Source organism: Gossypium raimondii, chromosome 11, assembly GCF_025698545.1.
Source record: "Gossypium raimondii isolate GPD5lz chromosome 11, ASM2569854v1, whole genome shotgun sequence".
Classification (NCBI taxonomy): Eukaryota; Viridiplantae; Streptophyta; class Magnoliopsida; order Malvales; family Malvaceae; genus Gossypium; species Gossypium raimondii.
The window spans coordinates 50,835,816-50,944,838 of NC_068575.1; the positions used below are offsets into that span (position 1 = coordinate 50,835,816).

Below are 109,023 nucleotides of genomic sequence, written 5' to 3' on the forward strand. Positions count from 1 at the left end.
TCAATCGTTAATCAACCACTGTCAATGATGATGTGGTCCAATCAACAAATGACATGTGAAAAGAACATCACACAAAGAATGTCACATTGTTATTTATGTCAAATAATTTCAAAAAAAATAGAAAAATAAATTTTTTTACAAAATAAAAAAATATAAAAAATAATCAATATATAATTAAAAATATTATATTAATATTAATATTACAAAATAAAAAATATATTTCTCTTTCCCACCGTCCCACTCCCCTCCCACCTCTCGACTCCTTACCCCCCACCATCGCTCTCCCCTACCATCCGATTGAATCAGTTTTCAATTCACATTGCTTAATCACTCTTTTAATTGATTCAAATACCCAAAGTACCAAAAAACCAAGAAAAGGAAACACAAAAAGATTCTAGAAGGTGCACCCAGAAAATCAAACAAACAAAGCTGAGCCCAAAAAATGTTAGTTAGGAAGATTAAAAGAAATGAGCTAGATCAAAGGCAAACTATATGGATTATTCTACAAATATGGATATGATTCAAGAAAATAATAGGAGATGAAAGCAACTCCTTAACCATGAGCTTTTCCAACTTGCCATTGTTGTTGGGTTTCTTGACTACTTTGGCTGGCATTAGGGAGAGCGAAAGTGGTGGTGGGAGGTGACTGCACCCCGACATGTGTGCACTGGGACTATAAATCAACACAAAAATAATTATAATCTAGCGGTGTACTGCAAGTGTGACAGGTCAGTCGTAATATTTATAAGTGTTACAATGGAACGCTTCGAGCATTTCAAGGATCAAACCCAAGAGATTATCAAATTGGTAAATGTGATTATTGTCAAATTGGTAAATGTGTTTATCAAGTTGATTACAAGTTAAGCAATTACTAATCTAATCGAATCATAAATTATTAGTGCAAGTTCAAATAAAATAATATTTGAGGTATATCTAAATTAACAAATAAAAATATCAAACTAACTTTCTTCTTTTTTACTAGAAACAATGCAAATGGATTGAAATGGTGGTTGAATGAGTCATAGATTACTAACTAAACTAATAAACCTATAATGATCATGTTGCTTGTTACTCCTAGCTAGGAAACTAAAAGATATCACCTAAATTCTCCTTTCGGTCTCATCATTTAGGCATATATATCTCGTCTCGATCTCACTATTCCGCACAAGTGTATCAAAGTCCTATACAATAGAGTCTCCTCTTAATCTCTTCAATCTAAATCTTCCACTAGAGGCATCAATTCTAGTGCAATATGCAATTTAATACACTTGAACAAACAACCAATCAAGGAATAGGTAATAGCTTAGTTAAGTAACCCACTAATCAATCAACTAATAAAATAATTCAACACATAATTAAACTTTAAATTCCACAAGCATTTTAACAAACACATAGTAGGCATAAAATATAAAATATAAGGATTGAGAAAATGCTCATTAGTAGAGAAACATTCGATGAAGCACAAGCATTTAATCCATCTCCATCCATAAGGTTCCAACAAAAATGAAGAAATAAAATACTACAAAAATAAAAAGAAAAGAAGATAAAAGAAAAAAATAAAAACCTAAGCTAAGAAATATAAGAAGTAAAGAACAAGTGTTTAACCAACAAAATCTATCTTCAAAAGCTTACAAAATAGCATTTATATGTCGGAAATGTGTCCATATTGTACTACACATGTAATTGTTTTCTATGTATTTGAACAATGAATAAATAAATTTCACATTTCACTGTTATATCTTTTGTATTTCTGTCTTTCATATAAAAGACAAAAACATTTATTAGCACTTGAAACTAAAAATCGATAAAAATATATAAAAGACACTTAAATTGTCTGAGAATAGGTTCTTCTAGTGTATTGGAGAGCCTAATTTGATGTATCAATTTATGGGAGATCAGGAGGAGCCGAGAGGGGACGATAAGGGTGAGGGAGAACGATGGCGGGGGAAAGGAAAATATTTTTTTAATATTAATATAATTATTTTTAATTATACATTTATTATTTATTTATAAATTATTTTTATTTCATTTTTCTATTTTTTGAAATTATTTGTGTTGCTTGGTGAATTGGATCACATCATCATTGACTAATAGTTGACAGAAAAAGGTACCAATATGGAAAAAAACTTACTTTAGGGACTAATTTTGACAAAAAGAAAAAAGAAAAGAGTTGAAGTAGTAAAATAAAAAGGGCCAAAATTTGATATTAAGCATAATGATTTTCACATGAATCAGGCTTTAAGGATTAGTACGGAGTTGGGCCCAAAAGATAAGACTCTTTAGTCTTTACCTTCAAATTCGAAACGAAGAAAAAGTAGTGCATTATCATGTGATTAATGACTCTCCCGTTTCCCAACGTTTTCAATGGATGAATATTAAATATTCAACAAATCTCAGCTCTGTCCTATGTCGCTTAATTCCCTTCTCACTTTGACTTTTTTGCATAATTTCGAGTGAATTTGTCTACTGTAAATTAATTGTTGGAAATTTTTTTCTACTAAAAATTTCATCCACTTATGTTATTAAAAGCTTGTTTTTATACATTAACACGAGATACATGTGTCACGTCACGTTATTTTATCAATCATCCTAGTTTTTAATAATATAAAAGAATATAATTTTTAACAAAAAAGACCGATTTGCTCTTTGATCTAATGTATAGGGATTAATTTGTCCATTTTTTTAGTTGAAAGGGCAAAATGCAATATGACACTTAGTACAAGGGCCTCCATTGTATTTTTACCCGTTCTTCTTGCTTAATTGCCACGCATCATTTTCATTCGGTTAAATTCTGCTATTAGTCCTTATACTTTGCAAAAGTTTTAGATTTAATTCATGTACTTTAATTTGATCGATTTTAGTTCTTATACTTTTCAAATTGGTCAATTTTAGTCCTTATAATTTTCAAAATTTGAAATTTTAGTCATGTTCCAAATAGTAGCACTTAAATTCGTTTGGTTAATTTTAATTATTGGTCCCATACTATACATACAATTGTAGATTTAGATCAAATTCTCCAATTGGATCCTTCTAAGTCGCTAAACTTTTCGAAATGGTCATTAATCCATTATTAGATTTTAGAAAGCAATATGTGGAAATAACAAGCTTACATGTTATTACACATATGATGATATGCATCATATTATATTTTTAATAAATGTGTTTTAATTACTTTTTAAATATTTTAGTTATTATTTAAAATTTTCCTTTAGTTATTTTATTTTTAATATTATTTTATTGATTCATAGTAAAATATAATAATTCTATTGATGTGATTATTTATTTATTATAAAATAATAGTATGAATATTAAATTGGTGCTACAAATTTTATTCTATGTCAAATAGGATAAATTGTGTATCTATAATTAAATGGGAAATAGAATTATATTTAATTATTTTTTGAAATTTTAATTTAATTTAATTTTTTTGTCAACACTTACTTTTTTGTTTTATTGTGTATTTATTTGGTCTTTACTAAATTATTAAATAGGTTTAATTTATGCATTATCAGTTAAATTTTAAGTGAAATTAGAATTGAAAATTATATTTAATAAAATAAAATCCTATTATTTTAAAATTATCTACATCTACATGATATTTCTCACTCCATATATTTGACACTTAATAAAATAATTAATTAGATAAATTTAAATAGTTTGAAGGTATTATAATTAAGTTATGAAAAATTATTGATTTTGAGGTAAAAATACTAATTTTTTTGTTATAATTAAATATGATAATTTTAATTTTTTTATTAATTGTTAGAAGTTACATTTATGGTTTTATTTTTTTATAGAGATTACAAACTTATCAAATATATTTATTTTTTGGCTTTCATTTTCTGAGAGTTACATATAAATTATTGTTTACCATTAAGTATGTATTAATTATTATTGTTTTAATTATTTTATAGATATTAATTTGTTTTTATTAAAAATAACTTAATAGTTTATATACATATAAAAAATCTTTTCTCTTTTAATTCTTTTTGGATAAATCTCAAATTTTCATTTGAACTTTGGTTCGATGTACAATACTATACATAAATTTTGATTTTGTATAATTGTGTATATGGAAGTTTAATTTTAAGGAATTTTACATTTATATTTTAATTTTGAGATTTTTTAATTTTGTTCTTTTTATTCACGCAGTACTTTTAAAAAGAATTTTATAATATTGTAGATAAAACATATTGGTAAATTATATATATTTAAATATTTCATTACTTAATAAAATTAATAAACACTTTAAAAACCAAAAATATTAAATATTGTTTTACATTTAATAAAATAGAAAACACCAATATAGCCTTGTTCAGTAGAACTAAGAGTACAACATTCTACCAATAAATCTAAATTCCTAAATTATAAAATGAAAAATTTATACAATTAAAAATTAAAAATTTTAATTGTTAAATAAATGTAACTAAAAGACAAGCCATTATAGCAAGGTTGTATTTATTTATTTTATATAATATAGGAAATGGGGTAACACTATTTGAATTCTAGCTAACGAGTGTTAAATAAGAGTTTTAACCATTGTCCCATACAAATTAAGATGGGGTTGTATTCCTAATTTCATATATTTATGCCACCACAAATAATAATTATACGAGCATGTGAATAATATTAGGAATTTTCAATTTTGATCCATTCAAGTATATTGTTGTGTTTGAAGATTTACTTAATCATTAGATTTAATTGTTATTGCTCGTAATTACATATGCGTAATATGTTTGGGTAATCATTGTAATTACATAATTAGAACAATTCAATTCTTAGAAGAAGATGAGTAGTGAGGGAGTTAACTAAGGTTGTAACACCCCTAACCCGTATCCATCGCTAGAATAGAGTTATAGAGCATTACTGGAGTTTACAAATTAATTTACAGACGTTTCATTTCATCAAGCATTCATATTTAAAACCAATCAAAATCAAAACATTAATGAGCTAACGTTGGCCAATTTAACTTATACATGTCATTATTACCAGAATCAAATCATCCAAAATTACCGATAAAACCAATGGATAGTGTGATATATCTCTAGCAAGCCTCCAACCCAATCGAGCTTTCGATAATCATTTCAATGCATCTAATAATTATACATATTACCAATAATAATTCAATTCCAATAATAAAACACATATTTATATAATATTCATCACCAAATAACATTCACTTTAAATAAAATTATACAGAATATAGTTCATACGAACTTACCAGGCTAAATTGCAGAAATACCAAAATTCAGGGACATTTTGGTAATTTTCTATTTTTCTCGAATTTCCACCCAATCTTGAGCTAAATTAATATTTCATTCAATTTATTAATTTAAATAATAAAACAATTCATTTATGCAATTTGGTCACTTTTTGACATTTTACAAAATTACCCTTAAAATTTTACTTTTATTCAATTTAGTCATTGAACCTAAAACATGTAAATTAGCTATTTTAAAATAAACTCATATTAGCTGAATATTCACATATATTTTCCTCCTCCTCCACTCCATTCCACATCCTTGATATATACATAATACCACTATTTACTTGTTTACTCATAACAAGTTGTTCACTTGAGTCATAGTCACTAAATTAATTATATCTTAAGCTACAGAACTCCAATTGAGATCCTCAAATTTATATAAAACTATACTCACATATATTCTTGCCATAAAATTTTCAGAATTTTGGTTTTTCCAATAAGTACATTTTATTCTTTAAATTTTGTCCTATTTCACTTTTTGACAGTTCCAACCCATCTTCACTAAAATTAATTATCTCTTTGTACAGAATTGGATAATATTCCCATTTGTTTCTATTTAAAATAGAATCATTCAGGATTTTAAACATATAAATTTAAGCCTATAATTATTTTTATTCAATTTTTATGATTTTCTAAACTCGAACAGGGGAACCCGAATTCATTCTGACCTTGTCTCACAAACTTTATTATATCTCATTATTTAAAATTCCATTACTTACACTGTTTCTTCCATGAGAAACTAGACTCAATAAGATTTAATTCCATATTTTATTCATACTATAATTTGATTTTCACGATTTATGGTGATTTTCAAAGTTAACCTACTGTTGCTGTCCAAAACCGTTTTAGTGCAAAATGTTGATTACTAAATTTATAACACCCTTTTTCCCTTTCTCTATAATATTTCTCATCACTTTCTCTTATTTTATTTCAATAATTTATCAAAATCATAAGACCTTATATAAGAAAACTCTACTATAACATTATTTCCATGCTTTTTCAATAATATCAAACTTAAAAATATATTGAAATCTTGATATTATTACCTTGTGCTATTGATTTCAATCTTTAACTTCATTTTCTCTCTCCTCTAGCTTCTATTTCTTGAATCTAACTTGATATTCTAGCTCCCCATTGTCTCCTTGTTATTCTTCTCTCTTGGAAGCTATGGAAATTCTTTTGATTTCTAGGTGAAAATGGTAAATTTTTGGTGGAAGGACCAAATTGTATAGAAAGCAAAACTTTCTTTCTTTCTCTCTTCTTCTCACGTTAATGCATGGGAAAAATGGTGGGATGGTGGTTTTTCATCTTTCTTTCCACATATAAATATACTAAATAAAATAATAAAATATTATTAAAAAAATCAAATCAAAATATTATAAACTAATATTTATTTATTTAATTATCTAAAATATCTCCAACACATCACTGCCTTCTAGATTTCTCTCTCCTTCTAATTGACCATTTTTCCCTTCATGATCTTTTAAAATTCCATCCTTAGTCATCACTCAATTTGGTAAAATTACGATTTAATCCTTCATAATTTTTCACTTATTCAATTTGGTCCTAATTCATCGATTTTCCTTAGTTTCTAGATCATCCACCCTTAAAATATTTGCACTATTGATCCTTCAAATTTTCATATTTACACTTTAACCCCTCAAATTTTAAATATTTACTCTTGGGCAACAAAACTTTTCTCACTTTTGCGAATTAGTCATTTCTTGCATTAATATGTCATAATATACTTTCCAATGTTGACATAAATCAAAATTTTCCTTTTTGTCACTTTATTTCCTTATTTTACCATATCAAGTATACCTACTTTCTTACTGTAGTAATTTTCGGGATATTACAAAGGTAATTGAACATAATGAAAATTATTATTATTTTTAAATATATAATTACACTTTATCAACCAGACACATTTGAGAATTAGATTTTTTTTGTAACTAGAAAGGATGTAATTACTACCTTAGTAAGTAATTACGTTTTCTTGCAATTACTCTATGCTGTCCAAATAGACGTATAACTCAAACGGTTGCCTTTGAATTTCTCTCTTTAAAAAAACCTATTTCATGATGGTAAAAGTACTGTGGAGACCCCTAGCCTTTGTACGATAGAAAAAAAAAGAGTAAATTGACCATTTCGTTAAAAGTTTCATCCATATGTGTTGTTAAGTAATGATTTAAATTTTTTAAAGTTTTTTTATATAAGTGATGTGAGATTAATGATGAGTAGGATTACGTAAAAGTATCATGGAAACCTTTGTACAGTCAGATTGCATTTTGCCCCCTCTACTAAAAAAATATGCAAATTAGTTAGTGTACTTTAGATAAAAAAGCAATCTGGTCATTTTGCAAAAAATTCCATCCATTCCTACTTTTAAGTGATGACGTGACTAATGGAACAACCATATAATGATACATGATGTGCCACGTGTATCTCGTGTTGATGTGGCACATTCGACCATATCGATAGAAAATTTAAAATTAAAAAAATCTCAAAAATATATTTTTTATAATTATTGAAAAACCACGTCCAATATAAACATTATAAAAATTATTTAAAATCTACTAAAATTTATAAGAAATTGTATATTTTTAAATTATTAAAATATTAAAATAACATTTAGAATAAACTTGGACACATGGTTGTTTAGGTTCAAATGAGCTTAGACAAACATTTGTCTAGGTTCATTATGGAATTATTTCTTAAATAATTATACATGATTATTTAAAATTTATTAAGAATTATAAAAATTAACAAAATAAGACTCATCAACTCTATTAAGGAAAAACATCAACTTGAATAAAAGATACATATGTATGTGTGTGCGGGTATATTTGAATTCATTAAGCATGCTAAATGTGTGTATATATATGATTTTAAAAATTTAACATTTTCTAATAAATTCTTATAAGTATTAATAATTTTAAATAATTTTATATATATTTATTATAATTATTTAAAATCACTCTAAATGAACCTAGATAAATGGTTGTTTAGGTTCATTCGAGCTCGAACAACCATTTGTTCAGGATCATTCTAGACGTTGTTTTTAATAATTTTTAAATTTTTTATAATTCTTGATCATTTTAAATAATTCTCTATGTTTTTATATTTTTTTTCTAAAAACCATGTCCAGGATGAATGAACTAGGATAATAATTTGTCTAGATTCATCATGGATTTGCTTTTTTAAATAATTATAATTTTTTTATTTTTATTTTTAAAATATTGTCATGTCGTGACACACTACGTCTTAGTGTTTGGTTCATTCATCGACCACATCAACATTTAACATTTAAAAGGGATTACATTTTTAACATAATGATCAATTTACTTTTGGATCTAATGTACATGAACTGATTTGCTCATTTTTTGAGTAGAAGTGGCAAAATGCAACTTGACTCCTTATATAAGAGCCTCCATAGTATTTTTTTTCTAATCCTACTCCTCCTTTAATTCTAGGTCACTTATATTAAAAAAAATGGAAAAACCAAATCATCACTTGACAACATGTATGGATGAAATTTTTAATGGAAGGGCCAATTTGTACTCTCTTTTTTTTTAGCGAATGAGATAAAATACAATCCACCTCGATAAATTTGGAAGATTATCAAGTCATCTATAATATAATCATTCACAAATTGATTGTTTTACTAAAAAATTGTCATTTTAGGTGCGATGAGATGTTAAATTTGAGATTTCTTTTGGAATTTTGAGATTTTATGCATAATGTGTGATTGATTATAATTAGTTAAGTTGAGTTTGATTAATTTTTGAGTTTAATATTTGTAATGATGGGTTGTTATTAAAATGGTTTTATCTATTTAATCACGTGGTTTTAAAATATATAAAATTTTGGATACGAAATCCAATGAAACGATTTGGTTAATAAAATAAAAGAAACTAAATAGAATATTTTATTTGTTTGTGGGGAGAAAATAATTGAATTATTAGTGGCCATTTCAAAAGCTTCTTTAATTGAGATTAGCGATGTAATTAAATCCTAAGCAGAGTACAAAGTAACTGATTTGTTTTTAAAGGAAAATGCTGAGTCTGGTAATGTTTAATTACCACCTACATATGCCATGTCCTAGATAAGTTAAACTTTTTTCCCTAAAAAGTATTTTAATTTTATGATCGATTAAATTTAAATAAAATTCAAGTCCAATATTTAAATTAAGTATTTCCGTGGTATCTTGATGAATTCTAGAAGATAATATTTATAATGCAGCAATAAAATATTTAGAAAAGACAATAATATTTTTATTAATAAGGAAGGAGAAATACCAAAGAAAATCATTTATTTTGGTACAATCAAATTTTGCATTAAAATTTAGGGAAGGTGATAGTATAGTTAGTTTAATTAAATATAACAAATGTAGTCAACCCTCTCTATAATACTCGTATTTATTTGTCTAGATTTTGCTTGTTATAAAGAGGTAGTTGCTATACACCTGTAATAACCTATTGTTATAGAGAGATCATTGTTGTAAGCTTACCATATAATTTACATTGTGAATTTTTATCAAATGATGAAAGTGGAAACTAAATCAACAAAATTAAAAGACGTACAACATGTGCATATTTTATTTTACATTCTTTCACATTATTAATTATAAAGTTTAATTAATCAAGAGTTATCAAATTAAATTAATTAGTTTATCATGAGTTACTAAAATCAAGTAATCAATTTATAAGTTTACGATGTTAGGGAACTTAATTGTTTATTGAATTGATATTTTAATTCCATTCATCGAAAATCATTTTCAATATAATTATTAGATTTTTTACGTAAAATTTAATCATTTTATTCAAATAATATTTTAATTAAGATCATTTTCATTTAATAAATGACAATTGATAGGCTTGTTTATATTAAATAGCTATAATTTTACTTAGATTATATGTTGTTATAGTGAATTAATTTAATAAAGAATATCTTTCGTACCTATGAATGTTGTTATTATAAGTAAAAAACTATTTTAGAGGAATAAAATGAAAAATCAATTCCTCTATAAATTTGACTATTATAATAAAATGTTATAGCGGCTAAATATATAAATATAAAAGTATAATTAAATGGTTTTTTTTATTTCTTAAGGTAACGAGCCGGTAACTAATTATCCGTATTCTGTAGGTCATTAAGGGGATAATTAAATAAATTTTAATTAGTGTCTATATAATTAATGAAGTGGAGTTTGTATTTGACAAGCACACGCATTAATTATAGTTTGCTTTTGACAATCACTTGGTTAGTGCCGCCCAAATTATTCCATTTTGGAAGAGTAATGTGCAAGTTTTGACAATATCAAGATGGATACATTTTTCTTTTTTTCATTTTATTCTAGTCCAATCTGAATAATCAAAGAAACTAAAAGGTTACCACTAAAGCTAATTACAAAAATAGGCAACTCAAAATTCAGGTAGTTCAGGTAAGTCCGCGGCTCTGGTGAAAAGAATATACCAAAAATCCATGTTAGCATCGGTATCATAAAGATTGGAACCATAGCCATTCACTGTTTCCAATGCTGGTAATGAAGGAGGCGGAGAGCTTGGGAAATATTGGTCCGAACCAACCACTCGGAAATTGGCTTCCATGCTTGAGTTATCAGCCGATAATACTTCGGACCAGAAGTTTTCATCGATTTCAGAGACGTCTTCGTTGGTTTCAGTTTTGGTGGTGGAGGTGTTGGTGTTGCTGTTGTTTTCGCTTGTGGAAACGTCGCTGCTGGATTGTGGTGGGGAAACTTGACTGTAAATTGTCACGGGTTGTTGTTCTCTTTTGATGTCTTTGGAAGGATCAATAGGTTGTCGGTTATTGGCATTGGACCCATGGCTGTGTTTGAGCCTCTTCTTCAAGTGGGTGTGCCATACGTTTTTAATTTCGTTGTCCGTTCTTCCCGGTAACCTCGCCGCAATTGCCGACCATCTGAAACAAAAACGAGAATCAGAATCTTGGTTTGGGGCAGTGATGAAATAAAAGATGGAAAATGGGGTTTGTTTTCTAGTGTTGAAGTGCAGGAACCAAAGTGATGATCTTGTTTGATATTTTAAGTGTTTTTTGTTTTTTGGGAACTTTGAATCGTGTTTACAAGAAGCATAGTGACAATCGCGGCAAGGAATCTTTTCAGTCCCACACGTTTCTATGCTTATATTTAATTAATAACCAAATAGATAGAAATTAAAAATGGTTAGCAGACCGATGGGGTATTATTAAAAAACAGCATATTCCGATATCTTGAATTATTATATATATATAAAAAAAAGAGAAGATCAATCTGGTTGTCAAGATCTTAAGTCATGATGAAGTTAAAGTTGGATCTGAGGAAGAAAGGGATATTACCTATTACCAAGCATTTCATGTAAGTTGATAATGGTATCCTCTTCTTCCCTGGTGAAATTCCCTCGTTTAATGTCTGGCCTCAAATAGTTGGTCCATCGTAGTCTGCAACTCTTTCCACACCTCAATAGACCTGCAAAAAGACAAGTAAAACAACAACAAAAGAAAAACATGAAACAAGATGAGAAAAAAGATCGGAACCCATAAATACTAAAATTACAAATGATCAAGATGATGAAGTTGCATGTATGTTTGTTTGGATTTTAAACCAAGTAACTTACCAGCTTGTTTGGGGAGAGCTCGCCAGTTGCCATGGCCGTGGAGTTGAATGTAATTGATAAGAATCTGATCCTCTTCAGGGGTCCAAGGACCTTTCTTCAATCCCATTTTCTCACAGCATGGAGCTCTCACCATTCTTTCTCTCTCCTTGAGCTCTGTTTGGAGATGGGTAGAGAAATGAATTTAAGCTGAAAATAACAGTATATATAGGGGCTGCGGACATATTAGTGTTGACGCAAAAACACCTAAAATCAAAGTTGTGCTATTATAAAAGTATATTCATAGATTTACTTTTTGTTTTCTTTTGTTTTTATTTAAATGCCGTATGAAATAAAATATATCAAAAAAGTGATTGTTAATATTATCATTCCAACTTCAAATCTATTACTTTTTTTTATTTTGTGATGTACACTCGTATATTTCCATTCTTTTATTAATATTAGATGGAGTAGATTTAAAATTTCCGTCCTTTTTTATTTATTTCCTACATATGATCTATTGGAGTGGCTAATTCTTCCTTATTTTTATTCATTTAATTCTCAGATAACTTAGATCTTTTATGTTTGCCTTTTATTTTTGATCATTCTGTTTTTATTATGTATCCATATATTAAATTTTAATTTACATATTATAAAAAACTATTTTATGCCATACTCAAGGGCTTTTTACTCAAATAATATAAATATAATAATTAATTACGAAAAATGTATGAAAAATAGATTAATTACGAAAATTGACATTTGTTACAGGATAATCTAAAAACTTCAAGGACTTGATCTGTGAATTTCCCGTTTTGATTGGCAGCTGAAAAGGAAAAAGCCTTTAAGGATGTGTCTCGCAGCACCAAACTTTAAATAGGTAAATTGCTCCCTTATTTATTATTTTCTTTTATTTTCCTTTAACATAAAAAATAGAGAGGTCTCTTACCAAAAAGTATTTTTGTAAAAATGCTGACTCCAACTGGAAATAAATTTTATTTATTTTTCAAAAATAATTATAATTTTATTATCAAATTGATTTACGACACGATATAAAATTATCATTATAAAGCTTTAGAAAAATCTTATTATGTATAAATTATAATTATTAGTTAAATTTATAGTTTCCAAATATAATGTGAGCAAAAGAAAACTATTATGATTTATAATTTGATTATCAATTTGATTTACGGACACGATATAAAATTATAATTATAAAAGCTTTAGAAAAATCTTATTATGTATAAAATATAATTATTAGTTAAATTTATAGTTTCCAAATATAATGTGAGTGAAAGAAAACTATTATGAATACATTAACTGTTATCTCAGACATAATTTAAACAAAAAAATTAGTTTTCGAAAAATAAGTAAAATTTATTTCCAGTTGGAATAAACTTTTTTTACAAAAATACTTTTTGGTAGAAAACACTTTTTGGACTAATTGGTAAGAAGAATCCTCTCTATTTTTAATGTTAAAAGGGAATAAAAGAAAATAATAAACAAGGGGGTTTATGAAGCAATTTACCCTATTTAAAGTTTGGTGCCGTCACCGTGTAAAGCCTTTTTTCCAGCTACCAATCAAAATGGGAAATATATAGATCAGGTCCCTGAATATTTTAGGTCATCGCATTTCAGCCTGGTGCTGTCAATATGTCAAGCGACATCGTCAGAACAATGTAACAAATGCCTATTTTCGTAATTATTTATTTTTTAAATTATTTGAGTAAAAAAGCCCATACTCAAGCTAGCATTCAATTCTTAAGCTAACGATAAGTTGATGAACGAATGTGATCTATATAATAATATTTTTAAAGACTCAATTAAAATATTTTAAAATTTAAGAACCAAATTAAAATTTTATAAAAGTTATTTTTAAAATACTTTCCAATAAGCATATCCTCAACCAAAATTTGAGGAAATCTGTTTTGTTGATTACATCTTTACTATATTTAAGCTCTTGATTAAGTTGATGCTACGAGTCAATTGGATATTAACTCAATTAAAATTTGACAAAATTCTTTTTTTTATAAAGTAATAAATATAACTTTAACGTGTTTCTCAACATAAATTTTGAAGGACATTAACATTTTATGGGGTTTAAACTTAAGATATCATGATTTTTAGCAATTCAACCTTACCATCACATCCAAAGTTACATTTGTTTATTATATCAATTTTTATAAATATATTTTACATGATTTCTTTCAACTACATCGGGGGTATGTCATGAATTCTCCTTTAAAATTTAGGGGGTTTAATTCTTAAATTCTATATGTAGATCTCACTAAGTTCTTTCGAACCTGTAAAATTTCTGTTTAAATGTAGGATAATTAATGATTTCAGAAATAAAAAATGATCAAACTAGACTCTGCTAGGAACTAGGTGAAATGTGATAGCTGTTCGTGTGTATAGAGGGGTACTAGTAGAGGCCTCGCCTCAGGGTTTAAGTTGTTTATATATGATTTCGAGTCTTTGTCCAAAATTTGTAAATGACTGTGGGAGTCAAAGTCTTAAATTTTGATTACTAATTTAATACGAGTTGTAACTTTAGTTAGATTTTTAAATTCAAGTTATTTAAGTATGTAATTAAACCAGAAGCAAAAATTGTGTTAAATCATTTTGGTTAGTGTAGCATCCGATACTTGGATCTAGCGATAGAATGAGATAGAGGATGTTACATCAATCATACTTCGACTCTTTAGATTTCGATCTAAGACTTTTTAGGTCGTTCAAACCTTCTCAAATGTTAACTTCCCCTACTTATTATGCTGCCACTTCACGATGTGGAAGCATAAAATTGGTGTTCACACAATCTGAAAACATTTACCATAGATATACTTATATTTGTTTATAAGAACAATTATATTAATTAAATACAATAAAGTAACTAAATATTTATATGCTTGTGGAACAATTTCTTTCTGATAAGCGGTATCATCCATCAACTAGGTCCCAATTCATTTAGTAAATCATCAAAACTCCATTCTTTGATAAAATAATAAATATTATTATGAGGGTGTTTATCCTTTTATATTTTTATATAATACCTTTTAAAAGATATGTACATGTTGTAAGATTATTAAACCGAGATAGAAAATAGAAAGAACAATATTTTCTTGATTCATTCTGAACATGCTGACTTGCATGTATTTATACAAACACGAGAGCAAGAGAGTTAACAAACTAACTGCTGCTGTAACTATCTTTTAAACTACTAACTGACTCAGCAACTGCTTAGTTGCTAACTGACTGAACAACAACTTTTACTATGATAGTACTCTAACATTCCCTTAGTATTTTTTATTTTTGATCACTCATTTCTTTTAATGACACCACTCGTAGTGCACGTCGAAATGATGCAAACAATTTAGGAGTAACTGGTTTAGTGAGAACGTCTGCAACCTGTTGATCAGAGGGAACAAAATTGACCTGCAACATTCCAGCAAGCACCTTTTCTCGAACAAAATGATGATCTATTTCCACATGCTTCATTCTAGCATGATGTGTAGGATTTTCAGCTATTGCAACTACCGAAGAATTATCACACTAGACAGTTGGTAGCTTTAACAGAGGCATTCTGACTTTATTCAGCAATTGTTGAATCCACAACAGTTCAGAGACGCAGTTGGCGAGGCTACGACATTCTGCTTTAGCAGATGACCTGGATACCACCGACTGCTTCTTTGAGCACCAGGTAACCGGATTAGATCCTAAGTATATCACATACCTCGACGTAGACCGTCGATCATCAATGGATGAGGCCCAGTCAGCATTAGAATAGCATACCAACTCTAATGAACCTGTTGCAAGATACAGACCATGATCCATAGTGCCAGCTAGATACCTTAACACACGTTTTACAGCTCGCCAATGAGTAATACTAGGAGAACTCATGTACTAACTCAGCTTGTTTACACAGAATGCCAAATCTGGTCGTGTGATACATACATATTGTAACATTCCCACAGTACTTCGATATAGATGACCATCTGAAAAGGGAGGGCTTCCATCAGAGGCCACTAGCTTGGGCGTGCTAACCATTGGTGTTGGTGTAGATGCTGCACCGAGCATACCAGTCTTGAGGAGCAAATCAGCAACATACTTCTTTTGACTGAGCAACATTCCTTGGGGTGTTCGCTGAACATCAATTCCCCCCAAAAAAACTAAATAGTCCCATATCCTTAAAAGAAAATTTCGTGTGAAGTTGGTGAACCACAGCATCAATATCTTGGTTACTGGTACCAATGAGCAATATGTCATCGACATATACCATAAGCAGCAGACAATTTCCTGCAGCCACTCGAATGAACAAAGACGAATCAGCTTTGGATGCCTGAAAGCCAAGCTGAGTGACAAGGTACTGCTTGAGAGTTTGAAACCACGCTCGAGGAGCCTGTCTCAAGCCATAGAAAGCTTTATTTAATTTACACACAAGTGGTTCACCAGATGCACCCGAGACTTCAAAACCAGGGGGTTGTGCCTTATAGATTTCCTCAGTGAGCTCGCCATTAAGGAAGGCATTGTTGATATCAACTTGACGTACAACCCACTCTTGCATAACAGCTAACGCAAGAATGGTGTGAATGGTGGAGGCTCGAACAACCGGACTAAAAGTGTCATGAAAATCAAGACCGGCATGTTGGGAATACCTTTTTGCTACTAGTCTGGCTTTGTACCTGTCAATGGAACCATCAGCCTTCTTCTTAATTTTGAATAACCACTTGCAACCGATTACTTGTCGATTCTCAGGAAGAGGACATAAAGACCATGTATTATTTCGAGACAAGGCTTGCAACTTACTGTGAACCGCCACTCGCCAGCATTCAAAAGCCATTTTAGTATGGATGTCAGAGGGAACATCACTGGCCAAAGAAGGTGTCATGCTCAGATAAGCCTTTGGTTTGAAAATGCCAACTTTACTCCTAGTGATCATGGAGTGGAGTGTTTGTCGGTGCAGGTTGGGTGGATTGGAGTTGCATAGGTGATGCGTTTCTAGGTGACATGATCTGTGAAGTGGGTGAGGTTGAAGCTAAAGGAGAAGATATGGACTGGGAAGGGGGTATCGTAGGCGTTGGAGTGGAGGAGACAGGTGGTGGGGATGGATTAGTGGAGCTGACATTGGATGTGACGCGAGAGTGAGCTACAGTGCTAGGAGGTATGACAAGAATTTTTACATTTTTCTAAGGGAAAGTAGGAAAGGAACTGACTGTTGACATATGTGTTTTATAGGGAAAAATAGTCTCATTAAACGTGACATGACGAGAGATGTAGATTTTTCCAGTAGGGTCTCAACACTTGTAGCCTTTGTATAACGGAGAGTAGCCAAGGAAAACACAAGGGGCTGACCGAAACTGCAACTTTATTTTATTGAATGGTCTAAGGTTAGAGAAGCAAAGACAGCCAAAGATTCGACAAAATGAGTAGTCTGGTTTGATTTTAAATAATTTTTCATATGGAGATATACCAGCTAAGGGTTTGGAGGGTAACCTATTAATCAAGAAGACAGCACTGCAAAACGCCTCATTCCAGAACACCACAGGCATGTTTGCTTGAGCTAGCATGGACAGATCGGTTTCAACAACCTGTCGATGTTTCCGTTCTACAAGTCCATTTTGAGCTGATGTATACGGACAGGTGAGCCACTATAGGATCCTATGCTGACACAAATAACTCTTCAATGATTGAAACTCCCCTCCCCCATCTGTTTGAAGAACTTTGATTTTGTACCAAGCATTCTTTTAGCTTGAAGATGAAACTGTGGGAACACCGTAAGTACATCAGACTTATTTTTCAGAAAATAAAGTCATGAGTAGCGTGAATACGCATCAGTGAAGGCAACATGGTATCTAAAACCATTAGATACAACAGGTGCAGGTCCCCAAACGTCAGCTACCACTAACTGTAAGGGTGAAGTATATTCTGTATTCGACTTTGAAAATGGAAGCTTACTTGCTTTACCCAAATGGCAAGCAACACAATCAACAACTTTATTACTGTCTGTAAACTGTATATTACATCGGAGTAATGCCTTTGTAAGCGTATCTCGACATGGATGGCCTAGTCTAGAGTGCCATACACTAATAGGAAGCCTGGAGCTGGTAGCAAAACACTGAGCAGTAGGAGCCGATGGACTAGTGACAGGGGACTTGTTGAGCTGAAGCCGATATAAACCATGGTGCACTGACCCTTGAAGAAGCACTTCTCTGGTCCTCAGATCACGCACCTGACACTGAGAAGGGAAAAACTCAAACATTACCTCATTATCTTTAGCAAACTTTGACACTGATAAGAGATTCTTAGTGATGCCAGGTACGTGTAGTAACGAGCGCATGTACAACGGTCGAGATCGTGTGACTAACGAAGATTGCCCAGTGCACAAAACAGGTAATGCTGAACCATTGCCTACAAACACCTTACCTGGTCCTTTAGATGATCCACTTTCACCAACCAAGGTAGCTGAATTTGTAAGATGATACGTGGCACCAGAATCCGGATACCTTCATTATCAGCCACTGTTTCAGGAGAGGTAACATATGCCTGAGGTTGTGTTGCACCTGAGGGAGCCATACTGACCTATTGTGGCATATTGACCTGTTGCGGAGCACTACCAACAAACGGGTTAGGCCAGACAGGTGAGGGATTAGAAAAACACCAACCTGGGGAAGACCACGGAGAGTTGTGCGTAGGAGAGGAAAACCACGGTGGAGGAGGACTGGAACCAACCAAGAACGCATTTTCTTGTGGAGGGGGCCTGTAGTTGCTACTTTTGTAGGTTGAGTCAAAACGATGATAACATCGATCAACAAGATGACCAGCTTTTCCACAAAGTTGACATTGAATTCTTGAGTTGGACGAACGCCCTCGCCCACGTCCCCGAGTTGAAGATGACGGCCGATAGGCCGGTAACGAACCAGAAGCATCTGAAGATTCAGAAGAAACCATGTTTGCAGAACTGGAAATCTCATTGCTTACTACCTGTTGCCAAGCTTCAGTGTCAAGAAGCATGGAGGTTATCCCTTGGACTGTGTAGGGTATCTGACTCGCGGTAATGATAGTGATGACCGACTCATATTCCAGAAGAAGACCATTGAGTATCGCGGTAACATGCTCATGCTCTCCAATGATTTCACCACAACTAGCGAAGTTGTCACAGCAACTTTTAACCTTCATCAAAAATTCTTTCATGCTCAACTCACCTTTGCGTTGAGAATGCAAAGCTCTTCTATAGGCCATCAGTTTAGAAGTTGTTTTACTACCAAACAAAGCAACAACCGCATTCCAGATCTTGGCACTGGTGTCCATGCCAATAAGATGGGGAAGCACCGTTTGACTAATGGAGGAAAGCAACCACGACGCAAGTGCACTATCCTGTTGCTCAAAAAGTGCAAACTCTGGATTCTCATGCAAACCACCACTATCATCGGTAACATACTGAGTAGGTGGATCCTGTTGATCATTCAAGAACCGTTGAAGTTTATGCGCTTTTACAGCCAAAAGGACTTGCTGGCGCCATAGCAAGTAAGTGTTATCCTCAAGCAGCACACTTATTCGCTTTGTAGAAAAGAACCGACTATCAAGCGCTCCGTCAGAAGAGTTGGCAGCCATATCAACTACTCAAACTGCACAGCAGAGAAAGGAAAACCAGGAAAGACTTACATCTGATACCATGTAAGATTATTAAACTGAGATAGAAAATAGAAAGAACAATATTTTCTTGATTCATTCTGAACATGCTAACTTGCATGTATTTATACAAACACGAGAGCAAGAGAGTTAACAAACTAATTGCTGCTGTAACTATATTTTAAACTGCTAACTGACTCAGCAACTACTTAGTTGCTAACTGACTGAACAACAACTTTTACTATGACAGTACTCGAACACATATGATAAGATTTGAACTTAAAACATTATGATATTTAATATTTTAACTTTATCGTTTCAATTAAATTTTCATTTATTTTTTATATAAAGACTTCAAATATAATTATAATTTTTTTTGTCACCCACACTATGAATGTGCTACAATTTAATATAAATAATATGTTTACAACGTAGTAAAACCATGTATATTGATATAATGATGATTTAAATGTTAGATAAAAAACAATGGTCATTACAATAACTTGTGTAAAATTCATCATTTCAAATACTTAAAGACATACCATAAGTCATGCATTTATATATCATCAAAAGTGACCAAAAGCACATTCTTAATAAGCATTACAAATTCACCACCTTATACTCAAAAGACACAATCAAACCAAGTGAGCCAAATAACATACTCACAACATCTATCACATTTAATTCTATACATGTCATTTATAACCAAAATCAAAGTACATCAAAACTAACAAAATGACTTATGGATAGTGTGATAAGTCCTTGACGAGGCTTCAATCTATCGAGCTTCCAACGATCTACAAAACAAAATAAAACGGCGTAACAAACTAATGCTTAGTAAATTCGTATAAAAGAAACTTAAACTCTCAACTCCTCAACATTTCTTTACTCATTCATGCTCAATAACTTATATATGTACTTGACTTTCCTATTCACCGCAATCCACATCATTACCAGACAACTTGAATTTTAACATCATGAAAACATAACATGAATCATGAGGCTAATTACATTCATCCATCCTTCACAGATGTTTGGTTAATAATTGTTTCCACTCATTTGCACATATCGATTTACCGTTTCATTAAATCATGATCAACACTTAACTTATTCATACATTTTCATTAAACGTTACTTACCCGTAAACTTACCAACATATCATCAAATACTTGTCATATTATTTTCAGTATAAGTTACTTGATTCAACACCAGAACGAAGCCTGCTAGACTCAAGGCCTGATTCATTACACCGGCACAAAGCCTGCTAGGCACAAAACCTAAATCAATACACCGACACAAAGCCTGCTTGGCATAAAGTCTAAATCAATACACTGGCACAAAGCCTGAATCACTATCTCCAATACATTTCAATCTCATAATAAACTTTTCATCGTTCGGCATTCAAAATAACAAACACCACAATTATTTGAATAACACAAATATTAAGAAATTTAACTTAACACAATTATAGTATGAACTTACCTCGACTACAATGGATTGTAAAAACTAAATCAAGACTGATATGAAACTTTAGCTTTTCAGCGATTCAAATCCGATTGACTCTTTTCTTGATCTAAATAAAAAATTCATTCAATTAAAGTAAACAAATAACTTAATATCATTAATTCTTGCTTATAACCCATATAAATGAAAAACTATAATTTTACCCATAACACTTTAACTTTAGACAATTTAATCCATAAATTCGTAACGTGCAAATTCACCATTTTTATCTAAATACTATGTTTGCCAATTTTACTGGGGGTTTTGTACAGCCCAAAATTCTTACTATTTCACATTATTAACATTGAATTTTTATTATATTAACACTTTACCCCCTAACCCTAAATTCACCAAAAATCACTTTAAAAAATAAGTTTAGTTGACAATCAAGCTTAATCATCTATAAAAAAAAACTCAAAACTCATTCAAATTCATCAATGGTAAATCCCTCAACCTATAACAATTTTACAAATTAACCCCCGAGCTAGCTAAACTAAGCTAAAACAAACTCAAAAACATAAAAATCACTAAAAATGGGGCTTGAATACATACCATGCAAATTGAGTTAAGCTTGCCGAAACCTAAAGCTAAACAATAGTGTTTTTTGTTGTTGTCCAAATCGGTGGAGAAGAAATAATTAGAAAGATAACATTGGTTTATTTTATTTAGATTAAAGAAATTAATCTGGTAGCATTTAATACACTTTTAACGAAGCAATACAATAGCAAACAATATGCTTGTTGCAGTTCGATTCAGTAGCAATTCATATGCTTGTGACAAGTCAACTAGTATCTGAAGTCATACTTTCTCTGTGTACGGTTTAACGGTACAGGGTATACTATACGTACAATCACAAATACAATACAACAGACATCTAAGTTGTTCACAATTCATGCAAGTATATATAATTAGCATATGATTTCAGTTCATCAAATCATAGATTCTAACATAACTCATACTATCAAGGACTTAATTAAATAAAATTAAACACTAAAAATAGTTCAGGGATTAATCAGGACTAAACTAGGCAAATCACAAAATTTTGGCAAAATTATAAAATTTAAAAAACAAGGGCACATGGCCTTGTGGCAAGGCAACGTGAGATGCCTTAGGCTATGTGGAAGGTTTACACAACTGTGTGGTCATGCCGTGTAACAGACTGAAGCTGTGTGGTTTACGAACTACACAAGGGTTTCCAGCGCATATGGCCATGTTGTAGGCCGTGTGGTCCACACGCTTGTGTGTAAGGGTTATGCTTGTGTGAGAAACGAACTATCATAGGGTTTGCAAGGGGACATGGTTATTTGGTTGCCCATGTGGCCCTATCCTACTCACAATTTTTCCCGATTTACTCGTAAAAGAACGTACACCTTTCACCAAGATCTCGAACGTCGTTCCTTGTGCGTAGATTTGATCCGGGGTACCTGGAATGGGTCTTTCAGACGATATTTACACAAGAATCATTAATAGTTTCCAAGATTAATCAAAATTATCAAGATTTTCGAGAATACTCGTAAAAGATTCGTATTCGAGTTGAATGATTAACAAGGACGATGTTATTCCAGGATTTATGATTTCTACTGATTGGAAATGAGAATACTTACCCAACCTTTAATGAGATTTTGAGGGTTATCGTTGATAAATTCAACAACCGGTAGGAAAACATTTTAGTAGAGATTGATTTCGATTTGGGGTGGGCAAAGAAATAACTTTCAATAGCAAAATAATGTGAAAGAAAAGGGGGAGAAAGAAAAGATGAAGATATATAGAGAATAGAGTGAGAAATTCTAATTGGAATGAAAGAAGTAAATCAAATCCTAATGTAATTAGGAAAAGGATTAAATAGCTAGGTTTTCAAACTTTTAAGGGGTTGTAGGGTAATTTACCCTTTTTGCTGAAAATAAGAAAAGAAATGGAAATGAGGAATGAGTTTGGCATGATTTAAACCTAAGGATAATGGGGAAATGAAAAGCTTTACCACTTGTGTTGTTGTCCATTCTTAGCTTATTTCTACCACACTTAATGCGTATACTAGATTGAGTTTGTTCCTTAGCCGCTAAAAAAGAGAAAGAAGAAAATAAGAAAAGTGGGTTTGAACCTTGGTTTTCTAAGGAGTATCCTAAGCTCTTAGGCATCAAGACTTAAGGCTTATTTCTTAGTGATTTTATTAATTCTAACCCTATGTTATTTGGGGTGTTACAATATATATATATATATATATATATCATATTATGTATGAAATAACTATAAATTATAAGCTCTCTTTCTTTTATATAAATAACTTCAAACTATAAATCATTTTTCATGAATTTCTTCAAATAAAGAAACTTTAAGAAAAAAATCATAAAAATAATGAGGGATATAAAACAATTTTAAACTATAAATACTCTCTTGTGATTTTTTTTCAAATGAAAAACTATGAAGAGCTCATAAAATAGTGAGAAAACTGACACTTATTTATATTGTAAGTGTTAGCTATTAGAGTGTTATTTAACCAATGTGGGATTTATGACACTTCTATTTCTCTAAAGATATAAAATGATTTTTGAAAATTATTATTATCATATAAATACAACTAATAGATAACGAAAATCTTGAAAATTCTAACCTGATAAATAAAAAAATAAATACAAAAAAGAGAGAAATGAAAAATAAAAAATAAAACAATCAATTTAATTTGGATTGGGTGAATTTTTTATTATAGAGTCGAAGTCAAATCAGAGTTCATCAAAATCTGGGTCAGGGTTGGGTTGGGTAAAAGTTCCCCGCCCCGCTAACATCCGTAGCCACAAGCAAAACGCCTTAAATCATATTTGACAATTACCTAAAATCTTGATTATGATTTTCAGCTGTTTTGTTCAAGTAAAAAATGTCTGCCATTTCCTTTTAAAAACATGTGCTTTCACAAAAAACAAATGATATTCTATTTAGAAAATTCTGCGGAAAAGTTAATGTTAGCTTATCGAGATTAAAATATTATTAAGTATTTATTATAAAAAGGAAAAGGATGATTAGAACCCTAGATATCAAATAATAGGTAAAATATCGCTTGTTTTTCTCCCGCCTTTGCCATTCTGAAGAGTAAAGCGACACTTGTCAAAATTTCAACGTTCAACCGCATGGAATTTACGCTATTTCGACTAAAATAGTTATTTAGGTTTGTTTCCACGCAATAGAGTATTTGATTGAAAAAGTAATTATTATATTCTTTTGTAATTATAAAAAATGTATTTTTTTTAAACGTATTCGGTTGATAAAGTGTAGTTATATCGTAATTTCTTATGTCATGTCGATAGTATAAGTTATAATTATTCGTTACATATTTTATATTTTAAAATATTAATTACTATAAAAATTATTAGTATGATAAAAATAATTTCTAATCAAGTAACAATAATTAAAATCAAACCATCATATATTTATGTTCGTTTAAAGGAGTAGTTGATAATATGATTACTAATAAAAATAACAAGAAAAATAAACAACATATGCAATTTTATTTAATTGTTCTTGTGCATGTTTTTTGGGTTATTCTCTTTTTAATTTTTAACATGTGCTACTTATCATAATATATTGGTCCTTGGCTGAGTTCATCATCTTCTGAATTTGAACTTGCATCATTAAAATTATCAAAATCTCCTTCCATGTACTCTCAAATCCCCCTATGGTTGAAGTTATGAAAAATTTAACATGCTAGTACGATCTAACATTCATTTTTATGCTATACTAAGATGATGTTGTTAACATGGGAAATACTTTTCTAGAGCAACAAATATCTTCTCAACCACATTTTGAAGCTTTGAATGTCTCAAATTAAAGAATTTGTGAGTTGTCTTTGGTGCTTGTGTTGCCCCCATTGTCTCAAATGGTATCATACCCTATGATATGGTGCAAGAAAACCTTTTGTATTTGCATAATTAGCATCGACCTTAAAAAAAACTGTAAAAATAGGTGTGCCGTGTGGGAGGGTCTAGACCGTGTGAAAGGTCTACACAACCTTGCGAAAGAGTGACAAGCTTGCGTGACAGGGTTGCACGCCCATGTGAGTAAACCGTGTAACTCACTATGCTGTGTGACAAAATTAACACATTTTGAAAGCAGGGAAGACACGACCGTGTGGCTAAAACACACACCTGTGTGACAGAGATACACGGCTGTGTGACAGAAGCACATGCCCATGTAAAAAATGACAAATTTCCCTACAGGGATCACATGGCCGTGTGGCCAGCCCATATGGCTCGCCCTATAGGTTGTATGACTAACGAATTACCCTAGTTTCTACAGCGGCACATGACTGTGTAGACCGCCCGTGTGCGGTACATGCCTGTGTGGCCCCTAAAGCACTTCAAATCTTGCTGCATTTCACAAATTTCAACACTAAATTGAACCCTAATTTGCATAAGTTTAGGAAACACACCTGAAATTACGATTCCAAGCACCCGGAACAATCAATTCGCCTCTACATTACCAATCTGAAAACTTGATTTTTCAACCATACTTAACCCGTAAGAATTTTGATCATACCAATATAAAAGAAATAAAGAAACTAATGTAAAACCAATAAGAACAACACTTACTCTACACTTCTTTTCCAACACTTGGTTAAACGAAAACAAGAGAACAAATGAGGCGGCTCAAATTATTAGAACTTTGGATTATAAAAACCGTGGAACAATTAGGTAAAAGTAAAAAATCAAGGAAAATGGTGACAGAAAGAAACACTGTGGCAAACAAAACCAAAATATGAAATTGCATTGTGAAAAGAAAGAAACTAATGAAGGAAAAAGATAAGGGTAGCGTGGGAGAGTAAAATTAGGAAACTGTTTTTTTTCCTTCTTTTAATAACAATAAATTTAAAATACAATTACAAAAAAATAAAAATTTAACAATACTTTAACCCATCAGATTTTCTTTAAAATTGGGTTAAAAAATCAAAACAAAATTTTACTTTACACACACGAGGATTCAAACACAGGAACAAGGGAATGCTAAACATCTAACCACTGAACCACCAGACTCTTTCATGTTCTGAAAACACTCAGAAAAACATATAAGCCCAATCGAAAGCTTTACCTCTCAAGCCTAGCTTGGTTCTTTTAACCCCCAAAATTCAGGATGTTACAAGTTGACAATGATCAGGGTTGCTCATACAAGCTGACATTTATGAATTTGCTAATACAAGCTGACATCGTATCAAAGTTACTAGTCCAGGCGAAACCAATGATACATATAAATCGAGAATCCACAACAAATGTTAGATATCATATAACCATGTAAATCCTTGATCAATTTCATATTTGACCCTAATGGCATGTCATACGTATGCTAATCTTTTACTAAGTTTACACGACATCATTTTCGTAATCATATCATTTCAAACCTTTTATTAGAATACATATGTCATAGAAAGCCTATAAACATGTAACATTCATATCAATACCTTGTACCCTATCGTATAACCAATATTTTCACATTTTACAGTTCAGTTCGTAAATAGCCAAATATGCCAATTTCCACAAATTCACTTCAATATAAACAAACAATTGAACCAAATACAATTCAACAAATAATTTAGTAAGTTCCATATGAACTTACCAGGCAAAACAACAATAACTAAGACTTTAAGGACTAATTTGGTTCAATTCTCGATCTATACAATTATTTAATTCAATTTATCAATACAAAACATTTTATATCATCCCATATTATGCATGAACCCATATCTTTCAATTTTGAGCTTCAATTTTGTAATCAATCTCAATCACATCCTTTTATGACCCTCTATTATCTATTATTACAAAAATTTCACATCAATTTCATAATTTTTACACTTTAGACCTTATGTTCAAAAACTAACAATTGAACATTACAATCTAATCTTTTTTCACATCTAAGCTTAAAATCTAACAATCTAACAGCAATTTCTTCAAGAAATCAATAATAGAAACTTTAAAAAACTTTAACAGTTTTGTAAATTGGTACATTCTAGCTAAATCAAGCTCTCATGACCTCAAAAACATAAAAAATTACAAGAAAATGACTAAATTGAGCTCACCAAATCAAAGCCAAAAGTTTGAAAGCTCAAACCCTATTCTTTCTTATTGCATTCAACGGAGAAGAAGAAGAACAGAAAATGGCTTTCTTTTTCTTTTAATTTTGTCTTATACTTAGTTTAATTTTTAATTAATCTTAATTATTTTAATTAAACTTTAATTAATTAACCATAAGCATGATTTGTCTAAGATAGTGGATTTTGTCATCCAACACCACCGTTTGACCATTTAAAATTGATCTAATTTCTCTATTGGTCCTTTGGTCATTTAAAAATCTATAGTGATAAATCTTGTACTTTAATTAACTATCAATTCGACAAAATTATTGGACCAAACTGTCGAAACCATTATTTTTTGAAAAAAGGGAATTGACTTAAATTAAAAAAAGAAACGAAAATGGAGTCGCCGCCAATCCTTTTCATTTAGGTGTGATCGGATCACCTCATAATTAAATCATTTTAATAAAAATTTAAATTTACTAAAACGATGGTTTTTGGTCTTATAAAATCCAGAAAACGGGTTCGAAAGTCGGTTACGCACGAGGAAGGGTTAGCACCCTCGACACGCCCAAAATTGGTACCTTGTTGATTAATTAGTGTCTTAATATCGAAAATGTGCAAAGATTTTAAAATACGATCCTTGTATTAAAAAAACTTGTATAAATTAAATTACATGTTCAAACCCTATTATTTCGGAGAGAGAAAATGTCACACCTAATGAGTTAGAGCATAATATTTCACATCCTCAAAAATGAGCTTGTCCTTCAAAAAACTCATGTAATGAATGTAATACCCAATTTTAGCCCGGGCTCACATATGGAAACATAATTTTTGAGGATATACAATCTTAGATATGATATGCAATCTTAGATATAATATAAGCAATCTTAGATATGATATATGCAATCTTAGATATGATATATACAATCTTAGATATGATATATACACCACTGAATTTTCAGTGGTGTCGGAATGGTGATTCGAGATCACTAAATCTGACAAATGAGAAGAAAATATTATTAATTTAGTAAGAATAAGTAAATGTGAAGTTAGGAAAATTTTTGAAATAGTGAATAGTGTACTAGGAATAAATATTAAAATAATTAAAATAAAAATGAGGTATCGAGACCTTGAAGATTTTAAACCGAGCCATAAGTATTTTTATAAATATTTTTAGAGTGTCATTGAGTTGGTATTAAAGTTTCGTTATAAAATTTTAACGTTCGGATAGTTAATTAACTAAAAAGGACTGAATTGAAAATAGTGTAAAATTTGCTAAATTGTGATTAAATAGCTTAAGTGATTAAAAAGGAGGGATTTAAAAGGCAATTAGGCCCAAATTATATGGGCTGGACGGTTGGGTAAGAAAAATCAGTAGAATGTAAGGAGAAACAGGGGCAAAATTGGAAACTTAACAAATTAAACATATAAAACAAAGACAAAAGTGAAAAATCTAGAGATCTCTTCACAATTTATCAGAAAAAACGCCATATGAGGTCTAAAACAAGCTGGTTTTTGATATATTTGAATCATGTAAGTTTAATTCTTGATTATTTCTTCTAATTTTTGTGATTTTGATACTTTTACAAATAGGTCCAACTAATTATTTCATTAGTTTTTGATCTCATGGCTAATTTTGAAAGTTATCATTGATGAGTACTGAATTTTTATGATTAATAAACATGGAATTAAAGCTTTAATTTTGTTATATGATGATTCTATTAAGTAATTTTGATAGAAATTGATTTTAGGGACCTAATTATGAAAAAGTTGGGAATTAAGGTTTGGTGTTGCGTTTTTGAATATGAAAGGCTATGAAGTAGTCTAAAATAGTTGGAAAAGGTGTTAATTGAGAAAAATTAGATCAATTGAGGGGTTAATTGAGTAGGGACCAAATTGTAAAAACTGTAAAGTTTGGGGTAAAAGTGTAATTTCGAAAATTTAAGGGCATAAATTGTGAAATGAATTAGAATAGATTTATATGCTGATGAATGAATAAATTTTTATTTTAGATCGAGAACCCGAAGCAAGCCAAGGAAAAGAAAAAGTAGTTGATTAGTCCCTGAACTTTTACAAATTCTGTAAATCGACCTAGGTAAGTTCATATGGCTGAAATTTAATGATTAAATGTTAATTTCATGAATTATATAATGTATGATGAAATATATTTAGTGTTGAAATGAGAGTAAAATAAAAATACGAAAATCGAATAAATGATCAAATTAAGCGGAACGCCGGATTTGAGTACTTCTGATCAAGAGATAAAGTGATAAGTGGTAGCTTTAGCTACACTTATCTGATCAAGTGAAAAAGTGATAAGTGCTACACTTATCTGGTCAAGAGACAAAGTGATAAGTGGTAGCTTTAGCTACACTTATCTGATCAAGTGAAAAAGTGATAAGTGCTATACTTATCTGATCAAGTGAAAAAGTGATAAGTGCTATACTTATCTGATCAAGTGACAAAGTGATAAGTGGTAGCTTAGCTACACTTATCTGATCAGGGAAAAATGATAAGTGATCATAAGTAAGACCATAGTTAAACTATGGCAAAGTGAAAGTGAAGTACTCAATTTTCCGTAACAGTTCCTTAATTTTGATCAAGGATGGTAAGTGACAAATGGGCCCAAAGGAATTATGGTAAAAGAATAAGTAGTAGTAAGTTTATACCAAGGAACTCACCAAAGATTGTGGTTGACAGGTAAACTTAGTAATGGTGTATATTGTATAAGTGTACAAATGTTTGGTAAGATTTATGTTTTATGCCTATGAACTTACTAAGCTTTTCTATAAGCTTACATGTGTGTGTTTATTGTTTTTTGTAGATTAACGTATTTATACATTCGGAGGATCGGATCTACATCGAGAATCAAACTATCCAGATATACTCCGGTAGATTTTGTTAAATAACTTTTTGGATTTATATGCATGTATAGGGAATTGAAGTAAAAAGTAATAGAATGAATGACTAAGTATGCAAAGTAAAATTGAATGTGATGGTTGTGTTAGACATTGAAAAATACATGTTTTTAGTTTGAAATGGTTGATTGGTTGAACTTCATTAGTATTCAAGTGAAGTAGTTGAAATACTGAAGTTGGTTGTGATTTGAAATTTGCAGGGAAGGTTAGATAATTATAAAGAGGTTATATTGATTTTTTTTTTAAAATTGCAATGGAGCAGTTCTTGGACAGCAGCATTGATGTAACTTTGAAAAATCATCAAAAATAGTGGAAATTGAATTAGAAGCTGAGTGAGATATGAAATTAAAGATAAATGAGTCTAATTTCACATGAAAGAAATAGAGTAAGCAAAAGAGTTATATACTCTTAGATATCTGAATTTTAGTGAGACAGGGTCAGAATGATTTTAAAGTCCCCTGTTTTGACTTTAGAAATTCATTAAAAATTTTACAAAAGGGATTAAGAGTTATAATTTATATGTATAGATTCATTAATGAGTCTATTTTAAGTATAAATAATTAGAAACACCATATGAAGTCTGTATAATGAGATAATTGAATTTTAGTGACGAGAGGTCAGGATAGTCAACCAGTGAAACGGGGGAGACTTTAACTAATAAACTGTACTAATTGGCTGAACCAAAAATTCTGAAAAATTTATGATGAAAAGATATATGAGTCTAGTTTCAGGGAAAATTTATGGATCTAAATTTTGAGTTTCGTAGCTTGATTTATAATTAATTAAGTGATTGCTGGTGAAATAACTTTTATAAGTAAATTTTTATGCCCCGAACCTTTAAGTTAAGTTAAGTAACGCCTCATGCTCGACTCTGGCTATGGACTCGGGTAAGGGGTGTTACATTAATCTTAGCTGTTGATGTAATTGATCTATACCGTTGGATTTGGGGAGGCTCAGCTATAAATAGAGGCCTCTCCCTTCATTGTCAGAAAAAAAAAAGAATCAATAAAAAAGGAGAACGATTGGCAGTTTTTTAAAGGTGGCTTACTATTTTCTTTTTTTTTCTTTTTTGATTATTTTTTACTTATTTACGATTTAAAAAAAGGCAGAAGGTGATACCACTGCCAATTTTATTCATTTATTTTATTTAGCCCTAATAAAGTGACGCGTTTCAAAGGATGGAGATATTTTCCCATTCAAGCCTTATGAGTTATTCGCGCCTTTTAATTGGGCCCTTCATTTTTTTTAATTATGTTGATTTTCAATTTAATCCTTAATCTTTCATTTTAGGTTTTTAGTCTATTTTATTAATTTTGTTATTAGTATTTTTATTATTATATTATATATTATTATTATTATACCTACATATATGTGTGCATATGCATGTTAATATATATACATATATATTTTAAACGCTTTTAATATATATACATATTATATACATAATTTATTATTATTTTATTTTCATAGTTTTTATACATATATATATACACACATTTATATTTCATAATATTTATACGTTTGCCCATATTCTATGATTTTTATATGTTTATACATTTTTGTAATATATACACATATATTTATACTCCATTCAAAGCTTATTATAAATATTTTCCACGTTTTATATTATACTTATATGTTTCATTTTTTGTAAATGCATGAATATATTTTATATGTATATATTTATATTTTCCTTGTTTTCATAAATGCATTATGTATTATATATATATATATATAAGTTTTATAACCCAAAATTTTATGAGTAAATTATCTTTATCTCTTTTATTCTTCATAATTTCAAATGTATATATATTTTGTACATTTTCTCTTTATATTTTTTTTGTTTATTTCCTTCATTTGCTTATTGATTTATGTTTTCATTTATATTCATTTTATATTTTACATGTCGTTGTTTATGTACATTAATTTCGTTTATTTCTATGCCATTGTTGTATTTATTATTACATTTTATATTTAATGTAGCATCACATCATTTTTTTCGATTTTAAAATTTTCAAAATTGAGATAACACTCGTATTTAGGATTTTCAAGGAAATTGAGCCCTAACGTATTGGGTTCCGATTTTCTTCGTTAAATCAACGATCGAGGTTGCTCATTAATAAAAAATATATAAAATAAAAAGCTTGTTGTTGGGGAGTTAAATATGTTGTATCCTAACGTATTGGATGTGACGTATTGATTTCTGGAGACAAATATTTAAAAAAAATAATAATAAAGGAAATATTTCAAGTTTGGGATTTTGAGGAATTGTGCCCTAACGTATTGGGCCGCGATTTCTTAAATCTTAAACAAATGAATATTCTTTTAAATTTTTATTACACGAGTTTTAGACTAATTCATTTTTGAGGAAATTAGAATGTTGTGCCCTAACGCATTGGGTGTGACATTTTCTTTATTCGAAATGATAAGGGTCTTAATAAGTAACGTTTTTAAGTTTTTGCTAAGGATTATATTTTTCAAAATTTTAACATTAAGACACTAATTAATTAACTAGGTACCAATTTTGGGCGTTATGAGGGTGCTAATCCTTCCTCGTACGTAACTAACTCCCGGATCTGTTTTTCTAAAACTCATAGACCAAAGCCGTTTTTTTACGTGATCCAATCACACCTTAATAAAAGATTGGTGGCGACTCCCAATTTTCATTTTTTAAAGTCGACAACCTAAATTTTTTGTTTTTAAAAAATGGTTTCGACAATGAAATTTAAAAGGATATTCAATTGTTTAAGTCAGATAAAGAAATCGAAGCCCAATACGTTAGGGCACAAATTCTCAAAATTTCAAACATTGAATATTGTCTTTATTATCTTTTAGAAAAACCCTCATCTTGAGAAAACAACATGTCATATCCAATGCGTTAAGACACAACGTATCGAATTCCTGAGAATGAGCTTTTTATTTATGTCTCGGTTAAAAAATGGTACTCGATTATTTAGATTCAATGAGAAAAATTGGAACCCAATAAGTTAGGGCTCAATCTTTTCGCAGATCCTAAATACTGAGTATTGCTTTATGTTGAAAAATTTTGAATAAAACGATTTTAATGCTTAAATGAAACGTAATCTTTTTGACAAATAAAACGCAATGGGATGATCATGTATAACGCGAAATAATAATTCGTAAATTAAAATGTACACTAATGAGCGACAAAGAATCAATAAATATAAATAAACAATACCATACACATAAGGGCAATAGTCACATATTATGCAAATACAAACATTAATCTTTGTGATCTAATCTAAAAATACCAAACAAATTAACAAAAATGAAATGTGACAAGTTTTTGAAATAACTAAAACAAACAATATGCAAGAAGGAAATTATAATCAATAAATTATATGTACAAAAATGAAAGTTTGAAATAAATCAAAATAGCATTAAAAATAAATACTACATTAAATAATAGTATCCAAATAAATTTAAAAATAAATATTATATAAGAAGAAAATTAAAATACATAAAATAATATACATATATTAATTTAAATAAGTAATACACGTGAAAGAAAAAAATAGTAAAATGATAATATATATACATAATAATATATATAAAGAAGTTGAAATAAACGAAATATATAAAATAGGGTTTTTAAAAGAATATGATTATATATATAAATTAGTTTTAAAAATGTGTAAACATAATAATCTTATAATAATAATAATTTGATATGACTTATCTATATATATATATATATTAATATTGTATAAGAATATCATTAAAAAATCTTTCACATAAAAACATATAAAAGTGAATTTTATAAATGAGTGTACTATAAAATAAACGTGCAATTTATATTGAATTTTAAAAATACATGACAAATTTTAATTATAATACATAATAAATTTGAAATAAACATACATGATAAATTTAAAATAATAAAATATTATAAATTAAAGTAATATTGATGATAAGTTTAAAAAGATATTAAGCTTAAGCATAAAATAATGTGAGATTTAAAATAAATATATCTAAAAATAACAGAAAAATTAAATTTAAACAGAATAAAAATCAAGTACATTAAATTAAATAAATATGGACAAAATTGTATCAAATTCGAAATAAAAAGAAAAAAATGAAAATAAAGCAGAATTGAGGACCAAAAAGGCGCGCGCGAATAACATGGGGACTAAAGAGGAAAATATCCCCATCCTCAAAACGCTGCGTTTCGCCATGGACCAAATTGAAATAAACAATGAAATATGTGGTAAAATTTAAGAAACATAAAGGATCTATTTAAACTCGTATCAAAATCTGGGGGACAATTGCGCAAATAAGTCATTGAGACAAAACGCGCGAATCCTCCCCTCGGGTCGGGTCACCGCGCGGATCTCGGCCTTAAACGACGCCGTTTTGAAATCACTGAAACTGCATCAAACGACGTCGTTTCTTACACTGTCTATAGGCCCCAAAAAACCTAAAAAATTAGCAGCCATTTCAATTATCAATCTAACCTAAAAAAAAACCTAAATCTACCCTCTCTGTGCGCCGTTTTCAGATTTGGCCCCCTTATCCATCTACCCCCGATTCAATCGGAGCGGATAGAGGCTTCAATGGCGGACTTAATGAAGGTAAACTTCCTCTCTTTTCTCTTATTTTGTTAATCGATTTTTCTCCCCGTTTTTTATTTTCGCATATCCAAGAAAGAAGAAGGAAAAAAAACAAAAAAAACGAAGAAGCGAAAAAAAAAACTGAAATCGGAAAATCACCTCTTAAAATTTACTGCAATTCGGTTTTTTTCATTCCTTTTTCCCTATCCCCTCTTTACAGTATTACAAATGGCTTTATAAAGCCGAATAAGATAAAAATAAAAATTACAGAAAACTCTTTATTTTTAGCTGTCAATCTGTCATTTTGCTTCTCTTGCTGCTCGCTGTTTGTTGTTCGTTGCAGGCGCACGCGCGCGGAGTCTCGGCACGCGCGGAGGGGAAGCAGCGGCTGAAGGTTTTGCTATGGTTTCTGATTCTATTTTTTGTTTATGTTATGGGCTAGGGTGTATTGGGCTAGTTGGGTAAATAGGCTTCTAATTTTGCTGTAATCTGGACATGGACTTTAATTATGTAAATGGACTTTGAATTTTTATTGAATTTGGTTTTATTTATTAATTGGGGCCCGGGACAAAATTGGGTATTACAGTTTAATTTTTAATTAATCTTAATTAATTTAATTAAACTTTAATTAATTAATCATAAGCATGATTTGTCTAAGATAGTGGATTTTGTCATCCAGCACCACCGTTTGACCATTTAAAATTGATCTAATTTCTCTATTGGTCCTTTGGTCATTTAAAAATCTGTAGTGATAAATCTTGTACTTTAATTAACTATCAATTCGACAAAATTATTAAACCAAACTTTAATATGTTTCATATTAACCTCTTAAATATTAATATTTAATATTTACGGACTCGAACCATGGAAATGGGGTTCTGAAACTGTCGTTTTCGACACCACTGAAAATCGGGTTGTTACACATTCGCTCCAATACTCGAGACAAGGTATTTCTCAAATTAGACTTGATAGACGACATATTGGTGTGTCAGTTGAATTGCTCAATTTCTATTAGACTAAGGAATTGTTTAGATTATCAACTAAGATAAGATATCTTCTCCCATTACGATCCGATCACATAATGCAACTTAGTATTAGTTAAATGTTGGATAATTAATGAGCTAATATTTACTTTCATTTTACTTTGTATAGAAAAACTATTGAAGACAATATACAAAAAGATATTAATGATAACAATGGAGTTTTCTTAAACCAAATTGTTCAAAAAATTATAAATACATAGACATAATCACTACACTAAAAGCACTAGATCCCAATAGGCCGACGATGGAGGATAGTGTTAGGGGCGGTTGGAGAAGGGTACAACAATTTGGGCTTCTATGGTGAAGGGAAAATGAAACAAGGAAAAAGAACAAAAGAAAGAAGAAATAAAAGAGGAAGAAGAGAAAAGAGAGGGAAAGCAGAGAACAGCTAAGGAAGGCGGTGACATGAGGCAGCACTAGGTAGTGGTGGTGGCCTAAAAAGAAAGAAGAAAAGAAAAGGAAAGAAAAAGAGACGAGATAGTCAAAAGTCAAAACTACAAAAAAATTACTTACCCACGTGGAAAATTGAGAAAATTACGTGAAAATTCTCAAAATTCAATATCATCTTTTCATAAAAAAATTTAACGACAACTAATATAGGGTGACTAAAATATAACTTTAAAGAGTTTAGTGGCTGAATCAAAAAATTAATAGTTGATAGAATGAAGTCAATAGTTTAATGACCATTCTTGTACTTTACCCTTGAATATATTAAAATATTTGATCAAATACGGATCACAATAAATCATATGGTTTTTTTTAGACTCTCTAATATTCAATAGTCATGTTGGGTTCTAATTAAATTTAGAGTTAAGTCGAGTTAAACTCTTGTAGGGTTATTTTTTCTACCCACAAAACTTGAACATGAAATCTTCCTTAGTACTAGACCAAACAAGCATTAGTAATTGTAGGTTTGATTTTAGAATCAAGTTATACTCGAGAACTTTAAGATCTACGCACAACGAATTGTTTTAATTTGGTTAAATTCTAATGATAGTTTCTGTACTTATCAATTTGCGCGAATTCAGTTGCTTTACTTTTATTTGTTTAAAATTAGTCTCTTTACTTTTCGAATTGCTCATTTTCAGTCCTTTCGTTAACTGTTTATGTTATCTATGTTTAAAATTCAGTTTAATCACAAATTTAGTCCTCAATCTTTACAAGTTTTATTAAAACTTTTGTACTTTTACAATTTTTCATGGGATAAACCAAGTTGTTAGGTGTGATGATGTAAGACTCTTAAGATTATGCCATGTTATAATCTAAAATTAAAAGAATAAAAATCATATAAAATCTATAAAAAATCTAAAAATTAAGAAAAATTGAAAACGATAAGAAACATAAAAAATGATAATATATACATATACCAAATAAAGTATATCTACTTAGTTTCTTCTTCTAAGTAAAAAGAAATCAATTTTTTTTTATAGATTTGAAGCTTTAGACCCATCCTCCTATTCTTCAACATCAAATCCAATCATTTTTTTCTTAATAAAAAAAAATCAATCATAGCAATAGTTCTTCAACAAGTAACCTACAATGATTTCAAAATAAAAATAAATAAAGCTTTAAAATTTTCAAATTTGTTAGTGAGTTTTGGTATTTGGATTGTTTTTCTTCATTGATTGTGATGAGGGTCCTCTTAGATTGATTTCACCATGGAAGCATTTTCTAATATTTGGGAATTCATCAAACTCTCTATGACTTCAGGGTGTGTGGGGCAGGGCCAAGTTCTGGATTTTTTTTTCTTTTTTCTTCAATTCTAAGGATAAATCCACCCCTTGATTCTCAATTTTTTATCTCATCGTTTTCTCTTCAACATTATAATGGAAAAAATTATTTTTGGGTCAAAAAAATTTTCATGAATAAGTTTGATGAGCTTTTTTGGATTTGAAAGTTGATGATTTAAACAATTATAAAATAATAAGATTAAGAAAGAACCAAAAGGGGGGGGGGGATGTTCAAATCTAAATAGGATTGAAGAAAAAAGGTGACTTATCCAATAAAAATTATGTTAAAATATGCAATTAGTCCTTGCATTTTGAAAAATTGAGATTTAATCCTCTACTTTAAAGGATAAAAATTAAGTTTTGTTATTTAAAAATCTCAGTGAAATCATTAAAATCGTAATGTTTTCCATAAAAAAGTACCAATTTGGCATGTTAGTTAGGTCGCTCTCATGTGACGTCGTATATGATTGGTAGAAAATAAACATATTAAGTTGATAAATTTTAATAGAAACTATCAACGACGATATTGATTGAACTAAGATTTTTAAATTGAAAAAAGCAGGAGGGTTGAATTTTAACTTTTAAAGCACAATAACTAAATCTCAAATTCTCTAGAAGTATAAGGACTAACCGCATATTTTAACCAAAAAATTAAGAAAATATAGAAGAATGGGCTAAATTAACAAATGTGATAAAGATTGAGGGTGAAACCTATGATTATATATAGCAGAAAAAAAGTTAAGAGAGAGACTGAAAAGGAGAAGTTTGAAAAGTAGAAAAGATCAAATTTAAGGAAATAAAAGTAAAAGGGCTAAATAAGTAACCTTTTAAATGCTGAAGGGGAAAAGTAACCATTCATCCTCGGTGAAATGTATCCAGACTTGAAAATGGGGTAATAATTAAAGCATGCTTTCAAACTTTTGAACGACTACAAATTGCCAACATGGTTGAGCTCTCTTTTCATAAACAAAAGCCAAGTCAATCCATAATGTTCACACTACCTAGATACGGTTTCCTACACAAATCTTGCATTTTGCATGCTCCTTTATTAAATGTTTGCTTTACACTTCTTTAATTGCGCAAATCTTTCAATTTTATTTTACTTCCTTTCTTTATATCAACTATTGCATTTTTAGGTAGAGACTATATTATTAGAAACCTCCCCAAAATTCGAAAAAATTAATCTTCAAATAAATATAAATTTAATTTAATTATACCAAAAAATAATATTCATGACATTTTATCCCAATCCCAATATTAAAATTGAGTTAACCATTCTGATTCTAATTCAAAAAAAAAGACCCAAGCGTCAATGAAAACGTTCACACGTTGTTTCTCAGGTACTTGTCAAAGTCGGGGATACATAGTACTTCCATACAAAAAGAACTAAGAAGTCCAAAACCCTTTTGACGCATGCATGCAAATTGCCACCTTTAGATTAAAAAATTCTTGGCATCTCTAGTGATGATTTTATAGGTCAGGGTAATTTGTTTACGTCGGATTATGACTCGATTTAAAAAAAAACTTTTTAAGTTTAAATTTGTATAAATTATCTCTAAATTTTAGTGCCAGTTCATGGCATATATCAAAGTTCTGTTTTACTCCTACAATGCATAAATTAGTTATATATATTATTTTAATTATTTTTAAAAGCTTATACGTTAAAAAAACCTTTTAAAATGCCAAAAAATAATTTATTTAAGCTTCTCTAATAAATTTGTATCCAATTAAGCTCTTACTATTAATTAAAATAATTAATTAAGCCCTCCATTAACGGTATTGATTATATTAACCCTTAAAATAAATTGACAGACCAATATATAAGATAATATCACGTGACACTTTGGTATTATCTAATTTTTTCCATAAAATGATTAAATTTTAAAATTTTTTATAAAGAATCAGAAAAATTATAAAAATATTAAAATTGATGTAAACTTATTAAAGTTATAAAAAATCATAAAATATTATAAATATTATGAAATATAAAAATAATAAATTATGAAATTAATAAAATTATTTAAAATATTTAAAATAAAAAAAAATGTATTTGCCATAATAAATTATAATAAACTATTAGCATATGTCATAATGAAATATTTTGACCAAGGTTTTCAGAACCGAACCGGTGGTTGATCGATCAAGCCACCGAATTGCCAGTTCGACTGATTCGTCCAATTCAATTAAATAAAAAATAAAAAAAATTGGTTCAACTATCTGGTTCCCAGGTCAATCGATCTAATGGCTTTTTTGAATCGACACCCTTTCCGATTTTGGTCCAATCAGTCCAACTAACTAACCCGGTCCAGATCAAGTTTTTATGTTTTTTAAAATATTTTTATGATTTTTATATAATTTTAATATTTTTATATAAAATTTTAAATATTTTTTTTATTTTTTTATAATTTTTTTTGTAATTTATTAGAATTTTTTATTTTTATAATATTATCATCTATTTTATAATTTTTATAAGTTTATATCAATTTTCATATTTTTTAATATTTAATAAAAAATATATTTTGATAATTTTTTTTTCTGATTTTTTAAACATTTTTATGGGAAAAAATATTAGATTAAACTAGAGGTTGGCACGTGTCACTATCTAATTGGTCCGTTAATGGTCAATGTGGTCAATAACGAAAACTGTTAACGGGGGGCTTAATTGATTATTTTAGTTAACGATAGGGGCTTAATTTGGTTCGAATTTAATATAGGCGTTTAATCAATTTTTTTATATTTTCTTATGGGTTTTTGTTTTACATATAAACCTTTTTTAAACTTATTTAAAAAAAAAATAGGATTAAGGGTGTAAAAAGTGGTTGACCATTTAATAAAAATCAATTAATTGAATACTTGAATTATCAAAATGCATCAATAGGGTTCTTTGACTGTTAACTTTGATGGTCAACCATTAAAGTTATCAATTTTAGTTCTTTTATCTTTTTTATAAGTTGACTCTGCTATGTGTTACAATCATGGTGTGACACGTAAATGAAAATGATAAAATTTTATTTTAATCCATAAAAATCACTAAAATTATTAAAATTATAAAAGATATTTAAAATATAGAAGCTTATAAAATAAAAAATTATTAAAATTTATAAATAATATAGAAAACTTTTAAAAAATATTAAAATTTATTATATATATGGAAAAATATAGAAATTTATAGAAATAGAAAAAAATATTTTTAAAAAAACATTATAAGAAAAATAAAAAAAAACCCATAAAAATTATAATTTAATCATCTCAAACATAAAAAATAATAGCATAATCTAAATGGCCAGTTATTACTCCTTTACTGCAACAATTTTTTAAAGTGTGATTCAATTGTGGGGCTACTTGATAGGCTTCAGTCAGATAAAAAGTTGGAAACAAGCATTCTGAGACCTAGGCTGTAGCCTATCAAGCCTACCCTACCGTTGAATAACACCTTAAAAAATGGTCGAGGTGAGGGAGTTATCACAGGCCATTTAGATGATGCCACTATTTTTTTTATTTTTGAGATGATTAAATTATAATTTTTATATATCTTATATTTTTTAAAAGTTTCTATTTTTATAATTTTTATATTATATAATAATTTTATAATTATAAAAATTCTATATATTTATTTTAATTTTATAATTTTATAGATTTTAATAATTTTCTATTTTTTATATTTGATAGTTAACTTTTATAATTTTTAAAAGTTTTCTATATTTTAAAATTTTAAATATATTTTTCTATGTTTTATATTTTTCTAATAAATTTCTACTTTTTATATTTTCTATATTTTAAATAAATTTTATTTTTTCATAACTTTTTAAAATAATTTATTATCATTTTTTCCGTCATTTGGCACAACCACAACATGACACGTGGCAAAGTTAACTAAAAAAATGAGATCGTTAACTTTGAGTGAGTATTTAGTACACTAGCAGTGTATTTTTTTATTTCACAAATAACCTTAAAAAATGACATGTGTCTCTTTTTAAAAAAAATATTTTAATATTTTACTAATACCTTTATAAGAAATTTGTCCATATGTGACCTCCTATACTCGACCTAGACGTTGGATTTGAATTCGAAAGATAACATTGGCCACCAAGATGGCCTAGTAGCGGTCGGAGTTTATAAAACGGTTATTTTAAAGCACTTGTTTGTTTTTTAGGAAAAACTTTAGTGTGTTGTCTTCATTTTACTAAAAGATATCATTTTCCCAAAAACGCCGAAATTAAAATTTTATTTAGTAAAAGTCAATTTCCAGATTTTATGAGTTTTTTTTCCAAATCTCATTTACTTAACTATGTAGCGGAAAAAATGATATTTATCATGAGTTTAGTGGAAACTAGATTTTTATGCATGAATAATCAATAAACCATGTTTCAATAACCTAAAGCAAAATAAAATGTCATGCATGTCAAACAATCCCAAAACCTAAGTCTTATGCCACCGTTCAAATCAAATGTTACAGTCTTTGAATAGTAGAAATTGCAAAGAATCTAAAATACTTTTATAAAAAAAAAAACCAGTGCCAAGTTCTCCAGATGTCGAGTGCCCTAACCTGGTAAGTTATATGTAAATATGGAAATAAAAATGGGAGTGAGCTTATGAATCTCAGTGTGAGTTCAATCACAAGAAAATCAGTACAAACAATAAATAAAACATATTAAGTAACAATGCATAGAATGATCACAATCAGTTAGCAGTTTAGAGTATCGATTTTTTTCAGATAAACCCATTAGTATAATATCTCAGAATTCACAATTTATATATGTACGTGCTTATGAATGATAATGGAATTTTAGTATATTGAGAGATAGATCTTACCCAACTCCACTACACACCACAATGGGAGTTCCCTTGAACTCAAATATCCTTATATACTGATTTAGTGGTTTAACCATCACTGGTTTGCAGATAAATTATCGATGGGCTGTGGATGCACAACATATTTACAGATAAAATGGTCCCTGGGCTGCGGATGCACAACAAAATTTGCAGATAAAAATTGCCACTTGGCTGTGGATACACAACAAAATTTGTAGATAAAAACTTTCACTGGGTTGTGGATGCATAACAAATTTGCAGATAAACTACCAATCTTCCTCCGTATATATCATTGCACCTCATGCATTGTCATGCTTTGTAATAGAACAATTCAACATTAGCAGCAGACATGTTTAACATGTATTCAAATCATCATTAACAGTAGACATGTTAAACATGTACTCAATTCATCATTAACAGTAGACATGCTTATCATGTTCTTAGTAGGGTAGTAACAATATTATTACTAATAGTAGACATGCTTATCATGCCTACCCCACCGTTGAATAACCCCTTAAAAGATGGTCGAGGTGGGGGAGTTATCACAGGCCATTTAGATGATGCCACTATTTTTTTATTTTATTTTTGAGATGATTAAATTATAATTTTTATATATCTTATATTTTTTTAAAAGTTTATATTTTTATAATTTTTATATTATATAATATTTTTTATAATTATAAAAAATTCTATATATTTTTGTTAATTTTATAATTTTTATAGATTTTAAATATGGAATGTTTATAAATATGATAATATTAAGTTAAATATATATGTGTGTGTTAGGGTTTTAATAAGTATATCCTATTTGTATGGCGTAAATGATTATTGTAGTATATATGTTTGGATTTTGGTGTACAAGTAAAGAGTTACGCTTAGTTTTCATTAATATAGTTAACTATATATATATATATATGTTAGGCTAAAGTATAAATATTTAATTATGTGCATATTGAATTTGGTTATATTAATTTGGCTTTAGCTTTTTACTAAAGAATGAGAAATTATTAAGCTATCAGCTAGGAAATTCATTTGTTAATAGTAGGTAAATAATACATATATAATATATGGTGTTTAAATTTTATTCGCTAGGTTAAAGCATAAGTGTATATATATATATTCATGTATATTCGCCTTTGGGTAGGTACTAAATAAGGCTAAATTGTGTTTGTGTTTTAGATGTGTGAACTTTTAAGTTATTTAAATTATGACTTGAATATATAGCATATTCAAGGCACTATTTGAATAAATTAGGATTGGTCATATTATTATAAAAAATAATAAAATCTATTATGGAATTAAATGAACAAGTTTTCTCAAATCTATATTCTTACTAGTATATATTTATCATGAATGAACACATGTTAACAATTAGATGTAAGTTAGGATTTAATAAATTTGAACATTTTGAATACGTTAGATTGGTAAATTTTGATTGGCATTATAGTTGATTTGTGGAAGTGTTAACTCTGAAAATGTTATGAAAGAAATTTATTCTTTGGTGTTTAAAGAGTGTTAATGATTAGATTAAATTCTGTTACGTCTAGTAATGCCTTGTAACCCTAATCCAGCAACGAATATGGGTTAAGGGTGTTACAGGGTCACTAGACCCTATAATAGTAAAATTTTCAATGGCGTCAGAAACAGTGGTTTGGGACCACCAAAATTCGATGAGTGAGCTCGTAAATTTTATTATTTTGGATTTACGAGTCAAATGTGATCTTAGAAAGATTTTGAATTAGTGAATTGTGTTTTAGAAGGATCTATTAGATTAAGTGGTTTCCAAAACGAGGTATCAAGACCTTAATTCTATAAACAGAGTCATAAATATTTTTATAAATATTTAAGGAGTTTCATTAAGATAGTATTAAAGTTTCGTTAGAAAATTTTGATGTTTTGATAGTTAATTAAATAAAAATGACTAAATAAAAAAATGCAAAACTTGCTAATTAAAGAAATAGTGATTAAATAGCCCAAATTGTAAATAAGGAGGACTTAAAGAGCAAATTGTCCTAAGTGAAGTGGCTGAAGCGGCATAAGCAAAAAAAAATCTAGAAATTAGGTGATTTAAGGGCAAAATTGGAAATAAAATAAAATTAAAATAGCTAAAATGGGATTTTAAGGGTTTCTAGACCCTTTTTTCTCCAATTTTCTGTCCAAAAACACCATTAAAAAGCTATCAAGGTTGGTTTTCATATTTTAGCTTCATGTAAGTTTAATTCTTGCCTTGTTCTTGAAATCCTTGTGTTTTTAAGACTATTACAAGTTGGTCCAACTATTTATTTTATTAGTTTTTAATTTTATTAGAAATTTTGAAAGTTACCATTGATGAATGCTGGATGTTTTTGATGAATTAACATGGATTTAGAGCTTTAATTTTGTTATATGATGTTTTTATCAAGTGATTTTGATAGATATTGATTTTAGGACCAAATTGTGAAAAGATTAAATATTAGGGTTTGGTATTGAAATTTTGAATATCAAGAGCTTTATAATAGCCTGGAATATTTAGATAAGCTATCAATTGAGAAAAATTAGCTCAATCGGTAGACTAATTAGTGAGGGACAAAACGGAAAAAGTTGTAAAAGTTGGGGTAATTATGAAATTTTGAAAATTGAGTGGTATTAATGGTGAAGTGAATTGGAACTGAAATATGTGCTAATGAATGGATAATTTTATATTTTAGATCAAGAGCCCGTAGATAATCGTGAAAAGGGAAAATTAGCAGATTAGTCCCTAAACTACTACAAATCTTATATTTTAATCCAGGTAAGTTCTTACGGTTAAACTTTAATATTATATATCGAATTAATAAATGGTATCATGTATTTATTCATATCTATTGTTGAAGTGAAATATTGCTAAAGTTATGAATTTAAGTTGAATGTTTGAAACGTTTGGAACGCGGGATTTGAGTACATTCGGCATTTGACAAATTGACGACATCAGAGGAAAATGTGAAAAATTACCCAAGTAAACCGAGGTTCAGCATTTGTTGCAAAATTTCGTGTTTACTTTTCGTTTAGCTCTCACGAGATTCTGTTTAACTTATATGAGTTTTCGTTCAGTTTTTTCGAGCTTCTGTTCAACTCATATGAGTTTCCGTTCAGCTCTATTGAGCTTCTGTTTAACCCTTATAGGTTTTCGTTAAACTCTTTTGAGCTCTGTTTAACCTTTATGGGCTTCCGTTCAGCTCTTATGAGCTTCCGTTCAACCCTTATGGGTTTCTGTTTAGCACTTATGTGCTTCTGTGTAGCCTTTGGGCTTCTGGTTATGATGTACTCATATCCGTAAGTTGTTCTCTGATTCGGTAAGGATTGGTAAGTGAAGTTATGAAATTAATATTTGAAGGTTTATTGTTATTATTGGAATTGTTATGAACTAAGTACATTTATCAATTGAAGTTGTGATTGACAGGGAAAGTACATTGAATGAATTTATTTTAGTTGATGTGTTATAGTAGGTTCGATAAGATTTATATTTAAAGCCATCAAACTTACTAAGCTTCTTTAAGCTTACTTGTCTTGTTTAATGTTTTTGTATATTAACGTGAGGTCGGAAGATCGGATCAACACATCAAGCCACACTATCCAACTTAATCTGGTAGCTTTTGCAATATATTCTTGGGTTTATATAGCATGTATAGGGTTGGTTTGGAATGAAATACTTTGAAATATGGTCGTGAATGATATATGCTTATGTCATACCTAATTTGATGAGTTAAATAGGTTAGTTTATGTATTTGAATTTGAGTATTTGTGATGCTGTATCATACCTAAAACATGATTTTGGCTTGTGTTGATTGCTTGTTTGGGATGTATTGATGTACTAAAATATTGTGTATAGGTTGATATCAAAATGGGAGAGAAAAATGGTCTATTTTCGTCCACACGGGCGTGTGTCTCAGCCGTGTGTCACACACGGCCTAACACATGGGCGTCTGGTCCGAGCATGTGTCCTTTGCATCTTAAAATTGAGAAATAGAATGCCCAAGTTATTGCACACAGCCTAGCACACGGGCGTGTGGCTTGGCCGTGTGACCCCTGGACATTAATTTTACAATACACGGCCTAGCACACGGGTGTGTGGCTTGGCCGTGTGACCCAAGTCAGAGAGTTACACGGGTTGGGACACGACTGTGTGCCTCACATCGAATGCCCACACGACCTAAAACACGGGAGTGTCTTTTGGCCGTGTGAGCCACACAGCCTAGCCACATAGGCGTGTATCCCCTGCACTTAAGGAAAATTTTGAAATTTTGGGAAAAATTCTCTGAGTTTCCGGTTTAGTCCCGATTTATTTCTAATACATATTTTGGGCCTCGAGGGCTCATACAAGGGACAATTTAAATGATTTATGATTAGTTTCTAATGCATATGCTAAATGATGTGTAATGTTTGTATTTGATCGGAAAATTCCAGTAATGCTCCGTAATTCTGTTCCGACGATGGATAAGGGTTAGGGGTGTTACAAACCCATTTAAACTCAAGGGTCCTCTAACCCACTTAAACTCAAGATCGCTAGGCCTTTCAAGCCCATCTTGACCGCAATGTCCCACTGGCCAACACAGATGGAGCTTACAAACGTTCCAATGCAACTTAGACACACTCTTGCATTACTCAGGTGCCTTTAAACCGATTGCCTCAATATCACACCAACATATTTATAAATTCAATTTTCCCTTCACTGTCTATTTTATTTGCTCTTTTGAGATTCGAACCCTAAGACCTTTAGGATTTTATGATACTCAGAGTTTACAATCAAGTCCCATAGGCTCAACTCTCAACTTGGAACGAGCAAACCATAGTTAAACCACTTGAGAACTGAATCAACAAAGCCAAACCCGCGTTCCAGTACCTTAAAGTCCCCCACTAAGGTTACAAGTTCATGTTACCAAGCTCGACTTCTAAATTGCTTGTAGGAGCCTTCATTGGTTCCAGCAGTGGGAAACGAAAATGATTCTGACGTTTAAACAATAGCAAAGAAATTGCTTCTAAATTGTTGGAAATATACTATTGCAAACAAAAACATTAGCAGTGACAGGAAACCAAACTAAGTGTAGATAAACAAAGCAATCACTATACTGTGGAAGAACCACTGCCTTAGAAGCGATTTCACCCTAATCCGTGTAATCGAAAATGGGCATCGCCCCCCAAGGTTAACACGATACTTCCAAATTCGTACACTCGAATGAGGAAGATGGAACTCAAAAGGTTTACTCTTCTCGTAAACGTTGGGAAATAAACTAAAAGAAACTCAAGTAAACTACACTAGGTTCAATTCCCAGGAAAAATTAGAGGGGTCACAGACGGTCCCCTTAAAATCCAATCTCTTAGACAAAATATCGCACTAATGTAATTTAGTAAAACACTAGAATTTTCTATAGAGTAAGAACGAGAGAGAAAAGAGATAACTGAGTTTTCTTGTTTTTCTATGTTGTGAAAAATGAGTAGAATAGCCTACTATTTATATTGTTTTCAGAAGATGCAAAATGGTAAAATAACAATGTATGTTTCAAAAAATAGTAAAGGATTTTCCTCAACAAAAAATATATTGCAATAATCAAAAGAATTTCTCAACCCAAAAATATTTTACAACAAAAAATGATTTGAAAAAATATTTCTGATTTTACATTACCAACAGAAATTACTTGCCTTTGGATGTTTGGAAGCTGTTGGTGAGCTTGGTGTCATGATGTTGGAAGTAACAGGAGAACAGAAAGGGAAGGAGAGCAGTGAAATCCTTGTAGACGAAATCAAGGAAGGCCAGCAAAAGAATGGGTCAAAAATTGGGCTACAAGGTGGGCCAGCGATTCGGATGGGACCAGTTAAGAGCACTACAGCATAACAGAAGAATCTAAGGAATGGAGTAGCTAATGGAAACAGGCCCAACGACCATTCAAAAGGGTTTTAGCACCAACGGTTTAGGAATTAAATAAAAGATTAGAGTTTGTTATCATTCATCTTGTCAATTTTCAGTACAAACTTAATCTGCAAAATCTCATCCTTCAAACCCGAGCCATAACACTTGTTCTTTAAAACTTTAAAAAGTTACTTTCAAAATTACAAGGGTTATAAATCTTTTTATTTTTTTTGACTTGGGACAATCCATTTCGAACTACAGATTACAACGATTATATAAAGAACATTTACAAGGGTTATAACTTGTTTATGTTAGTAAGTACACGTATCTACAATTTATCTATAATATTTACGTTAAAAGAATTAATAAAGAAACCGGATGATGCAAAGGGAGCCCCACGGACGGCTGAGATTTCTATATTTTGTGTGAAGGTCAAAGTGAACATTGATCATGAGAGCGAGAAATACAAGCGTTTATCCCACGCACCGCCCATCTTTTTCTTTTTCCTATTCTTCTCGTCCTGTTCTATTTATTTTTGGGAAGATACATATGTCATTTTCATTTTGTCAAATATTTTACAATTTCCAACTCTTTGCCCTGCCTCGCTCTTCATTTCTCTCATTCCTCGGTTTCTTTTTTCTTTAATCTGAACTTCACTAAGCTGCCATGTCGTTTACAGGACTGGGTCGGGTATCTCTTCCTCTTCCTTTCTTTTAGTTTCATGGTTCATCTTTTCATGTTAGTTTCTTTTTCCTAAAATGTTTAAGTTGCTAGTTCCTAGGCTGGTTTCTGTTCTAAACTAGGATCAATTGTATGTTTTACTAACTAACGTCTAAATGAGTTTCATTTTAACTTCTTGTTCACAAGAATCATTAGTCTTAGGTGCTATAAATGATTTGATGTGGTAGTAAACATAGCCAACCCACTTGGATTATGAGGCTATCTTAGATATTCTCCGGGGGGGGGGGGGTAAAGTGAATATTATGCCTTTCAACTTTAATTTCTTCCATTGCATGTTCCATATGTTGTTTGTTTTCCTTAAAATTTTGGATTACTTCACACATGTTTCAGCCTTGTGCTTGTGGCTAATAAGTTTGCCACATGATTGCTTGTTAAAGAGCTTAATCTCCTAAACTAGTAAACATTTTTCAACCCCATCATCTGAAGAAGATCATGAAAAACTTACCTATCCAATGATTGTATGACAGCCAAATGCCACATCTGGCATGTGCGCTGCCGGTCACGCCAAGGATACATTTTTGGAACTGAAAAGGAAGAAAATTTACCGCTATTTGGTATTTAGGATCGATGAGAAGAAAAGAAAAGTTGTGGTTGAGAAAACTGGTGATCCAGCTGAGACTTATGATGACTTCACTGCATCTCTTCCCGAGAATGATTGTCGATATGCTGTATATGACTTCGATTTTGTTACTTCTGACAATTGCCAAAAGAGCAAGATTTTCTTCATTGCATGGTTAGTTTTCTTTCCCTTTGATTGTCTTTATATTGTAGTGAACACATTTGGTAGTTGTCATAAAGGAAGAGAGTAGGGGTTGCATATGTTAGGATTTGGTTTTGGGTACAGTCTCTTGAATGTGCTGTTATAGTTTTATTACCTTGATGCTTCTTCAATTTTTGCACAATTGAAGTTTTATGTCAATTTGGTAGCCCAGCACCTGGAAAGGAATTAAAAGGAATGATAAGAGGGACCAAGCCGTGAGGGTTGCCTCTGAGCTTTCCATGGTAGCATTAATGAGGGAATGCAGCTGAAGGAGACCAGTATTTGGCCCATGTTTTGCTTGATTAGTGTTGGGAACAAAAATAGGTTATTAGTTCTTCGAGCCTTTGGGTTAGAAATGGTTCTTTTTGGTGCCAGTTACATATATGATGACATCAGTTTTCTTGTTCTTACTTCTCATGTAGCAATGGCACTCCCCTGGCATGCATTTAATACATTAAAGAAGTTGCCTATCAAATCTTCTCCTTGCCTAACAATTGGGTTATGTCATCAGGTCCCCTTCATCATCTCGAATCCGTTCAAAAGTGCTCTACGCCACTTCAAAACACGGGCTTAGAGAGGAACTGGATGGTATCCACTATGAGATTCAGGCAACTGACCCTACAGAGATGGATCTTGAAGTGCTGAAGGATCGTGCTAACTGAGCGTTGCATAGTTTAACTGTTCCATTCAAGAAGTTACCCCCCTCGCTTTGCTGACTCCGAGTTAGTCTTTGCTTCATGTGCAGAATCATTTTCTGACACAAAAAATTAGTTCATGTATAATCCTGGAATAACCAGAATCTGGTGAAGTTGATATGAAGCTCTGGGCTTAACATTATCCGGTTCCTGTTAATTCTGGTTCTTTACTATTATTTTCCTCTGAACAAAGACACTGTCATCCGTACTGGTAATTAGAGGGAAACCATAGAGTCAGGTTCCACACACACAGAAGAAACAACAGTTATCAGGGACTGGGAGGCTCGTTTCAGGATGGTTCCTTGCATCTTCCTTTAATTTGTCGTAACCTCATTCTGAGCCAGACACAAAAATCCCAACAACTGCAGGCCCCATCCCATTAGATAATATGTTTATATAATTTGGTCTGTCCATGTCTAATTGGGAGGTTTGCAGCGACTCTGCTAGAGAATTTTGAGTGGAGGAAACCCTTTAAATATGAAGTTTCAATTATTTCGTACACTACAATCTAACTAAGGGAGTTCTTGTTGGTTTAGCAGAGAACTAGCAGAAGCATAGAAAATAAGACTAGAAAGGATGATTTAATTCATTAACCAAGCAGCCCTTATATATATGTCTCAAGTAACAAACTCAACCAATTTTGAATTTCCAACTCTTCCTAACAAGCTAACAACTCCTACTAACAAACTAACAGATCTCCCTAGAACTTAGTCATTATAATGATAAAAAAATTTTGCAGCCCTTGAGACACTAACAGTTCTTAGTGCAAGGCTCGAATCATGAAATATTGCTGCAAGGTATATTATACTCAATTTCTACAGAAAATGACTATAATGCATCTTCCCGTCTCCAACAAAGAAACTATGCTTTTGGAAAACCATGAAAAATGCTGAGTGATCTTAAACAGCTATAAACTTCGAAACAAAGGAAGCAATAATGTCTCCCATAGTTCATAGAGTCATACTCTCTAAAAGTCTTTGACATGTGAGCCTGTGAAAAACTGTCCTGGACTAGATTTCTTGGTTCAGTTTTGATTTTGTTGATAAACGAAAAAGGCAATCATAGAAATCTCTATTATTAGAAATAACGTCCACGTGAAAGAAAAACAGTTTGAAAATAGAAAACTGACATAAGCAAACCTGGTGGCCTACTAAAGAGTTTTAGAGAGCTTCTACCACCAGTCTAACTTTAGGCAACTGGAAACTGACATTAGTGATTAGATGATGATGACGACGATTCCCCTGCTTCTCCCTCTCCATTATTTTCGTTCTCGCCTGACATCTCTTCTAAAGATTTCCCTTTCGATTCAGGCACCAAGAAAGTGAAGAGGAAGCCCAATGCATTGATTACACCTAATACTATAAGTGAATTCTTGACTCCAATACCTGCAGGGTACCCTGCATCTGCCTTGGCCTTATCCTTATTCTGCGCCAAATACAAGAATCCAAATGCACCAACCATAGCACCAAGCTTTCCTGCAGCTGCTGATATACCATGGCAAGTGGACCTCAACCTTGCAGGGAAAATCTCAGCCGGTACCACAAATGTTGTGGCATTGGGTCCGAAATTCGCGAAGAAGAAGGTCAATGAGTACATAACAACGAAGCCAATTCGGTTGTCCTTATGAATCCAGTGGTCGTAAGGGATGGCCAGTGCAAACATGAACACCGTCATGAAGAAGAAGCCCATCAATTGGATGGCAAATCTTCCCATAATATCAATGAAAGCCACTGTGAACCAGTAGCCTGGAACGGTGCTGCAAAGAGCAATCAGTGTTTGCGCCCTTGCAATTTTGTAAACTTCTTCAAGGGCATTCATGGTCTTGGCAGATGGAATCCAGCCAATGGCGCTAAAGATATCCTTTTGGAACAAGTTTTGGCTGTAGAATGCAATGTCAAGCAAGAACCAAGTGGTGGTTGTCCCAAGCAGGTGAAGTCCATGGCGTTTAGCAAACTCCTTGGAAAACAAGCCATATCGGATTTTCTCTTGCTCAATCTTTTGTGGCTCCGCCTCAATGTCCATCTGCAAAACTTTTGACATATCAGATGCAGCTTGCTTAGCATTCTTAGCAACAAGGGCGGTGTAACGAGCGGTTTCTGGCATCTTCAGCCTCCAGTAGTAGGTAAGCGCCGCTGGGAGTGCTCCAACCATCAAAACAATACGCCAAACATAGTCTGCTTCTGGAACAGTGGAGCCCACAGGATCGACCTCGTAGGGTGGCGCGTGAAACGAGGCCATGAATGCAGCGGATATAATAATAGCAAAGATGCCACCTCCTAAAATTCCGAATCCTTGCATCGCAAACACTGCCGCAATGAAAGCTCCGCGAGTCTTCTTGTTGGCATATTCGGACATGATGGTGGCGGAAAGTGGATAATCACCACCGATGCCAAAGCCGAGCCAGAACCGGAAGAAGCAAAGGGTTGCCATCACTGCTTTAGGGTTACTGCTAAAAGATAGACCTGATGCTATAGAGCATATGACCATGAGCATGAGAGTCATACCGTAGACCTTCTTTCGGCCTAGCTTATCACCAAGCCAACCGAAGAATAGCTGGCCTGCTAGCGTTCCGCAGAACGCTACACCATTAACGGCAGCCGATACATTGGGGGGCAATGATCCGGGGCTCTTAGCGCCATCAACATGGTAGTATATGCGGCCAAGCAATTTGGTAACGAGAGATATGCAGAAGAGATCATATGCATCAGTGAAGAAGCCCATCCCAGCTATAATGATTGCAGTGAAGTGGTACCATTGTGTTTTGGCTACATCAAGCGCGTCAAGTACCTGTAATTTGTTTCCTACCACCATGGCTACCTTCTTTATCTATCTGCTCCCTCTTCCTCGACAAAGATGTAAAAGAAAAAGCTCGAAAGGGTTACGAGTGACATCCAAATCAAAGACAATAAAACAGATGGAGCTGGGAAAATATTCAAGTGCAACCGAAGGAGGGAGTGACAACAACTTATTACTATATTTAACTCTTGAAAGTTAATTTCATTGGCTTTTTTTTTTTTTTTTAATTTCCTTTCTTACAAATTCTAAAATTAGCAACAGAGAGAATGTCTTCACTATTGATGTTATGTATATAACATAATTGGAAATGACATCTGGAAACAGACAATCCATCAGTTTTCAGCAAGGATTTTAGCATCTTTGACAGTACCCTTTTATTAATTTTATTATTATTATTAAAGGGAGAAAATTTTGTTATACCTATTAAACTGTAAAAGAAAAATGAAATTAACGTGATATTGTTATATTTTTAAAAGATTTGCTGACAGATCCGGAAATTGAGGCTAATATGTGGATACTGTATATTACTTTGAACCTATCAAAGTGATCCAATTTTTGGAGCAATAATCAACCAGCTGGTACTCAACTTTGAGCTAGTGTATGACAAATATGGCACGTATCCAATATTACTATTTTCATTTTTATTTAAAGATCATGTATGTCAGAATACTGACGGTATCATAGCACTTCTCTTTAACAGTAGCATTCTTTTTGCATGATTTACGATCTCCCACTTAACAAATTGAATCAGAAAAAAGAAAAAGAAATCATATAGTCCATATAAAATAAACCTAGACATCAAAAAAGTTGTTTCTTGTCGTCATTACCAAAATTGAATTCCATTTGCATGCTTATTATACCTATTCTTTTAAATGGGGAGAGAGAGTAAAGCCTGTAAGCTCAAGTTTCTGAAACTGACCTGTGATTCTTAAACGGAAGTAAAAGCCTGAAAGATGAGAGTTTGAGTATAAGTCTGAAAAAAACAAGGAAAGGAAGAATTGATAAAGGGAATCGTAATTGGAATGGAAATAGGAAGTGTAAGTGCATGCTTCCTTATAATAAACGGAACGGGATCCAAATATTCGAGATGGCAATCGGTATATTCCGCACCCACATATTTTTCTGATATATATATATTCATAGTCCATTCATTCAACTCAACCTCCCTCTAAAGCCGCGTTACTGTTTTAATACTTTAAGCTCTAAATCAAGAAAGCAAAAAATGAAACACCACAAGTATAATCGCAAAATGGTAGTTTTCTTGGCTGTCTTTGTTACCTTAAAACGAAAAACTTTCCAAGTATTACAACTTATAAGAGTATTATTATGATATAAAAGGTAAAAGACTGGATACTGCGTTAGTAGTGAAGAACTTGTCCGAAAAATGATAAGATTAATTACAATCTCTCACAAAGCTGATATTTAACAGGATCTTCTTATATCTTTAACCTCTAACCAACCAAAAAAAATCATGAAAAAAGGTAAAGAAAAATGATAATCTTGATTTTCTGACTTGTAATTTGGCACAAAACTAACATCAAATTGATGAACTTAATGTAAGTTCATCGATCAAAAGCACCATAGAAAAGTATTCTTCCAAGTTTGTATATAATAATAGTTTATGTATTAACACCTTTGCTTTCTTGTGCTCTATCGAAGTGACAAAAGCGGCAGAACTGATGAAGCCAACCTACCTCTCATCCCACCACCTAAGGTTTTCCCGAGCCTTCTAGCCTTAAAAAGAGTTTGAGCATAGGTTTCATAGATTGTTAAGATATTTTCAGTGGCAAAGCTTTTGCATTGAAAATGCGTGCCCCATTGATGCGTAGCTTCAAACCAGGCTTCTTGGCTAGCTCACCGACTCTGTCTATGTGCTCCATGGGCAAGCATCTACCATCAGAGTTGCATTGAGTAGAAGTAAACTGATCTAAGATATTTCAGTCAAGAAAGGATAAAGAAAAGAGTGAAGTAAACAAATCATTTAACAACTTTAACTAATCAGTTTCTTAAGATACCACTAAATAGGAAAAATCTAAAGCATTATCAAAAACCATATTACTTTGAGGGCTTTACATCTCTAGTTTGGAAATGTGATGGGTTCTAAGAGATTTATACCACTGATGATTTCCTCATATATTCACATTTAAAAGTAGGGGCAGCCACAAAAAATATTATGCGAGAACTCGTATGCATATAAAATATAATTGAAAACCTGCCCCATTTTAGCTCTCCCGTTAACAAAATTGTGAATTTGTGTGTGTATGAATATATTAATTTATGTAAAGAGATCAGGTGCAGTATGATCGTGTGATTATAAGTGCTATAATTGTGTGTATGATCGTATAAAAAAACTTTAGGGTTTTATTTTAGTCATTCAAGTGCTAAATTATTAACAGCGGTTGATTGTATACATCAAATCATGTCCACAATTATATTTATACTTTTATTTTGGTTATTTAATTTTTAGGTCAGTTTCATTTTAGTCATCGAAAAATCTTTTCTTTAAGTCTTGATTTGAGTAAAAAATTAAGGATTAAAATGAAAAAGCTATAGAAACTAAAATAATGCATTAAATATTTGTCATATTTTACTTGTTTACCCCATTGAGAAAGTTCTTAAATTTTTTCAATATTAAAATTTAAATTCCAAAACATGAAAATCAATTAAACAAATTGTTGAAATTTTTTATCTCTTGATACTGTTAGCGATTTGTTACTATAATATTGAAATTAATTAATTTAATCTCCTAAAATTTAAGATTTATTTTTGTTTTCCAAATTAACATCAAACCAAATAACTAATATTTAATAGTTGTCTGCAAAACCCAATTTTTTTATTATATGATATTGAATCTTCCGTACTAAGCTAAAAGTAAAGAAAAATTCCTTACAATTAATTTTATCTTTCATGCCAAACAAAACTTCAAATTATTTTCATCACTTCTTTACCAAAATAAGGAACAATAAATAAATAAATTAATTAATTGTAAGGACTTTTCTTTACTTTTAGTTTAGCATAGAAGATTCAAGATTATATAATCAAAAGAAATTTAAATTTCATAGACAATTATTAAATATAAATTATTTGAGTTGATTTTGTTTAGAGTAAACTGGAAACATAAAATTAAATTTAAAAATTTTAAAAATTATATTAATTAATTTCAATATTATACTAGTAAATTGGTTGACATTATTAAAGGATAAAAGAATTTTCAGTTTTTGATTCAACTCATTTATGTACACTTAAAATGTTTAGTATTAGATTCTAAGATGGCGATTGATGGAGGGGTTGAGGGCATGTAAGCGGATGATGAGAATCTCCTTGGTGACTCGGGCGGGACATCAAGACTAGCCCTAGATATTCGTGGTGTTGTCGTGTGAACAAGAAACTTCGATGCAGAGAGGAGAATCTTCATAATGATTTTACGGAGACTAGTGATGACAAAGGCATGTTGGCTTCTTTCCAAGATGTATTGGCGAACGTGTGGGGCATGAATAAGAAAACCAATATGTCAGATGATGATATTTAACTGAAGGAAAGGGATGTGCTTACTGGTACACTTGATTGCATTCCATCAATTAATTTCCCTGATAGGGTGTTGTAAAAACGACGGGTTTACTTGCTTCACAAATAGAATCTGTAACTAAAATGGTGCTTGAAATTGTGGTAATAGTTTCAACCACAAGATTAAAATATGCACAAAAGTAAAGACAAATATTGAGATGGTTTACGCAATTTGACATCAATCTTCATATGCGGGGTCTTAATAATGATCTACTATCTTTCTCACAGTACAAAAAATTATTTAAGTCCTAACATCAGTCTATTCCCACTAATTTAGCGACCTCGCCATTGTACAAAGACTAGATCACTCTCCCAGCCAACTTCCTTATTGAAAGCTTAGCTATGCAACTCAAGAGACTCTCTTTGATTGCTTACAAACACAATGCACACATAAACTTTCCTAACTTTGACCTAATTTGTGCTCTATCAGACTCTCAATCCCTCGGTTACTCTTAATGAATATCCTAACCTAGACAAAACTTTAGTTTATATACTACTCAAGTTTTGCTTACATAAAAGTTATAATCTAATCACTTTTTTATAAAGTAAAACTAAAAAATAACATAAAATAAAACTTTCATAAGAGTCTCCATGTAATCCAAAGTCTTCAACTTTAGAAAGTGACTTTACTAATCTTCAAGTCTTCACTTTTTTATAAAGTAAAACTAAAAAACAACATAAGATAAAACTTTCATAAGAGTCTCCATGTAATCCAAAGTCTTCAACCTTAGAAAGTGACTTTGCTAATCTTCAAGTCTTCAATTTCAACTCAATTGGTCTTTATGTTTTGGGCTCTAACTTGTCCAAATATTTTCAAAACAAATAGCACAATATCACCTGCAGGTTTATGCTGTAGAATTTACAACCAATAGCAAGTTTCATCTGCAGGAATTATTTCTGGACTTGTTGTGTGTCCACAGCCAAATGGCGGTTATTATCTACGAACCAGTAGTGATATATCCACATCTTGGTGTGTTGGAGAAGGGAGTTCTAGGGAAGTCTCATGATGGTGTATAGCGGTGGGGTAGGATGTATTTTGTTTAAACCTGAAATTGTATGGCATCTTATATGGTGTGTGTGTGTGTGTTTGTTCTAAATACAGTTATTATGAGTTCTTATATTTTGATGATGATTGCAGTAAAAAATCAATACTCTATACTGAATTGCTATCTATAATTATTTTATTCAATGTTATTTAATACGTCTTAACAATTGTTTGCACTAATTTAAGATATTATGCTATGATTAGTAATTAGTATACATGAACATCAGTTTTCCTTAAAATAAGACGGTTTGTAACTGATTTTTTTAATGAATTAAGCAAATGTTTTATCTAAATGGCTGATGTAATCTTTCAAATTTGGGTCTAACATCTAGGCCGGGTTGGGGAGATTAGGTTTAGATAGTTGCTACCCCTTTATATAGCCTAGGTCTCTCTCGTGCTTTGTAAATGAGGGATTCTCGTAGGGTATATATTACTATCTACACATGTTACTTATTAAATTATTTATTATTAGATTTAAATTTTGACAGATTTTTATATTTATTAAGATTATAATTAATTTAAACATTAAGTAAATTGGTTCATCGCATAGTGTATATATTACCAGCTATACAATAAATTTGGAAAGTTACAGTTCACACGCTGACAAGTGACATTGTTGATTACCTGTCAGTTTTTTTTTTTGAATAATTGACTGGGGTATTATAATATATAAAAGAAAACACAAGAAAACAGCCCATAACATTGCTGGGCTGGTCTAAAAACAAAGGCATAGTCTGCAAATTAAAACAACCCATAAACCAACCGACTAAAATGTTCAGACTTTAAAAAACCTAATTAAATAACAAATAAAATAAAAGAAGCATAAAAACCAACCGTCATTTCCCCAGTCACTTCAAACAGCCTGTATCCATTACTCTTCTAGACTTTTCATTTGAAAAGAACATCAGGTCTGTTTCAAAAAGATAGCAACAACTTCCAAGAAATCTCCTTCTTTGCTTTCTTTTACCGTTTCATTTTTTCTTCCTCGTCTCTCTTCAATCTGGATTTTGTGCTCGTCTTTCTTCTGGAACTATCAGGTATACCTCTTCCCCTTTTGTAAGTGCATCTTTTGCGAGAATATGAGCTTGGCCATTTTCTGTTCTTTGAATAAATCTGAAAGCAATTTCCTGAAAACGAGATCTATTACTCTGAATATCATGAATAATCGCCCCGATAACAGATTTGTCCCTTGTTGTTGATTGACATTTATGAATAACTGTTTTCGAATCCCCCATAATCGTGACTGATTCTATCCCCATGCTGATACCTAACTTGGTTGCCTCCAAACATGCATATGCTTCGGCAACAAACGGAGATGAAATGTTGAAGTGCAAAGTTGACTTTGAGGCTCTAATCGCACCATCTTGATCCCGAACAACTATTCCTGACGCCGATCTAAAGTTCCTGATATCAAAGGCTGCATCAAACTGTATTATCTCCCTTGATGTATCTCTGCCTCGTCCTGCAGCTTCAGTAGACGCGTGAGAAATCCTACTTCCCCTACTTCCTTCAAGTTCTATTAGATAACTCTGTATTTTTTGTGAAAGGTCTAATCCTGATATGGCTTTCTTCTCATGTATAATCTGATTCCGCGAGCCCCATAAAACCCATAGAGCACAACAAAACAATCGAGTCTGCTCCTTTGTTCCTTTATCAAAGACCCAGGTGAGCCAACTCCAGACATTCTGACTTGTATATTCTGTTACCCACGTCATATTGAGTCTAATCCATACTTCCATGCTTACAGGACATTTTCGAAACACATGATGGCTATCTTCCTCCTCAGATTCGCAACGAGGGCATCTGGAGTTTGCAGTTACTCTTTTATATTTCAGATTAGCCAGGGATGGGATATAGTTCCAGGAAATCCTCCATACAAGGATTAAAATCTTTTGTGGTAGTTGTAAATTCCATAGGTTCTTGTAAAATTCTTTAGTTTTGGTCTGTACTAAATAACTATTAGGCTCCAGACTAGCTTCTTGTAATAGTTTGTATGCGCTCCGAACTGAGAACTCACCTGATTGTTCACCTTTCCACACCTGCATGTCTTCACAGTCTATTCTTGCTAAAGGAATCTGCAGAATTCTCTGGGCGACATCCCTTTGGAAGGTAGTTGTAATTGTTTCTACTTTCCACGTCTTGGTTGTGCTGTCAATTAGGTCTGATACTAAGTTTAACCCTTCATTTGTTTCTCTGTTCTGCCATATCTCGTGTTCAATCCACGGTATCCATCGATCATTCCAAATGGATATTGCGGTTCTCGCCTCACTCTCCATCTTAGCCCTTTGAGAAGGGTTCCTTTCACGCCCAAATGCTCCTCCGTAAGAGATGGTAAGTTTCCCAACTGTGCATTTAGATAACTCGTCCGTGGATAATATTTAGCTTTAAGCACTCTTGCTAAAAGGGAATCTGGATAATTTATTAAACGCCATCCCTGCTTGGCTAATAAGGCGATATTAAACTGACTAAGCTTTCGAAAACCCATTCCTCCGTTTTCCTTTAAAAGACAAAGGTTTTTCCACGAGCACCAATGTATACCCCCTTTTCCACGACCTTTCTGCCACCAATATTTTGCAACAATACTTTCCAGATCTTCGCATATTGATTTTGGTAATAAAAAACATGTCATTGAATATGTCGGTATGGCTTGAAGAACAGCTTTTATGAAAACCTCTTTTCCCCCTTGTGACAAAAACCGGTTACTCCAATTCTCAATACGCTTCTTCAATCTATCTTTCAAGACCCCAAAAGATTGTTTCTTTTTTCGTCCAACCATATTCGGCAAACCCAAATAACGTTCCGGCTCATCTGAACTTCGAACACCCAGCAAATGTACAACTGAACTTCTTTCTTCCTCTGAAGTGTTTTTACTAAAGAAAACGGTAGATTTAGCAAAATTCACACACTGACCCGAACATCGCTTATACTCCTTCAGGATCTCCTTAATCGCTGTAGCTCCTTTTCTTGACGCTTCCCCGAATAAAATGCAGTCATCTGCAAATAATAAGTGTGTCACATGTGGGCCACTTCTGCTTGCCTTGACTCCTTTAATTGCCCCATTATTTAAAGCTATTCTCATCAGACTAGATAATCCCTCTCCACAAATTAGAAACAGAAATGGACTCAGTGGATCCCCTTGTCTCAGTCCCCTTTTTGGATTGAAAGTTTCACCCATACTACCGTTGACCACAACTTGATAAGAGACGGTCGACATACAATTCATAAGAGAATCAATCCATTTTGTGGCAAAACCCATCCTCAGCATTATTTCCCGAATAAAATCTCATTCAACCCTATCGTAGGCTTTACTCATGTCAAGTTTAACTGCCATAAAACCCTTCTTCCCTGTTCTTTTTTGTTTCAGTATATGTAATAATTCATAGGCCAGCAATACATTGTCTGAAATTAATCTTCCCGGTACAAAAGCACTTTGGGCACTGTCAATGCATTTATCGATAATCCCTCTAAATCTATTTGCAATAGCCTTAGCCATGATTTTATAAATAACATTACATAAACTGATCGGCCTAAAATGCGTCATATTAACAGGGTCATTAATTTTTGGAATAAGAACAATATGCGTTAAATTGATTGAACTAACCTCCATTCCGCCATTTAAATGAAGTAAACAAAATGCCATAACCTCTTCTCCAATGAAGTGCCAACATTTTTGATAAAATAGAGCCGGGAAGCCATCTTCACCGGGAGCCTTCGTGGGATGAATTTTAAATAATGCCTCTCTAACCTCTTCTTTTGTATATGGTTCTGTAAGCTTTCGGTTATCTTCTTCAGCAACACATCGATCAATTCCCGTAAGTAAATTATCAAAATTCGCCTGATTGGCTGTATTAAATAAGTGCTGAAAGTAGGACCGTGCTATGCTTCTCATTTCTTGAAGGTCGTCTGTTACCACTCCGCAATCGCTTTGTAATTTGTGTATCATATTTTTCCTCTTCTTTTGCGTTGCTTGACTGTGAAAGAAGGCTGTATTCCTGTCACCTAGTCTTAGCCAGTTTTGTCTTGCCCTTTGTTCCCAGTATCTTTCATCCTTTTCAATTTCAAAATTTAAATGAATCTTTGTATCAATCAGCTCAGCCATATTACTATCGTCCCTTTCCTCTTCCATCAGTTTTAATAGCTTTGTTGATAAAAAATCTTTTTTCCCCTGCTTCCTTTTCCTTACTCGTCTCGCCCAGTCTTCCATTCCTGCTCTTAAGCTTTCCAATTTCTGTAAAAAAACTCCCAGAAGCTGTTTCCCATATATGTTTGGCTTCATCCAGAAAAGAGTCTTCCAATATCCACCAGGCTTTAAATTTGAAATGGCTTTTCGGTCTTCGTTCATCTTCTTTAGCTGTGTTAATTAAAAAAGGACAGTGATCAGAGAAAGAGTGAACCAGATGTTGAACCTTCACCATAGGGAACATAGAAATCCAATTTTCGTTTGCTACACCCCTGTCCAGTCTTTCTTGTATGCATGTTTCCGGTAAATTACCTCTTTCTCATTAAACCATCTACCAGAATATCCCACGTCAGTCAACTGGCAAAATTCTAAAGTTTCACGGAACATCTCCATTCTTTTTTCATCTTTCGGCAAACCTCTTTTTTTTTCAAAGTCGTACATAATCTCATTAAAATCTCCACACACAAACCAGGGGATTTCTTCATTTTTTTCGGAAACTTTTCAGCACTGCCCATGAATCTTCTCTATCGTACGCATATGGTGACCCATAAAACCCAGTAAGTCGCTATGAAGTATCTCTTTCATCATCAGCCACCATCACGTCAATATGTCTTTTAGAGAAATTCTGGAGCGTAACATTAGTATCATTTTGCCACGCCAAACACAACCCTCCTCTAGTACCCTCTGAATCCACCTCTATACCATTCGCAAAACCACATCTACAATGAATTCTTTCCATCCGATTTCTACAAAGCTTGGTCTCCATGAAGAAGACAATTTGGGGATTATAAATCTTCAGCGAATGCTGAAGTCTTCGAACTGTCCGTGGATTCCCCAATCCACAGACATTCCAGCTTAGTATTTTCATTGTGTCCGGTCGGCTTGCCATTTGGCAGCCGCTGATGTTAAATGATTGATTTCCACCACTTTCCTGCTTCTTACCATCAAACTGTCATTCTCTTCTCTTCCTGCACAATCTTCAATTTCCCTTCTAGATCTCTTTTTTCCTTCCTCCCCTATGATAGCAACTTCCTCCAAGTCATGTTCCATCATAATACTTGTGGCATTTCCTTTTCCTTGGCCTCAAAGATATACCTCCTTCCAGATTAAGACCAAGGATTGGATCAACAATCTTCCCAAATCTTAATTTTCCCCTATCTTCTGCTTTCTCCATTTGGACCTCTCAGATTTTCTTCACCAAGACCTCCACTATCATCATCTGTTTCCTCCCGTAACCAGATACTCTTCATTGATAGTGACCTTTGGGATTGTGCTCTGATAGAAAGATCCCATCCCAAATCTGTTATTTCTACTCCAATATTCATTTTTGTTTCGCAGAACGAATCCCTATGGCCCAATCTTCCACAGAAAAAACAAAAGAGTGACAATCTTTCATACTTAAAAGTGACGTATAAACGTCTCTCCCCATATAAAATCTGTTTCCTCCTTTTCAAAGGACGCCTTACATCAATTTGGACCCTAATTCTCATAAAGTTCCTATTTTCTTTCCCCAAGTTTGAAACGTCATATTCCAAAAAATTCCCCAAAAAATTCCCCATCTGCATAGCTAAATTTTCAGAATATAGGCCAATTGGCACCTCATGGATCTGAACCCAGAAAGGTGTGAAAACTAAAGGGACTTGTAACGGATCCTCTCCAACTTTCAATTTGTAAAGAATCAGCAGATGGTTGTTAAAGGTCCAAGGTGAACCCTTTAACACCCTGTCCATATCCACAGCATGAAAAAATTGAAACAAAAACCTTCTTTCCCCCAGATCTCGAATTCGAACACCCCGAACCGGATGCCACAAGTTTGCCATTGTACTTTTCATAGCAGAAAAATGAATCATACTAGCTGTGAGAAAACATCCCACAAGTTGAAAAAACTCACCCTCTTTTTCCCGATTTGGATCTGTTGGTATGAGAATAGCATCCTCTTCTTCCTCATTGATTGACAAGTGGGCTAATTCATTCTCCATCTTTTCCAGGTCACTACTATGGATCCACTTCCTGATGCGGTAGAAAAGACAACTGGGAAACACAGAAATCAAAGAACAAAAGTTCCACACGAACAAGAAAAACAAAGACTTCTACCAGCGGCGGCAGACAAAGAAACGTGCTAGGGTAGCAGACTTTTTTTTTTTATACAATTTTCTTTATAATGAGAAATTTAGTTTTAAAAATAAAGGGGATTTCAATTAGTGGGTCTCGGTAGTATTTAACCATTTTAATTAATGAAGTTTTGTCAATTTCAAAATCTTAAATGTGTTTTTATTAAATTATAGGAATTATGAAATTCATTAGTAATCATACATAATTGTGATAATTTGATGCAAAATTATACTAAAGTTTAAAAGATAAATGCTAAATTTTAAAAATTAGAAAACAATGGCATTAAAAAAGTTAAAGAAAAATAATTGTAAATAGTTTTTATTCAAAATTTACCAATTTTTAGGCAAATATAATTAATATTCTATTGAAATTTTAAAATAAAAAAATCGAATTGTATTTGTTAAAACAGATAATAAAAATATTTATTAAATAAAATATAAAATAATAATTTATAATATTTAAAAATTTTGTTATGTTAATGATATACTAAATATATTACATTTTATAATTTTTTCATCTAATCTCAATGTTATAGAATTAATATTTCTTTTCTTTATCATATTATTTTTGAAATTTTACGAATTTTAAAAAATATATATTTTAATTACTATATAATCAAATTTATGCATTTCATGAAATAAAAAATAGTTTATTTAAATGGTGAAGAATGGAGGACTTAATTTTAATAAAATTAAAATACTTGGTTAAGAAATTTTAGTTAGAATAAAATATGAAAGCATTTCATAACTGACATGCTATTATTCTAGGTTAGGCTTTGGATGAGTGTTAATATTCACCAAACTTTCCAACTCATAATTGGTAATTCAAACTCAATTTTATTCTTTTTAAAGATTTTCTTTACGTTATAATTACGATTATTTCTAAATTCAATAGCTGTTTAATCTTACCTACAACTCTCAGTTTGTAGTAAATATGGAATTTTGTCCCAGAAATTTAATTATTTTATTTTTAAAATTTTAAAATTCAGTTCAATCATTAAGATTATTTTGTTAAATTTAGATTTATTACAACACCATTTTTTTAATTGCGATACTACCATGTGAATGTTTTTATTTCAAAATATCACAGCAACAAATTTAAAAAAATTTATCCGTGTACTTAAATTTTAAAATCTGAAAAGTAGGGAAATTAAATTCTTGAAAATAAAAATATAAAAATTAATCTTCAAATTTGCAAATAGTATATTTACTTGATGTATGATTTCAACCAGTCAACAAAATTCTTGAATGTCTTATCAGAATTCCCACCTTCACCGACACTTTTGGTAACCATTTGCTTCAATTCAACGGCTCTTGTTTTGAAATTTTCATCACCAACCAATTGTTCCACCTTGGTTCTAATCTCTTCTTTTCTAATGGTCCCTCTTTCATCCCTTTCAAGTTTCAATCCAACCTTCCAAATATCATAAATATAACTCTCATTCAGAAACTGGTCAGAAAAGTATGGCCAACATAAGAAAGGCACCCCATTGCTTACACCTTCAATGGTGGAATTCCACCCACAGTGACTTATAAAGCAAGCAATGGAGGAATGACCCAAAACTGCTACTTGCGGTGCCCAACAAACAATCTTACCTTGATTGCTCACTCTTTCTTTAAACCCTTGTGGGTAAAACTGGTGTTTTCCTTTGATAATATCCTCTCTTACTACCCGAAGGAATGGCTTCTTGGTGAGTTCAAGTCCCAATGCTAACTCTTGGAATTGGATTTCGTCAAAAACTGTGGAACTACCAAATGCGACATATATGACTAAACCAGGTGACTGTTGATTCAGCCACTGCAAACAAGTCGGATCCTTGGACCAAAAATTCCCTGATAAGTTTCTGAACCGATTGGTTGCTGAAAGTAGACCTATGGGTAAGACTTTAGGAACCAAGTTGCACGCTTCTGGCTCCAACTCCAAACTTGAGTTATAAAGTACCCAATCTGTTGTTTCCACAGCTTTGTTGTTTATTAGCCTTAAAAAATCAAACATAAATTTTTGTGTTGAAGGAGAGTTACCAAAGTTAAGCCATGCAAAATTCATCGGGTGTACAACCGGCGTCATTGGTGACAACTGAAACATCTTATGTTTCATAAGTAGAGTGCCTGCAAAAACAAATTTAAATATTCATTGATAAACCATTTTTAATTTTTTTTTGGCGTTATTCAGGAGTTAAAATCACATTTTGTATTGACTATTCTGGAATTCACTCACTTAAAAATGAGATTAGCGTCTTACCATTGTCATCAATCAATCCATCTTCAATAAGCTTCGGGCTACGAAGGAAGAACATTAGCTGAAACATCGACGTGGGCCACAAGCCCGCTGTAGGAATCCCCAACTCCGCTGCAACATCAAACGCCAACCCCAGGCTTATATCAGCTAAAACACATGAAATCTTATCATCATCAAATCAATTAACCTTATCAATTAACTCCTTCAGTTGACCAGGCATAACCTGGCATAATCTTTCAGTTAAATTCCCTATCTGATTCCTATCTTCCCCATCTTCCAACCCATCGGGGACTGAAACTAGATGAAGTAAGCCATTTTCATCCAGCTTCTTGCCCAGAGCATCGATGACTCTCATGATTAAACTCGGTGTTAACAAAGCTGATTTTGATGCCTTGTTTTGCTAAATTTTGGGATAGTTCCATGAAAGGAATAACATGACCTTGTGCTGGATATGGGACTACCAAAAGATGTGGATTCCCCATTTTCGAAACTAAAGGTTTTTTATAACTTAGAGCTCACACACTGATCTATTATTTATGGGAACAACTTGGGGCCAATACCCATTTCCATTGCTATCCTAGTAGAATTTAAAACGTTTTCATTGAAGCTTTACTTGGTTAAGTGTGAAGGAAGTTTGATTGGTAGAGTTGAAAAATGGATAGAAAGAAAATAGAATATTTGAAAAATACATAATTTTGAATTAGCGGACACATATTATTTATTTTTTTTCCTTTCATCTTTTCAATTTGGAATGATTGCTCACAATTGATTTTATTTTCACTTTTCCACTCCTTATTTCTTTCTCTCCACTTTTTTACACATCCGAGTGCATCATTAATTTTGTTTTTAGTGTAAGTATGAATATATGTTAAATACAATTAAATTATTTATTAAATTTTTTACATTAGAAGAACCTTAGACTTCACCTCCTCCTACCCATGATGTTGCTAATTGAATTTAGCTTTGATTGGCCTATAAAGATTGGTAAATAGAATTGTTGGAAATTTGGCTCTGTATACAATTTTCTAAAACAACAATAAAAACTATAAAAATAACTTAAACCAAATTAAAGATAAAATATTAATATGGTTCGAGATTAAAGCAATATATATGCTTGGAAGATAGGAGTGAAGAATGATTTGTTGAAATAGTACCCTGGCCCTCAAACAGGTTTGTCTGGCTGGAAGTGTTTCATTTAACAGGTTGGCAGAGGTATGCGGGGTCGCTGATTTCCCTTTTGGATTGTACCATCGGTAAGCTGAGCGTTTCGGTGGTGAAGACGATGAAAAGAAAAAAAGTACTTTTTGGCTGTCATTTTAATTTCTTTTACAAAAATGACTTTTCACATTGCACCCACTAATCACTTGTTCCCAAAAATTACTCTTTTTTAAATAATGACATTTTAATTTTATAAAAAAATTATTTTAGCCTTTTATTTAATTTCTTTTCTCATTTTTAACTCTTGAATTTATAATTTTTATCAAATCACCCTAAAATAGATGAAAAACTAACATTTGTTAATTTTGTTGACATGGCATCTACGTGGATTGTCACGTAAATATATTAGCATTTAATTAATTTTTAAATTTTAAAAATATTTAAAATATTTTTTAATAATTTTAATTTTTAAAATGGTTTTATAATTTTAAATTTTAAAAATTAACATGTATGCATCGTTAACAAAGTTAAAAACTTTAACTTTTCATTTCTTTTGAGTGATTTAACAAAAAAACAAGTTTAAGAGCTAAAATATAAAAATTTAAATAGAAGTTTAAAATAACATTTTAAGAAAGTTTAAGGGCTAATAAGTTATTATGAATTTTTTACCTTAATTCTGTTTAATTTAGGTATTTTTATTTTTATTAATTTAATTTTTAATAAAAGTAGGAAACAAAAGATAAAAAAGAAATAGGTATTTATTTTTAAAATAAATAATTAATTAGATTATATATTCAAATTTTAAAAAATATATTATATTTGATTGACTAAAATGAAAATAAAATAAATTGGAAAGACAGTGCATTAAATGTCTGGGAAAGAAAAAAGGGTAAACTACAAAGTTGGTCACGTAATGTTTATAAATTTTCATTTTAGGCATAAAAAAAAGTTACAATATAGGCATTGTCATTACATACTATTATCATTTTAGTTACTGTTATTACATATTTTTATCATTTTGGTCACTCATCGATAATTTTTCATTAGATGCACTTAATTTAGTCACCCAACTTTAATAAGTTTTTTTTGGTCATTCATTTATCTTTTTTAATTTCTTTTATTTTTAAAAGAATTAATTTTAGTTTTTTCTTTTAATAAGGGGAAAATTGGGGTTAGAAAAATTATTTTATTTTTAAATTTTTATTTCTTTTTAGAATTAATTTTAATTTTTCTCTTGTAAAAGAAATACAAAGATTACTTGGCTTTTTATAGGAAAGCTTATGAGGTTATACAAAAATACACTATATTTTTAATTAAACAAATCGAGTCTTAATTATACAGATTAAATCATTTTATAAAAATTATATTTTAATATATAAATGATTTGAATTAAATTATTATACAAACTCCAAATTAATTAGAATTAAATTTAAATATAATGAGTAAATTTTAGCTCAAAATATACTATATGAAAATTTCAAGACTTAATTTACTACTTTTATATTTTGTCAAAATGGGTCTATTTTATGTACAATTCTTTTAATATAATGTATTTTAACAACAAATATATATTAAATTTAGTTTGAATCAATTTACAGTTTGTATTAAGATTAAAAAAACATTTTGTACATTTTATAATTAAATTTACATAAATTATTTTTGATATATAATTAATTTTATTTTAAAATAAAAAAGAAACTTATCAAATTTGATTTAATATGGACCGATTGTTCGAGCCCACACTCGAAGCAATTTGTGGTATGAGAATAGTGAAAAAATTTGTTGGGTTGAAAATCGGGAAGGTCTAAGATCCGTCTCGTAGAAAGCACAATTATTTTTTGGAAAAAAGTTTATTAATATATATATCACAAATTGACTCGATTTTCAAAGTTTTAATTTTTCACTTTGACAGAAAACCATTTTCTAAATCGAATTTTTTTCAACATAAACCACAATGCAACAAGTAAATCACACACTCTCACTCCCCAAGTATAGAGATCACACATTTATACCTAAAAACCAGAATACTTACCTCCAAATTCTCTCCCTGAGAACTTGTGTAGTAAACACCCAATGTTTATAATTTAGTTTGCACTTGCTCACGAAACAATTCCTCAATGAACAGATTCAAGTGCTCTCCATATGCTCACATTATATAGCCTAGACAAGCCTCCAAGCATATATCAAATTCGGCATGCTAACATAGAATTTAAGTGAATAGAAAGCAACTCATTGAAAATAGCAATTACAACACTAACATTCAGAGTACGATCTGTCGAAGATATGATCTCTAAAAGTCAACAACATAATCTCAATCAAAACTCCTAAAAGCTAAGATTGATTCACTCAAATCCAGTCCAACCTTCAATAGCCAGGGATTGGTTTCAGTATAATATCTTTAAAATATGAGCATATTCATTAGTCTAAATTTTTTTTTCATTAAATTGTTAATTCAAATATTTAGTGATTATTATTATTTTCTTCTCATTTTAATAGTAAATTACTCCATTTATATGGAGAAAGATTAAATTATAATTAAAAACAAAATCCGCAAGTGGGTTATTCTACATTTTACTCTTTTGGTTTATTATAATATTTTATAAGTTTTACAAATACTAAACTATTGAATTAATGTGAATAAATCATGTTTGCATGTATTCATGGATTATATAATGTTTTTATTTTCGAGTTATTTATAAAACTATAAATGATAGTGGTTGTTGAATTTGGGGATTAGATTTAGAAATTTTGAGGGATTTGGTGGGTGTTAATTAATAATTAACTCAAACTGGGTTGCCAGTTTTATTTCTAAATTAAGACTAATATTTCTTATTCATGCAAGTGGGAAAAATTAAATTAAGACTCTATTAGTTTCTTTATTTCTTAAAATAGTATCTGTCTTTCCATTGTTTTTAATTTGGATCCCAGCATTTTATAATCACTTTACACTTTTGTTGAGCTAATAAAACCACTTGCTTTTCTTTTTTAATGTTTAGTAAATAATTTTTAACTTAAAACAAAGTTTGGTACCAATTTAAAACTGAAAAGTAAAATAAACAATTTGAAACCAAGGTCTGGGATTTTACATTTAGAACTTGTTGAAAATAATATTTTGAGTTTATATAGATTTTAAGCTAATTCATTAATTAAATTTTAATTTAAAACACATATATAATTTGAACTTTTCTTATTTAATAAATTATATATTTTTAATCAAAACAATCAAAAATAAGAAAAATGAAGTCTATTTCCTTGAATAGCATCTCTATCTGACATAGATATAGAACACTCCGATATAAAACACTCACATTGAGTATTTAAGTCATTCAAACTTAAAGAGTTGATTGATGTCCGTAGGACATGCAAGGTTGATCGAGGACTCGGAGGAGGGACCAAGCCATATGAAGTGGTGAGATCAGGGAGCACAAGCAGTTCAAGTCATGCACATAGGAAGGGAGTACCATTAGAGGCTTCGCCTCAAGATAAAGCATGGTGTGACTAGACGTCGTCCTTGAAGTTTGGACATTTATGACAAATAGTCCTTAGTAAGATTTTAAGAAATTCTTGTAAACAAACCGTCTGAGTAGAGATAGAAATGAATTGAAGGATTATTACTTTTATTTCTTCATTATTAAATAGTTTTACTTTTAGACTGTTTTAATAGTAACTAAGTTAGCCAAATTTAAGTATAGGTCCATTTGTGACGCTCCATTCTTAGATTCGGCGAACAAGTCAAGTGTGGGGTGTTACAGATTCCATGTAAACTACTTTGGTTTTTGAAGTTAAAAGAAAAGATAGTGTGGTTAAGGAATTTATGAACACTTTCAATTATATTTCAAAGCATGCGAGACCCATGTCAAAGTTTGAATCATTGAGTTTACACTTGAGATTTTTGAAGGATTTGAAGTCCTCAATTAAAGAGCCATTACAAAAATACTGTAAGGTAAAGCGGTGGCATGGTAAAAGATTTGCTTGAAAATGAATTGAGCTAAGGTGGTATATTTTCTTATTAAAATCACCACTTAAGCTAAGTCTTGGAAAGTTGAAATTGTGTTAGCCAGAATTGATTTGGATTTTGGAGACATTTATTTATGAAGCAGTAAAAACTTCTTCTGCAAAGACTTATGTACTGTTGGAGAGGTGGTGTAGATCATCAGGATGCTGTCATCAAGCTTTTGGATGCTAATCTAAAATAATTATGCCAAGACTATAACTAAGGTGATCATTGGGAGACAACCCAAGTCTTTAGTTTTTTTTTTTTTTTCTAATTATTATTTACTTTATTCTATTTTCCTTTATTTTTCGTAATTTTTTTAGATTGGTTAATTATTTTATCTTTATTTTTAGCTTGTTTTTAGGAAGGTACGAAAGTTGTTGATAATATAACTCCATGACAGTTAGTTGAAGTGTGACTACAAAAGATAGAAATGAAGGACTCATTTCGTTAAAGCGAAATTTATTTTCATTGGAGTAGAATCTATTTCCTTTGGAGTGAAACTAGGCAAAGAGTTTGCTAAATTTTCTGTTGAGGCAAAAAAAAAAATATTTGTTGGAGCGAACTTAGTTTGCTAAGTTTTCCGCTAGAGTGGACATGGAAACCAATCAATGAGGGACATGTGTGGCATATCCAACCTTCACCAGCAGCCACCACCACCCCTTTCAATCCCACAGAACCAATGCACCCCTTCCAACAACCACCTTTCCTAGTCTGAATCCATCACCTTTTGGATCCGACGAATGTGGCCTTTGAAGCTTATTAGGGGAGCTTGTGTTCCTTCTCTTTCATGGTGTCTCTCTTATTATGTCACTTGGATTTTAGTTTATTTTTGAGGTGAAATCATAAGTGAAACTTAATTAAAAGAATGATTTAAGCATTGTTTGGATCGTTTGTGCCTTTAAAGCTAATATTGCACATATGAATATCCCTAAGCTTATATAGACCATTTTCTTTGTTCTTTTTTTCACCCTTTATGATTTATTGTTTCGCTTATAGCCTAGTCGAAATTAAGCCTTAGTGTTTAACCATTTTTAATCTTTTGTTTGTTTAATTTAAATGTTAGTGCTTAATGCATTTATCTTTTTAACTAAAAGTATCGATTGGGATAGACAGAGACATCGAGGAAGATATTTTGGATGAGAGAGATTAAAGCATGATTTTTTTTTGAATGGAAAGAAAAACGTAATTTGCAATAAATAAAATTTTGGTAGCAAATCAGTGCTTGTTATTAAGAAAAAGAGATGAGAAAGACTAATTTAGATTACATATGACAATGACCATCACTTTACATAAATTTCACCTACTTTAATTTAAAATTCCTAATGTAGTGTTAAAAAATGAACGTATACTATACTAGGTACTTAAACAGTTTTCTACTAATATTTTACATCTTCATTCTTTTCCTTTTTATCATCTAGGAAACACCACTGTCAGCTTACATTTTCAATTATATAATCAATTTTTATTATGTGAGGATTTTTAAAAATTTTTCTTATTTTTGTATTTATTATTTTATAAAAATCTCTATTATTTAATTAAAATTTTAAATATTAATGGATAAATAATAAAGGTCCATAGCTGAAGTTAAGCTTTTGTATATATGAATTATTTTTATTTTTATTTTTAAATATTTGAGTTTTTATTCATCCAAACCAGCAAACTTTTGCTGAATTATTATTATTATTATAAAGTGAGGCGAACGGTTAAATAGGCCAAATATATCTTTCTTTCTTTTCTTTTCTTTTTTTTTAATTCGTCATTTAAGTTGTTGTTTTTGAAGATTTAGATAAATAAGTCGACTTTAGAGAGTGTGTGTCAAAGCACGTGTGCTTTCCTCTAACAGTACAAATTCAAACGTATCAATAGTGTGACCTTAATTTTCTATGAATACCATTTCATTTTTCATTTTTTTTCACTAAAATCCAACTCTTTCTGTTCTCTCTAAACTCTCAATTCTCTCAATTTTTTAAGATTTGTTCGAAATTTTCCAATACATTTGTAATTCGTAGATTATTCATTTCGATTAGATTTTCATGAATGACAAGTTCTTTTATTTGTTTTGACAACAAGCACATTTCTGCTGCTCAATCGGTAATGGTAAAGAAAAATTTTAAATTTCATTATTTTCAATTAACTTAATTTTAAAGTTTTAATTTCTTTTATTTTGTTGATATAAATAGGTAGATGATCATATTTTGGAGGGGTTCAAAGACAATTTATCAAAGAGCGCACCCAATAAAATTCGTGGTTATTTACAAGATACGATATCCTTACCTGCTTCACGTATATTCAGGGACTGTAAATTAAATTCTTAATGGCATTTCAACTCCTGAAAGTGAATATATAAATGAAAATCACAGACGACGGCTAAAGTTATAAAACTCGACTTATATGAGATTATTCATCTTTATATGTATAGTTGACATTTTCAATACATTACCCATTTAAAAGTTATATTTATATTTTATTATTTAACATCTTCATCAGAAGATCAGACCTTAGCTCCTTTTTTTAGTCTAATTAAAACGTGGATGTTTTCAACTTGCAACTTCACCTAATTAGTCATCTCAATGGTCGAAAAGTTAAGTTAAAATTAAGGATATATTAAGTATCTAATTTTTAGATTTTACAAATATAATTAAAAGCTTGATAAATATCTTATAGAGATGTACTAAAATAAATATTTATAAAAAAAAGACACATAACCATTTTTAAAATTGTTTACTAATATACCAAATATTAACTCATATATTAATAAGAATATATAAATAATTTAATTTTAAAAATATTTTATAATCCCTCTTTTAAAAAATCACCTCTAACAAAAACTATCTCAATTGAAAATCGGGTGGTTAAAATGGGACTGGATCTGTATATTAGTTGGCCGATTAATCTGCCAATACAAATTGATTGAACCGGGAATTGAATTGAATATTTTTTTAATGATTAATAAATATTAAAATAGAGTAGATATTGTTTCTGTCTGCGAAGAGACATGTTAAACAAAGTCCATTATGTTTGATCTCTTGTTTGGAATTTGCGAATGATAGTTCATCTTAATTTCTGGATTTCAGATAATTAAATTCAACTTGTCGTTTCTTTTGTCTTATCTGAAAACATCTATAGAAATAATTCAGATTTTATTTGTTTTAAATTCCATGTTGATCTCTTTTAACTTGAACTGCGACTTGTATATTTAATTAGCTTATTCTAATTTAATTTTTGTTATTTTTTAAATAAACTGTCTTATTCTTTTACAAAATAAATTACTCAAATCAACCTCTCCACTTTGTTATGAGTAAATTAAATATTTATATCAACATTTTTTTAAGACAATCTAAACCTGAAATCCAATGTCAATGCTACCTTAATACTACAAAACTGTGAAATCTATCAACTCTTACCCTCTTTTTTATATACCATTTACTTAAAATTTTGTAAAATCAATGTCTTTTTTTCTTCTTCTGAATTCAAAGATGTATTCAACGTTTCTAATCCACATGATATGACTCAATGGTTGTCTTTTGCTTTTCTTTATCCTTTCACCACACTTGAAGCTTACGTAAGTCTAATTTACATATTTGGATAATTGGATTCTCAATCTAAATTTTGTCTTAATTTAAATTTCATTAAATATGATATGGGCATCATTATTACTATAAGAGAGCGTGAGCTGGAGTATTGAAGTATATTGAAACGCATTATCTTAAGAAAAACTATGAATAATTCCAATTATTACATCAAAAGAACATAACTTATATATACTTATTGATATTTGTTTATCTCAATACTAGAATTGAGTTTGTGGTTGAGTATGCTGTAGACTTGGTTTAAAATTCTCAAATGAAAATATTTACGACTAGACTTTAGTCTTTCAGCATTTGTTGTCTTATCTCATTCATGGAATTGTGTTTTTTTTCCCTTCACATATACTATTTACAGGAATTAGTATTATTTTTTTAGTTACAAATTAATTTAACAAATTTGATCATTTCTATGCGTAGACCTAGTCTGCAATCTTTAAACGATATATATAAATAAAGTGGGTCATACAGGAGGAAGCAGTTAGAATCCTGCCCCGCAGCATTCCGCGATAATTGAAGCAGACAATATGAAAGGTGAATTTTATCTACATTTTCCAAAGTTTCAACTTTACAAGAAAAAGGGAAAAAAAACATAAAACCAACTAAACAAATAAAATCAGATAAGATGAAACATGAAACAAGATTGGGCACTTCTAAAGTTCACCCTCCATCAACAAAACTTGCGACCTCCCCGGATTCAATGAGACCAAGAAAAGAAAAGAAAAGAAAAAGTTAGAGAGAGAGACAGAGAGAGAAATTCTACCAAGGAACATTAGCCTCCGTTTCACATGAAGTTAGAAGCTGTTCCAAGTAATCAGCTCCTAAATCCTCCAACACCACTAAATTTTGATGTTGCAATGGCGTTGGGGCCACGTTTTGTTTGGTGTTTTTGTTGCTGGACTTGGATCTTTTCCTTAAGCAGTGCCTCTTTTTAAGAGCCACAACAGGGGAGCAACCCTCCTCACATCGATACTTGATGTCCTGAAGCGATTCCCTCACCACTTCCACCGGGAAATTCAGAGTAGCCAATGACCCTTTCATCGAAAATGCGGCTTGATCGTAGGCTATGGCGGCTGCTTCGGCGCTGTCAAATGTTCCAAGCCAGACCCTGACGCCATTCCTGGTCGAGTCTCTAATCTCGGCGGCGTATTTCCCCCAGGGCCTCTTCCTCACCCCTCTGTAACTTTTTTCCTTCTTGGGATGATTAGCGTCAGAGGTGACCTCTTCCTCCCTCACACTGTTGGTGGAGTTGGACTCTGTGGATTCCTTGGGTCCATCACCCAAAGAATCCATCCAAATCATTTCGTCTAAGTCATTGAAGCTGAAAGGAATGGAAATATTGTAGTCAAGAAGAAGGTCGTCCCAGCAACCAAACGATGATGATTCAGGGGAGAAGTCTGGTGTAGTTGAATTTTGGAATAAAGTGGGTTCTTCCATAACCGCGGGGACTTGGCTTTAGATTTTGGCGATCGAGGTTGTTGTTGTTTTCTCTGTGGGAGGGGATGATGAACTGTGTTTTGGTCTCAGCAACATTTGAAGTACCCTTTTGACACTTTATATACCAGATAGTAAGGGCAGATTTGAACTAGAATTATTTTTCCTTCTTAAAGAAAATGGATTAAAATTTGGAGAAGAGATGAAAACGAAGATTAATTACGCACGTGAGTCAATAGTGACGTACGGCGGCGGGGTTGCACCCAAAATTGCTTAAGATGTGATGGATACTGCAATATCACCACCCTTTGGCTTCTTTCACCCACGTGGCAGAAGCTTTTCGATACAACGTGGCATGGAATTTCCTCTTTATTAGGAAGCAGCTTTGATAGATGGTGCTGCCTAAAAGGAAGTTTTCATAACCTCAGCAGAATTTTATAAAATGTTTTAGGAATTTTGTAAGTTTAATAATTTACTTAGTAGTTTTTTTTTTGTAAATTTATTCAATTTGTTTTCTTATAAAATAAAAAATCACCATTATCCTAATCAAACCAAAATTTATTGTTTATTAGATTTGATAAAGACTGGGTGGATTTCAATTGATATTTGGTTTGCTTTCTGAGAAATCAAATTACTGCAGGGTAAGCACATTTTTTAAAAAGATGAGTCTGAAATGGCAAACCTCCATCCTTATACACACCCACACACTGCCCTGCTTATCCTTGCTTTCCTTTCACATTGTTTTCATGTTAACTGTTTTTCTCACGCATGATTAATCACCAAGTAGAACATTTAACTACGCCTTTTCTTGGCACATCACTGGGTCAATGTTGCTCTACTTCAATCACTTCTTTATGCTCCACTTTTACAGTATTTAGCCCCATGCACTCAATCAAACGTAATTGGCAATTTCCTATCAACCAAAAGAAATGCCTAATAACTGTTTGGGTTTGGTGGGAATAACAACCATGCTAAATAACCCTACACATATTTCACTTCAATAATATACGACCACCCATACATTTATATCTATAATTTTTTTTAAAAGTTGTTTATTACTACAAGTATAGTATAAATATATATGTCCAAGCAATTATAAAATAGAATTCAATCAATACAAAACACAATAAATAAAAAATAGGACAAAATCCATCTATACTAAGAACACACCTAAGAGACTTACATGGCACAAATGCTTCGAATTTGAGTGCTTAAGGACCTAGGACCTTAACCTAAACTGATAACATGGTTAACAAAGAGAGGGAGAGTAGAGAGTACAGCTCCATCTCTAATTTCTATCAACACACATAATTAACACCAACAATGTGCGCATGACCATCACCATGTACTAATACACCAACAAGATTGAAGTCAGCTTACTAACCTAACAATTAATGTACACAGTTGAAATAGTAGAATCATGAATGAGTTGGGAAGGAAATTGAGGTGAGTTAAAAGCGACAGGAGGCGTGCTTTGGCGTCGCTGCTTAGTTTAGTGAAAGAAATGGTGCAGATTCAGCCCCCATCCATCCATCGTCCCCGTCTTGATAAGCCGTTGAAGGACTTTGGTATTAAATTGGTTGAATTTAGCAAGTCCTACCAAAATAGGAAACATGGGTGGTCGGTGTACTTTGATTGCGACCTTCCCTCTCTTAGTCCCTTACTTTCTTGTTTAGTATAAAATTACAATTTACGCTTTTGCTATATGGGTGGATAGTTTCCTTAATTTAAACTTCACCAATTTTTAGCATAAAAATGTGTTAGTCTTGGCTTCAATATATTTACAGTCTGGTTAATATTATATATTGGATTCAAACTTGAACAACTTTTCCCTCCTTTCCTAATCATTCAAATTTACTTCATATAAAATGCCCATTTTTATATGGACTTCACTTAGAGTGTGTAAAATTACACACATCATCACATATTTTTATTTAATAAAATTTATTATTTAGTGATCATTTCAAAAATTAATGGTGAAAATTTGTCTGTAAACTTAAATAAACATATGAAAATCTACTTTTTTAGGAAAGTTGTATGACGTCACGTGGGTCAGGTGAAGAACCATACCTGGAAGACTGGACTTGGTCATTTCTAATTTGACTATATGATCATTTGAATTCAGAAAGAAAATAAAAAATGGTCAGGATTCATCGTACTTGGTCACTTCCAAGATTACACGTTATAATCTGTTGTATTTTAATCCATCAACATTTCTTTATCAAGCCCTCAATCCTGACTGCCCTCCTAATGACTTTACACTCATTTCACCGTCCGGCGCAGCCGTCACCGTCTCCGGCGACCACTATCGTTCTTATCGGATCTTAATGGTATCACTTTCGTTTCTAATAAATTATTTATGATGTTGACTAAAACTTTGGAAGCTTCTGATTACAGCTATTAAACCATTACTTTAAATGAAATAATCTTTTTATCCACAATCAAGAAAACATTTGTACAAATTTGAACACACATATTTCTTATCTATCTTACTACAGAGAGTAAGAAAAAAGGGGGAAGCTTTCCTAATTAGGGGATATCCATGGTGACTTCATTGCACTGCTGGCAATCCATTTAGAACTTTGTCCTGCTTTTTTACAAAATTATTATAAAAAATAAAAAATAACCAAAATGTTATCTTTTTTTTTATTTACCAAAATATTATAAATTTTTTTATTTACTAAAATATACCAAAAAAAACAAAAACCTGCAAAAAAAAAAAAAACTTGTGGTGGTAAAGGTGCCAAAGTGATTGGCCTGACCAAAGGTGCCAAAGAGATTGGCGGCACAGGACTAAAATGTAACTCTCTGCAGTTTTAAGGACTTGACATGCAAATTTACCATTTTGAATTTTGAAAGTGAATTGGTGCGCCTATGGCGACACCAAAGTGATTGGCGGCACCAAAGGTGCCAAAGAGGTTGGCCTAACTAAAGGTGCCAAAGAGATTGGTGGCACAGGACTAAAATGTAACTCTCTGCAGTTTCAAGGACCTGACATGCAAATTTACAATTTTAAATTTTGAAAGTGAATTGGTGCGCCTGTGGGTGTGTCAGCGCCAAAATTGAAACTTGACTAATTGCCTTCTAAGCCATCCTTATTTATTATTTTCTTTTTATTCCCCTTCAACTTACTTTTTTATTTAATAAACAAGCCCTCAACCTATTTTTGTAGTTAAATAAGATCTTAATCTATGATTTTTACTCATAAAAGCCCTTTATTTTATTATTAAAGTAAATATATTTTACCTAAAGTAAAGCTATTTAAAAAAGTATAAGCTAATTCGCATTTTATGTATTATTTTGGTAATTTGATGAGAATAGTTTATTAAAAAGTAATTGTCAAAACCATTTTTTTCTTCTTTGAAAAATGGGGATCGATTTTGAAAATGAAAATGGGAGTCGCCACCGATCTTTTATTGTAGTGTGATCGGATCACCTTGAAAATAATTTTAGGTCTGCGAATTCTTGAGAAAACAGGTTCGGGAGTCGATTACACACGAGGAAGGGTTATCACCCTCGTGACGCCCAAAATTGGTACCGAATTGATTGTTTAATGTCTTAATGTCGAAATTTTGAAAAGATTTTAAAATACGATCCTTCCCCTTTTTTATTAATATTAGTTTTATAAAAGATGCTTGGATAAATCGAGGCGAGTGCTAAAGACCTTCTCGTCTCAGAGTAATAAAACGTCACACCCAATACATTAGGGCACGACATTTTAATCCTCGAGAATAAGTTTGTCTTTTGATTTTCAAAACTCGTGTGGCGAATTTTAAAAGGGACATTCAATTGCTTTAAGTCAGATGAAAAATCGAAGCCCAATACGTTAGGGCACAATTTCTCAAAATTCCGAGCATTGAGTGTTGCCCTTATTATTTTTTCAATCTTCATTTCGAGAAAACGACATTTCACATCCAATACATTAGGACATGACGTATCGAATTCCCGAGAATGAGTTTTAATTTATGTTTTAATTAAAAAAGGGTATTCGGTTTTTTAGATCCCGAGTAAGATTGGAATCCAGTAAGTTAGGACACAATCTTTTCGAGGATCCCAAATTCCGAGTGTCGCGTTATTTTGGAAGTTTTTGAATGAAATGACTTTGACATTTGTAATCTCTTGAATGAATGATAAAAAACGATTGTACGACGCGAAATGATAATTCGTAAATTAATACATATGCTAATACATAACCTAGATTCAAAATACGAATAAACAATATTGCATACATAAGAACCACAATTTTATATCCTATATTGTGCAAACATTCAAAGGCTAGTAAATATAGAATCAATCGAAACACCAAACAAATCAACACACATGAAATTGTACAAATTTAAAATAACTTAAGAAATATGAAAGAAGGAAATTATAATAAAGTAAATTTCAAATAAATAGTATATACATATGTGTAAATTTCAAATTAATAATAAAATAATAATAAAAAATACTTCATAAGATAAGAGTATCCTATTAAATTTAAAAAATAAGTATTATATCAAAATACATAAAGTCATATACATATATTAATTTAGATAAGTACCATAAATAAATAAATAAATAAATGACATGCGCATGTACTAATAATAGAAATAAAATAAATTAATTAATAAAAACGAATATGTAACAGCCTGATTTTAGGTCTAGTCGGAATAGTGGTTTCGAGACCACAAATTCGACGAGAAAAAATGTAATGGCCTGAATTTTCAAAGGTGTCGAAACGGTGATTCAAGATCACTAAATTCGATAAATGAGTAGAAAATATTATTAATTTAGTGAATATAAGTTAAATGTGAAGTTAGGAAAAATTTTGAAATAGTGAATAGTGCACTAGGAATAAATATTAAAATAATTAGAATAAAAAAACGAGGTATTGAGACCTCGAAGATTTTAGACCGAGCCATAAATATTTTTATAAATATTTATGGAGTGTTAAAAAGTTAGTATTAAAGTTTCGTCAAGAAATTTTAAAGTTCCGATAATTAATTGAACAAAAAGGACTAAATCGTAACAAATACAAAATTATAGGAAATGATTAAATAGCTTAAATGATAAAAGGAAGAGGGCTTAAAAGGAAAATGGACCCAAGTTTTATTTGGGCTGGACGGTAAAGGCATGAAATCAGCAAGAAAGTAAGGAGTAAGGGCAAAATTGGAATATTGCAAAATTTGCTTAATAAAGTTAGGACCAAAGTGGAATTATCTAGATTTCTCTTCATTTTTCTGCACTCTCATCAGCTAAAACACCATAGAAGGGTTTCCTTAAGCTGGTTCTTCATATTTTTACTGCAGGTAAGTTCAATTCTTGATTATTTCTTGAAATTTTTGTGTTTTTGTGACTTTTACAACTAGGCCCACTTGTTGTATTCATTAGTTTTTGATTCTATGAAAGAATTTGAAAGTTGATATGAATACATTCTGGAAGTATATGATGATTTAGCATGGAATTAGAGATTTAAATTGTTCATATGCTGGTTTTATTGAAGGAATTGAATAGAAAGTGAATGTTTGAGACCTAATAGTAAAAGAGTTTGAATTTAGGATTATATGTGGAAATTCTGAATTTCAATACTTGTGAAATAACTTATAATGTCTAGGTAAAGTATTAATTGAGAAAATTAGATTAGTTGAGGGGTTAATTGAGAAAGGACTGAATTGCATAAACTGTAAAATTTGGGGCAAAATGGAAATCAACATTTTACACTAAAGCAGTCTTGGACAGCAGCAGTAGTATAGCTTTGAAAAATCACCAAAAATAGTGGGAATTTAATTAGAGGGTGAATAAAATATGAAATTAAATCTTATTGAGTCTAGTTTCTCATAGAAGAAACGATATAATCAATGGAATTGTAAATCATGAGATATAATAAGTTTTGTGAGACAATGTTAGAATGATTTCGGGTTCCCCTGTTCTGACTTTGGAAAATCATTAAAAATTGAATAAAAATAATTATGAGTTATAATTTATATTTTTAGAATCCTTGATGAGTCTATTTTCAAAGAAAGTAAACGGAAACATCATCCAAATTCTGTACAATTAGATAATTCATTTTTAGTGAAGAGTGGTCGGAACTGTTAGACAGCAAAACAGGAGAAACTTTAAAGAATAAATTATATTAATTGGCTGAGCCAAAAATTCTGAAAATTTTATGATAAGAAGATATGTGAGTCTAGTTTCATGGAAAATTTATGGATCTTAATTTGGAGCTCTGTAGCTCTGGATAAAAATAATTTAGTGACTCGAATAAACAGCTTTAAATATACATGTGAGTGAATAGTGAAATTATAGTTAATGTTGTTTAAGTGTGTTATATACATTAAGGATGTGGAATGGAGAGGAGGAGGAGGAAAATTTGGAAAATATATGAATGATTTGTGTATAATTGGTCATATGCTTGATTATAATTGATAAATGATGAAATAGAAATGATGCTTATATTTGTGCATTATCAGTCATGGTTTAAGCTCATGTGTGAAAATAAAATTTCATAGTATGTGTGTACGATATATTCGGTATATGATTTGGCATGAAATAATGTCATGAATGGTTTGAATTGAATTATTGAATTGAACTGGAATATTGAAATTGGTGAGTGATATGGATTTTATTGGAATTGAAATTGAGAAAGTGGAAATTGATATGTGAGACTAATACTGAACTGAATTATGGAATACTGAATACTGTTATGTGTATTGCATTGAAATGTGAAAATCCTGAAGTAATGAATTACTGCAATTCTGTGAAACTTATTGAAATAAGGAATTATAATTGATACTGAACTAAGATGGAAATTGTACTGAAAAGTGAATTAAATGCCCTATTAACTAGTCGGGCTAGTCGGATATAGTTGGCATGCCATAGGATATGGAAGAGTACGGGGTATTTGCCGGCTTACTGATTAGACACTTATGTGCCGACTCATCACATCGTTATCATTATCGATTCGCACTTTGCGTGTCGAATCATTATTATTATATCGACTCGGCACTTTGTGTGTCGAATCGTTATCGCCATCTTTATTACAGGTTCAAGACTTTGTGTGTTGAATATTTATTACAATCTTGATCGACATCATTCTTGGTGTGTTTGGTTGGAATCCGTGTATCCGCCGAGTCCGAGTCAAGTTAATGGGGGCAAATGAAATAAAGTTACTAATAAAACTAAATCTGAATGATATGACATATGTGAAAGGGTAAGAATTATGGTTCAAGAAACATATAAGGATAAATTTTATGAAATAGATTTTGATAATATGAAATAATGTAAAAATGAGAAGTGAAAATGAGATAATTTGAAATAGTGAAATAATACTTGAATTTAATTGAATACAAGTTATTGAGATATATTTGTTGATTTAATGTATGAATTGAGTATTTAAAGATTACAATTGTAAATTGAATATAAAAGAACGAATTGACAATGGAAACCGATGATGGATGAATTATTAAAATGTATGGGAAATTGAAATGAATGTGGAATAGTCATTGAAAGACTAATGTTGTAAGGTTTTAGATATGAAATAGGATATATTATTGAATTGAGATGTATAAATGAAATATATGAAATAATGATTTTATGAAATGATTATTGATGAAATGCATGAAATATATTAGGTATGTTTTAGTATTAGTTTTGTATTCAATTATATTAGTAATTAGCCAAGGATTAATTTGGCACCAAATGTAACATTCCTATATCAGGTTCCTTAAGTCGACCATGGTATAGGGGTGTTACAGAATAAAAAGGGGTAAATTACAAAAAGGTCTAAATTACACGAAATTAATAGAATTAAAACAAAGTGGGGGGTCTAAATTGCAACGCGTGGATTATATGGGGGCCAGGTGGGAAATATTCCCTCCCTCCCAAAACGCAACGTTTTATGCGGACCTAATTAAAACAAAATATTAAAATGCGGGCAAAATTTAAAGGAAATAAAAGATCTATTTAAACACGCTATATTAACCGAGGGACCATTTGCGCAAATATCCCTTCCCATGCCAGAACACGCGGACCTATCGGTGTCTGGGTCGGGTCATCGGGTTTGGTCCAATACGGCACCGTTTTGGTGCCATCGAAGCAAGGCCCAAACGGTGCCGTTTCGCTAATATAATTGCCATATATATATATAAAAACCTAAGTCATTAGTCCCCATTTAGCAGTTCCTAAATCGGGTTGGCAAAACCCTAGCCACTCTTCCCTTAAAAATCTTGCCGTCTGAATGTCGATTAATCTCCGCCCAGACTCCGACGGCGACGGAGGGAGCGAAGATCCAAAGGCGCCGTTAAAAGGTAATTTCACTCCTTTTTTTATATCTATTCTTATATATCTCTGATAAAAAAGGAAGAAAGGAGATATGAATCGAAAAGGAACCGAAAGGCAGAAAGAAAAAAGAAAGGAAAACTTTAAAAAGGAAATCACCTCCAAAAAAAACTCAGCCTTTTTACTTTTCTGATTTTTCTATTGATATCCTCTGTGTGTGTAACCCTTTTACAATGCGTATTTGGCTTTTATATAGCTAGAAAATAAAAAGAAAACGAAAAATTACAACAAAATATCTTTTGCTCTTTTTTATTTGTTGTTGTTTTCTGTTTGTTTTGGCTTGTTTGCTTGTGTGTGTGCTGCTGGAGGAGGTACGTGTGGACTGGCGCGAGGAGCAAAGACGCTGGTCTCGACTCTGCTATGCGCGAGGGCAAAAAAAACTGTTGCTGCTGAGGCACGAGAGTATTTCAGAAACCTTAGGGGTTTCTGGGATTCGGGTCGTTTAGTTTGGGCTTAATTGGGTTTGGGCTGTAGCTGGGTTTAGACTTGTTGGGCTATTCGAGTCTTAATATTTGGGCCTGAATTTTGGGTTTAATAATCTGGGTTTAAATTTCTGTAAATGGACATTTAATTATTTTTTGGTTTTTATTTCTTTGTGATTTTGAGCCCGGGCAAAGTGGGCCTATTACAGTAATAGCTCTATTTTACTTTAATAAGTTTATTAAAAAGTAATTTTATGTATTATTTTTACTTTAATAAGTAAAAATTTATAGAAAATAGAGAAGTCTCATATCAATTAGTCCAAAATTTTTTTTTAAAAGTATTTTTGTAAAAAGGTGATTCAACCACAAATAAATTTTATTTATTTTTAGAAAAATAATTTTCTATTTAAATTATGTTCGACTTAGCGCTTAACGGTACTCATAGTAGTTTTTTTCGCTCACATTATATTTAAAACTATAATTTAACTAATAATTATAATTTATACATGATAATATTTTCTAAAGCTTTTATAATTATCCTTATTATCAATTTAATTTACGATACGGTATAAAATTTTAATTATAAAAACTTTACAAAATCTTATTATGTATAATTTATAATTATTAGTTGAATTTATAGTTTCAGATATAATGTGAACAAAAGAAAATTATTATGAATATCATTAACTATTATGTCGTGCATACTTGAAAAAATTATTTTTGAAAATAAATAAAATCTATTTCGGTTGAATCGATTTTTACAAAAATACTTTTGGACTAATTGGTATAAGACTTCTCTATTTTGGTGTTGAAAGAGAATAATAAATAATAAATAATGAATGTTTATGAAGCAATTATTCCTATTTAAGGTTTGATGTCGCCACACTCTCAGGCGATACCTTAAAGCTTTTTTTTCAACAATCAATCTAAATGAAAAATTTACTTATCAGGAGTTTGAATATTTTAATTTATCATATTTCAGTTTGGTGTCGCGTGTTTAATATTATTTTTAAGAAATATTTTTAGGATAAAAATATTTCTAAACAAGTTACTTTTAAAAAAATACTTCTCCCAAATAAAAATTAGCTAAAAAGTATTTTTTTTAAAAAGCTAAAAATTTTACTTCTCCTTAAAACATTTTTTCCTAAAACATTTTTGAAACATTACTAAACTAAGCCTAAAAGCAATAGTTTATTAAAGTAAAATAGAGTTATTACTTAATTAGAATTTTAAGTATCTTAATTATCACTTAATTATAAATTTTGGTAATTTGATGAGAATAGTTTATTAAAGTAAAATAGAGTTATTATTTAATAAACTATTCTCATCAAATTACCAAAATAATACATAAAATGCTAATTAGTTTATACTTTTTAAATAGCTTTACTTTAGGTAAAATATATTTACTTTAATAATAAAATAAAAGGCTTTTATGAGTAAAAATCATAGATTAAGAGCTTATTTAACTACAAAAATAGGTTGAGGGCTTGTTTATTAAATAAAAAAGTGAGTTGAAGGGGAATAAAAAGAAAATAATAAATAAGGAGGGCTTAGAAGGCAATTAGCCAAGTTTCAGTTTTGGCGCTGACACACCTACAGGCGCATCAATTCACTTTCAAAATTTAAAATGGTAAATTTGCATGTCAAGTCCTTGAAACTGCAGAGAGTTACATTTTAGTCCTGTGCCGCCAATCTCTTTGGCTCCTTTGGTCAGGCCAATCTCTTTGGCACCTTTGGTGCCGCCACAGGCTTTTTTTTTTGCAGGTTTTTGTTTTTTTTGGTATATTTTGGTAAATAAAAAAAATTTATAATATTTTGGTAAATAAAGAAAAAGGGATAACATTTTAATTATTTTTTTATTTTTTTGTAATAATTTTGTAAAAAATCCACTTTGTCCACTCATTCTGGAATATCTATGCTCACTTCATTGCACTGCTGTCAATCAAATTAAAATCCACAAATATTATAACTTATTTTAATTACAAAAAGATATTTCCGTAATTTTTCTAATCGAGTTGGTGTCCAGTTGACTCGTGACACCAACACAATCATTGGCTTAAGTAATAGTAAATACATAACTAATTGAGATAATAAATTATGCGTATTAAAATAAAAATGTATACAACATATTAAAATGAAGCTTTGGTTGAATATTAAAATAAAAATTAAAATAACCTCGAATCATATAACTTATTTTTATGTCATTATAAATATATAATTTTGATAAAATATAGGTTTTTAAATGGACTCACTAGATAGATAGGAGTAGGGATAAATATTGGGGAGAAAACTAAAGGTAATATATATAGTAGTGGAAAGAAGAGAGGGGAAGATAGCATAATATAAGAAATCTGATGATAACTTGTTAGTGAATTAATAATAGGAAAGTAATTAGTAAGATGGGCATGGGACCGGTCGGCCGCCCATGCCAAAATGCTAATTTTCAACTCATGGATGCAAAGATGCATGAACGTGTGTTAAATGGTGGGAGTTTATGCTCAAACATTTTATTAAATGCTATAGATTCTGACAGTTATATTATTTAATAATTAATGTTTATGAAAATCCTAAATTGTTGTCATGGCCACATTCAATGTTTCATGCTCCAGTGACTCAACCGCTTAAGGTGGGAATTTAATTAGTGAAACTAGTAACGCATCAACGAAATTGGAGCCCTAAACCAAAAACAGATTTCTAGTTTGTGGGTGGCATACTCAAAACAAGTGTACGGTCTTCCCACGTGATATAGCTAAGCAAGTGCATGAATCCATTCATCATCCTCATCCTTTAATTTTACCCAAGTAAAAAACAAAACATAAAGGAGTGTGTTGTTGGTCATGCATGTTGCCAATATAATAACCCTTTGCAATGTTGCCGTTTACGGTTTTTGGTTGGGGATCGAGATGAACAGATAATTGCATTAACAAAAGTGGAAAATGAACAGTTAGGCTTCATCACATTCATATATTAAAATGGATTATTTCCCACTTATAAAAGTAACACTGATTAGGCGTTTATACCAAATTCCATGAATCATCTTAGTTTTTAAAATCAAAATCAGCCTAGTTATTGTCTTCTTCTACGTTTACATGGTGGTCCCCCTTTTCTCTTTTTTCATCTGTTGAGCCCACTACTAACTATATTACATATTTACATGAAAAAAAATAATTAATTGAACAATCCATGGTAGTGAACTTTTAAGATTCAAAATTTATCCACTGTGAATTTTATTTAACTTTGTCCATTGATGTGTTTGATTAAATAAGGATGATTGTGTAATTTTTTACTTTATTAAAACAATAGTGGAGTGGGTTGCATTCACAGCGAAAATCATCTGGTGTTTGGAAGTCTTGAACTTGCTTGTCAATGGTCCAAACCAAATTGTTATTTGAAAAAGAAGAAAATGAGGATTAATGTATGGTTAGCGTTGAATTTCAAACGATAACTTAGTGGCTTGTGGTGGGGACAACAGAATCTAGATCGATCCCAGGGCTATGTCACCTATGAACAACATTTGGTTTAAATGCATTGCACATGTAATAGAGACAGAGGATTAGATTACAAAAAGTGAGCATTACCAAGACGTCTACAATTTTGTCTTCTACTTAGGTTAGGGCACTGCAACAATGTCATGATCAGTTGCAGCTTCTACGAAGTTGTTGGAGAGACAAACCTCGTACAATGGCGGGTTAAGAAGAAGGAAACCCTGTCCCTGTTTGAAATCAATGTTGTATTTTTTTTTTATCACCAAGTAATTGAATTGATTTATTAATATTTCAATGTGAAAAGAAGATGGTGGGACCAGTTCCAGAAAGAGTCTTCTCCATAGATTTAGAATGAATGCAGTTTCCTATTAAATTAATTTTGAGGAAGCGTGCACCATAATTACAAAACAAGAAGAGACCAAATTAAAAATGTTGTCCAGCATACAAGGAATCGTTTGACTAAATTAATTAAAGTTTAGACTGATTCACCCATGTTACGTCGGTTAAGGTTGGGCTTTGAATTTCAGCATTCTCTTTGAATCATATCTCCAAACTAAACCAATTCCTTGCTTCTCTATTTGATGCTGACAAACAAGCCTCTTCAACACCTTTAAGTTGTAGCAGCTGAAACTAAATTCAAACCAGCAAAATAAACTTATTTCATAAAAAATATCATTTTGCTCCCCCATTTAAAATTTTTCATCTCTATTAATCTTTGAATTTACGCCTTTTATCTAATTAAACCAAAATGAAAGAAAAATTATTATACATTAACTTTGTTGTTGTGACATTGTGACAATTCACGTGTATCCTATATTGGTAATTAATTATTTTTTAATTCAAAAAATGTAAAAAAGTATTTACAAAATATTGTAAAATTTTAAAAAAATTAATTAATTATTGATATTGTATCCATGTGGTAGTCCACATTTATAAAGGTTAAAATGATATTTTATAAAGTTAGGAGGTGGAAGAAATTTTGTTGAGTTAGGAGGTGAAATTTTGTTGAGGTGAAATTCATCCAAACTGATGGTCCAATTATTGAACTCTATTTGGATAAATCCATCATGGAAACACTAATTTTGTTGGGCCCAGAGGGCTTTGGCAATGACTATAGATGTCAGATGATGCCTCCCTTAGTCCCTTATAAATCTATACTGTTTTTCAAACTTTTATTAAATTACATCACTTCCTTCAGGCCCACTCATTTAAAATTATGAATATTTATACTTTTAATATAATTAATAAAAAATTATATACATTAAACTTTAAATTCATACCACCAACAGACACCAACTCATTTAGGTAAATTACTAAACTACCATTTATATTTGGAATGAGTTATATTCTTACAAAAGTATTTGTCTTCTTGCATTTTAAAAAAGGGAAAATATTTAGTACACTGCTAGTTGAATTTTTAGACTCCACGAGTAGGGTTAGAAGGTTGACAAGTGTCTTATAGAAGTATAATAAAATATTAAAAAATATATTTTTTTAAAAAGACACGTCAATTTTTCAAAACTATTTATAATTTTTTTAAAAAAAAAATACATGCCAATATATCAAATACTCACCCTTTAAATAAAAACAAGTAAAAAAAATTGCAAACAATGAGATTTGAACCCATACAATCAACATACATAATACCTCAACTTTACCACTCCAATCAAAGCAATATAATAACATTTTGACATTTTGATAACATGTTTTTTTTATACAATACCACTCATAATCCCTCCCAACTCTTTTTCTTAAATAGAAAAATAAATGCATTTTAGCGTTTCCTACATTGGCAGCAAGATCGATGCCAACTAAGCTAAAACATTTTATTATGATGATAGTAAAATGAGCAAGAAAGTAATTAGAGTGCATCTAATATTCATAATCACATGTATTTACTTTTGTAAAATTATTTTCACTCACAATTTAAACTCATATGTTTTGTTTTAATTTCATACCTATTGCATGTATAATGTTATTATGGTTGGTTTCAAATAATATGTTTCATTATTCGTTGAATACTATTTTTAAAAGTACACATGTCAATTGCGTTTTAACTCGATTGGTATGAACATTGTTGTTAATGCAGGAAAATATGAGTTGGAGAGGGGCTATGGATAGTTTTAAATATTGTCTCAAAAATAACAGATGAGATTGTTAAAAAATAAAAAAAAGCATTGTCTTCCGAAATTATTAGTTTTTTTTCTACCCAACAAAGATGATGCTATGCTACTATGGTTTTCTAATTTGTAACAATAGAACAGTAGAAGAGCATTAAGGAAAGGCAGCTATATATTAATTGCAAACCAACGGCAAAATGAATCCACTGAACGTAGAGCCGCCATCTCAGACTTGTCAGCACTAGCATCATGATTCATGAAGCTCCCTCCTCTCACTAAACTTTCTGCAACAAAAAGAAAACCATTACTACTGTCTACTAGCTTTTTCATATATCCACTCCAACGAAGTTTCCTAGCAATAACCATTTCCAACCGTCAGCTATGACTATGCTTTTCTTTCTAATAATTTATAAATGCTATTGCTATTCATTCTTTTTTCCCAACTCAAGTTACGAGTCTTCATTTTTGTGAAACTACTTAATTTGGAAAAAATCAACCAATGGAAGCACCTCAAGGAGGGAAGAAGTCGGGGAACATTAATGCAGAGGTTCGGTACAGGGGAATCCGGAGGAGGCCATGGGGAAAGTTTGCGGCGGAGATTCGTGACCCAACGAGGAATGGAGCACGGTTGTGGCTAGGAACATACGAGACGGCTGAAGAGGCTGCGAGAGCCTATGACAGGGCTGCCTTCGCTTTGCGGGGTCACTCGGCTATTCTCAACTTCCCAAACGAGCACCAATATCAGAACTCAACGTTTCCTCCATCCTCTTCTTCAGCTTCATCGTCTGCTACAGCACGAAGAACTGAAGTTATAGAATTTGAGTGCCTTGATAACAAGTTGCTGGAGGATCTTCTTGAAACGCAAGAAAAGCAACGGTCATAGTGAAAAAGTTGTTTTAACAACTTTGTATTATTCATTTACCCATATTTCATTTGATTTTGCATTCTTTTTAAATCTTTGTTAGAAATTGCTATTGTATTTGGAATTTATTAATGAATTTTGTATTATTCTCAAAGGAAGGAGAGAGCAACAGCCCATGGCGGCTGTCAAAGTAAAAACCAAAAAGCACATGCTTAGGATCAGAACAGTAATGTGGAAGATTAGACTAAAGGTCAGCCAAATGAAGTAAATGTCAATCCGTAGTCTCAATATGGAGCCATGAAATAACAAATAAAAATATTTATTTTTGCAGAACAAGTTCTCCAGAAATAACAATACTCAACAGTTCTCAGTGTCAAAGACTGTTCAATAGTCAAACATCACAACCTCCAAACATCATAAAACATGTATGAAATTAACAACATATGATTTGGGTTTAGAATGAACATTCCATTTCTTCCAATACTTGGAAGGCTGTTTCAAACCCTGGAGCCCAAATAAAGAAATTTAAACCAAACAAACAAGTCCACTAACAAATCAAATCCTACTTCCCAAAGTTAGGGTTTAGAATGAAATTACCATTTCTTCCAATACTTGGAAGGCTGTTCTCCATCACACAATCACAAGTTACAAAGCCAAACATACCCCCAACTGTCATAAAGTTGTTCTCTCTATCATCTATCCCACTATCACCATCTTCTGACCACATTGACTATAACTGTGAGTATATAATATAACCCAGAAGCACTTTGCTTGCTAACATACACCCTACCATGTAATGTGTTCCTCCAAATCTAAACTTCGATTCATTTATGGTACTATACTCAGATATGTAACAGCAGCGAGGACACCAAAAACAAGTCCAAGCTTATATTGGTATCTGTTACCATTACTAAAGACGATAGAGAACATCCCACAAACAAAGCATATCAATATCGGGGAAGCTTTTATGACTGCTTCCTTTGCTTGTCCAAGTAAAAATGAATTTGCTGAAAATTCAATATGGCCCACAGAAATTGACGAAAACCAATCTCCGGCCAAAGAACCGAAGGCGAGTATAAATAGCAGTTTGCACTCTGCCATAAAAGAAAATTGCTCAAACGTGTCTCACCAGAAGTACGTATTATGATATCAGGGTCAGGTGCAGCTGCCATATACATATGCTTCTCGATATCAGTAAGTTTTATAAGGTGATCCATTTCATCCTGTTCATACCCTCCAAGGCTGATTAAGCCATAACCTGCTCCACTTGAATTCAATAGAGTAATTTCATCCCATTTTTCTTCACAAGATTCTTGAACAGCATGCATGATCTCATTAGTGGAAGTGTAGGCAACACAAATGGACAAGACTGCCTTGGAGTTCTTAGCAGTGGCAAGCATAGCTCTCTCCGCTGCCAACCTAACTGGTTCACTCAAGAGTTTCAGGTTCCCTGAAAATATAACTCTAACACCATAGCGGTTGACAATGCTCTGTTCCTTGAGTATCTCTTCAATCTTTTCTAGCATCAAGTCCATCAACGATTGAACTTCTTCAGGACTTCGCTTGAAATTTTCAATGCTGAAGGCATAGACTGTTACGTATCTCACACCAAATTCGTAGCAGTACTTGAGCATGGACATGAGAGCTGAAAATCCAATTTTATGGCCTGCTCCTTCCATCAACTTGCACTTCTTTGTGAATCTCCGATTCCCATCCATAATAAATGCAATATGATTAGGTATGGGACCAACAGAAAGAATGCAAAATATGCATTTCTGCAATAAACTAACTAAGTTGCCATATATCTGGATCACTCTCTCTCTAATTCTCTCCATATCAAAACCTAGTAAGGATTTGAAATCTGTAAGAACTGTCAAAATGGAGAAGAGAAAGAATTGAAATTTGGTTAATATATGTAGGGAAAATATTTCACAATCTATCAATCAAATATGATGTGACTATTAAGTAGCAATTAAACATGGCTAAAGATTTAGACAAGAAAAATGTCACAATGTTTTGATAAATGAGGATAGTTGGTAAGTTTCATGCTCATGTTTGAACTCCTTGCATCAGACCTATAGGCTGTTTGTTCAGGTCCTAAAGGACTGTTCCCCAGTTCATCATGACTAAAGAACCAGAAAAGCAGAAGCGTTAAGAAATCAAATAATAGCCAATACTGCTTCTGGAAGAGAACTGATGGAAATGTGTATCTTTAAACAGCAAAGCATAGCACATCTAGACTAGAGGTTCCTGACTTTAAGACACCACAATACCTAGTAAACTCACTTAACTGTTAATATGTTACTTTGCCTCGGGCAAAACCCAAATGACCATTGAAACTAAATAACAAGCACGAGAAGGTACAGGGTTGTATTGATCCCAATACTGGTAGATCAAAAAGCTTGGATTTTTTTGACTAGATTGCCAAGGACATAGTGCATAAGAGAAAAAAACGGATTGCAGAGACGCTCAAAACACACAAAAGGTAAGCAAGGAACTAGTGCATATTCTTTACGTTGAACAAGAAAGATTAAGTTTCGAACTTGTAAAAGAATAACTTAACAAGAGCAAGTAACCAATGCCTAATTAAAGCATCAAAACCCAGACTTTTCTTTATTATTGGTAACTAAGCAACCACTACCGCATAGATTCAATTTAAGCACTAGTCAATTCTAAACACCCAAAACCCAAACTTGGTATCCAGCATTGGTGATAAAAAGAAGGTATTTTTCTTTTACAATCGAATCAAATAAAAAAAGAAGTAATAATCGGGTTGGTTAAAATCAAGAACAAAAAGAATCAAAACATTAGATTCAGATTCCAGAAATTCCTTTGGTTTGTAAGGCAACCAAAGCAGTAGAGTTGGACTGGTTACCTTCGGATGTTGGATCGATTTCGAGAAACCCAAATTTGCCTCTTCCTCTGTTCTTTGACTTTGCTCCAAGATTTTGGATGGATTATAACTATTTTTAATGTTGTATTAGTTGAAACACTGATAATGGCTGACACTTGAACGGTTGAACAAACTATTTAGACCAAAAAACAGGGCTTGGATCCGATTAGGCTCCCAGCGCCCATGTTGGGCAAAGTAGGCCTGACCCAATCCATTACTTGCTTGATATGGAAGTTAACAAAAGAGAGATTGATAGATTATTCACTACTAATAAATTTGTAAAAATATTTATATAAATATTAAATATACGAATTTATAATATTTTGAGTTTGAATCATATCATGTGTATATATTTTTTATATTTTATATAAAAACATAAAAGGATAAGAATATTTTCAAAACTTTATTTAACCCCTTTGTTAATATAGGAGTTTTAATAAATTTTCAATTAAATTAAGATTCGGTTGAGAGTAGCATTAACTCAATCAAAACTTTAAATGTCTATTACTAAAAGAGGTTTAATTTATTTATTTTAATAATTTTCATTACCAAATTCATATAAAATTATTTTATATCAACTTTTTCTAGCTTTACAATTATATGTGAATATCGCTTATAAAAATAGATTTTACATTGAATCTTATATAAGTTTAAATTCTAATTTATTAATTATAAACAATTTGTTCCAAAAAAATATGACTTAGATATAATTTATTTATCATATTTTAGTTGCAAATAATTCAGTTTCTATTCCAAACACTATTATTTCAATTGAATTTTAGTTTTAGTTCTTTCAACAATTTTACTTTATTTTTGTTTCTACTTCAACCGAATCAATTCAAGGGTTTCACAAATCAAAGCTTCAACAAATATTTTCGGATTTAGATTTCTCTTCTCCCTTCTCTTATTTTTACATTTTATTTGAATGGGCAATATTCGAGTAGAGAAAGTTGCATCTAGTATGGCCAAGAACTAAAAACCCTTGGAAGGTTGACAAGCGAAAGTGAGACTGATTGACTGAGGGTTCAGGGTTTACCATAATTTAGTTGGAATAGGTTAAGTGAGATTAAACCCTAATATTGACGACACCAGGAAGTAACTTAGGTAGAGGAGGCCGAAAGAATAATCTACTTAGCACCAACTTAATCTAATCCGATTTAAGCTATCAGGCGAAAGATAAGTAGGTTGAATCCATCAATTAATCTGGCTATAGGCCGAAAGGTATTAACTAGGTTAATCCTTAGCTAATTTGTTAAAAACCTCAATCTAAAGTTAATCATGAACACAAATGCAATTTAATCTTCTGTCTACTTAATTTATGTAACACCTCTTATCCGGTCTGGTCACCGAATCCAAGTTACGAGATGCTACCGTAAAATACAGGAACATTTACATGCAAAGTTTAATAAGAAATTCTGTTTTAAAATCATTAAAACTATTCTAAACACATTTAAAAGCAATCATCAATAGATTCAAGCATGTTTAAGATTCAAATGGAAAATTTTAAAACACAACGTGCCAAGGTTATCCGCCAAAAATAAGTTTCGCCAAATGACTACCCGCCAAATGATTAACTGCTAAAGATGATACACAAATCCGTCCGCCAAATTTCTCACATATACTCCACAAGCCATAACCGCTCACTCCCTAACGTGTCCACCATGTTGGTTTGCCTCTAGAAAATACGCCATATCAACTGGATTTCATATAGTCCGCATATTAAGTCACGCTTGGACCATCCACCATGAATGCTCACACAATTACTATCTACGGCTTTGAACATACTTTTAATATCCATTTAACAACCCATATTTATAAAGTCCACCATGAAACCAAAAATAACTTCACACATTCAAGGCATGCATTCATTTCCATTCAAGCAATTAGTTATCAATGCCATACACATGAACAAACATCATCAATATATATAAATACCTATAATTTATATCATCAACTATTCATATTCAATTCCTCAAAATAGACTTGTATACAATTTAAAATTATATACATGCCACTTGACCGAGTGTAGGATTAAAAGTAAAATCTATCGAAACATGAGTTGGATAGTGTGAGTTGTGGATTGATCCATCTGTCAGGTTCCGCAAAATATAACTACAAGAATAGGGAAATTAAACAGAGTAAACATTAAATACGCTTAGTAAGTTCATAGGTTTAAAACATTAAAACTCACCTCACAAAACATTAATATAAATAACTTAACCAAAACACGTATTCCCCTGTCAACAAATTTCACATGTACAAGGTGAGTGCATCACATTGAATCATGTAGCATTTTCCATGCATTTTGTACCATTAAAACACAAGTCATTCCATCAAGCATTCTTACCTTTTTCCAAGATATATATATATATATGTATATATATCACCATAAAATCAATGACACCCTTACTTTAAGTAGTCAACCAGACAAATTTTTGTGAATAGAAATGGATATACGGGTAACCAATTGAAACACACCAGTTTGCTCATAAGAGCTATTTCGTTCGATAACACGCCAGTTTGTTGATAACAGCTATTCCATCCGATAACACGACAGTATACACGAAGAGATAAAATTGGAAATGCGCAACAAATGTTGGACTCCAATAACATCAATGAACTTCTTTCATCTTCTTCACATCCCTTTTACAACCCATACATCTCGCAATAACCTATTGACATGCTAATTGTATCCTTTGCTCATTTGGGCTCTATATACATATTTGAATATTCCTTTTTTACCATTTAATACCTTTCTCGCGTTATGTGCCAATTTGCTAACATTTTCTATATTCATTCAAACTCAAAAATTTCATAATTAAACACAACATCACCATATGAACTTACTTGGTATAGCAACAAAAGTATAATATCAAAGATTAATTCATGATCTTTCCTTTTCCTTTGTTATCTACTAGTTGATTTGGTTCTTGATCTATACATTAATACATTCAATTCATGAATGACAACTCTTCAAAACTTAACAATTTTGAAATCAGACATATAGGTTAGCTAAATCGAGATACAACAATCTCAAAAATGTAAAATTCATGAAGAATTGAGTTTGAAAGCACTTATATGCAAAGCCGATTGTTCAAAACTACCTAGAGCTTTTTTTTCTTTCTTCTTTAATAGAGATGGTTTCACTGGAAGAAGATGAGAATGAGACTCTTTGTTTCCATCCACTAAATATTTCTATTTATATACCTCAACACTAACCAATATTTTCTAGGAAAATGTGGTTAATTGCCGCATAAAACCTATAACAATTCTTATTAAATCCATTTAACTAGCTAACCAATAATGTGTAACTTTTACCATTCTTACAGTTTAGTCCTTGCATCTACATTATTAACTTGTCAACCAAATTACCAATTCAAGAATTGATATAACACTATAACGGACTTGTAAATATTAATGAATAATATTTATTGACTCACTCATCAAAATCGTGGTCCTAATACCACTATTTCTAACACTACTGAAAACCGAGCTATTACAATTTGATTGAAATTTGGATAGTTTACTTTAGAATTTATTTTCATGTTGTTTATAAATCATATCTCCATTATTTTCTTTGTCGTAATATAATTAGTACATAAGTAGTATTTATACCTAATAATGTGTAACTTTTATCATTCTTACAGCTTTAGTCCTTATATCTACATTACTAGTCAACCAAATTACCAAATCAAGAATTGATATAACACTATAATGACTTGTAAATATTAATGAATAATATTTATTGGCTCACTCATCAAAATCGTGGTCCTAATACCACTTTGCTTCCTACACTATTGAAAATTGAGTCATTACAATTTGATTGAAATTTGGATGGTTTACTTTAGAATTTATTTTCATGTTGTTTATAAATCATCTCTATATTTTCTTTGTCGTACTACATTTAGTACGTAATTAGTATTTATACCTAGTAATGTGTAACTCTTACCATTATTACGCTTTAGTCCTTACATCTACATTACTAACTTTTCAACCAAATTACCAATTCAAGAATTAATATAACATTATAACAAACTTGTAAATATTAATAAATAATATTTATTGACTCACTCATCAAAACCGTGGTCCTAATACCACTATTTCTACACTATTAAAAACTCGAAATTTACAATTTGATTGAAATTTAGATAGTTTACTTTAGAATTTATTTTCATGTTGTTTATAAATCATCTCTCCATTATTTGTTTTGTCGTAATATAATTAGCATGTAAGTAGTATTTATACCTACTAATGTGTTAATTTTCAATTTAGTTTAAACAAGCCTCCCTTGGGTACGATTATCGAAATACTTCTTAGTGTTTCGTTGTAACACCTTAACTATATTACAATTTGACTTGTATACTTGCAGATACTACACTTAATACTTTATATTTAATTGCATATTTACAAGCTCTAGCGTACGCATAGTGGGGTGCGGTCACATGTCATACAGAGTGGACCGACGTGATCTTTAAAAGATATATGAAGAAGAGTGATAACACTCTAGAATAACGTATTTTTTATGTACTAATTATGTATTTATTCTGAGTATGATTCTGCTAATTTGAGCTATTTATGATCTTTTATCTCATAGGGACTAAATTTGAGGTAAAAGTAAAATTAAGGGCCAAAAGCATAAATTTAGAGATAAAATGGGCCAATGTGCGACACAAGGAAAAGTTGGTGCCAAAAGTGCAAACATGGAGGAAACAAGGGTTGAAATGCAAAAAGAAGAGATTTTATTCTATCAGACTCTATTTTAATTATATTAGGATAATTAATATTAAGATAATTATTAAGGATTATTTAATTTTAGGATTTAATTTTATTTATCTTTATTTATCTTCAATTAAATGTATTTATCTTTTGGGAGTTTAAGTAGGATTAGTCTATCTCCCCTAGCACTATAAATAGGGGTGAAGTGACTCAAAAGGCATCCATCTTTTTTTTCTGTAAACACTCTCTCCCCAAAATTCTAGGCTTTTTCTCTTCTCATATTTTCATTCAATAAAATCTCCATTTTTATTTTATTTATTTTCTTTTCCACCACAATCATGAGCCACTAAACCCATCTAGCCGAAGGTTATCAATATTCCCCAAAAAGGGTTCTTGAGGCTTAGAGTCCATACTTAGCCTCCTCGCCGAGTATTCATCATTTCTCCGCACTACGAGGCTGACGCTTCCGTCCATGTCCCTTAAGAAGTAAGTTTTTCAACGTATGCAAAGGCGACCGCTTTGTATGTTTTGGGAAGGTTGCACAGTCGGTTCGTTAGCTTACTACATCAGAGCTTAGTGAGCCCAAGAGACAAAATGGCGTGGGATTCTCCATTGAAAAGCGTTGATCTAGCATAAGACGATCCCACAGAAGTGATTGTTGGCTAGAGTCAGGTTCCACTAAATCGTAAGTCTAAATCCTTGGAGCTGGTGGTCGTAGGCGTCCTCTTCCACTATAACTGGCTTATTTAGTTTGGGAAGGATTATATAAAAGTCGAGGATTGAACCCAAGGCGGAATGAGACAACTGGAGGCTGGAACCTCCCATAAGAATTTCCTTTCTCTCAATTCTATTTTTAATTTCTCGAATCTTCGATTCAATATTCTTAATTCTGTTTTTATTTTATTTTTTGTTTTCAGATCCAAACCTTTAATTCTGTTACTTTCTTATTTTTTCCAGGAACGCAGGTTTTCTTGGGCAAGATTCTGCCTGGGATTTCACGGAACAAGACATTGTGCAAATTCAGTCCCTGAGGATTTGGCCCTACTTCCCTTTTACTATTCTTTTTCATTATTTATTAGGGATAGGATATTTTTGGTGCTTTCAATGACCGCATCAAAGAGTTTCTGATAACATTGTTAGTCAATCACATACCCAACTTGATGAATGCTTCGTCCAATCCCTTTAGGTCAACTCTAAGAGTACTCTCAACTGGCATCCACTACTTTACCACATGCACTTGTGGAATAGGAAAATCAGTATGTAATGCCCTATACCTGACTCGATCACAGGGTTTGAGCTCTACGATGTCACATTCGTTGCCAAAGCAGCTACAAATAATTTCCATTTAATTTAACATTTTCGTTCGTGCTGTTAAGATCATTACACACTTATAACATTTCACAATCTTATCTGAGCTTTAAATAGGCTTATGAAAGCTCTTTTAATAACCCAAAGTTGAATAAAAATTAAATTGTAAAGTTTTTAAAACTTTCTAGGTGACGTCACGACTTCAAGGATTTTAGGTCATGAGGCGACATCACTCACTGTCCAATTCTTGTCATGACATGAAGGATCTGACGTTGCGACATGAATTCTGTTTTCAAATATATCAAACTCAAATATTAAAGCACTAGATACTTTTTTTTATTAGTTCATTAATTCACTTGTGTACATGCCATACTCTATATCATAAAATTTATTTTATAACCTTTTTTTCCAAGCTTTGATGATATGGTGAGTTGTGTCGAGGTTGCTACTTTGTACAAAAACTTCACTTCGATCTTTCATCTACACTTTGAAAAATAACGTGTTAAGCTTGTGAAAGCTTAGTAAGTACCAATGAATTTAAATATTTTCATTTCTTTAATTTAATTAATAGTAACAATATTACTAATATACTTACATGAACATATCATTTAAATCAAGAGAATATTCAATATATTTACCAAATTTACTAATACTTTAATTTACTATATTATCACTTTACGCTTTAACATAAATTGTTATCGGAATTCACTTATCATATATCTTTCTTTGACACTTATTCCATTAATCACATATCTCTCGTTCTCAAGATTCTTTAATCACTTACCAATCATGTTTCTCATGAGTTGATAACCCATAGTAGACTCAATTGAACAAGTAAGATATGTGGAAATAACATTGTAATGCATCGAAGTGCAAAATCATTGAAATGCTCTGAAGAGTCGCTATCATTTGCACATATTATAATTTCCTAATGGCATGCCATCTATATCGAACATGTTCAATGCTAGTCTACATAGGCACTCGAATATCATTGAATTTACAATAATTAATCACAGATACTTTATTCCATAATTTTCACAATTTCATTACACTTTCACTTTTTTTTATTCGAGTTTACTATTTAAGATTACCTGAACATATAATTTTGACATTAAAATTTTCAAGAGTATTTTCTTTACACTTCCACTTCATGAATAACCGCAGTTTTATTCATACTAATATTTATTTTATGATTTTTACAATTTAACTACTCTTTTGCACTTATTCAATTTAGTACTCATATCCACTATCTAAAGAATAATTGTAATTTCAATTACAATATTCATTAGATTTCAATCACTATATTTTTAATTTATGACATACTATATTTAATTTTCACTAGCATTAATTTCACTTGTTTACAAGATTTAACTCACTTTTGATTCATGTACAATTTAATCCATTTTACATCATTAAAACATTTATACATACAAAAATCAATTATCAAAATTATTAACCCTATTTATTTTATCCATTATCAAGAGTTCTATTTCATAATAAATCTTCAAAACCATGTATATAAATTTCAAGATCTCTAACACTTATTAAAATCATTAACACTATCAAAGTATATAATCATTGTCACTAGAAAATTAGTATCATATACGACTTTACATTATTGTCACACCCCAAATCTAGCGGATCCGAGAAAAAGGCGTGTAGTTGTGAAGTTATTTGTTTGGCATAGTGTAGTCTACCAGCTAAATAGTCTTCTTGCGGATTAGAATTTGGCGTATGGTATAGGGGTGAGCATTCGATCAAATCGAATCGAATCGAATCGAATCAAAAATTTTCGAGTTAATCGAGTTTTTGAATCTCATTTTATCATCCTAACTTTATTTGAAGTTTTCTCGAATCGAGTCGAGTGAGATGGAATTCAAATCGAATCGAATCGAATATATTTGTTCGAGTTAAATTTTAAAAAATAATTTTGGGTCCTTATAACTACTGTCACCCATCGTAATAAAATTTGTCCACCTTAATCAAATTTTTTATTAACTTTCATCACCTCATAATTTATTTATTAATTTTTATATATTGGTTAGCTTCTTTGTTTGCTTAGTTGTTTCAATTATCTTCAGATTCTTGTCACTATGTATTTTGGAATTAAAAAATATAAAATGTAAAAATATGATTTTTAATAAAACTTATTTTAAAAATAAAATGTGAAATTGATACCAATATAAAATTTTAACACGAATATTTTATGGCATAATTAATAATTCAATTTTAATATAAATATTCAATATGACTAAACAATTCAATAATATAAATAATATAAAATGTGAAATTTAATTTAATAATATAAATAGTAGATATAAATAAAATTATTACTATTTATGTTTAGTGATTTTTTTTGGTTAATTTTGATTTTTTATTTGAGAGTAAAGGATGAGAAGTAAAAGTTTAGGGGGAAAATAAAAAGTTTTGGGGAATAAAAGTTTGAGGGAAAGTAAATAGGGGGAGAAAAATTTTGGAGGAAAAATATTAAAATATAATTGCAGGGGGGAGGGTTTGGGGTAGATGAGAGGTAGGATGGGAAGGAAATAAAAGTTTTAGGGGAAAAGTGGGAGGGAGTAAAAATTTTAGGGGAAAATAAAAGGTTTTGAGGATTTTTGGGAGTAAAATTTTGAGAAAAAGTAAATGGGAGAGTAAAATTTTGGTGGGAAATGAATTTTGGGTAGATTGGGGGTTGGGAGGAGAGGGGAGTAAAAGTTTTGGGGGAAAAGTGGGAAGGAGTAAAAGTTTTGAGGGAAAAGTAAAAAGGTTTGGGAGTTTGGGGTAAAAATATAAAATATTATAGTTTGATATTCGAATTATTCAAATTCGAAAACTCAACTCGATTCGAACTCGAAATTTGAAAAAAAATTTGAGTTGATTCGAATAACTTGATTAACTCGAATACCTCGATTCGTTTAACTCGAAATTTGAATTTTTTCGATTTTTTTAGTCGAATTGAGTTTTGCTTACACCTAGTATGGTATTCGCTGTAGAGGTAATTAAAGGTTTAGTATCAGGTTATTTTGCTATCTAAGGAAAGGATATGATAAGCGAAGAGTAAGCCTGGTTAGAGTTACAACTAAAGCTATAGTATGCCCAGTTATTTGAGCACTGTGCTAAATGGTTTGTGTAATGTGATCTGGTTAGAAGCCAACTGGATTGAGTGGTCAAATAACATTGGTACATGATTCTCATTTATATTTATCTCGGACTTTGTAGGCCATTTATTAGGACAAATTTTGGATACAATTGACACTTGTGAAGATCCACTAAAGGGAACTGGGTATGTATGTATTTGGTGAGAAAGGATCATCTGGGTGGTTTTTCTTCCATCGATATTATTCCCTGGTTCTTCTTCTTTTTAAACTTAAATTTTCTCTTCCTTTATTAAGATGGAAGCTAAGGTTTTTGAAGTTATCAGTGGATGTTCCACCTCCTGGTAAGTTTGATAGCTTTGCATGTTAAGTTTGTAGAAGAATAAGGATATTAAGAAGCATATGAACAGTAGATTGTGAATAAGAGGCCCTGCATGGGGGTCGTCTGTATTTGAGATGTTAGCAAATTGTCTATATATGGGTTTTTAATGGTGGTTCCATATTTCTTAAACAGTTGTTACTTCTGGGTCAAGAAGGATGTCGGAGTTTGGAACTTCAAGCTACAGTATATGTACCAGGTGAGCCCCTAGTCTTGACTCTTATAATCGTTCCAGAAATTCTTTATATAGTTGATGTTCTAGTAATGATGCATGAGTTCTTGAATGACTGTTAAACATGTATATGTGATCTTCGTATAGTATCCGTGTGAATTTAGTTGTGTGATGTGTTGTATGTATGTATGGATACTTGTCATTCTGTGAAGCAACTGTATGTGTGTACATGGAACATATACTTTGATGCATGATCGTGTTGATGTGGGTGAAGTATGTAAGAAGTATGATTGAGTTAGAAAAATGAGCATAGCTTACATAAACGTATACTTATGTTAGATGTACAATGCATGAATGAAAATGTTGGAGAAATAGGGGTTTAATGGAATGTTGAGAAATTATGGGATATGAGTTTTAACACAGCGATGGTATTCAATGAAGTTCGTTGGGACAGTAAACACAAATTTCGGTACGACAATTCTGAGGAAAGACCATGGCTATGACACGCTCTAGAATAGACGGATAAGCTGCATCTATCTACTAGGGTTTCTCGTGTCCCAAAGTGATGATGGTCAAACCTCACGCAATAATGAGTTTAGGCGAATCCATATCACAAACACGATAGTTCATATGATGCGGCAACCAAATAGAGCCTTTTTAGGCAGGTTATCTATGGTGCCTTTGTAACATATTCTTGACCGCCTCCAGACTTACCAACGTCCAGAGTAGAAATCCTGTACAAAATACATGAAAGGCAGTATTCGCAAGTATACAGGTCACGTTGTAATATAGTTACAACAGAGTAGGTGAGTACTCCGAGGATCGTACCTAAGGGAGGCGAGCACTAAATTAATTCTAACATAAACATAAATAAATCTAAGTAGTACTTTAGATGGATTATATTACGATGAATAACAAGAAATGTTGTGGTAATCTATACTAGTAATAAGAAAAGAAAGAAAAGAAATAAATAAATCACCAAAAATCAAATAATAAAATATATATCAAATCTAGGCATGGGTGATTAGCTCACTTCAGTAATCATAACCAACTGCTGTTTCGAGTTTTCTTGTTAAATCAACTTGTCAATACCCTAGTAGGATCTTTTGATCTTCTACTGAAATATCGAGTCGGCAAGAAATACTTATCTATCGACCTCACAGTCTAAACCAATTTAGGGTTAAGGTGTTCACAGATAAGTCATACCAAATTTGGGTTAATTCCCACCTTAATGACTTTCTAGGGTTGTCAGGCTTAGGGTTTAAGTCCTTTCTTTCCTGAACAGTTGATCCACTAAGAAAACCCTACAAAATAGTTAAGTAATCATCCTCCACTCACTAATCCCCCATAAGAGGATTAGTTCCTCATGGATCTTATAAACAATATAAACTTGATAGGAAGAATAAAAATGAAGAATAATTCAAAAGAATAAAGTTTAGAAGAAGCCTGATTTGTATTAGAATTAAACATATAATCCTTATAGAGTTTGATTGTGTTTCACAAATCTGATTTCTCCAACAAAGGCAAATAGCAAGAACTGAAATAAACCTAAAATCTAAGAAGAGAAAAACTAAAGACTAAATCTAGGAAGAGAGTTATACAATATAAAAAATTGTCCATAACATGTGCTAAATGAGCTTATTTATAAATTTTAGAGTGGTTGTTGTCCTTAACCCTAGGTCAACTGCCATCCTTATGCTTAACATTTGATTGTGCTGACCAAAACTCCCTTGGCTCATAATTATTTCTAGTACAGAGGTGATGTCGATGTCGCAACACACTGGGTCTTGTGTTGCGGCATCCAAGATAGTATGCTCATCTTCAGGGTATTTTCAGGGGTGTGCCGTGACATCCTCAGGTTGTGTCGCGACACAGAAGGCGGTCTTGAAGTTCTTTTATTCTGCTCCCTATGTTGTAACATCCAATGCTTTGTGTTGTAACACATCAACCGGTATCGAGTTAGTATGCCTTCTAGTGGTCTTCTGCACTCTCATAAAGTATATTAGCTCTCCCTTAGGCCTCATTTTGCCCCTAAGGTAAATAAAATACTCAAATTACATATTTTATTGAATTTAACTAAACTTACGAAAACATAATTAAAACTTAACTAAAATGCTTATGTTCAAGCTCTTAAAGTGCGAAAACTAGTTTAATCTGTTACATTGAATTACAACAGATCAATTCTGTAAGTGCCCTTGTGACGTATTCTGTAAGTGCCTTTGTGGTGTATTTTGCAAGTGCCTTTGTGGTAAGTTTGTATTGCCTAAGTGGCGAATATCTATTAGCCATTTTCGAGGAGAGGTTTGAATTTATGTTGTAGAAATGTGTGACATAGTTTCTCTACAGATACCTAATAAATGAATCCACTATGGTTTTACCAGAATAGAGAGTTCAATGGGCTTGAATTTAACAAGTAGTATAAGTGTTTATCAAGCCAGAGTATTTCCATGCTAAGTATAGTTACCTGGTTTCTGTAGTATCTGTCTAATACGAGTATCTTTAGTTATGTAATATAATGTTCTGGGATTCTACTAAATGTCTTAAAATATTACATCCATTAGAATTGGTTGCTCTCTGGGTTGATTCAAGATATGATCTGATAAGTAATCTGATAGTTACCAAAACAAATATGAGAATTCGCCAAAATTAAGACTAGCATGAAATTCAACTGATGAGATATGTTAGTCTTGATATCCGTCAAGAGAAGTGTTTGTGAGTATCCATCCTGGAAAAAAGTATTTTATGACTGTTTGAATAGGGTTTCTTCAATGGTAGGCTTTGTATAGACATTCTTTTGAGAAGTACCTTCGTGATTCTCAGAGAAAAGAAGCTATGTACATTGTCTGGTAAGATTTGAAGTCAGCCAAAGAGTGAAGCGAGAGTTGATATGTTAAGTATGATAGTTAGCGTAAAAGTATGTATTCGATATTATGAATGCATCCACCAAAGACAGAGCAGTAATCCAAAATCTTCAGGATGATGAATTCAACTAGGAAGGCTCCAAGGTATTTTATTATAAGACTCACTAAATTCGTGTGAACTTACAAATGTTTGTTCTTGTTTTAGGTTTTGCTGTAAGAGTGAGTACGCCATGAGGGACCAAGCCAAGAATGCATTGAGAAAATGGTGATTTTGGGTTATTATGCATACAAGGGACATCTTAAGAGTTTTGGCGTGTAGTTCTCTACGTTAAGAAGAGTCTGTTTTAATAAAATTTTATAATTTTGTATACTGTTTCATATGTCATTGTAATTATTTGTATTCTCTTTATATATAGAAGAACAATACAAAAATAATACGAACTATGTTGAAAAAGAATTACACGCAAAGTGTTTAAAATTTATGCTAAGTGTTTGTATCTAGTAACATCCGATATTCAAATTAAGTTTGAGTTAGGTTGAGGTGCTACAATTATTTTCAACTTCTTGGTCACTTTATAAACAATTTATTTTCATATAATATCTCACTTGAATATTTTATCTCAATAATTAGTTCATATACCCACTTTTGGATATTTTACAATTGAGTCCTTAGCATCATGAAAATTCCATATTTACTATAATTTCACTTTAACATCACTTTATATTTAATCCACTACCATATTACACTTCAATTAAGTCTTCTATCATATTATTTGATTTCACATTTCAATTTTTAACACTTTATTTTAATAATTTACCACAAGTTTCATAAACTTTACATTTTAGTCCCTAGGTAACAAGAAAATTCAAGGGTACTTACCTATCACCAACCTCAAACCACTTGGTTTTCCCTTATCCTTATCACTTGATTCACGTTCTCAATTTCTTTCTTTAACAAAATGTCAAGAACATAAAACTTTTCATGTGTAATCTTTACTTTAACATCATTTCTATACTTTTCTAACAACTTGAAAACATGATAAAACTTTGGTATTCATACTTTTTTCTCTTTATTTCAAACCTTAGTTTGATTTTGTCTCTCCTCTAACTTGAACAAACATCTTCTTCACTTAAACATCACCTTGATATGATGTTGTATTCTTGATTTCACTAAGGATTTCTATGGAAATTTGGTGGTTTCTAGCTTGGATTTGATGATTATGGTGGAAAGGGGCCAAATTGAAAGAAAATGAAAACATTTCCTTTCATGTAAGATAGTGGTGTGAGATGGAGAAGAAGATGAATAAATGTTCTATACATTTCCATCAAAATATCTATTAATTAAAATATTAAAATATTAAAATATAATAAAATAATCCCAGCATCATCATTATAACACCCCTCACCCGGTCTAGTCGCTGGACCTGAGCTACGGGGTGCTACTACTATTATCGGAGCAATCATATGTAATTCTCAATAATAATTCATTCAACCATCAATTCTTATAATAAATGCATGCACGTTATAGTATACAATCAAAACCAAAAATCATTCGAGCTTATGAAAGCTCTTAAGTTAACCTAAGCATGAAGAATGATCAATCTGAAAACTTTTCAAAGTTTGAGAATAGGTATCGAGACCAATATCAGGTACTGATACCACTTTCAGCTTCAGTATTTCAAAAATCAAGTCAAATACACAAGTATCAATACTTGGAATAAGGTGTCAATACCCTTATTATGAAGGTATCAATACTATTTTGGCATTCTGCCATTTTCAAAATTTGGAACACAAGTCAATTTGTATCGATACTTTTATAAAGTATCGATCCTTGAGAAGTAAGTATCTATACTTTATATTGGCATCATTACCAAATTGACATTCTGTTGTTTTAAAATCTTGTTCATTTGGTAAAGTACCAATGCTTCAATTTATAATATTGATACTTTTTTCTAGAATGTCCAAATATCACATTTTGATACCATTTTCATGCTCAAACCAAAAACTAATTCAAATAGTACATTAAAGCATACTTAGAACCCATTCAAAAACATTTTAAAACATATCTCAACATCCATTAAGCAATCTTAATATC

The 109,023-nt window shown here is 31.3% G+C and overlaps 7 protein-coding genes, 2 long non-coding RNA genes and 1 pseudogene across 9 annotated transcripts; 4 read left to right on the plus strand and 6 right to left on the minus strand.

Annotated features, from left to right (window-relative positions):
- Nucleotides 1–10,574: 10,574 nt before the first annotated feature.
- On the minus strand, nt 10,575–12,080 carry LOC105803204 (transcription factor MYB30). The gene is made up of 3 exons (XM_012635241.2): nt 11,899–12,080; nt 11,621–11,750; nt 10,575–11,206 (listed from the first exon to the last, which is right to left on the minus strand). The coding sequence occupies exons 1-3, from the start codon at nt 12,029–12,031 to the stop codon at nt 10,690–10,692; spliced, it is 780 nt and encodes a 259-aa protein (XP_012490695.1). The 5' UTR covers nt 12,032–12,080; the 3' UTR covers nt 10,575–10,689.
- A 22,049-nt stretch (nt 12,081–34,129) lies between these two features.
- On the plus strand, nt 34,130–35,099 carry LOC105803203 (uncharacterized). The gene is made up of 2 exons (XR_001136394.2): nt 34,130–34,565; nt 34,888–35,099. It is a non-coding gene; the product is annotated as an uncharacterized LOC105803203 (long non-coding RNA).
- Nucleotides 35,100–48,515: 13,416 nt separating this feature from the next.
- On the plus strand, nt 48,516–50,345 carry LOC105803202 (actin-depolymerizing factor). Its single transcript, XM_012635240.2, has 3 exons — nt 48,516–48,682; nt 49,201–49,466; nt 50,005–50,345. The coding sequence occupies exons 1-3, from the start codon at nt 48,659–48,661 to the stop codon at nt 50,153–50,155; spliced, it is 441 nt and encodes a 146-aa protein (XP_012490694.1). The 5' UTR covers nt 48,516–48,658; the 3' UTR covers nt 50,156–50,345.
- An 850-nt stretch (nt 50,346–51,195) lies between these two features.
- LOC105803201 (probable inorganic phosphate transporter 1-7) lies at nt 51,196–53,119 on the minus strand. Its single transcript, XM_012635239.2, has one exon. It carries the CDS (start codon nt 52,997–52,999, stop codon nt 51,398–51,400), a length of 1,602 nt encoding a protein of 533 aa, XP_012490693.1. The 5' UTR covers nt 53,000–53,119; the 3' UTR covers nt 51,196–51,397.
- A 5,392-nt stretch (nt 53,120–58,511) lies between these two features.
- On the plus strand, nt 58,512–59,578 carry LOC128034521 (uncharacterized). Its single transcript, XR_008190574.1, has 2 exons — nt 58,512–59,258; nt 59,341–59,578. It is a non-coding gene; the product is annotated as an uncharacterized LOC128034521 (long non-coding RNA).
- A 3,349-nt stretch (nt 59,579–62,927) lies between these two features.
- LOC128034833 (uncharacterized) lies at nt 62,928–63,752 on the minus strand. The gene has a single exon (XM_052623688.1). The coding sequence runs from the start codon at nt 63,750–63,752 to the stop codon at nt 62,928–62,930; it is 825 nt and encodes a 274-aa protein (XP_052479648.1).
- Nucleotides 63,753–65,034: 1,282 nt separating this feature from the next.
- LOC105803200 (UDP-glycosyltransferase 83A1-like) lies at nt 65,035–66,761 on the minus strand (annotated as a pseudogene).
- Nucleotides 66,762–75,390: 8,629 nt separating this feature from the next.
- Nucleotides 75,391–76,447, minus strand: LOC105803199 (ethylene-response factor C3). Its single transcript, XM_012635237.2, has one exon. The coding sequence runs from the start codon at nt 76,297–76,299 to the stop codon at nt 75,622–75,624; it is 678 nt and encodes a 225-aa protein (XP_012490691.1). The 5' UTR covers nt 76,300–76,447; the 3' UTR covers nt 75,391–75,621.
- A 14,412-nt stretch (nt 76,448–90,859) lies between these two features.
- LOC105803198 (ethylene-responsive transcription factor ERF098) lies at nt 90,860–91,658 on the plus strand. Its single transcript, XM_012635236.2, has one exon. It carries the CDS (start codon nt 91,142–91,144, stop codon nt 91,523–91,525), a length of 384 nt encoding a protein of 127 aa, XP_012490690.1. The 5' UTR covers nt 90,860–91,141; the 3' UTR covers nt 91,526–91,658.
- Nucleotides 91,659–91,807: 149 nt separating this feature from the next.
- On the minus strand, nt 91,808–94,527 carry LOC105803197 (dehydrodolichyl diphosphate synthase CPT3). The gene is made up of 2 exons (XM_012635235.2): nt 94,380–94,527; nt 91,808–93,374 (listed from the first exon to the last, which is right to left on the minus strand). The coding sequence occupies exon 2, from the start codon at nt 93,337–93,339 to the stop codon at nt 92,470–92,472; it is 870 nt and encodes a 289-aa protein (XP_012490689.1). The 5' UTR covers nt 93,340–93,374; nt 94,380–94,527; the 3' UTR covers nt 91,808–92,469.
- Nucleotides 94,528–109,023: the final 14,496 nt, after the last annotated feature.

What these genes read in the sequence shown, in the direction of transcription:
- LOC105803204 (XM_012635241.2), bottom strand. Translation starts at nt 12,031, where the DNA reads ATGGTGAGAGCTCCATGCTGTGAGAAAATGGGATTGAAGAAAGGTCCT. An exon ending in AGCTCTCCCCAAACAAGCTG is followed by an intron (nt 11,751 to 11,898) that starts GTAAGTTACTTG and finishes GTCTTTTTGCAG; the next exon opens with GTCTATTGAGGTGTGGAAAG. An exon ending in CATGAAATGCTTGGTAATAG is followed by an intron (nt 11,207 to 11,620) that starts GTAATATCCCTT and finishes TTTTTGTTTCAG; the next exon opens with ATGGTCGGCAATTGCGGCGA.
- LOC105803202 (XM_012635240.2), top strand. Translation starts at nt 48,659, where the DNA reads ATGTCGTTTACAGGACTGGGTCGG. An exon ending in CGTTTACAGGACTGGGTCGG is followed by an intron (nt 48,683 to 49,200) that starts GTATCTCTTCCT and finishes ATTGTATGACAG; the next exon opens with CCAAATGCCACATCTGGCAT. An exon ending in AAGATTTTCTTCATTGCATG is followed by an intron (nt 49,467 to 50,004) that starts GTTAGTTTTCTT and finishes TTATGTCATCAG; the next exon opens with GTCCCCTTCATCATCTCGAA.
- LOC105803201 (XM_012635239.2), bottom strand. Translation starts at nt 52,999, where the DNA reads ATGGTGGTAGGAAACAAATTACAGGTACTTGACGCGCTTGATGTAGCC.
- LOC128034833 (XM_052623688.1), bottom strand. Translation starts at nt 63,752, where the DNA reads ATGGAGAATGAATTAGCCCACTTGTCAATCAATGAGGAAGAAGAGGAT.
- LOC105803199 (XM_012635237.2), bottom strand. Translation starts at nt 76,299, where the DNA reads ATGGAAGAACCCACTTTATTCCAAAATTCAACTACACCAGACTTCTCC.
- LOC105803198 (XM_012635236.2), top strand. Translation starts at nt 91,142, where the DNA reads ATGGAAGCACCTCAAGGAGGGAAGAAGTCGGGGAACATTAATGCAGAG.
- LOC105803197 (XM_012635235.2), bottom strand. Translation starts at nt 93,339, where the DNA reads ATGGAGAGAATTAGAGAGAGAGTGATCCAGATATATGGCAACTTAGTT.